The sequence below is a fragment of the Coregonus clupeaformis genome, chromosome 15 (assembly GCF_020615455.1).
Source record: "Coregonus clupeaformis isolate EN_2021a chromosome 15, ASM2061545v1, whole genome shotgun sequence".
Taxonomy (NCBI): Eukaryota; Metazoa; Chordata; class Actinopteri; order Salmoniformes; family Salmonidae; genus Coregonus; species Coregonus clupeaformis.
The window spans coordinates 56,629,712-56,758,738 of NC_059206.1; the positions used below are offsets into that span (position 1 = coordinate 56,629,712).

The window sequence follows — 129,027 nt, forward strand, 5'->3', positions numbered from 1 at the left end:
CATTATACGCTATATCCCAGAACACACAGTTGAATTTGTTTTGGTAAGGAAGAGTGACATAAAATGTACATATATTGCATGTTCCTTCCACAGCAATGGAAATGTGTGCAGTTTATGCTTACTGTACTATGTAACACTATAAAATGTTGCTGTAAAGTAGTTACATAGATATATGTTTTACCTGTACATACTGGTACAGTGGCTCCTTAACTCTGTCCTCATTCCTTTGGAATGGTACACGGTACAGCTGTTTCATACTCATCTGGTTTCTATGCAGCACCCTGTCGATGGTTGAGATGCTAACCGTATGGATGTTTTCAAAGACATCGTTGTCTTCTATAATGGTCCTTTGTATTTCCCTGAGTCTCATGGCATTGTTTGCTCGGACCATGGTGCAAATAGCCTCCTCCTGTTGAGGTGTGAAAAGGCGTCCTCTGCCACCGGTTTGAGGTAATCTTGCAGTCCTATGTGTGGAAAAATGCAGTGATGCATCGCACACTTTCACATAGACAAACTATGCGAACACACATTTTACTGTAAAACATACAGGTGGGTGCATGTAAGGTGCAGTATGTATCTGTATAGAGTATATTTCTGTATGCTGTGAAATACAAGTGGACTACTGTAATATGAAGCATTGTAGGAAGTATACAGTATACTGCTTATATACAGTAACAGTGCACTGTACATTGGTGGACATACCTGTTCTCTCTTCGAAACGTTTGTACTATTGAGGACACGGTTGATCTCCCAATATTCGGCTGCACCCTTCGACCCGCCTCAGCCATTGTAAGGCCATGATTGACAACATGGTCTACAATAGTGGCCCTTATGTCATCAGATATGCGCCTATGTCCTCTTCTGCCTCTTCCTCTGTTTTGCCTTCCACCACGCATCCTTGCTCCTCTTCTTCCTCCTCTTGGCTGTTGACCCTGTTCGTTTCCTGGTCCATCCATTATTGGAAAATTGCAACTCTGTGTTGTGGTCTGTCTATATATGCTTGCCAATTGATTCTTCATGAGATGCACCTTTGAGCAATTTAGACAACTGGTTGATTGTTGGTTGAACTAACACTTTACATTCCTTCATGAGTGAGGGTTAATTTCACCTGCACGATTCAGCAATTTACGTTTTTGTACAAAAGGTCTAATAGAAATGTGTAAAACTATGCTTGACAGTTTATGACAAATAGTTCAACAATTTTGCATGTAATGGCTTATGCAAGGAACTAATGCCTAGATGTTTTGAGGGGTAAGACTATTCAACAGAGAACCATCTACTATATTTTGATCAACATGACATGAGCAATTGAAAATGTGGAAAAAAGCTGACACTTGTACATTATCAATTGCAATATGTACAAAAGCAATTGCAATTTGTTCAAAGGAATAAGAAATTGCTTTAATGATGTGCACAAGTGACTAGATGATTTGGAATTTGTACAAGTAGTATCAAGAATTGCACTTTTGATCTAAGAAATGCACCAAAGCGACTGAGAAAAACTGTAATACAGGTAATGAGTGGAGAACAGGAGGGCTTCTTAAAGAAAAACTAACAGGTCTGTGAGAGCCGGAATTCTTACTGGTTGGTAGGTGATCAAATACTTATGTCATGCAATAAAATGCAAATTAATTACTTAAAAATCATACAATGTGATTTTCTGGATTTTTGTTTTAGATTCCGTCTCTCACAGTTGAAGTGAACCTATGATAAAAATTACAGACCTCTACATGCTTTGTAAGTAGGAAAACCTGCAAAATCGGCAGTGTATCAAATACTTGTTCTCCCCACTCTATATTGTATTGTAATTTGCACTGTACTATGTATTAGACCTAGATAATGTGTGAATGTACTGATATGTAGGCTATGCGTGACGTTTTAAGTGTATGTATTTCAGTCCTTGACTAATAATGTTCTGTACTATGTATTATGTCATGTTTCTTGTGGACCCCAGGAAGAGTATCTGATGCTTTTGCAGCGGCTAATGGGGATCCTAATAAATACCAAATACCAAATCACATACAGTGGGGAAAAAAAGTATTTAGTCAGCCACCAATTGTGCAAGTTCTCCCACTTAAAAAGATGAGAGAGGCCTGTAATTTTCATCATAGGTACACGTCAACTATGACAGACAAATTGAGGAAAAAAAATCCAGAAAATCACATTGTAGGATTTTTTATGAATATATTTGCAAATTATGGTGGAAAATAAGTATTTGGTCACCTACAAACAAGCAAGATTTCTGGCTCTCACAGACCTGTAACTTCTTCTTTAAGAGGCTCCTCTGTCCTCCACTTGTTACCTTTATTAATGGCACCTGTTTGAACTTGTTATCAGTATAAAAGACACCTGTCCACAACCTCAAACAGTCACACTCCAAACTCCACTATGGCCAAGACCAAAGAGCTGTCAAAGGACACCAGAAACAAAATTGTAGACCTGCACCAGGCTGGGAAGACTGAATCTGCAATAGGTAAGCAGCTTGGTTTGAAGAAATCAACTGTGGGAGCAATTATTAGGAAATGGAAGACATACAAGACCACTGATAATCTCCCTCGATCTGGGGCTCCACGCAAGATCTCACCCCGTAGAGTCAAAATGATCACAAGAACGGTGAGCAAAAATCCCAGAACCACAAGGGGAGACCTAGTGAATGACCTGCAGAGAGCTGGGACCAAAGTAACAAAGCCTACCATCAGTAACACACTACGCCGCCAGGGACTCAAATCCTGCAGTGCCACACTTGTCCCCCTGCTTAAGCCAGTACATGTCCAGGCCCGTCTGAAGTTTGCTAGAGTGCATTTGGATGATCCAGAAGAGGATTGGGAGAATGTCATATGGTCAGATGAAATCAAAATATAACTTTTTGGTAAAAACTCAACTCGTCGTGTTTGGAGGACAAAGAATGCTGAGTTGCATCCAAAGAACACCTCATGCTTTGGGGCTGTTTTTCTGCAAAGGGACCAGGACGACTGATCCGTGTAAAGGAAAGAATGAATGGGGCCATGTATCGTGAGATTTTGAGTGAAAACCTCCTTCCATCAGCAAGGGCATTGAAGATGAAACGTGGCTGGGTCTTTCAGCATGACAATGATCCCAAACACACCGCCCGGGCAACGAAGGAGTGGCTTCGTAAGAAGCATTTCAAGGTCCTGGAGTGGCCAAGCCAGTCTCCAGATCTCAAACCCCATAGAAAATCTTTGGAGGGAGTTGGAAGTCTGTGTTGCCCAGCGACAGCCCCAAAACATCACTGCTCTAGAGGAGATCTGCATGGAGGAATGGGCCAAAATATCAGCAACAGTGTGTGAAAACCTTGTGAAGACTTACAGAAAACGTTTGACCTGTGTCATTGCCAACAAAGGGTATATAACAAAGTATTGAGAAACTTTTGTTATTGACCAAATACTTATTTTCCACCATAATTTGCAAATAAATTCATAAAAAATCCTACAATGTGATTTTCTGGATTTTTTTTCTCTCATTTTGTCTGTCATAGTTGACATGTACCTATGATGAAAATTACAGACCTCTCTCATCTTTTTAAGTGGGAGAACTTGCACAATTGGTGGCTGACTAAATACTTTTTCCCCCACTGTATGCTGAAAATGTTACAAAAAACTAAAATAAGTTGCTAAGAGAATCCCCAGAGACTCTGAGGGCAGACATCCTAAAAGCGAACAAGGAAATAAATGGAGACCTTCTGTTCTACACGGATGATCCTAATGCTTGGCACACAGCTCTCCACAAGACCAACAATTAACTTACAATGTGAGAAAACAAAACAATAGGATTGATTCCACCCCCAAATTAAACATTAATATTTATAATAACAACACTGTGATGGTTCAAGGTTAGGAGGCCAGTCTCAATCAATTTGTCCACTACTTTGATCAAATAAAACCTCTTGTTGCTGAACTTAAAACCTCTCCACTGTCACTACCTACAACAGCCTCCACTCCCGCCGTGCCCCAGTATGTGCAGCAGACACAGCCCTGAGCATGCCTCTCTCACACGTGACACCTGCAGTAACACAGCATCTTATAGAGGAGGAGATCAGCCTGGTGTGTCAGCATAGGGATGAGATCCAGGAGCTGCAGTGTGCAATGAAAAATGTTGAGGAGGACAACCAGACTCTCAGGATGGAGGTGCACAGACTTAGAGCGGAACTGTCCAGCACAGTCAACACCAGCCACATGCAGGACCTGTAGAAGGAGCTACATAAACCAAGGCAGGAATTTCTCAGCCACCACTATCCACTCCACAAAGTGTCCCACAAAAACCCATGACCAAGCCAACAGCTGAATCAGAACCCACCAACCAACCAACCAACCAACCAACCAACGCACCAACCAGTCATGCCTCCCATTACTCCTGCCATCCTCCACAGATCTGACGAGAAATCAGACATTATATTAATGATGGACTCCAATGGAAAGTTTATATTAGAGAATAAACTTTTCCCAAATAAAAAGGTTGCTAAGTTATGGTGCCCCACAACAGAGAGAGCTCTTGACTGTGGCCCAGCTTGGCTCCCCCAACCATCATCATTCACACGGGGACCAATGACCTACGTGTCCAACAGGAGAGGGTGGCCACACCACTAAGGGGAGAGATAGAGGGCCTCTACCATCTTCCCCCTTGCGAAGATTGTAATATCTACCCTGCTCCAGAGGAGAGATTTCCACCCTGCCACCATCCAGAGGGTAAATACCAGCCTCTCTCGAGAGAGAGTGGAGAACAGCCAGCAACACTGCTCCCCACACCACCCTCCACCGCTTCTCTCCCAGGAACTGCATGCGGATAAACTGAGCTATACCCAAGCAGTACGCGGTAAAAGAGGCCCCATGCAGAGTTTGGAGCGTCACCGGCCACACTGCCCTTCCAAACCACCCTCTTCAATTCCCCCTAAAACCTCCCTCCCATGCTACCAGACCAGGCCCGCCTCAGCACAGCTCTACCAGACCAGGCTCGCCTCAGCACAGCTCAACCAGACCTGGCCCGCCTCAACACAGCTCTACCAGACCCTGCCCATCACAGCACAGCACAACCAGACCCGGCCCGCCTCAGCACAGCTCTACCAGACCAGGCTCGCCTCAGCACAGCTCTACCAGACCCATCACAGCACAGCACAACCAGACCCGGCCCGCCTCAGCACAGCTCTACCAGACCCGGCCCATCACAGCACAGCTCTACCAGATCCGGCCCATCACAGCACAGCTCAAACAGACACGGTCCATCACAGCACAGCTCAACCAGACCCGGCCCGCCTCAGCACAGCTCTACCAGACCAGGCTCGCCTCAGCACAGCTCTACCAGACCCTGCCCTCACAGCACAGCACAACCAGACCCGGCCCGTCTCAGCACAGCTCTACCAGACCCGGCCCATCACAGCACATCTCTACCAGACCCGGCCCATCATAGCACAGCTCAACCAGACCCGGTCCATCACAGCACAGCTCAACCAGACCCGGCCCGCCTCAGCACTGCTCTACCAGACCCGGCACATTACAGCACAGCTCTACCAGACCAGGTCCACCTCAACTCAGCCCAGCTCTACACAGCACCGACCACTACCCTAAGGTCTGGAAAAACACTGTCGAGGGTAGTGCACCACATGATGCAGTCCACACATCATCAGCCTACATACAGTTGAAGTCGGAAGTTTACATACACTTAGGTTGGAGTCATTAAAACTTGTTTTTCAACCACTCCACAAATTTCTTGTTAACAAACTATAGTTTTGGCAAGTCGGTTAGGACATCTACTTTGTGCATGACACAAATAATTTTTGCAAAAATTGTTTACAGACAGATTATTTCACTTATAATTCAATGTATCACAATTCCAGTGGGTCAGAAGTTTACATACACTAAGTTGACTGTGCCTTTAAACAGCTTGGAAAATTCCAGAAAATGATGTCATGGCTTAGAAGCTTCGGCTAATTGACATCATTTAAGTCAATTGGAGGTGTACCTGTGGATGTATTTCAAGGCCTACCTTCAAACTCAGTGCCTCTTTGCTTGACATCATGGGAAAATCAAAAGAAATCAGCCAAGACCTCAGGAAAAAAATGGTAGACCTCCACAAGTCTGGTTCATCCTTGGGATCAATTTCCAAACGCCTGAAGATACCACGTTCATCTGTACAAACAATAGTACGCATGTATAAACACCATGGGATCACGCAACCGTCATACCACTCAGGAAGGACACGCGTTCTGTCTCCTAGAGATGAACGTACTTTGATGCGAAAAGTGAAAATCAATCCCAGAACAACAGCAAAGGACCTTGTGAAGATGCTGGAGGAAACAGGTACAAAAGTATCTATATCCACAGTAAAACGAGTCCTATATCAGCATAAACTGAAAGGCCGCTCAGCAAAGAAGAAGCCACTGCTCCAAAACCGCCATAAAAAATGCAGACTACGGTTTGCAACTGCACATGGGGACAAAGATCGTACTTTTTGAGAAATGTCCTCTGGTCTGATGAAACAAAAATAGAGCTGTTTGGCCATAATGACCACCGTTATGTTCGGAGGAAAAAGGGGGACGCTTGCAAGCCGAAGAACACCATCCCAACCGTGAAGCATGGGGGTGGCAGCATCATGCTGTGGGGGTGCTTTGCTGCAGGAGGGACTGGTGCACTTCACAAAATAGATGGCATCATGAGGAAGGAAAATGATGTGGATATGTTGAAGCAACATCTCAAGACATCAGTCAGGAAGTTAAAGCTTGGTCGCAAATGGGTCTTCCAAATGGACAATGACCCCAAGCATACTTCCAAAGTTGTGGCAAAAATGGCTTAAGGACAACAAAGTCAAGGTATTGGAGTGGCCATCACAAAGCCCTGACCTCAATCCTAAAGAAAATGTGTGGGCAGAACTGAAAAATCGTGTCCGAGCAAGGAGGCCTACAAACCTGACTCAGTTACACCAGCTCTGTCAGGAGGAATGGGCCAAAATTCACCCAACTTATTGTGGGAGGCTACCTGAAACGTTTAACCCAAGTTAAACAATTGAAAGGCAATGCTACCAAATACTAATTGAGTGTATGTAAACTTCTGACCCACTGGGAATGTGATGAAAGAATTAAAAGCTTAAATAAATCACTCTACTATTATTCTGACATTTCACATTCTTAAAATAATGTGGTGATCCTAACTGACCTAAAACAGGGAATTTTTACTAGGATTAAATGTCAGGAATTGTGAAAAACTGAGTTGAAATGTATTTGGCTAAGGTGTATGTAAACTTCCGACTTCAACTGTATGTTGAGAGTTTGGAGCTTCGCCAGCCACGCTGCCCTCCAAACCACCCTCCTCAATTCCCCCCACAACCTCCCTCCCAGGCTAGTTTTGGTTACCCTCCCTACTCCCATCCCTAGGACAGGCCCCATGGCAGCCCCAACCCTGCAACAGGAGCCACACCAATACCTCCTGTGCACACCCAGAATGGAGCATTGGCAGCCACTCTGGTCCCCTGCAGCAGCTCCATTCCTTGGCGGGAGCTTCATCCGGATGGACTGAGCTCTGCCAAACCCCTGCATCCATCGACTTGAGGGAGGTCTGTCAAATGCTCAGTTTGCTCTGCTCTCACGCTGTTGGCCAGGGACCTTGGGAAAGTCTCAGCTCACTCAACAAATAGCTGCAGATGACCCTATGCCTGATAGCTCTTATGGGAATGAGCTTTAATACCCCCTCTGACTTTAAATATTGTACAGGGGCTAATGCACCTAAATATGCGAAGTATGATTTTAAAAAATTGACACAATTGACATTTGGGTACAGGACTCATGTCCTGAGATTCTTGTTCTCTCGGAAACATGGTTAAATGGTTCTGTCTCTGATAAAGACATTAAAGTAAATAATTATAATGTATTTAGATGTGACAGGTTACAGAAAGGGGGGGGAGTGGCCATATATGTAAAATCTAATTTCATGGCTTCCCAATCTTGAAATATTTCTGCTCCCAATAAATTTTAGCTCCTGGTTGTAGTGTCCATAAACTAGAATACACATTTATTTGATTCTGGGATTTAATGTCTCCCCTGATGGCGGATGCTATTGGTGCTATATCTGAGTGTTTAACACCTTTTCTGTCCTCAGAGTTGGTCATCAAATTTTAAGGGGAGTTGAATCTGGACTGGTTATCCACCGCCTCAGATCAATTTAAGAGTATATGCATTGATTTTAATCTGACTCAATTGATCTCAAAACGCATACGGCTAAAATGTGAAAAACCCTGTTAACCCATTTTTACATGGCATGTTCTAGTCTGATTTAGCCACTGTCTCCTATATTCCTGACCCTGAGTTGGCTCTCGAAAATGTATCCTCCATATTTATTCCTCTGGCAGATAAACACGCCCCTTCTAAATAATTCAGTGTCAAAGATAGATCGAACCATTGGTTTTCTTCAGAATTATCTGAACTCATTCAGATGAGAAATCAGGCCTGGGCCAAATCATGAAAAACGGACTCTGTAGTGGACTGGGAATCTTTCAGACAATTGAGAAACAGATGTACTATCTTGATTAATAAAACAAAATCAAGATACTTTTTAAGCTCTCTCTCTGACTCTGCTGGTATTTGTATTTGTATTTATTATGGATCCCCATTAGCTACTGCAGCAGCTACTCTTCCTGGGGTCCAGCAAAATTAAGGCAGTTGCAGTGCCTTCGGAAAGTATTCAGACCCCTTGACTTTTTCCACATTTTGTTAGGTTACAGCCTTATTCTAAAATGTATTAAATCGTTTTTTGACCTCATCGATCTACACACAATACCCCATATTGACAAAGCAAAAACTGGTTTTTAGAAATATAATTTATTGCTAATTTATTACAAATTTAAAACGGAAATATTACATTTACATAAGTATTCAGACCCTTTACTCAATACTTTGTTGAAGCACCTTTGGTAGCGATTACAGCCTCGAGCCTTCTTGGGTATGACACTACAAGCTCGGCACACCTGTATTTGGGGAGTTTCTCCCATTCTTCTCTGCAGATCCTCTCAAGCTCTGTCAGGTTGGATGGGGAGTGTTGCTGCACAGCTATTTTCAGGTCTCTCCAGAGATGTTAGATCGGTTCAAGTCCGGGCTCTGGTTGGGCCACTCAAGGACATTCAGAGACTTGTCCCGAAGCCACTCCTGCGTTGTCTTGGCTGTATGCTTAGGGTCGTTGTCCTGTTGGAAGGAGAACCTTCACCCCATTCTGAGGTCCTGAACGCTCTGGAGCAGGTTTTCATCAAGGATCTCTCTGTACATTGCTCCGTTCATCTTTGCCTCGATCCTGACTAGTCTCACAGTCCCTTCCGCTGAAAAACATCCCCACAGCATGATGCTGCCACCACCATGCTTCACCAGGTTTCCTCCAGACGTGACGCTTGGCATTCAGGCTAAAGAGTTCGGTTTCATCAGACCAGAGAATCTTGTTTCTCATGTTCGGAGAGTCTTTAGGTGCATTTTGGCAAACTCCAAGCAGGCTGCCATGTGCCTTTTACTGAGGAGTGGCTTCAGTCTGGACACTCTACCATAAAGGCCAGATTGGTGGAGTGCTGCAGAGATGGTTGTCCTTCTGGAAGGTTCTCCCATCTCCACAGAGGAACTCTGGAGCTCTGTCAGAGTGACAATCGGGTTCTTGGCCACTTCCCTGACCAAGGCCCTTCTCCCCCGATTGCTCAGTTTGGCCGTGTGTCCAGCTCTAGGAAGGGCCTTGGTGGTTCCAAACTTCTTCCATTTAAGAATGATGGAGGCCACTGTGTTCTTGGGGACCTTCAATGCTGCAGACATTTTTTGATACCCCTTCCCCAGATCTGTGCCCCGACACAATCCTGTCTCGGATCTCTATTAACAATTCCTTCAACCTCATGGCTTGGTTTTAGCTCTGACATGCACTGTCAACTGTGGGATCTTATATATACAGGTGTGTACCTTTCCAAATCATGTCCAATCAATTGAATTTACCACAGGTGGATTCCAATCAAGTTGTAGAAACATCAAGGATGATCAATGGAAACAGGATGCACCTGAGCTTAATTTCGAGTCTCATAGCAAAGGGTCTGAATACTTATGTAAATAAGCTATCTGTTTTATATTTTTAATAATTTTGCTAAAAATTCTAAAAACCAGTTTTTGCTTTGTCATTATGGGGTATTGTGTGTAGATTGATGATTTTGTAAAATATTTAATACATTTTAGAATAAGGCCGTTCGTAACAAAATGTGGAAAGAGTCAAGGGATCTGAATACTTTCCTAATGCACTGTATATAGTGCTATTTCTATTGTTGTTTTTTATTATCATTTTCATTGTTTTATTTCACTTAGTCCTGTATGTTGGTGCTCGGAGCCTAAGATTTTCTCTGTACCCTGCAATCACACCTGCAACCCCTGTACATGTGACTATTAAACACTCTGAATCTCTGAATCTGAAGAGACACTTGGCTACAGCTGTAGAGCATTGGTTTTTCATGGTGTAGAGGTTGACATACTTAGAAAAAGTAATCCTGCACAACAAGCACGTCTGTTGCCTTGCCTGGTGATCGGCAGTTCCGGAATGTCGTCACATAGGATGCACTGCTAACACCATCCCGTATGTCATGCGACATTAAAGGCCAGTAGCAGAGTTGGTGAGGACGTTGCAAGACCTTGTCAGCTGACAGATGGCCTGCCGAAGGGTTAACATGAAGGAGTTGGAGTACATCTTCAAGCAAGGACTGAGGCACAATGACCTTATGCACAAGTTTACGTGCTGTATCCCGGGTGGCGCCATAACTCTACACAAATTCATTTCATTTCATTTCCGCCGGAAGTTGTTTGCACAACGTCTGCCGGTGTAAACACAGCGATGTCGACTCTAGCTTGGGAACACGGTTCAACCACGGCGCCTGACAAGTTTTTGTCACAACACTTACACCCATCCTTCCGTGGCAATGCCGCAACCCGTCAAGGAGCGGAGGGGGAGGAACTTGCAAGGGACTATTTGGAAACTCTGGGCAACAGCATTGAAACCAAAGGCTTAGTGGTGTGCGAAAAGGAACCGTGGCTTGCAGCATCTCCCGATGGAGTGATAAACAACGACATTCTGTTGGAGATCAAATCACCTGTGATGGGAAACAAGTCACTTGCAGAATTTTTGGCAACAAAGAACTGCGAAATCACAACTGTGGCAAACGGAGATAGGGTAGATTACCATATTGCCTGCAATGGTCCAAAAGGCTACTACATGCAGGTACAAATTGGGATGCACTGCACAGGGCTTCAGCACTCCAAGTTGGTGATCTGGAACAAAACTGAGCACCTAGAAATCGAAGTACCCTACGACCAAGGCTTTGTCCAGGGGCATATCATAAGGCTGCGCACATTCTACTTTGCCCACATACTCCCGAAAATTGTTGATGATTTTGTTGAGGGAAGGTTACAGTTCTGCAGTAAATATCTCAGCATTTTAAAACCAAAATAAACTGCCTTATTTAGGTCATGCCCACAGGAGCCAACAGATGTCCATTGTTTACATGATCTCTTTATGCTGTGCAATATATCAGTGTGCCTACTGTTTGAGTGAAAATAAAGTTTGATGTAATTTCAATCCTTAGAGTGCTACAATTTATTTTAACACAGTTCATAATTCATAGTAAGCTCATACTGTACATAAATAACACTGGAATAATTAATTGTTTTGAGGAAACTAAACAAATGGCTTCAACAAGAAAGATTGCGTGTTTAATCTTAACAGGTATTAAAAAGTAAAATACAAAAGCAGCCCACACAATTACATCACTATGAAAATATTCATATATAATATTAAAAATACAATGCACGCAGTATTTGTTGTGTTTATCTGTATTTAATGAACAACATGGCTGGGTGTTGGTAGACAGGGACACAGGGCAAGATTCTAAACCTCACTGATCAGTGGACTCTTCAGGTTAACTAGGCCAGCACAGATGGTTAAGATGTTGTCCAGTTTCGGTGCCATGCTGATGGGAACAGTCTGGGATAAAATCTTAAACACCTTCAGTCTCTGGATTGCTCTTTCCACATGTATGCGGACATTGGCTACTCGCCTGGTGCGTGTCGTCTCCTCATTGGTCAACTGATTGCGCCTGTAGGTGAAAGCAGGGATGTTCAAACTGACCCTTCTCTCATCAAGCAAGTCTCGAATGGTGAACCCACGGTCCGCCATGACCTCATCACCAGCCCTCAGATAGTCTAGGAACCCACTGTTCATGGTGATAAACTTATCGCTGCTTCTGCCAGCATAGGCATCAGATATAAACATGATTAGCCCATTAGGGGCCACAGCGACGAGATATTTCACAGTGTTGCGTGATTTATACTGGCTGAAAGTGTCACTCCTTGAGTCGTGGTTTGTGGCTCTCTGCATGGCACTTTCGGCACAGTCAATGATGCAGGTGGTTCGAGTGTAGTTCCTCTGAAACGACAAGGGCATGGTGGCACGAATGGTCTCTCTTGGAAGCCAGGGGATCAGGACTTTGAACTGTTCACCCATCACGTCAATCCAGTGACTAATCACAATGCTTGCCATGGATGTAGACACATTGAAGCGGTGAGCAATATCTCCTAATATTAGGTTTAGTTTTAGTTTCATCAACGTCATAAGTATTTGGTCAACAACAGGAAGGGTAATTGATGGCTTACTGAAAGGCAACAACACCGTCACCAGGGTGAATAATTGAACCATAAGCACTCCTGTATACAGCCGAGACCTAGCATCATCAATGACCGTGGTGCTGGTCACAGTAGGACCCATTTCTGCCTCGCACTGTGTGGCCTTGTCTACTTTAACAGACTGTGTTGTTGAACAGTAAATGTGATCAATATGTGACGGATCCTCCCATTGGGTCTGGGCATCTCGAAATGTTGGTGTAGTAGGCTCGGCCTCACAGACAGGCTGACAGGTTTCTGGAGCATCTAAAAAGAGGAAGAGAAAACATGGATGGAGCAAAATTAATGCAGGCATAGAGTCCTCTCACTACAAACATCACAATGGAAAAATGTGTACTACAACATTGCACTCACACGCACACACACAATCATCATCACAACAGCCTGCCACCTTGCATTGTATTTATGATGTAGACTAAGGCACACGCAGGCAGGCACACACACACACACACACACACACACACACACACACACACACACACACACACAATTAATGATGTAGCTATCGTGGGCATTGTTTGTCCCATCTCCAAAACAATCAACTGCCTTAGCAAAATACCGGTAGCAATGTTAATGTATGACAACTTCTTCATAATTAACAGTATTGTCAGCTTCATAGCTAAAGTTGCTGAACTTACCCTCAGATTCAAGTCTGCGTTTCTTTATCTGGGGGGAGGCAGTGGTCCGCTGGGTGAGTTGACGCCTCTTTGGCTGGGGAGGGCGATTGTATCCCAACCACAACTCTGGGAAAGGATTATCCTTGGTAGGTTTTTGGTCAACAAAGTGATAGGAACAAACAAAAACGTTGAGGGGTGGTTTCTTTAGATTCAATGCCTTCAGCCAGGTCCTTGATTCCGAGTCGGTATCAGGCTTGCGAAAAAATGTAAACAATGGAGCGCATGGACATTGCCTCTTCGTAGCTGGTTTGTGGTCGTAGCACTCTCTATCTAACCACTCGTTCAGGTGCTTTCTCAAGTTTTTGCAACCAACTACCGCACACGTCGTTCCCGAACCACTTTTCTTCATGTTGTAATTGTAATTTTTATATCCTCTTTGTCACTGCGATATCAGTGCTTTGTCGGCACAACGGAGCTAGCTAGCAAAACAAACCCAGCCCGGCAGAACGGAAGTGGATTGCATCGACGGGAGGAGTTCAGGAAGTAGAGCGGAAACGGCTCAAAAACTTGTGTATAGATGACTGACTTTGAGGCAGGGTGCTAGATCTGTCGGCAGAGTAGACCATCGTTGAATGTCTGTGGAATTCGTGACAGAGTGCCTTCTCTGCTGGCCTGCAATGTTTTCATCTAGGGATGGGCATGGTTAATTGATTAATTGAATATTCAAACTTGGCAGAGTATTCTTTATTTTATTTTTTATTATAGGCCTATTTTAACAATGAAAAGGCTTTGTCTGAATTAAATAAAAGTATCAATGTGACATTGCTACATACAAGCACTGTATCCAGTATACCATGAAATGTGACATTAATTGAATAAAAAACTTCTGAATGTAGTTTCTATAATCTGCACCCCATAAAAAAGCCATACGGGAAGCCACGTTTCATGTGTGTAGCTTGTTGTTATTGTCAGGCAATCAAAGCGGCACTACAGCCAGAGTCTCCTTATGAAGGTGAAGGGGGATATTTCAAATCAATGCGAAATGCAATAAAAACTGCAGAATTAAGTTACCTTAATGAAGAGTAGACTACAACGAGCATGGAGTTAATGGAGATGTTGTAGACAAGGACTTGGAGCGCAGCAAAATAGCCTTAATTAGCCTTACTAGCTAGCTGCTAACTTAGCTGGCAGCATCAACTGTGTCTAACTAGTGTGATTATGGCTACTTACTCTCGCTCTCCCTCCCTCCCGTCTCACACACAGCCCTTCCCCCGCCCTTCTGCAGCAGCAGCGGCAAGCAGAGGCTGACACATCTCTCCCAAATCGCATAGAAAAAACACGTATTTCATAAATGTCATGATATTATGAAAATATTTCAAATGCCCATCGCTAGTTTCATCTGACCTTTTGTTCTCCAACTGATAACTTCAGCCAGCATGGGGTCCTACTGCTGTTGTTCGTGTAGGTCCCTTATTGGAGAGTAGGTGGACCAAGGTAGAGGAAGCTTCAGGCTGAGGTGTTTGTGGCTCAGGTAGAGTTCTGGAAGTCTGCTGAAGGCCAGTGGTACACCCGTAACTGTAGTAGTGTGGTTGACTGGTGAGGCTGACTTTGTTAACCACTGGAGCGCTTGACTTGTCAAAAGGGGAACCAGTAGATTTTGACTGCTGCTGGTGTGGCTACCTCTGGGTGCCGTGTCAAAGCATCTGTGTTTTGATATTTGGTCTTTCTCTGTGAATGACAGTCTACTCAAAAGGATCAAGCTCAACAGCCCAATGTGCGCATCGACCAGTCCTGTCACCATGAATGGGGATCCTTCTCTTGCCCAAGAGGGGTTTGTGGTCTGTGACAATGACAAATTGCTGTTTGTAGAGGTAGTGGCGTAAATGCCTAACAGACCAAACGATTGCACAGAGTTCTCTGTTATAGGTTGACCACTTTCTCTCTGCTTTGGTGAGGACATGGCTGGATTAAGCAACAACAGTCTTACGAATTTCCTGTTTTTGGGCAACCACAGCACCATCCGCAGAGCAGGGAGGCATCTGTGTAGAGGTAGAACGGCTGCATGAAGTCCAGAAAGGCAACTACAGGAGGCTCTGACAAGGTGTGTTTCAGGTAGGAGAATGTGTCTAGGCGTGCTGAGGTCCACTGGAATGGAACATTCTTTTCAGTCAGCATATGTAGCAGTACAGAATGGTGTGCAAAGCTCTGGATGAACTTCCAACATGATGTCATTGATGAGACATGACGCATAAGTGTAAATTAATGTCCTTTTGGGAGTAGAGGGAGTTTAATGTTCTACAAGGACCGCCGTCCATTGCTGATATCCAGTAGTGCATGATGTTGCTGCAGGATATCCCATCCCAGTATCTGGATGATGGGCCCCTCTGACAACTTGAAACTTGTGCTGGAGTAGTTATTTCCTTCGCCGAATGCCTACTGACAAAGTCCCAAGAATGTCCAAACATTGTCCATTGACAGAGCGAGCGAGCACAAAATATTTCTTTGTGAGGCGCTTTTTCAGAGCTGGATGGGAAGTTCTGAAATCCTCCCTGATGATCAAAATGGTTGATCCTGTGTCAAGAAGAGCAGACACTTCAATTCCCTCAAAGATGGCAAGAATATTGTGGAAGCCATCTTGACTCTTTCGATTTTGAATTGTGGGTTGTCAACTGGGAGCTCTGGTACACTAGCTGAAATTTTCTCACCATAGAGTCGATGTCCACGCAGATATCTAATTGGTATAATAAAAAAATCCCCATCAAAATCTGTCTGTTTAAGATAGAGATATGTTTTTTAGCATGGGCTGCATCTCAAATTATGGCATCCGCCAATGTCGGCCTTTCGCATCTGTAGTGGAAGGTGGCAGAGCTATAGCGGTGTTCGTCAGACCAGTCTCTGAATGTCCTTGGGTGGCCCAGCCAGAGCCCGGACTTGAACCCGATCAAACATGTCTGGAGAGACCTGAAAATAGCTGTGCAGCGACATTCCCCATCCAACCTGACAGAGCTTGAGAGGATCTGCAGAGAAGAATGGGAGAAACTCCACAAAAACAGGTGTGCCAAGCTTGTAGCGTCATGCCCAAGAAGACTCAAGGCTGTAATCGCTGCCAAAAGTGCTTCAACAAAGTACTGAGTAATGTCATATTTCAGTTTTTTTTATTTGTTATACATTTGTAAATAAATGTTTTGTATATGTGAATGGACAAAGCCATCGATCACGTGACACCATCCATTCCTACGTGAAGACTCAATAGCGCATTTGAAGCCAAGGAAGTCGGGTTAAGATGGTGTCTCATGGAGACATGCGCAGTTTGAGCTACTCCAGGTGCAGGCTAGAACAGTGCAGCCCCATCTCATTGAGTATCTCAAATTGAAGGCCGACCAGGATACTGCAGGCTGCCATTGGCAACTAAATTATCCTTAACTTCTGTGTGCGATTTAATAATAAATCAGTTCAAGGACATACATATGGTGTAATAGAAACAATTATAGGTACCATGATTGTGTTGATTATTTTTATTTGTTTCCAATAATATTGACCACGAAGATCACCATGGGGTGAGCCACAGGGACGGCTTGTTCAATAGGGCGATATGGGCGACGCACTGCCAAACGGGAAAAGGAAGGGATTTTTTTTCTAATCAATTATATCACGGCAACAGCAGTTATCAGTGTTCACGTCTGATCTGCCAGCCACTAAATGTCAAATCAGGCTAAAGTCGTGCTTCAAATGGCCCCGCCCGTTTTTGGGGCGATTTCAGTCAAGTTGAAAATCGCCCAGAAGTCTCTCATAGCCTGTCATGTAAAATCTATTTTTTTCACATTTCAAAGCTTTCAATACATTCTCTATGGGTGTCTGTGGGCTTGCACTTACGCTTTCGTCATACGTGACGTAACGTTGAACGTAACTAAGACAATGGCGGCTATCAGCGTCTATGTTGCGACCTGCAGTGCGGCGTTATTTTATGTTTTTAATTTGTAGACTTAGTTTACAAACATTCTGCCAACCATGGATTTCCAGTGGTTGGTTTTGGACTGATCTTGTTGATCGTGTACATACCCGCTACGAACGGACTAAATAATGAAAACGCTGCTGGCAGCTGAATCCCAATACAGCTGGGAGACTTGGCTGGATGAGTCCCGGACAGAGAAGTGGAGCCGGCCACCTTCACCCTGGTCAGAGCGGACCGCGATCCTGGTAAGAGAGCGACTCTGTACCCCGACATTGAACTGCTTTCTGTGTCATTGCGACCTTACTATCAATTCAATTCAATTTAAGGGCTTTATTGGCATGGGAAACGTGTGTTAACATTGCCAAAGCAAGGGAAGTAGATAGTAAACAAAAGTGAAATAAACAATAAATATTAACAGTAAACATTACACTCAGAAGTTTCAAAAGAATAAAGACATTTCAAATGTCATATTATGTATATATACAGTGTTGTTACAATGTGCAAATAGTTAAAGTACAAATGGGAAAATAAATAAACATAAATATGGGTTGTATTTACAATGGTGTTTGTTCTTCACTGGTTGCCCTTTTCTTGTGGCAACAGGTCACAAATCTTGCAGCTGTGATGGCACACTGTGGTTTTTCACCCAGTAGATAAGGGAGTTTATCAAAATTGGGTTTGTTTTCGAATTCTTTGTGGATCGCTGTAATCTGAGGGAAATATGTGTCTCTAATATGGTCATACATTTGGCAGGAGGTTAGGAAGTGCAGCTCAGTTTCCACCTCATTTTGTGGGCAGTGTGCACATAGCCTGTCTTCTCTTGAGAGCCAGGTCTGCCTACGGCGGCCTTTCTCAATAGCAAGGCTATGGTCACTGAGTCTGTACATAGTCAAAGCTTTCATTAAGTTTGGGTCAGTCACAGTGGTCAGGTATTCTGCCACTGTGTACTCTCTGTTTAGGGCCAAATAGCATTCTAGTTTGCTCTGTTTTTTTGTTTGTTCTTTCCAATGTGTCAAGTAATTCTCTTTTTGTTTTCTCATGATTTGGTTGGGTCTAATTGTGTTGTTGTTGTTGTTGTTGTTGTTGTCCTGGGGCTGTGTGGGGTCTGTTTGTGTTTGTGAACAGAGGCCCAGGACAAGCTTACTTAGGGGACTCTTCTCCAAGTTCATCTCTCTGTAGGTGATGGCTTTGTTATGGAAGGTTTGGGAATCGCTTCCTTTTAAGTGGTTACTATCTGCCCCGTGAGTTCCCCCAATTGTTTGTTACCGTTGTGTACTGTTGATAATCACAAGTTTACTGGAGAACTGAGACCAAGTAGAGACTTTGGACAGGGTGGATATGGTATAATAAAGGCAGTTTATTCAGAGGTAAAGATATCTGGAATCGCGTGCACGGACTCGTGCACGTGTGTAGGTCACCTAAATCATCAGAAAAATTGCCCCTCCTGAGAATTTTTTCAGGAGCCGCCACTGGTGAGCCATAATAAATACAAATACTCCCATTGACTATAATGGGGGATCCTGTTTTCTGCAAACAATGCCTGCAGTACCGCAGTCAGCCTTGAACTTTGTGGCTTCAATGAGAGGGGGCAGTCATTCTCCCCTGTATTTATGTAATGAAGACCAGGTTATCAACTTTTAAAATACTTAAAAACACATTTGCAAATGTTGCTAGGTCTCAGAGATCGCGGGTGTCTTTCTCCTCAGCTGTCCCTCGTACTGTTGACCTGCAACGGCCCATCTCAAAATGTGTCCCACATACAAATTCCCTGTTCAAAGTACCCAACTCCCTTGAATGGCAATGTTTTATAGCAGATATCAATGTCCTAATTATGAAATAAATCAGAATGCCATAGTTTGATGTGGCATTGTACTAATGTAGGTTTAGCAGAACAATTCACACAGACAGCACATTTTCCCCAAAGTTTATTGCGTCAAACATTTTACACTGCAGAGCTCTAGTCTAGATGGCAGAAACGTACCGTTGAACCAGTTTAACATTTTCAACAATTCATCTTCATCTACAGTGGCCAAGCTACAAAACAGCCTCTTTGGAAAAAAGGAACTTAGAGGAAAAGAAAACCTAAATTGATTGCCAATCAGTCTTTATACATCTCTGTACATTGCATCTCAAACTATTTACATATTTCACAAGGCAAAAAAGTTGAATTACAAAACATTTCTGCACATTTTCCCAGTAAAAGACCAAGGTGATGACGGTCCTTTTAGTGTGATATCATATAGTTATGGACAATAATTATAATTTTGCTAACAGAATACCTACAAATGAAGCACAAAGAATAAAGGTTTAAATGAAGCATGACAATAAAGCCTCAAAAATATGAAAGGACATGTAACATTATATAGAAACCAAGAAATGTGTTTTAAGTAAGTACAATGTAGAATGTAATCTCAAAACAGGACAACATTTCATGTGTAGTTCTGACATCCAAGTTGGGAAACTCAAAATATTATCACTTACAAAGCAGCCTACTTTGGAGGAACAAATATAAACTAAAAGCCATGGTACCAGAGTGTACTCTATTCATACTTTTCATATTTGTGATAAAATAAACATAACGCATTGTTCTTTTGTGGTTCCATGTGCAGCCCTTATATATTTGCACTCCAATAGAAATGTTGTTTTCCAGTGAGCCCCAATTTAATTATTTTGCAGTGTAGTAACAATAAAACAATTCAAATAACTAAATAGCCCAGATTGATTAAATTATAAGCAAAAGCATGGTGGTCTAAACCACTCTCCAATCTTTCATTATAGTGCTTCGTTAACATTCTAAATATATTGTTTTGCTTTTATCGCTCAGCTTTATTGCATAACCAAAACCTTACAACAAGCAAGAGGAAAGACTGACAGGTCATTCATTCTTAAGAACTCAAAGTGGTGTTTTCAGACCAACGCATAGGAGAACACTAAAGGAAACTGAAAATACAAAGGAAAATATGTGCAAATTATATGCATGTTGGCCATTTATCTTGCTGTAAGCATTGAAGTGTTAATGCTGAAATGAGAGGGCAGGATGGGGAGAAAATATCAGAATATTGATGATTGATGCAAAAATAAATAACGAACCCTGGTATTTTGCTTTGATAACATCTGTTCAACAATAAATAACCACTGATTTAGTAAAATACAAGTTTGTAATTGTAATACCATCAAACCCCACCTTATTGAAATCAGAAGAACAGATACTGTGTAGGCCAAAATTGAACACAGTGCTTTAAAGGGAAATGCTGTCATTAATTCTACAGAAAGACAGTGGGGTCTACATCTCAGTCTTTAAACTCCATGAATAGGCCTGAACATACATTATACAATTAATACTCCTCTAGACATTGTCTGTGCCCCAAATGGGACCCTATTCACTATATTGTGCACTACTTGGTCAAATATAGAGAATTTGCTGCAATTTGGGACACATTGTTATCTAGAGATAATGAGTCAAAGGTCAGTAGTAGTTTCATGTACTGTACTAAAAAGCAGCAATAATTGAGATGTGTTGACAAGTTTAGTTTTCAAAGGATTTTGAAAACAAAACTTGTCAACGTACAACGATGATCTGACATCATGCTATGCAAATGACGTAACCACAACAGCCTGTCAGTGCTTGCTCACATGTAGCCAGTCATACAGTGCATCCTTTCCAACTGTCATGACTGTTAGTATAGTAAAGGGAAGAGTAGGACTTGACTTGACTTTCACAGACTATCGTGCTCTGAAAACTCCTCCCACATACATACTCAGTCACTTGACTTCTGTTTTTGGGACTCGCTTTGTCAATGATCCATACAAGATGATGCTACATTCAAAAAGTATTCCATTTGGGAAGACAGACTTAAGTCTTCTTTAAACATCTAAGGCACACTTTTGTTGCTACTGAATGATGCCTTGTCTGTATAAAAACTGGGAAGACGCGCAGTCTCTTTATGATTAGATTGCCGAACTAGAGTAAACGCTCTTAACCATCAGACTAAGCCACAGTCCCCCACTTCCCTACCTCCCTTCAGACTGCTCCTCTGTTTCCCATGTGCAGTAAAGATTAGGTAGTTACTTACCACTTCCTGTCTGAAGACTAGGAACCAGGGCTCTTGGTCAAACTGCATTCCAGACTATTTTGCTTCTTATCTAAATGTTTTAGAACACAGTGGCCTCCATCATTCTTAAATGGAAGAAGTTTGTAACCACCAAGACTCTTCCTAGAGCTGGCCGCCCGGCCAAACTGAGCAATCGGGGGAGAAGGGCCTTGGTCAGGGAGGTGACCAAGAACCCGATGGTCACTCTGACAGAGCTCCAGAGTTCCTCTGTGGAGATGGCAGAACATTCCAGAAGGACAACCATCTCTGCAGCACTCCACCAATCAGGCTTTTATGGTAGAGTGGCCAGATGGAAGCCACTCTCCAGTAAAAGGCACATGAAGGCCCGCTTGGAGTTTGCCAAAAGGCAACTAAAGACTCTCAGACCATGAGAAACAAGATTCTCTGGTCTGATGAAACCAAGATTGAACTCTTTGGCCTGAATGCCAAGCGTCACGTCTGGAGGAAACCTGGCACCATCCCTTCGGTGAAGCATGGTGGTGGCAGCATCATGCTGTAGGGATGTTTTTCAGCGGCATGGACTGGGAGACTAGTCAGGATCGAAGGAAAGATGAACGGAGCAAAGTACAGAGAGATCCTTGATGAAAACCTGCTCCAGAGCGCTCAGGACCTCAGACTTGGGCGAAGGTTCACCTTCCAACAGGACAACAACCCTAAGCACACAGCCAAGACAACGCAGGAGTGGCTTCGGGACAAGTCTCTGAATGTCCTTTAGTGGCCCAGCCAGAGCCCGGACTTGAACCCGATCAAACATCTCTGGAGAGACCTGAAAATAGCTGGTAAACAACACTCCCCCTGACAGAGCTTGAGAGGATCTGCATAGAAGAATGGGAGAAACTCCCCAAATACAGGTATGCCAAGCTTGTAGCGTCATACCCAAGAAGACTCAAGGCTGTAATTGCTGCTAAAGGTGCTTCAACAAAGTACTGAGTAAAGGGTCTGAATAATTTTATGTAAATGTCATTTCCGTTTTTAATTTAATGCTTTTGCTTTGTCATTACAGGGTATTGTGTGTAGTTTGACGGGGAAAAAAAACAATTTAATCCATTTTAGAATAAGGCTGTAACGTAACAAAATGTGGAAAATGTTAAGGGGTCTGAATACTTTCCGAATGCACTGAATTTCTGTTATGACTTAATTAACATAGTGGACCGATAGATTCCGGTAGATTCCACCTCCTTCTAGAATAATAATAAACATAAATCTTCACAAAAAGTGTCAAGGGCCATCTTGTGCCATCCTAGAATACGGATGTCCATTTTTCTGGGCAAAACCACTTTAAAATACTTTATGGGAGAGCAGAAATACTCGTTATATTCTGCAGGAGTTAACCAATATTATTATTACTATTATAATAGATGGGTCTGGGATGGATGGATACCTTTAGTTCGATAGGCCTTTTCAGTTGGGTGAAGTAAATATTGTCCATGACACCACTTTTGATCAAACCATTTTTTTTACTGAAACAATATATTAATAGTAATATTGATAATAATAAAGATAATAAATAAGCTTTTTGTCATCACTGCTTTGTATTACCACGGGAGAAGGGTGGGAGGTATATTTGACCCCTCCCAAAAGTCGGTTCTTCAGCCAACCATCCCACTGTCTAACCCCCAGGACAGCCAGAACCCAGAGGGGTGGCCAGGCCACAGTCAGCTGGCTGTGTGACCAGTTGTTCAGAAAGGGAGAGTCTCATTCAGCTCACTACTGCTCTAGCAGGCCCTGCTGCCTCCAGAGATCCAGAGGTGGATGTGATAGTTATTTTGTTAATGGACCCATCCATGTAACCAACAGAGGACGAGGACCCGGAAGTGTGTGTGTGACACAGTGTCTCTGTGAACTTTCAGTTTCATAAGTAGTTGGGAAAAATGAAATAAAAGGTGACTTGGTATCCATGTGAACAACTTGTAGAGGGACTTGGGATCCTGCTTTCATCTGATGGCCCGTCAATAAATAAAGCCAAATAGGATGTCCTGGACAGGGTTATCCAGGGCTGGGCAGGGACAGGGCTGGGTACTGTAGGCAGGACTAAGCAGGGCTGTGTAGTGTTGGGTGGGGTGGGGTTGAGAAATGGTCACTGTGTCTCGTGGGTGTCCAGTCGGAGCCACTGCAGTCCCTGCCGTGTGTGACGCACCAGAGAGCTCATGGTGGAGGTCAGGCTCAACTGGCCCAGAGCTGAGTCCAGCTCAGACAACAAACCTAGAGACACACACAAAAAGGAGAAGAAAAGAGGCAGGATCAGTCAATGCCAACATTAGACAGAGTAGCAGGAAAGAAATGCTAACATGAATATTACTACAACTGTCCACATCGCCAGTATTTTTCCCCAGTCATCATGACCTCTAGTGGTGATCTATAGAACTATAAAGAATCTGTTCAGGTGTAATAATATCCCTGTGTAAGACTTTATTTAACCCTCCCCTCTGCTCCTCCTTACCACTGCCTCTGTGTGCCAGCTCGTCAGCCTGCTCCCAGATGTCGTGAGCGCTCAGGAAGAGTGCTGTGATGTTGACGTAGGACGATGCCACCTGCTGGATGACCTGGGGAATGGCCACGGTGGTCACATTGCCCATCCCTACCACACTGCTGTGGTTGGAGCCTGGCCCAGAGCTGGCTGTGCTGGCAGGAGAAGGCATGGGAGACATGGGGGATGGGGTGCCCGTGCTTCTGGGAAAGAGAGGGGCATGAGTTTGTGGGGGGGGCATTTATCATATCAGATGAGACTGAGCACGATGACTTCCAACAGTATATTTACACTTTTTAATAAGTGGGTTAAATGAGATATATATTAGTGTTAATCAATCAAATGTTACTTATAAAGCCTTTTTTATATATGCAGTTGTCAAAGTGCTCTTGATTGATTCCCCAGTGGGTGAAAACGCGCTTTGGTGATGAAATTGAAATTGAGACAAATATGATTCTTTATGTTCTGAATCATTCAGTGGGGTCTTTCTCTAACATATCATTAACATTATATCCAAAAAGTCAGATTTTGTAACCTAATAAGCACCGAGCTCTGTTGACAGAGCGGTGCCGCTTTCTCGCAGCATTCTTTGAGCATTTGACATGTTGTGGTGGTCGTCTGCAAAGTTGTTTCCACGGAGCTGAAATAAATGTAAAAGGCTTTGAAAATAAAAAGCTTGCTCCGTTGACATTTCACAGAGATATGCTTGTTTTGTCACTTGAATAATGTTTACATACTGTTTTACCCACTTCATATGTATACTGAACAAAAATATAAAACCCAACATGCAACAATTTCAAAGATTTTACTGAATTACAGTTCATATAAAGGAAATCAGTCAATTGAAAAAAATGCATTAGGTCCTAATCTATGGATTTCACATGACTGGGAATACAGATATGCATCTGTTGGTCACAGATACCTTAAGAAAAGTTAGGTGTGTGGATCAGAAAACCAGTCAGTAAGTATCTGGTGTGACCAACATTTGCATCATGCAGCGCGAATCATCCCTTTCACATAGAGTTGATCAAGCTGTTGATTGTGGCCTGTGGAATGTTGTCCCACTCCTATTCAATGGCTGTGCGAAGTTGCTGGATATTGGTGAGAACTGGAACAAGCAGTTGTACACTTCGATCCAGAGCATCCCAAACATGTTCAATGGGTGACATGTCTGAGTATGCAGGCCATGGAAGAACTGGGACATTTTCAGCTTTGTATCAGAAGATTCAATTCTCTGACAATAGCTCTGGTGGACATTCCTGCAGTCAACATGCCAATTGTACACTCCCCCAAAACCTGAGACACCTGTGGCATTGTGTTGTGTGACAAAACTGCACATTTTAGAGTGGCCTTTTATTGTCCACAGCACAAGGTGAAGCTGTGACCATGCTGTTTAATCAGCTTCTTGCCACACCTGTCAGCTGGATGGATTATCTTGGCAAAGGAGAAATGCTCACTAACAAGGACGTAAAAACATGTGTGCACAATTTTAGAGAAATAAGCTTTTTGTGCATATGGAACATTTCTGGGATCTTTTATTTAAGCTCATGAAACATGGGACCAACTGTTGCGTTTATATTTTTGTATTCTAGTCTAGGCTCATCCTATATAACTACTGCTGTACACACCTTTTCTATTCATACACAAAATTATATAAACCCCTTGACTTTTTCCACTTTGTTGTGTTACATACTGAATAAAAAATGGATTAAATGTAGATTTTGTTTCACTGATCTATAGAAAATACCCCATAATGCCAAAGTGGAATTTTGGTTTTAGAATTTTTTACAAATTAATTCAAAATGAAAAGATGAAATATCTTGAGTGAATAAGTATTCAACCCCTTCGTTATGGCAAGCCTAAATAAGTTCAGGAGTAGAAATGTGCTTTCAGATCACATAAGACGCATGGATTCACTCTGTGTGCAATAATAGTGGTTAACGTGATCTTTGAATTACTACTAAGATTGTACCCCACACATACAATTATGTGAACAGTCCCTCAGTCGAGTACTGAATTTCAAGCAAAAAGACCAGGGAGGTTTTCCAATGCCTCGCAAAGGGCCCCGATTGGTAGATGGGTAACAATAAACAAAAAGCTGACACTGAACATACCTTTAAGCATGGTAAAGTTATTAATTAGGCTTTGGATGGTGTATCATTACACCCAGTCACTGCAAAGATACAGGTGTCCTTCCTAACTCTGTTGCCAGTGTGGAAGGGAATCGCTCAGGGATTTCACCATGAGGCCAATGGTGATTTTAAAATAGTTACAGAGTTTAATGGCTGTGATAGGAGAAAGCTGAGGATGGATCAACAACATTGTAGTTACTCCACAATACTCACTTAAATGACAGAGTGAGAAGAAGGAAGCCTTCACAGAATACAAATATTCCAAAACATGCATCCTGTTTGCAACAAGACGCTAAAGTAATACTGCTAAAAAAATGTGGCAAAGAAACTAACTTTTAATGTTTGGGGCAAATCCAACTTTATGTCCTGAATACAAAGCGTTATGTTTGGGGGAAATCCAACACAACACATCACTTAGTACTACTCTTCAGATTTTCAAGCATGGTGGGGGCTGCATCATGTTATGTGTATGCTTGTCATCGGCAAGGACTGGGGAGTTTTTCAAGATAGAAAGAAACAGAATGGAGCTAAGCATAGGCAAAATCTTAGAGGAAAGCCTGGTTCAGTCTGCTTTCAAACAGACACTGGGAGACACATTCACCTTTCAGCAGGACAATAACCTAAAACACAAGGCCAAATTTACACTAGAGTTGATTACCAAGAGAACACTGAATTATCCTAAATGGCCTAGTTACAGTTTTGACTTAAATCTGCTTGAAACTCTTTGGCAAGACTTGAAAATTAATCACAATCTTTCTTCCACTTTAACATGAGAATATTGTGTGTAGATCGTTGACAAAAATGACAATTAAATCCATTTTAATACCACTTTGTAACAACAAAATGTGGAAAAAGTAATGGGGTGTGAATACTTTCAGAAGCCATTGTATATATTTATATTCCAGACTGACATTGCTAGTTCTTTTTTTCTTTAAATGTTTGGGATTTGTGTGTATTGTTAGGTATTACTGCACTGTTGGAGCTAGAAACATAAGCATTTCTGCAAAATATGTGTACGCAACTAATAATATCTTCAAAAAAATAACAGGAATTCCGCATTAATATGAAAAGGGTATACTAAAATGTGAAAATACTACATGTCATGTCTCAAAATCTAGCATCTCTATATTGTTTTATGTCCTCTGGGTTAGAGAAGAAAGTTGCTGATTTTTTACCACTTTTCTTTCTCTGGCCTCCATTGTTTTAGTCACCCTAATTTTAGCCATCCTACAAAGGGTAAAAACGCCAATGACTTTTGAACAGATTATGATATAGACATGAGGTTTGGACTATGGTTTTCTTAGAGGAGTATCGACACAATTACAATATTATTTTACCCATTGGTCAAAAGATGCGTTTTTGATTGGACACTATGAGAGAAATAGTTTGTACAGGAAATCAAGCTATAACTCTAATCATTCTGACTAAATGCTAAAGCAGGAGACAGGACACACAATAAAGGGAAAAGGCTGAGCAGAGGACAAACACTAGGTAAAATACTTACTTTGAGACACATGGGGAGGGAGCCAGGGCTGCAGACTTGGAGGAGCTCTGAAAAAGAGAATGTAAGATCCATTTCAGTCAAACTAATTTGCTATTTAACCATGTCTCTACACACATTGACAATTTCATATTCATTTGAATTTACACACAAACATACCTTTTGATTACTCAATAATAATCCAAGTACTCAACTAGTTGTGTGCTCAGAACTTCGATGCCATTTATTTTCCAGTGAATGCGTGTACACTACACACACAAAGACATGCAGAAACAAAGGACCAACACGTGAAACTAGAAGCCTACCTTGAAATGATCTGTGAGGGTCCTTGAATACTTAAGCGCTGCTTCTCTTTTGTAGCGAAACATGGCCATCTGTAGAAGAGACTGGCACCTCATACTGTCCGACAGACAATAACAACAAGGTTACATTCTCATAATCCTCTGCAGGAATACTTCATTTCACTGACTTCTGAGGTAAAATGGATTCAATGTGCCACTACTTTACATTGATGTTACATTTAACAGAACTATAGTAAACTATTGTGTGGTGTAGCAGGGTATACATTACATACAGTAGGGTCCTGGTTATCTAGTTACCATAAAATTGTAAAATCCTTGTCTGTAACAGGGGCCGAGGGGTCCACAGAACCCTTCAGTTTCAGTATGAACCTGAAAGAGTAGAGGTGGCATTTAAGAAACACAACTAGAAAAAGCACATGAAACACAAAGCAAATGTGAGTTTCACATCCTGTCCTAGACCACACATCCAAATTGTGTTATGACAATCAAAAGGGGAGGGTAGAGTAAGTACTTCATAGAGTGAGTCCTTAATAATTATTTCATACATTTTTGGGTCACACTTTATTTGGATAGTCCGGATTTTCCATCTATTGATGCTCTACAGATGGTCATACTATCAACAAACTATCTGTTGATAAGCCACTGCTTGCTAAGGTTATGGTTAGGTATAGAATAAGAGATAGGATAAGGGTTAAGGTTAGGGTTAGAGCTAGGGTTAGTAGATAGTTGAAATGTTACTGATAGCTTGCTGCAATTCTACACATTAACCATAGGGTAGAGACAAATGTTTACTACAAGTTTAGATAGCTGGCCGCCAGACAAACTTACCAATCTAAAAATGTTTAGCTGACATTGGCTAATTGAGTGACTGTTAGTGACTGACATAACAATAGAAAAACTGCTGATGCACAACCAATTTTCGAAAAAGTACCTTGTGTATTCTATTATATTAACTCAACAGTAAGTTGAGATACCGAACGAGTAAATACATATATACACATCCACATACAGTGAGGGAAAAAAGTATTTGATCCCCTGCTGATTTTGTACGTTTGCCCACTGACAAAGACATGATCAGTCTATAATTTTAATGGTAGGTTTATTTGAACAGTGAGAGACAGAATAACAACAACAAAATCCAGAAAAACGCATGTCAAAAATGTTATCAATTGATTTGCATTTTAATGAGGGAAATAAGTATTTGACCCCTCTACAAAACATGACTTAGTACTTGGTGGCAAAACCCTTGTTGGCAATCACAGAGGTCAGACGTTTCTTGTAGTTGGCCACCAGGTTTGCACACATCTCAGGAGGGATTTTGTCCCACTCCTCTTTGCAGAGCTTCTCCAAGTCATTAAGGTTTCGAGGCTGATGTTTGGCAACTCGAACCTTCAGCTCCTTCCACAGATTTTCTATGGGATTAAGGTCTGGAGACTGGCTAGGCCACTCCAGGACCTTAATGTGCTTCTTCTTGAGCCACTCCTTTGTTGCCTTGGCCGTGTGTTTTGGGTCATTGTCATGCTGGAATACCCATCCACGACCCATTTTCAATGCCCTGGCTGAGGGAAGGAGGTTCTCACCCAAGATTTGACGGTACATGGCCCCGTCCATCGACCCTTTGATGCGGTGAAGTTGTCCTGTCCCCTTAGCAGAAAAACACCCCCAAAGCATAATGTTTCCACCTCCATGTTTGATGGTGGGGATGGTGTTCTTGGAGTCATAGGCAGCATTCCTCCTCCTCCAAACACGGCGAGTTGAGTTGATGCCAAAGAGCTCCATTTTGGTCTCATCTGACCACAACACTTTCACCCAGTTCTCCTCTGAATCATTCAGATGTTAATTGGCAAACTTCAGACGGGCATGTATATGTGCTTTCTTGAGCAGGGGGACCTTGCGGGCGCTGCAGGATTTCAGTCCTTCACGGCGTAGTGTGTTACCAATTGTTTTCTTGGTGACTATGACCCAGCTGCCTTGAGATCATTGACAAGATCCTCCCGTGTAGTTCTGGGATGAATCCTCACCGTTCTCATGATCATTGCAACTCCACGAGGTGAGATCTTGCATGGAGCCCCAGGCCGAGGGAGATTGACAGTTCTTTTGGGTTTCTTCCATTTGCGAATAATCGCACCAACTGTTGTCACCTTCTCACCAAGCTGCTTGCCGATGGTCTTGTAGCCCATTCCAGCCTTGTGTAGGTCTATAATCTTGTCCCTGACATCCTTGGAGAGCTCTTTTGTCTTGGCCATGGTGGAGAGTTTGGAATATGATTGATTGATTGCTTCTGTGGACAGGTGTATTTTATACAGGTAACAAACTGAGATTAGGAGCACTCCCTTTAAGAGTGTGCTCCTAATCTCAGCTCGTTACATGTATAAAAGACACCTGGGAGCCAGAACTCTTTCTGATTGAGAGGGGGTCAAATACTTATTTCCCTCATTAAAATGCAAATCAATTTATAACATTATTGACATGCGTTTTTCTGGATTTTGTTGTTGTTATTCTGTCTCTCACTGTTCAAATAAACCTACCATTAAAATTATAGACTGATCATTTCTTTGTCAGTGGGAAAACGTACAAAATCAGCAGTGGATCAAATACTTTTTTCCCATTAAAACTTGTTTTTCAACCACTCCACAAATTTCTTGTTAACAAACTATAGTTTTGGCAAGTCGGTCAGGACATCTACTTCGTGCATGACACAAGTAATTTTTCCAACAATTGTTTACAGACAGATTATTTCACTTAAAATAAACCTACCATTAAAATTATAGACTGATCATTTCTTTGTCAGTGGGCAAACGTACAAAATCAGCAGGGGATCAAATACTTTTTTCCCCTCAGTCACATATACACTACCGTTCAAAGTTTTGGGGTCACTTAGAAATGTCCTTGTTTTCGAACGAAAAGCACATTTTTTGTCCATTAAAATAACATCAAATTGATCAGAAATACATTGTTAATGTTGTAAATGGCTATTGTAGCTGGAAACGGCTGATTTTTTATTGAATATCTACATAGGTGTACAGAGGCCCATTATCAGCAACCATCAGTCCTGTGTTCCAATGGCACGTTGTGTTTGCTAATCCAAGTTTATCATTTTAAAAGGCTAATTGATCATTAGAAAAACCTTTTGCAATTATGTTAGCACAGCTGAAAACTGTTGTGCTGATTAAAACTGGCCTTCTTGAGACTAGTTGAGTATCTGGAGCATCAGCAATTGTGGGTTCGATTACAGGCTCAAAATGGCCAGAAACAAAGAACTTTCTTCTGAAACTCGTCAGTCTATTCTTGTTCTGAGAAATGAAGGCTATTCCATGTGAGAAATTGGCAAGAAACTGAAGATCTCGTACAACGCTGTGTACTACTCCCTTCACAGGACAGCGCAAACTGGCTCTAACCAGAATAGAAAGAGGAGTGGGAAGCCCTGGTGCGCAACTGAGCAAGAGGACAAATACATTTGAGTGTCTAGTTTGAGAAACAGACGCCTCACAGGATCTCAACTGGCAGCTTCATTAAATAGTACCCACAAAACACCAGTCTCAACGTCAACAGTGAAGAGGCGACTCCGGGATGCTGACCTAGGCAGAGTTGCAAAGAAAAAGCCATATCTCAGACTGGCCAATAAAAATAAAAGATGGGCAAAAGAACACAGACATTGGACAGAGGATGATTGGAAAAAAGTGTTATGGACAGACAAATCTAAGTTTGACGTTTTCGGATCACAAAGAAGACGCAGACCAAATAAAAAGATGCTGGAGGAGTGCTTGATGCAATCTGTCAAGCATGGTGGAGGCAATGTGATTGTCTGGGGGTGATTTGGTGGTGGTAAAGTGGGAGATTTGTACAGGGTAAAAGGGATCTTGAAGAAGGAAGGCTATCACTCCATTTTGCAACTCCATGCCATACCCTGTGGACGGCACTTGATTGGAGCCAATTTCCTCCTACAACAGGACAATGACCCAAAGCACAGCTCCAAACTATGCAAGAACTATTTAGGGAAGAAGCAGTCAGCTGGTATTCTGTCTATAATGGAGTGGCCAGCAGTCACCGGATCTCAACCCTATTGAGCTGCTGTGGGAGCAGCTTGACCGTATGGTACGTAAGAAGTGCCCATCAAGCCAATCCAACTTGTGGGAGGTACTTCAGGAAGCATGGGGTGAAATCTCTTCAGATTATACATATACACGTATACATACATATACACACACACACACACACACACATCCACATTTCCAAACACACACAGTGCCTTCAGAAGGCATTCACCCCTTTTGACTTTTTCACATTTTGTTGAGCTACAGCCTGAATTTAAAATGGATTAAATTGAGATTAAAAAACAAAAACAAAACATGTTTCCACTGTCATTATGGGTGTGTAGGTGGGTGAGAAAAAACAAACAATTTCATCCATTTTGAATTCAGGCTTGGGGGGATTGATCCGAGGGCCGCATGCCAGTTGCCCATCCCTGCTGTAGAGCATCTACAGATGGACTACCCAAATAAAGTCTTACCCATTTTTGTTGATATTATTCTGTACTCTGTTCATAGCCTCAGTGCAAAGACTACTAACTACTAGGGATGGGCACGGTTATTCAAATATTTGAAAAGACGTTAGTATTCGAATACTTGTGAGTGCATTTCTTTTGGAGGAAAGAATTTGTAAGCCTAATTTAACAATGAAAAGGCTTTGTCTCAAATAAAATGATCTGTGACATTGCTACACACAAGGATATACCATGACATTTTTAATTCTTAATTTAATAAAACAAACTTTTGAATGTAGTTGATGTTGTGCGCCCCATTACAAGACGTACGTTACAGCCTACACAGGTTTCACGCTTGTTGGCATTACAGTCAGAGGCTCCTATGTGTAGCAATTTGAAGTGGGAGACCTCTAATGAAGGCAAAATGGAATTATAATTACTGAGTAGGCTGTTGTTTAATCTGAATGGCGTTGTTGTAGAAAAGTATCTATCTTTGCTTTATATCAATTTGATGCAGTAAAGACACGCACTGCCAGATGGGATGATAACCTATGGCATTTACAACTTTGTCTATCTAACTAGCACGAGTAAGTTGCGACTTTTTTTCACTCTCCCTCCTGTATCACACACACACCACTGGGCCCTGACAAGTCGCGCAGGCTGCACAGCAAACAAGTATAAACAAAGTTACAAAAAAAACATGTTTTACGACTATCCGGATATCCCAAAAAATGTATTGTTATTATTAAAATACTGAAAATATTTCAAATGCCCACCCCTACTCACTATAGCTAAGGAGCTATCCTTCTACCCCCCCCCCCCAAAAAAAAATAAAAATAAAAATATTGTAAAGTGGTTAACCCACTGGCTATAGGGTGAATGCACCAATTTGTAAGTCGCTCTGGATAAGAGCGTCTGCTAAATGACCTAAATGTAATGTAAATGAGCTCTATCTAGTATATATTGTTTTGGGCTGCTTACCTTATCAGATCCAGAGTTTCAGCGAACATCGTATACGCCGACTTCGGGGTCTGGGGATCGGTTTCCATAGCGATGCCGCTCTCCACAAAGGACATGGCAGCATCTAAGTAGTTGAAAGCTTTGCACACCTTATCCGACTGGAGGAAACAAAAACACATAAACCTTGGTTTAGAATCCACTGAGCTCGTCCCTTATGAGAAAGAGAGTAAGTGAAAGAGAAAAATACTGAATTGAGAGAAAAAAGGGGAGTAAAAATAGGACTATTACCGTGGCATCTGCTTTGTGCTTGAGTTTTTTTGCTTCCTTCATATGATACTCCACTGGGTGTTGCCTGTGGGTGTAAGGAACAAAGTTATATATTACCCGCAACAACACCCCATAGAGATAAGGGAGAAATGGTCACTCATATACAGTGCCGTGAGAAGGGGGGGGGGGGGAGGGGGGCATTTGATTAATTGTTCAGCAGTCTTATGGCTTGGGGGTAGAAGCTGTTAAGGAGCCTTTTGGACCTAGACTTGGCGCTCCGGTACCGCTTGCCGTGCGGTAGCAGAAAGAACAGTCTACGTCTTGGGTGACTGGAGTCTTTGACAATTTTTTGGGCCTTCCTCTGACACCGCCTAGTATATACAGTGGGGGGAAAAAGTATTTAGTCAGCCACCAATTGTGCAAGTTCTCCCACTTAAAAAGATGAGAGAGGCCTGTAATTTTCATCATAGGTACACGTCAACTATGACAGACAAATTGAGAATTATTTTTCCAGAAAATCACATTGTAGGATTTTTTAATGAATTTATTTGCAAATTATGGTGGAAAATAAGTATTTGGTCAATAACAAAAGTTTCTCAATACTTTGTTATATACCCTTTGTTGGCAATGACACAGGTCAAAGTTTTCTGTAAGTCTTCACAAGGTTTTCACATACTGTTGCTGGTATTTTGGCCCATTCCTCCATGCAGATCTCCTCTAGAGCAGTGATGTTTTGGGGCTGTCACTGGGCAACACGGACTTTCAACTCCCTCCAAAGATTTTCTATGGGGTTAAGATCTGGAGACTGGCTAGGCCACCCCAGGACCTTGAAATGCTTCTTACGAAGCCACTCCTTCGTTGCCCGGGCGGTGTGTTTGGGATCATTGTCATGCTGAAAGACCCAGCCACGTTTCATCTTCAATGTCCTTGCTGATGGAAGGAGGTTTTCACTCAAAATCTCACGATACATGGCCCCATTCATTCTTTCCTTTACACGGATCAGTCGTCCTGGTCCCTTTGCAGAAAAACAGCCCCAAAGCATGATGTTTCCACCCCCATGCTTCACAGTAGGTATGGTGTTCTTTGGATGCAACTCAGCAATCTTTGTCCTCCAAACACGACGAGTTGAGTTTTTACCAAAAAGTTCTATTTTGGTTTCATCTGAACATATGACATTCTCCCAACCCTCTTCTGGATCATCCAAATGCACTCTAGCAAACTTCAGACGGGCCTGGACATGTACTGGCTTAAGCAGGGGGACACGTCTGCACTGCAGGATTTGAGTCCCTGGCGGCGTAGTGTGTTACTGATGGTAGGCTTTGTTACTTTGGTTCCAGCTCTCTGCAGGTCATTCACTAGGTCCCCCCGTGTGGTTCTGGGATTTTTGCTCACCGTTCTTGTGATCATTTTGACCCCACGGGGTGAGATCTTGCGTGGAGCCCCAGATCGAGGGAGATTATCAGTGGTCTTGTATGTCTTCCATTTCCTAATAATTGCTCCCACAGTTGATTTCTTCAAACCAAGCTGCTTACCTATTGCAGATTCAGTCTTCCCAGCCTGGTGCAGGTCTACAATTTTGTTTCTGGTGTCCTTTGACAGCTCTTTGGTCTTGGCCATAGTGGAGTTTGGAGTGTGACTGTTTGAGGTTGTGGACAGGTGTCTTTTATACTGATAACAAGTTCAAAACAGGTGCCATTAATACAGGTAACGAGTGGAGGACAGAGGAGCCTCAAAGAAGAAGTTACAGGTCTGTGAGAGCCAGAAATCTTGCTTGTTTGTAGGTGACCAAATACTTATTTTCCACCATAATTTGCAAAAAATTCCATAAAAAATCCTACAATGTGATTTTCTGGATTTTTTTTCTCAATTTGTCTGTCATAGTTGATGTGTACCTATGAGGAAAATTACAGGCCTCTCATCTTTTTAAGTGGGAGAACTTGCATAATTGGTGGCTGACTAAATACTTTTTTTCACCACTGTAGGTCCTGGATGGCAGGAAGCTTGGCCCCAGTGATGTACTGGGCTGTACGCACTACCCTCTGTAACGCCTTACGGTCGGATGCCGGGCATTTGCCACACCAGGCGGTGATGCAACCGGTCAGGATGCTCTCGATGGTGCAGCTGTAGAACGTTTTGAGGATCTGGGGACCCATGTCAAATATTTTCAGTCTCCTGAGGGGGAAAAGGTGTTTTTGTGCCCTCTTCAAGACTGTCTTGGCGTGTTTGGACCATGATCGTTTGTTGGTGATGTGGACACCGAGGACCTTGAAGCTCTCAGCCAGCTCCACTACAGCCCCACGCAGTCGTGGGTTAACAGGGAGTACAGGAGGGGACTACGTATGCACCCCTGAGGGGCCCCCGTGTTGAGGATCAGCATGGCAGATGTGTTGATGCCTACCCTTACCACCTGGGGGCGGCCCATCAGGAAGTCCAGGATCCATTTGCAGAGGGAAGTGTTTAGTCCCAGGGTACGTAGCTTAGTGATGAGCTTTGTGGGCACTATGGTGTTGAACGCTGAGCTGTAGTCAATGAACAGCATTCTCAAATAGGTGTTACTTTTGTCCAGGTGGGAAAGGGCAGTGTGGAGTGCGATTGACATTACGTCATCTGTGGATCTGTTGGGGCAGTATGCGAATTGGAGTGGGTCTTGGGTTTCCGGGATGATGGTGTTGATGTGAGCCATGACCAGCCTTTCAAAGCACTTCACGGTAGTCATTTAGGCAGGTTACCTTCGCTTTCTTGGGCACAGGGACTATGGTGGTCTGCTTGAAACATGTAGGTATTACAGACTCGGTCAGGGAGAGGTTGAAAATGTCAGTGAAGACACGTGCCAGTTGGTCTTGCTCACATTGGCTACGGAGAGCGTGATAACACAGTCGTCTGGAATAGCTGGTGCTCTCATGCATGCTTCAGTGTTGCTTGCCACGAAGCGAGCATAAATGGGATTTAGCTCGTCTGGTAGGCTCGCGTCACTGGGCAGCTCGCGGACCATTGTAGTCCGTAATAGTTTGCAAGCCCTGCCACATCTGACGAGCATCAGAGCTGGTGTAGTAGGATTCAATCTTAGTCCTTTATTGACGCTTTGCCTGTTTGATGGTTCATCTGAGGGCATAGCAGGATTTCTTATAATCAATCAATCAATCAATTTTATTTTATATAGCCCTTCGTACATCAGCTAATATCTCGAAGTGCTGTACAGAAACCCAGCCTAAAACCCCAAACAGCTAGTAATGCAGGTGTAGAAGCACGGTGGCTAGGAAAAACTCCCTAGAAAGGCCAAAACCTAGGAAGAAACCTAGAGAGGAACCAGGCTATGAGGGGTGGCCAGTCCTCTTCTGGCTGTGCCGGGTGGAGATTATAACAGAACCATACCAAGATGTTCAAAAATGTTCATAAGTGACAAGCATGGTCAAATAATAATCAGGAATAAATCTCAGTTGGCTTTTCATAGCCGATCATTAAGAGTTGAAAACAGCAGGTCTGGGACAGGTAGGGGTTCCATAACCGCAGGCAGAACAGTTGAAACTGGAATAGCAGCAAGGCCAGGCGGACTGGGGACAGCAAGGAGTCACCACGGCCGGTAGTCCCGACGTATGGTCCTAGGGCTCAGGTCTCTCAGTTGGCTTTTCATAGCCGATCATTAAGAGTTGAAAACAGCAGGTCTGGGACAGGTAGGGGTTTCGTAACCGCAGGCAGAACAGTTGAAACTGGAATAGCAGCAAGGCCAGGCGGACTGGGGACAGCAAGGTGTCAGCATGCCCGGTAGTCCTGACGTATGGTCCTAGGGGCTCAGGTTCTCAGAGAGAAGAGAGAACGAGAGAATTAGAGAGAGCATACTTAAATTCACACAGGACACTGGATAAGACAGGAGAAGTACTCCAGGTATAACCAACTAACCCCAGCCCCCGACACATAAACTACTGCAGCATAAATACTGGAGGCTGAGACAGGAGCGGTCCGGGAGACACTGTGGCCCCATCCGAAGAAACCCCGGACAGGGCCAAACAGGAAGGATATAACCCCACCCACTCTGCCAAAGCACAGCCCCCACACCACTAGAGGGATATCCTCAACCACCAACTTACAATCCTGAGACAAGGCCGAGTATAGCCCACAGAGGTCTCCACCACAGCACAAACCAAGGGGGCGCCAACCCAGACAGGAAGATCACGTCAGTAACTCAACCCACTCAAGTGACGCACCCCTCCTAGGGACGGCATGAAAGAGCACCAGCAAGCCAGTGACTCAGCCCCTGTAACAGGGTTAGAGGCAGAGAACCCCAGTGGAGAGAGGGGAACCGGCCCGGCAGAGACAGCAAGGGCTGTTCGTTGCTCCAGAGCCTTTCCGTTCACCTTCACACTCCTGGGCCAGACTACACTCAATCATATGACCTACTGAAGAGATAAGTCTTCAGTAAAGACTTAAAGGTTGAGACCGAGTCTGCGTCTCTCACATGGGTAGGCAGACTGTTCCATAAAAATGGAGATCTATAGGAGAAAGCCCTGCCTCCCGCTGTTTGCTTAGAAATTCTAGGGACAATTAGGAGGCCTGCGTCTTGTGACCGTAGCGTACGTATTGGTATGTACGGCAGGACCAACTCGGAAAGATAGGTAGGAGCAAGCCCATGTAACGCTTTATAGGTTAACAGTAAAACCTTGAAATCAGCCCTTGCCTTAACAGGAAGCCAGTGTAGGGAAGCTAGCACTGGAGTAATATGATCAAATTTCTTGGTTCTAGTCAGGATTCTAGCAGCCGTATTTAGCACTAACTGAAGTTTATTTAGTGCTTTATCCGGGTAGCCGGAAAGTAGAGCATTGCAGTAGTCTAACCTAGAAGTAACAAATGCATGGATTAATTTTTCTGCATCATTTTTGGACAGAAAATTTCTGATTTTTGCAATGTTACGTAGATGGAAAAAAGCTGTCCTTGAAACAGTCTTGATATGTTCGTCAAAAGAGAGATCAGGGTCAAGAGTAACGCCGAGGTCCTTCACAGTTTTATTTGAGACGACTTTACAACCATCAAGATGAATTGTCAGATTTAACAGAAGATCTCTTTGTTTCTTGGGACCTAGAACAAGCATCTCTGTTTTGTCCGAGTTTAAAAGTAGAAAGTTTTCAGCCATCCACTTCCTTATGTCTGAAACACAGGCTTCTAGCGAGGGCAATTTTGGGGCTTCACCATGTTTCATTGAAATGTACAGCTGTGTGTCATCCGCATAGCAGTGAAAGTTAACATTATGTTAACTAATCATCCGGATTAGTGTCCCGCTCCTTGAAAGCGGCAGCTCTAGCCTTTAGCTCGGTGCGGTTGTTGCCTGTAATCCATGGCTTCTGGTTGGGATATGTACGTACGGTCACTGTGGGGACGACGTCGTCGATGCACTTATTGATGAAGCCGGTGACTGAGGTGGTATTCTCCTCAATGCCATTGGATGAATACCAGAACATATTCCAGTCTGTGCTAGCAAAACAGTCCTGTAGCGTAGCATCCACGTCATCTGACCACTTCCGTATTGAGCGAGTCACTGGTACTTCCTGCTTTAGTTTTTGCTTGTAAGCAGGAATCAGGAAGATAGAATTCTGGTCAGATTTGCCAAATGGAGGTCGAGGGAGAGCTTTGTGTATGGAGTAAAGGTGGTCTAGAGTTTTTTTCCCTCTGGTGTGACATGCTGGTAGAAATTAGGTAAAACGGATTTAAGTTTCCCTGCATTAAAGTCCCCGGCCACTAGGAGTGCCGCTTCTGGATGAGCATTTTCTTGTTTGCTAACGGACTTATATAGCCCGTTGAGTGCGGTCTTAGTGCCAGCATCGGTTTGTGGTGCTAAATAGATGGCTACGAAATATATAGATGAAAACTGTCTTGGTAGATAGTGTGGTCTACAGCTTATCATGAGGTACTCTACCTCAGGCGAGCAATACCTCGAGACTTCCTTAATATTAGACATCGCGCACCAGCTGTTATTACAAATAGACACACACCCCCACCCCTTTTCTAAACAGACGTAGCTGTTCTGTCCTGCCGATGCACGGAAAACCCAGCCAACTGTATATTATCAGTGTCGTCATTCAGCCACGACTCGGTGAAACATAAGATACTACAGTTTTTAATGTCCCGTTGGTAGGATAGTCTCGAAAGGAGATCATCCAGTTTATTCTCCAGTGATTGCACGTTGGCCAATAGAACAGATGGTAGAGGTGGGTTAACCACTCGCCGACTAATTCTCACAAGGCACCCCGATCTCCGCCCCCTGTATTTTCCGTCTTTTCTTCACGCGAATGACGGGGATTTGGGCCTGTTCTCGGAGAAACAGTATATCCTTTGCGTCGGACTCATTAAAGATAAAATCTTCATCCAGTTCGAGGTGAGTAATCGCTGTTCTGATATCCAGAAGCTATTTTCGGTCATAAGAGACGGTAGCAGCAAAATTATGTTCAAAATAAGTTACAAACAATGCGAAAAAACACAAAATAGCACAGTTGGTTAGAAGCCAGTAAAACGGCATCCATCCCCTCCGGCGCCATTACTGGTGGTGGTAGTGTGATGGTTTGGGGATGCTTTGCTGCCTCAGGACCTGGACGACTTGCCTTAATAGAATGAACCATGAATTCTGCTCTGTATCAGAACATTCTACAGGAGAATGTCAGGCCATCTGTCTGTGAGCTGAAGCTGAAGCGCAGCTGGGTCATGCAGCAAGACAATGATCCAAAACACACAATCAAGTCTACATAAAATGGCTAAAAAGAAGTTTTGGAATGGCCTAGTCAAAGTCCAGACCTAATCCCAATTGAGAAGTGGCAGGACTTGAAACAAGCAGTACATCCTTGAAAACCAACAAATGTCGCTGAGTTATAGCAGTTCTGCATGCAAGAGTGGGCCAAAATTCCTCCACAGCGAAGTGAGAGACTGATCAACAACTACAGGAAGCGTTTGGTTGGAGTCATTGCAGCTAAAGGTGGCACAACCAGATATTGAGTGTAAGAGGGCAATTACTTTTTCACACAGGGGCATTGGGTGTTGTATAACTTTGTTTATGAAATAAGTATGTAATTGTTGTGTTATTTGTTCAATCAGGTTCCCTTTTTCTAATATTAGGTTTTGGTTGAATATCTGATAACATTGATAACAAAAGTAGAGAAAATTAGAAAGGGGGCAAATACTTTTTCACAGCACTGTATATATACAGTGGGGAGAACAAGTATTTGATACACTGCCGATTTTGCAGGTTTTCCTACTTACAAAGCATGTAGAGGTCTGTAATTTTGTATCATAGGTACACTTCAACTGTGAGAGACGGAATCTAAAACAAAAATCCAGAAAATCACATTGTATGATTTTTTAATAATTAATTTGCATTTTATTGCATGACATAAGTATTTGATACATCAGAAAAGCAGAACGTAATATTTGGTACAGAAACCTTTGTTTGCAATTACAGAGATCATACGTTTCCTGTAGGTCTTGACCAGGTTTGCACACACTGCAGCAGGGATTTTGGCCCACTCCTCCATACAGACCTTCTCCATATCCTTCAGATTTCGGGGCTGTCACTGGGCAATACGGACTTTCAGCTCCCTCCAAAGATTTTCTATTGGGTTCAGGTCTGGAGACTGGCTAGGCCACTCCAGGACCTTGAGATGCTTCTTACGGAGCCACTCCTTGGTTGCCCTGGCTGTGTGTTTCGGGTCGTTGTCATGCTGGAAGACCCAGCCACGACCCATCTTCAATGCTCTTACTGAGGGAAGGAGGTTGTTGGCCAAGATCTCGCGATACATGGACCCATCCATCCTCCCCTCAATACGGTGCATTCGTCCTGTCCCCTTTGCAGAAAAGCATCCCCAAAGAATGATGTTTCCAACTCCATGCTTCACGGTTGGGATGGTGTTCTTGGGGTTGTACTCATCCTTCTTCTTCCTCCAAACACGGCGAGTGGAGTTTAGACCAAAAAGCTCTAATTTTTGTCTCATCAGACCTCATGACCTTCTCCCATTCCTCCTCTGGATCATCCAGATGGTCATTGGCAAACTTCAGACGGGCCTGGACATGCGCTGGCTTGAGCAGGGGGACCTTGCGTGCGCTGCAGGATTTTAATCCATGACGGCGTAGTGTGTTACTAATGGTTTTCTTTGAGGCTGTGGTCCCAGCTTTCTTCAGGTCAATGACCAGGTCCTGCCGTGTAGTTCTGGGCTGATCCCTCACCTTCCTCATGATCATTGATGCCCCACGAGGTGAGATCTTGCATGGAGCCCCAGACCGAGGGTGATTGACCATCATCTTGAACTTCTTCCATTTTCTAATATTTGCGCCAACAGTTGTTGCCTTCTCACCAAGCTGCTTGCCTATTGTCCTGTAGCCCATCCCAGCCTTGTGCAGGTCTACACTTTTATCCCTGATGTCCTTACACAGCTCTCTGGTCTTGGCCATTGTGGAGAGGTTTGAGTCTGTTTGATTGAGTGTGTGGACAGGTGTCTTTTATACAGGTAACGAGTTCAAACAGGTGCAGTTAATACAGGTAATGAGTGGAGAACAGGAAGGCTTCTTAAAGAAAAACTAACAGGTCTGTGAGAGCCGGAATTCTTACTGGTTGGTAGGTGATCAAATACTTATGTCATGCAATAAAATGCAAATGAATTACTTAAAAATCATACAATGTGATTTTCTGGATTTTTGTTTTAGATTCTGTCTCTCACAGTTGAAGTGTACCTATGATAAAAATTACAGACCTCTACATGCTTTGTAAGTAGGAAAACCTGCAAAATCGGCAGTGTATCAAATACTTGTTCTCCCCACTGTATAATGACACACAGGGAGGGAATCTTACCTGTCCTTGAACTTGAGCAGGGGTCTGGAGGACAGGGCAGCCCCAGTGGGCTGGGCAGGCACAGAGAAGGCAAAGCTGCTCTTGGGGGCCTTCAGACAAAACCACAGAAGAGACAGTATTAGTACAGCCTTCATATTAACACCCATTTCTCATTATTTATTTCAGACAACCTTCATACAAGCAATTAATGATAAATAAATACTGCGCTTCTTTCCTTTGATAATCATTTAAACATTTCTGACGCACCTGCTGTAGCAACCCTCAGATGTGTGATTTAATTTCACATAACATACATATTGACTCAAATGTCTTAACCTTGCCAGTCTTGGAGTGCTCTGTGTGTCGTTTCCCAGTGTTCTTCTTGTGTTTGACGGGGGTGGAGGCCTCCCTGTCCCTGCTTTTGGCTGCTGAGGCAGCGCTGGGCTCTGGGGCCTCCACTGCATGCCGCTTGCGGCCCCCCGGCTCTTTCCCAGGGTCCTGCAGAGGGACAGGAGCCCCCTTCTTAGACCGCTTCCTCTCCTTCTCCTCTCCAGGGTTCTTGGGTGTCCTGTGAGAGAAAAGGCCAGATGGCATATTAGATCAGAATGTGACAGAGAGGAAGATACTGTGAAGGGGGACTTTCCACCCTGATGGGAGAACGCCCAGGCAGCAGGGTGTCGGCGAGTCCTTAAAAAGTAATCAATTCTGATTTAAAGTCTTCAGTTTTCAAAGGTGTAAAAACATTTGACGGAATGACTACACTGTTTCCGTTATATTATGCCGCTGCTTAATTGTTGACACCATGGCAAAAAAAAAAAGAGAGAACAAGGTAGCCTATACAATTTGATAGACAACACTAACTAGAGCTGGGATGATAAACCAAAAATTACCAACACCTACATTGTCCTCTTACCAACGCAATTTTGCTTATGTCAGTATTTTTATCAGGCTACACAACAGTCCTGCAGATTGTTTGGTTCTAAAACCATTCTTTGGTGAACAGTAATGTTCATTAAAATTAACCTGCTTCCTGCAATAAAAGTATCTGCCCTGTCCCTGTTCCGCTTTTGGCTCCCACTCCCACTTCCCACTTTGCACACAGAGTAAAGAGAGAGATGCATTCTGGTAAGTGCAAGCATACTGACAATTGAGCAACATTTCAAAATGCAATGAAGGGATGGACAGTGTTGAAAACAACTACTGTTATTGTTGTTAAATAAAGAGAACAGTCTCAGCTTTATGTGAGTATAACAATTATTTATCAACTTTCAATACAGAGGAAATAATACCACTACAAAAGGAGTATGTACAGTGCATTCTGAAGGTATTCAGACCCCTTGACTTTTTCCACATTTTGTTACGTTAAAGCATTATTCTTAAATCGTTTAAATGAATGTTTTTCCTCCATCTACACACACCACATAATGAGAAAGCGAAAACAGGTTTTTATTCATTTACATAAGTATTCAGACCCTTTGCTATGAGACTCTAAATTTAGCTCAGGTGCATCCTGTTTCCATTGATCATCCTTGAGATGTTTCTACAACTTGATTGGAGTCCAACTGTGGCAAATTAAATTGATTGGACATGATTTGGAAAGGCACACACCTGTCTATATATAGGTCCCACAGTTGACAGTGCATGTCAGAGCAAAAACCAAGCCATGAGGTCGAACGAATTGTCCATAGAGCTCCGAGACAGGATTGTGTCGAGGAACAGATCTGGGGAAGGGTACCAAAACATTTCTGCAGCATTGAAGGTCCCCAAGAACACAGAGGCCGCCATCATTCTAAAATGGAGGAAGTTTGGAACCACCAAGACTCTTCCTAGAGCTGGCCGCCCGACCAAACTGAGCAATCGGGGGATAAGGGCCTTGGACAGGGAGGTGACCAAGAATCCGATGGTGACTCTGACAGAGCTCCAGAGTTCCTTCCAGAAGGACAACCATCTCTGCAGCACTGCAACAATCAGCCCTTTATGGTAGGGTGGCCAGACGGAAGCCACTCCTCAGTAAAAGGCCTATGACAGCCCACTTGGAGTTCGCCAAAAGGCACCTAAAGGACTCTGACCATGAGAAACAAGATTCTCTGATCTGATGAAACTAAGATTGAACTCTTTGGCCTGAATGCCAAGTGTCACGTCTGGAGGAAACCTGGCACCATCCCTACGGTGAAGCATGGAGGTGGTGGTAGCATCATGCTGTGGGGATGTTTTACAGCGGCAGGGACTGGGAGACTAGTCAGGATCGAGGGAAAGATGAACGGAGCAAAGTACAGAGAGATCTTTGATGAAAACCTGCTCCAGAGCGCTCAGGACCTCAGACTGGGGCGAACGTTCACCTTCCAACAGGACAACGACCCTAAGCACACAGCCAAGACAACGCAGGAGTGGCTTTGGGAGAAGTCTCTGAATGTCATTGAGTGGCCCAACCAGAGCTCAGACTTTAACCCGATCTAATATCTCTGGAGAGACCTGAAAATAGCTGTGCAGAGACGCTCCCCATCCAACCTGACAGAGCTTGAGAGGATCTGCAGAGAAGAATGGGAGAAACTCCCCAAATACAGGTGTGCCAAGCTTGTAGCATTATATCCAAAAAGACTCAAGGCTTTAATCGCTGCCAAAGGTGCTTCAACAAAGTACTGAGTAAAGGGTCTGAATACTTAAATGTGATAGTTTATTTTAGTAAATTTCTAAAAACCTGTTTTTGCCTTGTAATTATGGGGTATTTTGTGTAGATTGATGAGGGGGAAAAAACTATTTAATCCATTTTGGAATAAGGCTGTAACGTAACAAAATGTGAAAAGTCAAGGGGTCTGAATACTTTCCCAATGCACTGTAATTGAGATGATGCGCCAGTGGAACAGAATGGAGAGGAGCATGCCATTTGCGGTGAATACGTAGCGTATATAGGCAGTGGAAAGTTTTTGTAGGACATTACATTTAATGTTGGATCAATTGCATGGCTATCTAGCAACAATATCATATACAGAGTTAGCATACCCTTAGCATATTTGCAGTGCCTTCAGAAAGTATTCATACCCCTTGACTTATTCCACATTTTGTTTTTACAGCCTGAATTCAAAATGGATTAAATATATATTTTTCCTCACCCACCTACACAGAATACCCCATAATGACAAAGTGAAAGCATGTTTAGACATTTTAGCAAATGTATTGAAAATGAAATACAGAAATCTCATTTACATAAGTATTCACACCCCTGAGTCAATATTTTGTAGAAGCATCTTTGGCAGCGATTACAGCAGTCTTTCTGGGTAAGTCTCTAAGAGCTTCCCACACCTGGACTGTGCAACACTTGCCCATTATTATTTTCTAAATTCTTCAAGCTCTGTCAAATTGGTTGCTGATCCATTGCTAGACAACTATTTTCAGGTCTTGACATAGTTTTTACTTAAATCTACTTGAAAATCTAACTTGGCCACTCAGGAACATTCACTGTCTTCTTGGTAAGCAAGGTTGTAGGTTATTGTCCTGCTGAAAGGTGAATTCATCTCCCAGTGTCTGGTGGAAAGCAGACAACCAGGTATGTCTAGGATTTTGCCTGTGCTTAACTCAATTCCATTTCTTTTTTATCCTGAAGAATTCCCCAGTCCTTAATGATTACAAGAATACCCATAGCAGGATGCAGCCACCACTATGCTTGGAAACATAGAGAGTGGTACTCAGTAATGTGTTGTATTGGATTTGCCCCAAACATAACACTTTGTATTCAGGACAAAAAGCTAATTGCTTTTCAACTTTTTTTTTTGCAGTATTTTTATTCTGTACAGACTTCCTTCTTTCCCTCTGTCAATTAGGTTAGTATTGTGGAGTAACTCCAGTTTTCTCCTACCTCAGCCATTAAACTAACTATTTTAAAGTCACCATTGGCCTCATGGTGAAATCCCTGAGTGGTTTCCTTCCTCTCTGGCAGCTGATTTAGGAAGGACGCCTGTATCTTTGTAGTGACTGGGTGTATTGATACACCATCCAAAGTGTAATTAATAACTTAACCATGCTCAAAGGGATATTCAACGTTTGCTTATTTTATTTTTACGCATCTATTTTTACCAGTATTTGCAAATTAATGTGGTTGAATGTGTTTGAAATTCACTGCTCGACTGAGGGACCTTACAGATAATTGTATGTGTGGGGTACAGAGATGAGGTAGTCATTCAAAAATCATGTTAAACACTATTATTGAGTCCAAAACTATTGAGTCCATGCAACTTATTATGTGACTTGTTAAGCACATTTTTACTCCTGAACTTATTTAGGTTTGCCATAACAAAGGGGTTGAATACTTATTGACTCGAGACAAACATTTTTTTATTCATTCATTTGTAAAAAATATAAATAATTCTGGGGACATTATGGGGTATTGTGTGTAGGCCAGTGACCAAAACAATTATCACATTTAATCTATTATAAATTCAGGCTGTAACACAACAAAATGTGGAAAAAGTCAAGGGGGAGTGAATACTTTTTGAAGGCACTATAGCTATGTGTTTTGAGTTCACTATGTGTTTTGAGTTCCCACTTCCTCAGGTGGTAAATTAAATTGCATATAGCCTAGGCCAATATGCAAAAAAACATGCAGGATATCTGATTATTCTGGATCCTATTCCGACATTTTGCACATCAAAATATCCATCATGCATTCCCTGAACATGTTAGATGAAATAGCTTACTTGGCACTGAAAAAGTCTGGTCTAGAGCCCTCCCGCTTAGACGGCTTGCTTCGATGTATAGCCATTTGATACATGATTCACTGAATGAGGGAATTATTATTTTATTTTTTCTCCCCAATTTCGATCTCGTCTCATGGTGCAACACCCCAACGGGCTCGGCAGGCGAAGGTCGAATCATTAGTCCTCCAAAACATGACCCGCCAAACTATTACAGACTACAAAGGGAAGCACAGCCGCGAGCTTCCCAGTGACACAAGCGTACCAGACGAGCTAAACCACTTCTATGCTCGCTTCGAGGCAAGCAACACTGAACCATGCATGAGAGCACCAGCTGTTCCGGATGACTATGTGATCACGCTCTCCGTAGCCGATGTGAGTAAGACATTTAAGCAGGTCAACATTCACAAGGCCGCAGGGCCAGACGGATTACCGGGACGTGTACTCCGAGCATGTGCTGACCAACTGGCAAGTGTCTTCACTGACATTTTCAACATGTCCCTGACTGAGTCTGTAATACCAACATGTTTCAAGCAGACCACCATAGTCCCCGTGCCCAAGGACACTAAGATAACCTGCCTAAATGACTACCGACCCGTAGCACTGACATCTGTAGCCATGAAGTGCTTTTAAAGGCTGGTCATGGCTCACATCAACACCATTATCCCAGAAACCCTAGACCCACTCCAATTTGCATACCGCCCCAACAGATCCACAGATGATGCAATCTCTATTGCACTCCACACTGCCCTTTCCCACCTGGACAAGAGGAACACCTACGTGAGAATGCTATTCATTGACTACAGCTCATCATTCAACACCATAGTGCCCTCAAAGCTCATCACTAAGCTAAGGATCCTTGGACTAAACACCTCCCTCTGCAACTGGATCCTGGACTTCCTGACGGTCCGCCCCCAGGTGGTAAGGGTAGGTAACAACACATCTGCCACACTGATCCTCAACATGGGGGCCCCTCAGGGGTGCGTGCTCAGTCCCCTCCTGTACTCCCTGTTCACCCATGACTGCATGGCCAGGCACGACTCCAACACCATCATTAAGTTTGCCGACGACACAACAGTGGTAGGCCTGATCACTGACAACGATGAGACAGCCTATAGGGAGGAGGTCAGAGACCTGGCCGTGTGGTGCCAGGATAACAACCTCTCCCTCAACGTGACCAAGACAAAGGAGATGATTGTGGACTACAGGAATAAAAAGAGGACTGAGCACGCCCCCATTCTCATCGACGGGGCTGTAGTGGAACAGGTTGAGAGCTTCAAGTTCCTTGGTGTCCACATCACCAACGAACTATCATGGTCCAAACACACCAAGACAGTCGTGAAGAGGGCACTACAAAGCCTATTCCCCCTCAGGAGACTGAAAAGATTTGGCATGGGTCCTCAGATCCTCAAAAAATTATACAGCTGCACCATCGAGAGCATCCTGACTGGTTGCATCACCGCCTGGTATGGCAACTGCTTGGCCTCCGACCGCAAGGCACTACAGAGGGTAGTGCGTACAACCCAGTACATCACTGGGGCCAAGCTTCCTGCCATCCAGGACCTCTATACCAGGCGGTGTCAGAGGAAGGCCCTCAAAATTGTCAAAGACTCCAGCCACCCTAGTCATAGACTGTTCTCTCTGCTACCGCACGGCAAGCGGTACCGGAGTGCCAAGTCTAGGTCCAAAAGACATCTCAACAGCTTCTACCCCCAAGCCATAAGACTCCTGAACAGCTAATCATGGCTACCCGGACTATTTGCACTGCCCCCCCACTCCATCTTTTTACGCTGCTGCTACTCTGTTAATTATTTATGCATAGTCACTTTAACTCTACCCACATGTACATATTACTTCAACTACCTCAACTAGCCGGTGCCCCCGCACATTGACTCTGAACCGGTACCCCCCTGTATATATAGCCTCCCTACTGTTATTTTATTTTACTTCTGCTCTTTTTTTCTCAACCCTTTTTTGTTGTTTTATTTTACTTTTTTTATAAAAAATAAATGCACTGTGGGTTAAGGGCTGTAAGTAAGCGTTTCACTGTAATGTCTGCACCTGTTGTATTCGGCGCATGTGGCCAATAAAATTTGATTTGATTTGATACCACGCTTCTTAACACCCGCCCACTTAACCCGGAAGCCAGCCGCACCAATGTCCCGGAGGAAACACTGTTCAACTGACGACCGAGGTCAGCCTGCAGGCGCCCGGCCCGCCACAAGGAATCGCTAGAGCGCAACGAGCCAAGTAACCCCCCCCGGCCAAACCCTCCCCTAACCTGGATGACTCTGGGCCAATTGTGCGCCACCCTATGGGACTCCCGATCACGGACGGTTGTGATACAGCCTGGGATCGAACCCGGTTCTGTAGACGCCTCTAGCACTGCGATGCAGTGCCATAGACCGCTGCGCCACTCGGGAGGCCCATAAGGCATTATTTTATTCGACTTTTTGGTTGTAGGTTAATGTTTGAGCAAAATACCTCCAGGAGAGCTAATGGGTGTGTAGACTTATTCCAGCCCCACTCACCAGATTCTACAAATCAACTGCTCAACAGGAACTTGTTAAGCTGACTGATAAGGCCAAAATATCTTATTTTTCACAGTATGAGACAATATTTTATGTTCTTGAATAATAAAAGTTATAAATGTACAAAACGAATAGAGTGTGACCCTAGGGTGGCAACACATACTAAGTGATTTAAATGGGTCTTTCTCCATTCTGATTGTTTTATACTGTTCAATTCAACCAAAAACAATTTTCATACATTTCTGCATTTCCTGCACTCATTTGAGATCATTTCCACACTGAACAACATGGGCAAACAACCAGGCCTTATTTTTAACCAAATCTTGCAATTGCAATTTGACTTGCGATTTAGAGCAAAACACTTGTGTGAATTGTTGGAAACATGGAAATAGAATGATTATTCTAATTCTATAGTTAGAATATAAGTGGGCACTTTGAATACTGTTTGATATGACAACGAATGAAAATGCCAGGGAGGAGTTATTGTGGCAGGGTAGGAACCAAAGTGTTGATAAGTGTTTCCTAGGGACCCTATAATCTTTGACTACATTGAATGTTCTCTTAGCTGCTTTGCGTATTCCTATTTGATTTAGAATATACTGTTGCACAAACAACATGCTGATTTAGGTCTACACCAACACTGGTATTATCAGACTGTATAGCTAGTTATGTTTGCTCTCAGTACATTTATTAGCTATCTAGCTAGCCAGCTAACTAGCGATTAGCAACACGATTTAGGCCCAACTTGCTAAGAAAAGACAAACTAGCTGTTTGCGGTTGTAAGAAACATAAACTAATAGTGCAATTATAGAACACTAGTGGATTGATATTAAGAACCAAAGTGAAAACAGCATCGTTGTCATCAACATTGTTGCATGTGCTGCATTGACCATGAGCAGAGAGAGATGACTAAAGTAGCGGAGTAAACTATAAAAATTGACATTGCACACAACGCATCACATTTAACAAACCAAACATTCAAATACCGTTATAGGAGGTAAAGTAAAAACCCAAACCGGTCTGTGCATCAATACAGGTATATTGTTAAATACGGTATACCGCCCAGCCCTACTCAGCTGTGCTTGAGCAGTGCTGAATCAAAAGCCTGCACACCCAGTGGCCTAGCTCTCCAGATGGAGTTGACAACGTGTTTTATAAAGCAACAGTGTTGTATATTTGACTTTGAGGCATTTCTTTCACAGTGGTATCGTTATGGTATTGAGTATCATTTTAGCTGGTATTGGTATATAATCCAAAATTATGTTTGTGATGTAGTTAATGATTTCCTCATTGGGTAGCCTAAACAAATGCAGATGGGCAACCCCACGCTTCATCCATCTATAGCCTAGCCACTATGCTACTACATCAGTTAGGCTACAGGAGAATGCTCATTGCTAAAATAGCACACCTGCCTGATAATATGAGCCATGTAGGCTATAGCCTTTGGTGAAAGAGCCAGCCCTAAAAATGCAACCTTTTGCCAACATGGGCTCATTTCTGGAGGGGAATTAAGATTAGCAGGTGTGTGGTGCACGCAGACCTCAAAATTGATATTACATTGCATTCCATCAAAATCAGTCTGTTTAAGTTAGAGCTATCAGCTTTTTGCATGGGCTCCATCTCAATCTACCGCATTCGCCAACGGTGGCCTTCCACATCTGCGGTGGAAGGTGGCCTGAGCTACACCTTTGCCAGACCATGAAACATCCTGAAAATTGGTCTTCTCACGGAAACGGCTGAACAGTTTGGGCTACACACTAATATGACCCCTCTATGGAAAGGTGAGTCTCTCACAAACACATACATGTTTTGCTCTAGGATGCCCACAAGCCTCACAAGACTTGCCTGAAGGCAGCCTGGTACCAGTTAAAAAAAGTTCTGGAACTACAGTATTTTAGTGCCTAAAAAAAGGGGTTAAATGTGTCCCCAAAAAATTGTTTCCTTATCTATCTTTTATCGCTCAGATATAGGACAGACACTTCAAAACAAAGTTCCTTTAGATAATTTTTTTTTACTATGGGCTAATAGCAGTGAGGCCAAATGTATTATTGCATTTTTTTTTACCTAAAGCGGTCCTAAAATTCCAAATCAAATAGCTAAATGATCCTTGGTATTGCCATCTTAAAACAATTCCATATGTTAGCTTAGTAGAACCTAGAGGGTTAAAAAGTCTTAACTTCAACCTCATGGAACCTGCAAATACCCTGAGTCAGACACCCAGTCTGATACCCTGCCTGGTCTCTAGGGTGACATTTGGCCAATGGAGAGGTTAAGGTGTTAGGAAAATCACCAAACATTTTGTTTGATGCATCTAATATATTTGTAATGTTATTAGGTATACCAGAAGAATGATATACCAGAAGTATAATAATAATATGCCATTTAGCAGACGCTTTTATCCAAAGCGACTTACAGTCATACGTGCATACATTTTTGTGTATGTAGTTTGCAGTAGTTCAATACTGTAGCACTTTGGGGCAGAGAAGCTATGGATGGATATGCTGCAGAGCTTTGAAGACACTAGTTAGGAGGAGAAGAGAACTGAGGGGTGTAGTGTAACTCACGCAGATTTGCAGGAACCAGGACATGAAGACGAGGGTTTGCCATCTTTTTCCAGTTTTGGCTTCTTCCTTGGCAGGGCTTTCACATCCTTCTCAGCCTGAAACCCCCCAAAAATTATAGTAATAAAAACGATACTGGCGACAGGCTTGCTCTTCTTACACTTTAAAAAAAGAAATCAAGCATCTATAGCCAAAGCACTTGTTACTTCTCTATGTTCACCCTCTCAAGCAGGGTCTATAGCACTACTACTTTCACTATCTAACATTAGTCAACCATACAGGTTGGCAGCCCTCTCAGGGGCAGTGACGCACAGCCTAGATAAGAGCATTGTGAAGGAGGCCAGGCTGCCCTGTACACCTCAACAGCAGACAGCCAAAGAAAACATGGCCAGACATACAGTGAGGGAAAAAAGGATTTGATCCCCTGCTGATTTTGTACGTTTGCCCACTGACAAAGAAATGATCAGTCTATAATTTTAATGGTAGGTTTATTTGAACAGTGAGAGACAGAAGAACAAAAAAATCCAGAAAAACGCAAATTGATTTGCATTTTAATGAGGGAAATAAGTATTTGACCCCCTCTCAAATCAGAAAGATTTCTGGCTCCCTGGTGTCTTTTATACAGGTAACGAGCTGAGATTAGGAGCACACTCTTAAAGGGAGTGCTCCTAATCTCAGTTTGTTACCTGTATAAAAGACACCTGTCCACAGAAGCAATCAATCAATCATATTCCAAACTCTCCACCATGGCCAAGACAAAAGAGCTCTCCAAGGATGTCAGGGACGAGATTGTAGACCTACACAAGGCTGGAATGGGCTACAAGACCATCGGCAAGCAGCTTGGTGAGAAGGTGACAACAGTTGGTGCGATTATTCGCAAATGGAAGAAACCCAAAAGAACTGTCAATCTCCCTCGGCCTGGGGCTCCATGCAAGATCTCACCTCGTGGAGTCCCCCAGCTCAAGAAAGCATATATACAGGCCCGTCTGAAGTTTGCCAATGAACATCTGAATGATTCAGAGGAGAACTGGGTGAAAGTGTTGTGGTCAGATGAGACCAAAATCGAGCTCTTTGGCATCAACTCAACTCGCCGTGTTTGGAGGAGGAGGAATGCTGCCTATGACCCCAAGAACATAATCCACACCGTCAAACATGGAGGTGGAAAGATTATGCTTTGGGGGTGTTTTTCTGCTAAGGGGACAGGACAACTTCACCGCATCAAAGGGCCGATGGACGGGGCCATGTACCGTCAAATCTTGGGTGAGAACCTCCTTCCCTCAGCCAGGGCATTGAAAATGGGTCGTGGATGGGTATTCCAGCATGACAATGACCCAAAACACACGGCCAAGGCAACAAAGGAGTGGCTCAAGAAGAAGCACATTAAGGTCCTGGAATGGCCTAGCCAGTCTCCAGACCTTAATCCCATAGAGAATCTGTAGAGGGAACTGAAGGTTCGAGTTGCCAAACATCAGGCTCGAAACCTTAATGACTTGGAGAAGGTCTGCAAAGAGGAGTGGGACAAAATCCCTCCTGAGATGTGTGCAAACCTGGTGGCCAACTACAAGAAACGTCTGACCTCTGTGATTGCCAACAATGGTTTTGCCACCAAGTACTAAGTCATGTTTTGCAGAGGGGTCAAATACTTATTTCCCTCATTAAAATGCAAATCAATTTATAACATTTTTGACATGCGTTTTCCTGGATTATTTTGTTGTTATTCTGTCTCTCACTGTTCAAATAAACCTACCATTAAAATTATAGACTGATCATGTCTTTGTCAGTGGGCAAACGTACAAAATCAGCAGGGGATCAAATACTTTTTTCCCCTCACTGTATACTGTATAAATTATTTGCAGGCCATTTTAACATTACAGCTGTGTCACTGTTTAGCAGATTATGCAAAACAGTATGTTTGATTCAATGTGGGAACTAAAATGCTTTAAATACACTGAATAAACTATGCAACATAAAGTAAGCATGTTGCACCTGTTGTGCTTGAAGTACTGTGTGGTTGGTAGTGTGTGTGTGTGTGTGTAACTATGACCAAGACAGGCAGGTAACCTTCACCATTAGTGAATCACCATGTTTTGGCTGCTAATGTTGACATAGCAACAGTCCCTAGTTACCGGAGAGTAGGCCTGAGCCAATCCAATTTGGAACTAAGCCATAGACCTGTATCTCAATGTAATCGTTACGTGATGTAACAGGAAGGTGACATTGTGTACGGGACATTGTGTCTGCTGGTAAGATAGCAAATGCAGCACCAACGTGTTTTAAAGTACAATAGCACTGTTGATACACCTATACATGGCTAGGAGTTGGACAAGGTGAGGAGTGGGACATAATATTCCTGCATAGAAGAGCTGCTGAACCCAAACCAGCTTATAAAAACAAAACAACAACCTGCTAATATCAGCAACAGTATGCATCCTATTTCACAAAACACACAAAAACTCTCACCGTTCTCTTTTTGCAGACTTTGGTAGGGATGGGGGAAGCAGGGTCAGTGACTCCCTTCTCTGGGGCTGTGTTGGGTCTCTTCCTGCTGGATGGGTCCTGGCCCCCTTGAGAAATCCTGGAGCCCTGGGGAGGGACCCTGGACAGCAGATTGAGCTCTATCTTCACCAGCAGGGCCCGTGGAGGGCCCTGGGGGTCCCTGGAAGCTTTGGCTGAGGACTCCCGCTTGGCCTGGTGTGCTGCAGCTGGAGAGCGGCTCCTGGGCTTTTTCTGGCCCTTCTGAGGGGCCGGGAGGATCTCTTTCCTGACACTGACGTTGGTCTCAACCACCCGGGTAGGGCTGGGACTGGGAGACCTCTCCCTCTTACAGTCCAGCACCAGATTCACCTTGGGACCACTGCCTCCAGACTCTGGTTGTTTAGTCTTCCCCTTCTCAGAAGAGTTGCGCTTGGCAGGCTTCTTGCTGTCCGTTTTGGCGCTGCCACTCTTGCTGCTGTGCCCAGTTTTCGTTTTGACCTTTGGCCTGACTGTGAACGAGGGGTCTTGGTCGCGGGGGGCCACCTCCATACTCTCCACCCGCAGCCCAGCCTGGGAGTCCTCAGGGCGGGGAGCCTTGACTGGTCTGGAGGGGTGTTTGTTCCCCACAGTCTTTCTCTGGCTGCTGCTGCTGTCCCCAACATGTGAGGCGGCCGGGGACTTGTGGCGGACATGCTGGTTGCAGGTAACGCAATCACTGCCTGGAGGTTTGGCTTCACTATCGCTGAACTCTGGGCATTGTGGTGGTGTGTGGGATTTGTTGTCCCTGGGAGGAATGGCCTCCTCCTCCTCTGCGTCATGGCTCTGCTGCTGTTTAGGTAGAGGGCTTTGGACAGCGTCACTCTGGCTCTCTGTGCTGGGGTTCTGCTGGCTCACTCTGATCCAGTTATTCAGCTGCCAGTTAGTCACCACGGGGCCCTCAGCCTGGACAGACAATATATGAATAATGTAAAGAAATGTATAGGGCCCGGTATAAACATTAAGCCTAGTCTTGGACTCTAAAGCAATTTGAATGAAGATTCTGTGTACGGGGAAACTGGCCCATGAACGTATGATCAAATCAAAGACAAAGCAAGTTATTTGAGTGTTCCAAGTGTATGACTAAGCAGTGTGCTGTGTGTTTATACCTTGGGTACAGATGGGCTGCTGCTCCTAAGGGGTTGTGGGGCCTCCTCTGTCCCGCTCTCACTGCTCTCACTGTCTGACTCTGACCCTGAGCTGCTCTCTGAGTCACTGGAGCTGGCTGACTCCACCCCACTGGAATGTGTTGCTACAACCGTACTGACGGACCAGAGAGACACAGAGCAGGGTTACAACCAGAGAATGCAGAGACAGAAAGGTGTTAGAGAGCAGTTCAGTTCATTTATCTGGCCTTTTACAGGAATGTGTGAGAAAGCAACACAGAGAAAGGTGTAAAAGTAGTAACAATTAATGAACTGCATAATAATACTGGTGTGTAAATGGTTTAGATGGAGAGTAGTTCTCTATCACAATAAAACATCCCCCTCCCTGTCACATCACTATAATCCCTCAGAGGTAAGGCCTCTTTACACAAAAGCACACACACACACAAAATGGTGAGGCCTCAGCGGAATCCCTTCCAAGCTAAACACAGCAGCCTCCTGGATCGCCGAGCTCCTTTCTCCTGCTGTAACACTCCACCAGATGTGCTCTCAGAGCCCCACACTCACTGCAGGGCAGGAGGAACTGTTACTATCATGGCTTGTACAAATCTACTACGCTAGCAAATAGGCCTAGCTGTTCTGTAATCCTGATAATATCGGTGGTGTGAATACATTACAAAAGAGAGAGGGTCGCACATTACATGAACTAGGGCTAGGCCTTTCTACGTGTCTTTCAAACAAGGATATGAGTTTGGGTGTGTGTCTGACTCTTTATTTCTTAGCTTTCCATTTGTCCAAAATAAGTTTTATATTGATGTTCTACTGTACACTGAAAGGGCCTTGTTAACACTAGAACCGCCATCAGCAAAACGGCCACTGACGTAAAATATGATTACTACCTTAACGGGCCAAGACAAAATGCACTGTAGGACATTGGTACCAAGCTAGGCGCTAATGTGTCTCTCTCCTCATTGAATGAATGACATAAATGGATGAATGGGCGATAGAAACTGAAATTGTGCACGTTAATTCACAATTTATTTTGAATTAACTGAATGATAAGGAGGGCAAAGAGAGTGATTTAATTTAGAACAATAGTGTAACGACGAAGAATTGTTTTTGTTGTGGTGCGGTCTAATTATTTTATTACGAAAGGCTGGAAATGGTATGTAATATCCCCTTGGCGAGATTCCAATCAGACAATACAGGATCCAATACAATCAATAAATTACTTGTTTTCATAACTTTTCAATTATATATTTCCACGAATATTTCTTTACGCAATTAATTCTTTACATATGTGTTATGCACCATTTATCAAGCATTGGCGCTCATGTAAAAGGAAAATAATTTGACTGCCTGCCTTGCGGACTGGTTTCATTCCCTTTTCCACTGAACAAAAATATAAACGCAACAGGGGCGTGGATCAGATAACCAGTCAGTATCTGGTGTGACCACCATTTGCCTCATGCAGCGCGACACATCTCCTTCGCATAGAGTTGATCAGGCTGTTGAATGTGGCCTGTGGAATGTTGTCCCACTCCTATTCAATGGCTGTGCGAAGTTGATGGATATTGGCGGGAACTGGAACACGCCGTCGTACACGTCGATCCAGAGCATCCCAAACATGCTCAATGGGTGACATGTCTGGTGAGTATACAGGCCATGGAAGAACTGGGACATTTTCAGCTTACAGGAAAAGTGTACAGATCCTTGCGACATGGGGCTGTGCATTATCTTTTTGAAACATGAGGTGATGGCGGTGGATGAATGGCACGACAATGGGCCATTCTCGTCACGGTATCTGTGCATTTAAATTGCCATAGATAAAATGCAATTGTGTTGGTTGTCCGTAGCTTATGCCTACCCATACCATAACCCCACCATGGGGCACTCTGTTCACAACGCTGACATCAGCAAACCGCTCACCTACACAACGCCATACACGCTTTCTGCCATCTGCCCGGCACAGTTGAAACTGGGATTCATCCGTGACGAGCACACTTCTCCAGCGTGCCAGTGGCAATCGAGGTGAGCATTTGCCCACTGAAGTCGGTTACGACGCTAAACTGCAGGCAGGTCAAGACCATGGTGAGGACGACAAGCATGCAGATGAGCTTCCATGAGACGGTTTCTGACAGTTTGTGCAGAAATTATTCTGTTGGAAAACCCACAATTTCAGCAGCTGTCCAGGTGGCTGGTCTCAGATGATTCCGCAGGTGAAGAAGCCGGATGTGGAGGTCCTGGGCTGACGTGGTTACACGTGGTCTGCGGTTGTGAGGCCAGTTCGACGTACAGCTTACGGCTTATGGTAGAGAAATGACCATTCAATTCTCTGGCAACAGCTCTGGTGGACATTCCTGCAGTCAGCATGCCAATTGAACGCTCCCTCAAAACTTGAGACATTGGTGGCATTGTGTTGTGACAAAACTGCACATTTTAGAGTGGCCTTTTATTGTCCCAAGCACAAAGTGCAATTCTGTAATGCTCATGCTTCTTGATATGCAACACCTGTCAGGTGGATGGATTATCTTGGCAAAGGAGAAATGCTCACTAACAAGAATGTAAACAAATTTGTGCACAACATTTGTGAGAAATAAGCCTTTTGTGCATATGGAAAATGGCTGGGATCTTTTATTTCAGCTACGATAAATAGGTAGGTTTTTAGATAGAAAACTGTGAAACTGTGCTGTGTTATGACACAGTCTGCCGGTGACTGTGTAATATGAGAGAAAGCGACACGAGACTTGTCTGTGGCACGCATGTGAAGAACACACCCACACACGTGAGTAGACTCCTGCTATGTGTCCCTGCTGCTGCAACCTCTCTCTGTAATCTGATAGCAGGGTGATATAGCCGTTCTTCAAACAAAGTCAACACAGTGGCCATTGCTAGCTGGATTAGCTACTACCAGCTTAACTGTACGGTAGTAGCTAAATACAATATACTTGTCCTAGCTAGCCAATGTCTAATCATTGCTGTGTCATGAAAGGAACTTGACACAGACACGAATGATCTGTTTAGTGTGTTATCACACTATTGGTGGTTTGTTGTGACCAAGTGTTGGTGCTATACGGTGTGTTATTGTTATTGGATGCTAGCTTGCTAGTTAGCTATGGTGTCATAGTTGAATAAAGTGGGTTGAGTCTATTCCTTTAAACATTGAACCGCTGTGGTTCACAACAATTCTGATTTCTAAAGGTGGAAGTTGGGAGAGTTTTTGTTCGGGTGGTTCAGTGAAACAATTTTAGTTTCTGAGGTAGAAGTTTTGGTGAGGGAGGTCCTGCTCTCTCCGCTCCCAGATGCTCAGCTCATTTCATTCCGATCTCCTCTGCATTTTTGTAGCCATTTGCTACAGCCTGTCAACTATGCCTCTGCCTATCCCTGTTCTCTCCCTCTCTGCACAGGCTACACAAACGCACCACACCGCGTGGCTGCTGCCTCTCTAACCTGGTGGTCCCTGCACGCACCACCCACGTGGAGTTCCAGGTCGCAGGCAGCCTCTGGAACTGCCGTTCTGCTGCCAACAAAGCTGACTTCATCCCAGCCTATGCCAACCTCCAGTCCCTCGACTTCCTGGCGCTGACGGAAACATGGATCACCACTGAAAACACTGCTACTCCTACTGCTCTCTCCTCGTCTGACCATGTGTTCTCACATACCCCGAGAGCATCTGGTCAGAGGGGTGGTGGTACAGGAATCCTCATCTCTCCCAAGTGGACATTCTCAATTTTTCCCCTAACCCATCTGTCTATCTCCTCATTTGAATTCCATGCTGTCACAGTCACTAGCCCATTTAAGCTTAATATCCTTGTCATCTATCGCCCTCCAGGTTCCCTTGGAGAGTTCATCAATGAGCTTGACGCCTTGATAAGTTCCTTCCCTGAGGATGGCTCACCCCTCACAGTTTTGGGGGATTTCAACCTCCCTATGTCCACATTTGACTCATTTCTCTCTGCCTCCTTCTTCCCACTCCTCTCCTCTTTTGACCTCACCCTCTCACCGTCCCCAGCCTACTCACAAGGCAGGCAATACGCTTGACCTCATCTTCACTAGATGCTGCTCCTCTACTAATCTCACTGCAACTCCCCTCCAAGTCTCTGACCACTACTTTGTTTCCTTTTCTCTCTCGCTCTCCTCCCACACTACTCACTCTGCCCCTACACAGATGGTAATGCGCCGCCGCAACCTTCGCTCTCTCTCTCCCACTACTCTCTCCTCTTCCATCCTATCATCTCTTCCCTCTGCTCAATCCTTCTCCCTCCAATCTCCTGATTCTGCCTCCTCAACCCTCCTCTCCTCCCTTTCTGCATCCTTTGACTCTCTGTGTCCCCTATCCTCCCGGCCGGCTCGGCCCTTCCCCTCCAGCTCCGTGGCTTGATGACTCATTGCGAGCTCACAGAACAGAGCTCCGGGCAGCGGAGCGGAAATGGAAGAAAACTAAACTCCCTGCCGACCTGGCTTCTTTTCACTCCCTCCTCTCTACATTTTCTTCATCTGTTTCTGCTGCTAAGGCCACCTTCTACCACTCTAAATTCCAAGCATCTGCCTCTAACCCTAGGAAGCTCTTTGCCACATTTTCCTCCCTCCTGAATCCTCCCCCCTCCTCTCTCTCTGTGGATGACTTCGTCAACCACTTTGAAAAGAAGGTTGACGACATCCGATCCTCGTTTGTTAAGTCTAATGACACTGTTGGTCCTGCTCACACTGCCCTACCCTATGCTCTGACTTCTTTCTCCCCTCTCTCTCCAGATAAAATCCTGCGACTTGTGACTGCAGGCCGCCCAACAACCTGCCCGCTTGACCCCATCCCTCCTCTCTTCTCCAGACCATCTCCGGTGACCTTCTCCCCTACCTCACCTCGCTGATCAACTCATCCTTGACCGCTGGTCATGTCCCTTCCGTCTTCAAGAGAGCGAGAGTTGCTCCCCTTCTCAAAAAACCAACACTCGACCCCACTGATGTCAACAACTACAGACCAGTATCCCTTCTTTCTTTTCTTTCCAAAACTATTGAGCGTGCCGTCTTTAGCCAACTCTCTTGCTATCTCTCTCAGAATGACCTCCTTGATCCAAACCAATCAGGTTTCAGGACTGGTCATTCAACTGAGACTGCTCTTCTCTGTGTCACGGAGACTCTCCGCACTGCTAAAGCTAACTCTCTCTCCTCTGCTCTTGTCCTTCTAGACCTGTCTGCTGCCTTTGATACTGTGAACCATCAGATCCTCCTCTCCACCCTCTCCGAGCTGGGCATCTCCGGCGCGGCTCACTCCTGGATTGCGTCCTACCTGACCGGTCGCTCCTACCAAGTGGCGTGGCGAGAAGCTGTCTCCGCACCACGCGCTCTCACCACTGGTGTCCCCCAGGGCTCAGTTCTAGGCCCTCTCCTTTTCTCCCTATACACCAAGTCACTTGGCTCTGTCATATCCTCACATGGCCTTTCATATCATTGCTACGCTGACGATACACAACTAATCTTCTCCTTTCCCCCTTCTGATAACCAGGTGGCGAATCGCATCTCTGCATGTCTGGCAGACATATCAGTATGGATGACGGATCACCACCTCAAGCTGAACCCTGGCAAGACGGAGCTGCTCTTCCTCCCGGGAAGGACTGCCCGTTCCATGATCTCGCCATCACGGTTGACAACTCCGCTGTGTCCTCCTCCCAGAGTGCGAAGAGCCTAGGCATGACCCTGGACAACACCCTGTCGTTCTCCGCCAACATCAAGGCGGTGACCCGCTCCTGCAGGTTCATGCTCTACAACATTCGGAGAGTACGACCCTGCCTCACACAAGAAGCGGCACAGGTCCTAATCCAGGCACTTGTCATCTCCCGTCTGGACTACTGCAACTCGCTGTTGGCTGGCCTCCCTGCCTGTGCCATTAAACCCCTACAACTCATCCAGAATGCCGCAGCCTGTCTGGTGTTCAACCTTCCCAAGTTCTCTCACGTCACCCCCTCCTCCGCACACTCCACTGGCTTCCAGTTGAAGCTCGCATCCGCTACAAGACCATGGTGCTTGCCTATGGAGCAGTGAGGGGAACGGCACCTCTGTACCTTCAGGCTCTGATCAGTCCCTACACCCAAACGAGGGCATTGCGTTCATCCACCTCTGGCCTGCTGGCTCCCCTTCCTCTGCGGAAGCATAGCTCCCCCTCAGCCCAGTCAAAACTGTTCGCTGCTCTGGCACCCCAATGGTGGAACAAGCTCCCCTCACGACGCCAGGACAGCGGAGTCACTCACCACCTTCCGGAGACATCTGAAACCCCACCTCTTTAAGGAATACCTGGGATAGGATAAAGTAATCCTTCTAACCCCCCCCAAATTGTAAAGTGGTTATCCCACTGGCTATAGGGGTGAACGTACCAATTTGTGAGTCGCTCTGGCTAAGAGCGTCTGCTAAATGACGTTAATGTGCCCTTGAGCAAGGCACTTGACCCTAATTGCTCCTGTAAGTCGCTCTGGTTAAGAGCGTCTGCTAAATGACTAAAATGTAAATGTAAATGTAAATATATCTGAAGAGTCTATGACATAATCTAATACACGGCCTGCACTGTTCTGGACTCACTGCATAACGAACAAACACACACACACACACACACACACACACAATACCTCCTCCCCCTGGATGTTCTCTCAGGCCACAGAGGATCACACTGCAACCTTTTCAACCCCAATGAGAGACGAGGGCACACTGTGGCCCCACTTTGGGGAAATTAGTACACATTGGGGACATGACAGAGGGTGAAAGTATACTCACGATGAGCTCTGTTGACAGATGATTGTGGAGGAAGGGGCTGGTGGAGGTGATCCATAGTGTTCTGGGAAGAGATAAAATAACACCAAACATCATTACTAAAAGACAGATGATTGGATACACCACCTTACCAATATTCACTCTAAGCTGCTCACACTCGGGACTGACCTGCAGAAGAAATATCAGCCTGCGCACGAGATTGGAAAGTTGACTTGAGAGTTTTCCCCCTTAATTAACTCTGTCAATGATTCCCTTTACTGTGGGAATTGAGATCGAATCAACGTATTATTAGCCACTTCCAAAGCAACATACCGAAACAAACTAACTATGCAAGAGATTTTGTTGTAGGCAGAACGCATCGGAGTAGGATTCTATTGCATTGACATGCACGACTCAGCCGGTATTCTACACAAACCAGTGTGGCATAACCATTCAGTTGCAGTAGGCCTATATGCAAATAGACCATTGCCATACATGGATCTGTGCCATTCACTTTGAACTGCATGAGCGGTCGTGTGTAGATGCACTTGTTTTGATATCAAAGTGAGAGCTGCATGTAGCCACGTTTGCACATTTGTTCATATCCTTTGCTAGTTTGCCCAGTTATAGATACACTACATGGCCAAAAGTACGTGGACACCTGCTCGTCGAACATCTAATTCCAAAGTCATGGGCATTAATATGGAGTTGGTCCCCCCTTTACTGCTATAACAGCCTCCACTCTTCTGGGAAGTCTTTCCACTAGATGTTGCAACATTGCTGTGGGGACTTGCTTCCATTCAGCCTCAAGAGCATTAGTGAGGTCGGGCACTGATGTTGGGCGATTAGGCCTGGCTCGCAGTCGGCGTTCCAATTCATCCCAAAGGTGTTCAACGGGGTTGATGTCAGGGCTCTGTGCAGGCCAGTCAAGTTCATCCACACCGATCTCGAAAAAAACATTTCTGTATGGACCTCACTTTGTGCATGGAGGCATTGTCATGCTGAAACAGGAAAAGGCCTTCCCCAAACTGTTGCCACAAAGTTGGAAGCGCAGAATCGTCTAGAATGTCATTGTATGCTGTAGCGTTAAGATTTCCCTTCACTGGAACTAAGGGGCATTGCCCGAACCATGAAAAACCATTATTCCTCCTCCACCTAACTATACAGTTGGCACTATGCATTGGGGCAGGTAGCGTTCTCCTGGCATCCACCAAACCCAGATTAGTCCGTCAGACTGCCAGATGAAGCGTGCTCCTGAGTCCAACGGCGGCGAGCTTTACACCACTCCAGCCGATGATTGGCATTGCACATGGTGATCTTAGGCTTGTGTGCGACTGCTCGGCCATGGAAACCAATTTTATGACGCTCTCGACAAACAGTTCTTATGCTGACGTTGCTTCCAGAGGCAGTTTGGAACTCGGTTGTGAGTGTTGCAACCGAGGACAGATGATTTTTACGCACAACAGCACTCTGCTGTCCCATTCTGTGAGCTTGTGTGGTGTGGCCTACCACTTCGCGGCTGAGCCGTTGTTGCTCCTAGACGTTTCCACTTCACAATAACAGCACTTACAGTTGACTGGGGCAGCTCTAGCAGGGCAGAAATTTGAAGAACTAACTTGTTGGCAAGGTGGCATCCTATGACGGTGCCACGTTGAAAGTCATTGAGCTCTTCAGTACGGGCAATCCTACTGCCAATGTTTGTCTATGGAGATTGCATGGCTGTGTGCTCGATTTTATACACCTGTCAGCAACGGGTGTGGCTGAAATAGACAAATCCACTAATTTGAAGGGGTGTCCACATACTTTTTTCAGTGTTCACAGTAAACGTGCGCTGGAAGTTGCACAGAATTTGGCGCACAGCAGACCTGAAATTTTGTTCAGTGCTGAAAATTTTTTTAGAGAACATTGCCCCTTACTAAAACACAGATCATAGGATATAGGACACACCCCCTTACTAAAACCCAGTAGATAGGACACACCCCTTCAGCAGCAACATCACGGCTGATCCCCAATTAGTGAGGTTAGGAGAGGGAAGGAATAGGTCAATAAAACCTTAAAGACCCAGGGGCAAGAGCTGAGCTCATTTGGGAGGTTTATTATTTATTGGCCGGCCAGTTCAATGGATGGGAGATGAACAACATGGCTGTGATCAATGACTTTCTAACTCTGGGGGACGAGAGGCTCAACTGTTTGTGACGAAGTCTAGCAGAGATGAAGAGAGAGAGAGAGATGGATATAGAGAAGAGAAAGAGTGCCACTGCAGCAGAGGAAGATACCATTCTCCAGTGGCTTTGATGTTAAACGGCAACAGGAGGTTTTAACTCTCTGATGAGGATAACACAAGCTGATGCCAGAGTGATTTTTTTTTTTACCCCTAGTGTTGTGGTGGGTTGAGAGAGGGGGGGGGAGGAGAGAGAGGTAGCGTGTGAGAGAGAGAGAGAGAGGTAGCGTGAGAGAGAGAGAGAGAGAGAGAGAGGTAGCGTGAGAGAGAGAGAGGTAGCGAGAGAGAGAGAGGTAGCGAGAGAGAGAGAGAGAGAGGTAGCGAGAGAGAGAGAGAGGTAGCGAGAGAGAGAGAGGTAGCGAGAGAGAGAGAGAGAGGTAGCGAGAGAGAGAGAGAGAGGTAGCGAGAGAGAGAGAGGTAGCGAGAGAGAGAGAGAGGTAGCGAGAGAGAGAGAGAGGTAGCGAGAGAGAGAGAGAGGTAGCGAGAGAGAGAGGTAGCGAGAGAGAGAGGTAGCGAGAGAGAGAGGTAGAGAGGTAGAGAGAGGTAGAGAGGTAGCGAGAGAGAGAGAGGTAGCGAGAGAGAGAGAGAGAGAGAGAGGTAGAGAGAGAGAGAGAGAGGTAGCGAGAGAGAGGTAGCGAGGTAGAGAGGTAGCGAGAGAGAGAGGTAGAGAGGTAGCGAGAGAGAGAGGTAGAGAGGTAGCGAGAGAGAGAGGTAGAGAGGTAGCGAGAGAGAGAGAGGTAGCGAGAGAGAGAGAGAGAGAGAGGTAGCGAGAGAGAGAGAGAGAGAGAGAGAGAGAGAGAGAGAGAGAGAGAGAGAGAGAGAGAGAGAGAGAGAGAGAGAGAGACTAAAAGAGTGAGAGCAAGCCCAGCTGGCATTTATAGCACAATCATGGAAATGGGGCTGTAGAGAGAGAGAGAGCGACCCCCATCAACTGTCAAATGAGCTAACATAGCCTCATTTCAGAGGCCAGGGGGCAGTTTGTTCTCAGAGAAACACTGCTAAGCTAGTGTTTTAAACGTGATGCATGTAATATGATAAACCAAGTGAGTGTAGACTCCCATTCCCCCACATTGACTTACTTTGTCCTGGAAATGCAGGTGGGACATGCTGTGCTTCCTGTGAGGGGACAAAGTAGAAAAAGCCTTAGTGACACACACAGTAAACACACACAGATACGCTTTTCCACACAGGATTTACAGTATGTTGCCTGTAAAAAAAAAACGGGACAATGTTTATATGACCCCCTTTCAAACAGTCCCATTTTTACCATATTCTTGCCGGCATAAGCCTTTTACATCCTGTGCGCATGCCGACACCGTTGACGAGTGGAAGTAGGGGTGGTCCGTTGTGGATGGGTGTTTATTTTAATAAAAATCCATTGAATATACACAATCACAAAGAAATCCATTATTAATTATTTTAGGCAGGTCCTAAGAAACATAAGACTAAGCAAATGTATTTTCAAAAGAATAGAATGGCATATTTTGAGTTTAATTATGTTACTGGTCTGTGTAACCTATAGGCTACATGGCTGTGCCATGCAAATGAAATCAATAGTTTGTTATTTTGTATCTGTCAATCATCATTTTAGAAACCCCAGCTAGGATAATTTAAATATCCTGAAATACACCTTTAACTCTATTAATCTCCTCTTCAAATTATTGACATTACAACCTGTTGTTTTGATTGTTATTGGATGCATAGATCTGCGGCCCATACTTTTTTAATGGCAAGCTCAGAGTATGAGTTTTCCAATAGTTGTTTATATATTACAGAGATTAGTCCTTCGGGAGACCAGATAATCTGCTTACAAATGCCATCATTGGATGGTTCGACAGCTGGGTTTCCCATGGAACTCAATAGGCCAGCATAGCTGCTTCTTTCAGATCTTGGAATGTCTTCAAACCATTACTATCCATGATATCGCCAAGGGTACATTTACCACATTTGGACCATTGGGGTGATGTAAAAGGCCGTCCTCCAGATCGCAAGGCATTATTGTTCAATATTGGAGTCTGGGCATGGCAGTTGCATAGTTTTTCAATTTTGCACCAAATATAAATTGTGTGAGCAACAATGGGACCAAAGTGTAGTTTACATTGTTTAAGAGATAGATAAATGAACACTACTTCTTCCAGGGCAAAGGGAGCCACCATATTTATCTTTATTCTCAGCCAGGTTTTGGAAGAGTTCTATCTAAACCAACTTATAAAATTGGTCGAAATGCTAGTGCTTGGAAATACAATTTAAAAAGTTTGGAACGGATAGCCGTCCAGTGCCTATAGGCCAAGTTAGGAACTTATGCATATTAACCCATAATTTATTAGCTAAATATTAGGGCCTTTAAATATTTACCTGTCAAAGTCAAGATGAAATGGCAATGTGCAAATTGCCAAAGCTAAATTGCCCAGGCTAAATGCCAAAGCATTTCTGTGACAATAGACAAGAACAGCTCAAGGACAGAACTACATAAATGTAAAACAAATGGATTTTTGTGAAGCTTTGTGATTGACAAGGAGAAGTTTGACGTCAGAAAACAATAGAATGTTCATGATTTAATGCATGCCAAAGCCAGTAAGATGAAAGGTGACATTTTATACTGAGGCGTTGGCGGGACTTTTAAACATAATACCGATTGGCGGAAATAAAAGTACTTTGTTACCGGCAATACCTTTCAGATATAAAGAAAAGTTGGCGGAATGCTAAAGTTGGCAGTTTTTCATCTTGGTATGAACGGGATAACAGTGAACACAAACACAGTGAATGCACACACACACAGAGGTGTTTTATGCATTCCCTTGTAATCTATAACAACACTGATGATTAACGGACATAATGTACACTACTGTTCAAAGGTTTGGGGCCACTTAGAAATGTCCTTGTTTTCCATGAAAACATACATGAAATGAGTTCGAATAGGAAATATAGCAAAATGAATAGAAAATGTAGTCATTGACAAGGTTAGAAATAATGATTTCTAATTGAAATAATTGTGTCCTTCAAACTGCTTTTGTCAAAGAATCCTCCATTTGCAGCAATTACAGCCTTGTAGACCTTTGGCATTCTAGTTGTCAATTTGTTGAGGTAATCTGAAGAGATTTCACCCCATGCTTCCTGAAGCACCTCCCACAAGTTGGATTGGCTTGATGGGCAAGCTGCTCCCACAACAGCTCAATAGGGTTGAGATCCGGTGACTGCTGGCCACTCCATTATAGACAGAATACCAGCTGACTGCTTCTTCCCTAAATAGTTCTTGCATAGTTTGGAGCTGTGCTTTGGGTCATTGTCCTGTTGTAGGAGGAAATTGGCTCCAATCAAGCGCCGTCCACAGGGTATGGCATTGCAAAATAGAGTGATAGCCTTCCTTCTTCAAGATCCCTTTCACCCTGTACAAATCTCCTAATTTACCACCACCAAAGCACCCCCAGACCATCACATTGCCTCCACCATCCTTGACAGATTGCATCAAGCACTCCTCCAGCATCTTTTCATTTGGTCTGTGTCTCACAAATGTTCTTCTTTGTGATCCGAACACGTCAAACTTCGATTTGTCTGTCCATAACACTTTTTTCCAATCTTCCTCTGTCCAGTGTCTGTGTTCTTTTGCCCATCTTAATCTTTTCTTTTTATTGGCCAGTCTGAGATATGGCTTTTTCTTTGCAACTCTGCCTAGAAGGTCAGCATCCTGGAGTCGCCTCTTCACTGTTGACGTTGAGACTGGTGTTTTGCGGGTACTATTTAATGAAGCTGTCAGTTGAGAACCTGTGAGGTGTCTGTTTCTCAAACTAGACACTCTTAATGTATTTGTCCTCTTGCTCAGTTGTGCACTGGGGCCTCCCACTCCTCTTTCTATTCTGGTTAGAGCCAGTTTGCGCTGTTCTGTGAAGGGAGTAGTACACACGAGATCTTCAGTTTCTTGGCAATTTCTCACATGGAATAGCCTTCATTTCTCAGAACAAGAATAGACTGACGAGTTTCAGAAGAAAGTTTTTTGTTTCTGGCCATTTTGAGCCTGTAATCGAACCCACAATTGCTGATGCTCCAGATACTCAACTAGTCTCAAGAAGGTTTTATTGCTTCTTTAAATCAGCACAACAGTTTTCAGCTGTGCTAACATAACTGCAAAAGGGTTTTCTAATGATCAATTAGCCTTTTAAAATGATAAACTTGGATTAGCAAACACAACGTGCCATTGGAACACAGGACTGATGGTTGCTGATAATGGGCCTCTGTACACCTATGTAGATATTCCATTAAAAATCAGCCGTTTCCAGCTACAATAGCCATTTACAACATTAACAATGTCTACACTGTATTTCTGATCAATTTGATGTTATTTTAAATGGACAAAAAAAATGCTTTTCTTTAGATTACAAGGACATTTCTAAGTGACCCCAAACTTTTGAACGGTAGTGTATGTGGTGTAGGTGTTGTGCAACACTGTCTGTGACTAAGTCGAACATGCGTAAGATGAGGGGAAATTGATTTGGGGAGTCTACGTTGCTAGTACAGTAAAGCACATTGCCTGAAGTTTTTTAGGTTATGCAAATACCTAAAGCTTATACAATGGAGTATAGAGAAACAAAAGGAGTGGAGTTGTAAAAGTTTTAGCAGCTCAATGAGCTGAGAGGGACCTCACCTTGACTGGGAAGGAGAACTTGGAGGGCTCAGATGTGCTGGGTGTGTGGATGGCAGTCAGGAGAGGAGGCCAGGAGTGGGTCATTTCCTGAAGGAGAGAGCGCGAGCGAGAGAGAGTTGTGAAAATAAGTATTAGCTAGGCCATTAGAGCCCCATAGTAAATACAGATGGCCAGGTCTCTCTTGCAAAATAGATTTTTAAATCTCAATGAGACCAACCTGGTAAAATAAAAATAAAAGATTGTGTACTAGAGTTCACTGTGCCCTCCTACCAAGTCAACTTCTAAGACCCAGAGAGGAGGACTAACTACACCACACAGCAGAACCATTATGACTGATTCATACAGCACATTAAGCGGTCTTCTGTCCAGAATGCATGCTACAGTAGCTTGCTCTGTAAACATGAGTTGGATTTAACACAGGAATGTGAAAAGCGGCCGTGTGCTCAGCAACTGATCCCTCTTTAGCAACCCAACATTGATCATGATGATAATAGCACTGACAAACAAACTGAGCAACCACCACCTCAAGTCTGTAGGATTGATTACAGCTGTAAGTAAAGATTTAGGGACAACTTACCCTCAGAATGTCCTCCACACAGTGAGCTTCATTTGACAGAGTCTGGAAGGCAGAGAGAGGAGCACAACACTGTTTGAGTGACACAGAAATCAGCCAAGAGGGGAAGCTTGAACACAACACAGGCATGGTGGTCTATACTATGAAACCACTATGACCATGTGACTTTCACTTACACGTGCCTACACACACACACACACACACACACACACACACACACACACACACACACACAGAGCCGCAGAAGCAGAAAGGCAGGCACAGAGTGAACCCTTGTGTGACCTCACACCTGATACAGTCCAGTAAGCTTGAGGAGAAGGGCCTTCTCAGAGGTTAGACTGAGGCTTGGAGAGGGTGAGTGTGTGGTCACAGAATTTCAGTTCAAGTTCCACCAATCCCAGAATCTGCCTTTTTGGGTGTAGGGTTACTTTTCATATTTTAACAGCCTAAATGTCCATTTTATTCAGTTAATTTGTCAAAGAAAAAGATAATGTGAAAAGACATGAGATAATTAAAACAATTACAGGAACGTTTTAAGTTGCTGCTCATTAAAACAAAAATGTTTTTGGCCAATAGATTTACAGGAACGTAAACAAGGCAGCCATCCAGGAATGATGCAGCGTGCATCAAATTATTTTATCAGATTAACATTCTGGGACACATTCTGACAACACAAACAACTCCGTTCTGATGTCACTTCAGCCGATAGTCAGCCGAGCTAGGCAGTTAAGTTAAACATTAAAATTTCAACTGACATATTTTAGTAGCCTATACAGTACAAACTAAGGTCGTGTCTGCACTTGACACTTACATGCAACTTCTGCTATCAGAATACGAAGCTCGCATTAAAAAGACGGGTCTAGACGCACAAAAGTCTCTGTGGTCTGATTGTGTTCAGACCTGTTTGGGATTTCTCTTTAGTCTGGATGCAAATTAGGCTACCGAAAGCGCATACAGTGGGTGACGTCATCAGCACTCCTCCCAAAAGTCTCCAGGAAACTTGTGTTTTGGGACCGAGAAGCACCTTATCATAACGTTGGAGGAAATACGTTCCTAGTGTGTTGGGAACGTGTTTGCTAGCCAGCTAGCTAATATTTAGAAAAACATTTTCTTTGTTTGGCTAGAGTTGTGCTAACTTGTTTGCAATTCCTTTAGCATTGCTTGCTAGCTACAGAGGTTAGCTGGCTACTTAGCTACAGTAGTTAGCTTCTGCCATCAGCTGTTGTTGTGTTATCATATTTTGCCAATTCGACCGTTTCTTGAATGCATACTGGCATATGAATATAGCGCGGGAACAGACAATGTGGACACATGTAAAATGTAGATGCATGACGTGTTCGGAATTCCATTATCAGATTACAAAAGCTGCATGAACTGTCAAGTCTAGACAAGGCCTAAGAAACTTTAAAGAAGATTTGGCAGGGCTCGACATTAACGCTTGTTCTCATCTGGGTCAAGTAAAAAAAAAAAATTGTCGGACAAGAAGAATATAGATTTAATTTGGAGTAGAAAATAATAATAATCACAATATCAAACAATTACGCCAATCAGAACTGGATCAGATTATTATTGGAATAATATTCAAACCTATTTTTCATGTAGCCTACATAAATAGAAATGCCTACATGTCAACGTGTAGGTGACATGCATATTGGCTACATTTTATATTTTCATTTTAGTCATTTAGCAGATGCTCTTATCCAGAGCGACTTACAGTTAGTGAGTGCATACATTTTTCATACTGGCCCCCTGTGAGAATCGAACCTACAACCCTGGCGTTGCAAGCGCCATGCTCTACCAACTGAGCTACAGGAGGCCCCAACTGACAGGAGGCTATATCCTAATGTCCAAACCGATGCTGACATGAGGGAGGCGCCAGAAAATGTAGCCACACTTTAATGAGACTTTTACACTGAACAAAAATATAAAATGTAACATGCTACAATTTCAAAGATTTTATTGGTTTACAGTTCATAAGGAAATCAGTCAATTGAAATAAATAAATTAGGCCCTAATCTATGGATTTCACATGACTGGGAATACAGATATGCATCTGTTGGTCACAAAAGTTAGGGAGGTGGATCAGAAAACCAGTCAGTATCTGATGAGACCACCATTTGCCTCATGGAACATGGCACATCTTCTTCACATAGAGTTGATCAGGCTGTTGATTGTGGCCTGTGGAATGTTGTCCCATTCCTCTTCAATGGCGGGAACTGGAACACGCTGTCGTATACGTTGATCTAGAGCCTCCCAAACATGCTCAATGGGTGACATGTCTGGTGAGTATGCAGGCCAACTGGGACATTTTCAGCTTCCAGGCATTGTGTACAGATCCTTGCGATATGGGGCCGTGCATTATAATGCTGAAACATGAGGTGATTGCGGCGGATGAATGGCACGACAATGGGCCTCAGGATCTCATCACGGTATCTCTGTGCATTCAAATTGCCATCGATAAATGCAATTGTGTTCGCTGCCCATACTATAACCCCACCGCCACCATTGGCTGTTCAAAGTTGACATCAGCAAACCGCTCGCCCACATACATGTGGTCTGCGGTTGTGAGGCCGGTTGGACGTACTGCCAAATTCTCTAAAACGACGTTGGAGCTGGTGGACATTCCTACAGTCAGCATGCCAATTGCACACTGCCCCAAAACTTGAGACATCTGTGGCATTGTGTTGTGTGACAAAACTACACATTTTAGAGTGGCCTTTTATTGTCCTCAGCACAGGGTGCACCTGTGTAATGATCATGCTGTTTAATCAGCTTCTTGATATGCCACACCTGTCAGGTGGATGGATTATCTTGACAAAGGCAAAAATGCTCAATAACAGGGATGTAAACCAATTTCTGCACAAAGAGAAATAACCTTTTTGTGCATATGGAACATTTCTGGGATCTTTTATTTCAGCTCAGGAAGCATGGGACCAGCACTTTATATGCTGCGTTTATATTTTTGTTCAGTGTATATAAACCCCCCATGCATTGGTTGTGCGCCCCCCCCCCCACCCCTTTACACATAACAGTGAGTTCATTGCTGCAGTACTTTTAATTAAAAACTGTCTCCACGTACAGTATTATACAGTGGGGAAAAAAAGTATTTAGTCAGCAACCAATTGTGCAAGTTCTCCCACTTAAAAAGATGAGAGGCCTGTAATTTTCATCATAGGTACACGTCAACTATGACAGACAAAATGAGGAAAAAAAATCCAGAAAATCACATTGTAGGATTTTTAATGAATTTATTTGCAAATTATGGTGGAAAATAAGTATTTGGTCAATAACTAAAGTTTCTCAATACTTTGTTATATACCCTTTGTTGGCAATGACACAGGTCAAACGTTTTCTGTAAGTCTTCACAAGGTTTTCACACACTGTTGCTGGTATTTTGGCCCATTCCTCCATGCAGATCTCCTCTTAGAGCAGTGATGTTTTGGGGCTGTCGCTGGGCAACACGAACTTTCAACTCCCTCCAAAGATTTTTTATGGGGTTGAGATCTGGAGACTGGCTAGGCCACTCCAGGACCTTGAAATGCTTCTTACGAAGCCACTCCTTCGTTGCCCGGGCGGTGTGTTTGGGATCATTGTCATGCTGAAAGAGCCAGCCACGTTTCATCTTCAATGCCCTTGCTGATGGAAGGAGGTTTTCACTCAAAATCTCACGATACATGGCCCCATTCATTCTTTTCTTTACACGGATCAGTCGTCCTGGTCCCTTTGCAGAAAAACAGCCCCAAAGCATGATGTTTCCACCCCCATGCTTCACAGTAGGTACGGTGTTCTTTGGATGCAACTCAGCATTCTTTGTCCTCCAAACACGACGAGTTTTTACCAAAAAGTTATATTTTGGTTTCATCTGACCATATGACATTCTCCCAATCCTCTTCTGGATCATCCAAATGCACTCTAGCAAACTTCAGACGGGCCTGGACATGTACTGGCTTAAGCAGGGGGACACGTCTGGCACTGCAGGAGTTGAGTCCCTGGTGGCGTAGTGTGTTACTGATGGTAGGCTTTGTTACTTTGGTCCCAGCTCTCTGCAGGTCATTCACTAGGTCCCCCCGTGTGGTTCTGGGATTTTTGCTCCCACAGTTGATTTCTTCAAACCAAGCTGCTTACCTATTGCAGATTCAGTCTTCCCAGCCTGGTGCAGGTCTACAATTTTGTTTCTGGTGTCCTTTGACAGCTCTTTGGTCTTGGCCATAGTGGAGTTTGGAGTGTGACTGTTTGAGGTTGTGGACAGGTGTATTTTATACTGATAACAAGTTCAAACAGGTGCCATTAATACAGGTAACGAGTGGAGGACAGAGGAGCCTCTTAAAGAAGAAGTTACAGGTCTGTGAGAGCCAGAAATCTTGCTTGTTTGTAGGTGACCAAATACTTATTTCCACCATAATGTGCAAATAAATTCATAAAAAATCCTACAATGTGATTTTCTGGAGAAAAAAAATCTCATTTTGTCTGTCATAGTTGACGTGTACCTATGATGAAAATTACAGGCCTCTCTCATCTTTTTAAGTGGGAGAACTTGCACAATTGGTGGCTGACTAAATACTTTTTTTCCACCACTGGAACTCCTTTCCATCTCATATTGCTCACAGAAACAGCAAACCTGGTTAAAAAAAACCCCCAGATAAAGCAACACCTCACGGCACAACGCCTCTCCCCTATTTGACCTAGATAGTTTGTGTGTATGTATTGACATGTAGGCTAAGTGTGCCTTTATAAAAAAAAATTATGTAGTTCTGTCCTTGAGCTGTTCTTGTCTATTAATGTTCTGCATTATGTCATGTTTCATATTTTGTGTGGACCCCAGGAAGAGTAGCTGCTGCTTTTGCAACAGCTAATGGGGATCCTAATAAAATACCAATTACCCAAATTTGTGGTGTCTCTGTCAGACAGACCAACTCATCAACCAGACATGACAGCTCCCAGTGTCCCAAATCGCACCATATTCCCTATACAGGGCACTACTTTTGACCAGGGCCGTATGGCCCGCTGGTCAAAAGTAATGCTCTATGTAGGGGGCGGCGAGCAATTTGGGATACAGCCCTAGTCCCAACCTAGAACAGCAGAGCTGACAAACCACAGACAAGACTTTAAGACTTCTCCTTTCCCCTTCGCTCTAACCTCAGACTACAGCACCATAATAGCCTAAGTAGTGGTTAATGCCTAACAACTACAGTACTCCATCAAAATATAGCTTGAAGTGACATTTTTGTTTATAAACTGCCTGGATACACTACTTCTTTCCAACAGCCTCAGCATGCAAAATAGTGTGATATACATCCAAGAATTCGCTGCTTTTTTCCTCAGGTTTCAGATAAGGGGACTTTAAAGTGGTCCTCAGCTCACAGCAGTAGTTATGTAAGGTGGTGATGATGACAAAGATAATGTATTGTGTTGCTGTAGGGAGGGCTGAGTGGAGTGTTGCTGCTGCTGCTCTCAGAGAGGCAGCAGAGGTCACAATAGCTGCCTGCCTGGCTGCCACACATATGCACGTGTACGCACACACACACAGCACTAAGTGTGGAGATGTGGGGTGGCATGGGGCGGGTATGGCTTTTCTCTCTGTTAGAGCTAGGAACAATACAATTCTACTACAACGCAGCAAACACAGCCAGGACAGGAGAGCCACTTATTACTTACCAACCAGTGCTGACTAGGTCATTAGTCTAATTTAGACCCTCAGTCTTTATAAACAGGGTGACACACAGAAGGCTCAAAGGAGGACTGTGTGGGCGCACAGGCTGCTGCTGCTCTGAGACAGGACAAGACTACCTGGGGCTGGGTGAAGAGAGAGAGAGTGGTGGCCCAACAAGTGGGCATGAAGCAGCCTTTGGTAGAGTAGCAGCCAGATCCAATTCACTCCTTTGGGCTAACCCTTCAATGTTTGCAGATCTGAAGGGTCTGGAGAGTAGCTTTAACTATGCATAAAATAAAGCTCCACCACAGCACAGACAGAGCAGTTAAACTATAAAACCCCAGAAAAGGGAGGATCAGAGCTTGTTATGAGCATGTTGTGACAGAGCATGCCTCTAGATCACTATAACTCTCTCTCAGCAGTAGTCTAACTATGATTCATCTTGACTACTAACACGACACACCCTTCTTTCCAAACCCCATACTACAGTAGAATCTGCCACCAGACTACTGCTGAACACACACAGTAACCAATTCTGGAGACAGTTTGGGTAGCCTAAAATGGCATTGACCGTTTCCAAACAGGAACCAGAGGGGTATCGTTCGAATCAGGTTTGAGGAGTTAGCGAGGTAACTTTGGTCAACTCAAGAGTTCAACCTGGGATAGATAACCAGTCATACGAATGTGGCTCACTTTTTAGTCAGGACAATGTTAATGGCAACGAATCCATCAGAACTAACCTGCTCCTGGGCAGGCTAAGTCTGGGCTAACTGATGTTGGCACAAATGAAAATGTAGCACTGACTTGCCCATGGATTGATGTTTCAGCATTGTCTCAATGAAGAGTTCGGCGTTCAACTAGCCACGTGGAACATGCACGCGCAGTTACAACCCTGCTAGTTAGCGGCAGGCGGACGATCAATATCTAGCTTGCGTTGTAGGATACCCCTCTGGACTGGATAACAACAAACATCAACATAACACCACTTCACTGCATTCCTTATGTGTAGCTAGCTACTTTGAGCATTGCAGTTCAATATTGAATTATTGGCCTAAGGCATGCCTGTACAACTGTCTAGCTAGAGGGATAGAGGAATCCAACGGTGTGATTAAATATAATCCATTTACCTTATATTTGGCCAGTGCCTACAGAACAGCTTCCACATCAACCATGTTGTATTACTACTGACCGTGATTGTCTTCTCTCTTTTAGTGTGCGTTAACAGGCACCAGACTGCTGGCCCTGATGACAGTGTGGGCGTTTCGCTGAAGTGCAAAGCCACACAAACACACCCATTTCTCGGTGCATCCTTACTTTAGGCTCGTCACTGATCACAGAAGACTTTCCCCACTAGTCAAAGAGTAGCCATTAGCTGAAGGTATGGCCACCATGTCTGCTACAGATCCAAAACATGACTATGTTTAGTCCTGGCTTTACTTTTGATATAAGTACTTTATTTAAACAGCAAACATTTCCTGAGCATATTGAAGATTGTGACAGTTCACTAGCAGGCATTTATTTAGTTTAGTAGGTCTATGCGGAAACTTATTCAACCAAAAGGTTTCCTCCCAGTACCTTCACTCTAAGGTCCTGGGTATATCTGAGCTGCCCATGCAAACAAACGTGAGCGATTACTGTGCTACATTCCATTCTTATCACAGAGGGATTTAAACATTACAGTTCTGTATGGCCGAGGCAAGGCTTAGACAGCAGAGTAGAGCAGAATGCTTCATGTAGCCAGGGAGTGAGAGAGCAGGCAGTTTCAAGCTTGATAAAGATAGAAACGCCAATGAAACCCCAGAGTGAACACCAAACACCTCTACATCACCCGACACCCACTCTCCAGGACATTCACTATGGATTCAAATCAAAGGTACATTAGGGTTGCATGGGTTCAGCAGGCCAGAATGTTGTGGAACGTTCAGATATCAATATATTATCTAGAAGTTCAGATGTGCATCTCTGACATTGACTAGGCGAGTCCTCTGACATGTCAGCTCTATTCGTGGCATGTCTATGTGCACCCTTCAGTTTGTTGAGCGAGGAGTGATATGAGTCACTGCACAGCTATCCTGTGCTGGATTAGCCCCCGCGGTGGGTGAAAACGCCACCCTGCCTATTCAGCACTGCTGGGTTTGTGTCTACGTGTGCCAGGGACAGCAGGAGCTCCAACAATGAGCAGAGCAAGGCCGCTGCAGGTGCAGCCTGGGCTATGGGGAGGGAGGGAGGGTGAGGGCAGGGGATAGGCCACATTCCTCATAAGAGGCAGAGTTAATACAACTATGAAGTTCTCTGCTCTCAGAAGCTTTCTGTCCTCTGCTCTCTGGATGGGGTAGGGGGGAAAGTTTCAGCTCTTCTTAGTGTGAAAACAACCTGAGGGTTCTGATGAAGGCCGAAACGTCAAGCTTTTAATAGTTGTTTAAATAAAATAAATGTTTTTAAATGGAAAGCGATTGTTTTGCCTTTTCAATGATGATACAAATGTTTGGTTGCACCTCAACTCTCGCCCTCTTTAAGGGCAATATAATGTATTCTGATCTGCAAGTATGATGAGGGACTTCAGGTGCTTGAGTGGGGGAATTTGAAAGTGTAACAAACCTGGCAAATAAATGAATGCCTAAATAAATGCATTGGATTACTTTGGTTGGCCTACAAAAACACAGTACCCTATTAGCCAAGTTGACTCAAGTCACTGATAGCATAAGATAATCACTAACAGTAAGGCTATTTATGTAAACATTCATCCATAGAGAAATTGTCACCTGTCTGTCTCAGTCAACAGTAATTATCATTGGAGACTATTCTAATAACTATAATTACAGGAGACAGGTGTGCATTAACTGACGTTACAGGACAGATTATTTTCCTGTTGGCGTCCTCCCACAGGTAGACAGGCAGGATGCGGTCTCCTCTCCAAGTCCCATCAAAGCCAATTATGGAAATATTCACCCAGAGAGAATAGGACTATACTAGAGCATGCAAATGGTTTGACAACAATGGGTTGTTCTGCTTGACTTCCACTGGCTCCACAGGGTTTGTGTTGTTAACCTACAATCTGTTCCTGAACGCATTGGCCATATGCGAATACCCATACTTGCGTTCAAAATAATAGGCTGATTAGGTATGTGCATTTTTGTTTGTTTGTTTAGTACGCTTTAAATGCCAGGATGTCATTTACGCTTTTCATTTAGTAGAATTTGCTGCACACTATTGAGGAAGAGAAGCATCTTTACAGACCCATGTGTGTTTGACAACAGCTGATAATCAGATAAGAGGACGGGGGTAAGTAGTAGGCAAGACAGGTTTTGGATAGTAGGCAACAGATTTCGGACACAGCCATTAAAACCACAGACGACTGCCAACTTTGTCCAAAATCCGTCTGTAGTTTTAAGATGACATTTTTACGTCTCTAACGTCACAGTGCTACTTTCCAGAGCAAGACAAGGCAGCCAAAAGTTCAATATTAACCAACAACTAGGCTTATCTGATTCATGTTACATTTTAGGGTATGTTCAAGGTTTGTTACATTGATGCTACGTAATGTTAATTTTTTTTTGCTGACCAACTTTTGCCACTATCTAAAGTCCGCCAACTTCTTTTAACATAAAATGCAGTTCTCTGGTGTTCAGATGTAATCTCCCTTGCTTGTGTGTTCAGTGAGTCTGCTATTAACTGATATTTCTCACACAGTTTAGGCCATTGGTACTCAACTCTTACCCTATGAGGTCCGGACCCTGCTGGTTTTCTGTTCTACCTGATAACTAATTGCGCACACCTGGTGTCCCAGGTCTAAATCAGTCCCTGATTAGAGGGGAAACAATGACAAAATTCAGTGGAACTGGCTTCTAGGTCCAGAATTGAGTTTGAGGGGTATAGGCTATTCAAAATAAGGAACCACACACACAACCATGGTTATAAACAAAACAGTGTGCTGCTTACCTCTATAGACTGTGATGGAATCTTCAGTTTAGAAAGGCTGGGCTTGGTGCTTTTCAAGTCTGGTAAGGGTTCATGATAAGACTGCCCATGGAAGTCTTCAGGAGAGGGCTTGAGGTCCGGAGACTCAATGGTCACCTGGTCCTGGCCGTCCATGGGCCGGACATAGGCTGTGGGCTTCTGGGGCATGACCAGGTTTGGTTTAGAGGCCAGTGGTAGAGGGAATGTCTGAGAGGGCAGGGTTGTTGCCCCCTCGATGGTCAGAGGCGGGATGTCTCTCTGAGGGTCATCCAAAGGGGACCCCTCCATGGGGATGGGGGAGTTGGGGTGAAGGAGGGAGGCCGGGTGCCTCTTTGGGTGCAGGGGGGATCCTTGGTGCCTGTCGGGGGTGTCCTGGGGCTCAGAGTCGCTGGGGTCACTGGAATGTAGGGGGGATAGGGGCTCAGCTGGGGGGGACAGGGCAGAGAGGACCGGAGGAAGACTGGCACACTCCCTCAGGTCTGGCCAGGGGCTGGGCTCACATTTCCTCTTGAGGGGATCGGGGCTGGCCTGGCCCTGACTGAAACCCAGTGAGGACTGGGTGTAAGAGGAGGAGGGACCAGGGAGCTTCTTCAGAGGCTGAGAAGAGTGGCTGCTAATGGGGGGACCACCACTACCACTCTGGCCTGCCCCGTACAGAGGAGTGTTCTGGAATGGAGGCTTCACTCTGTCTCGGCTGTGAGATGGCCGCCTATATGTTGTGGTGACGTGAGATGGAGGGTCATTAGAGAAGCTACTGTCAAAACACGGATGAGGGTTTGGGTTGTTCACATTTTCATAACTACCCAGCATCCTCTGTATACGGCTGGAAAGCTCATCTCCTTTGTTTGTCTGAAACAGAAAATAAAAGTTATTTATGTTCTGCAGACAGTGTTGAAACAATTGATTATAACAGGGTTCTTATGAGATCTGCAATGGTTGTTAGCCTTGAAAATGAATAAGAATGATACAGAATAAGACTGAGGAAGAGAATAACAACAGCATCTTGTTACACACTCTTTCTTGTTGCATAAGTCGACCCTAAACTGCTAATGCATACTTTGTATCACTAATCTAGGCCTACCTTTTAACTAAACCGACAGTAACATGTAGTGAGGGTGATGTTGTAGTTCACAAATAAAACAAGCATGTCAGTTTAGCTGATGTTTTTCCGATTAAACAGTTATGTATCTAAATGTACTGTTGCCCTTTACGTCTCTGTGTATGTATCGCCCAAAATATCAAATATTGGCTGACGATTTATGGCAACCAACCAATGTGACATTACAAAGTGGTAGACTAGACAAAGTTCTCTCTGTGACAGTAGCTAGCTTACCCCCTGGGGTTGGATTCCATGTATGGGCTCACTAGTCACTCCAAACAAAATCCTCAGAAAAGGGAAATGTTGGGCTGAGGTTGAGACGGAAGGATGTGTCCTGATTCGCCACCCTTCTCCCAAAGTGTACACTTGCCTCGCGGGGGGTGCGTGCTATGCCACTGCTTATAAGTTAAGTATAACTATTAGAAATCTAAGATGTGTCAAATAAATTATATCCAGCGCCCTTTGTGTACACATTTGGTAATACCGTATACCCCAGTATGGTATAGAAACGTTATGAAACTCTGGATACCGCCCAACCCTATTTTTAGCTGATAGGAGTGGAACACGGTGTGGGCGTCTGCTGCATTAGCCCAGCAGTGACAAGAACCGACGAGTTGTGCGTTCCGAGATGCCATTCTGCGCCGTTATTTGTCAGTTTGTGGCCCGCCTGTTAGCTTGCACGATTCTTGCCATTCTCCTTCGACCTCTCATCAACAAGCGGTTTTCGCCCATAGGACTGCTGCCGACTTTGTTTTTTGTTTGTCGCACCATTCTCTGTAAACCCTATACACTGTCGTGCACAGAAGGCCGGCCATTTCTGAGATACTGGAACTGCCACGCTCAAAGTCGTTTAGGTCACTCGTTTTGCCCACTCTATCATTCAATGGAACAGTAATTGAATGCCTCGATGCCAGTCTGCCTGCTTTATATAACAAGTCACGGCCACGTGACTCACGTAGGAGCGAACCATAATAAACTGGCCACTGAGTGTATACCATGACCATGCTCTAAGACAACTCCATCAGACCCAATAAGACGGCACCGTGATTTCAGTGATTCTGAACACCTCATGAGTCGCCCGTTTCAGCTACAAACTTCCTGGACATGTTATTTGATGGATCTTTTTGTCCTGGAGCCACCCATAACAGCAGGCATGTGCAGTAGACGGGAGCTCTAGAGTGCTGTTTGAGAGACAAGACAACATCCTGAAATCGGTTGTTCTCACAAAAACATCTAACGTCTGAGCTACAGTTCTATTAGTACCCGTCATAGAAAGCTTAGACTCTCATGAACACGCACATGTTGACGGTTTTGCTCTACGAAGCTCACAAGCCGCACAGGACTCGTTAGAATGCAAGGGTTTTTCTACATAGAATATCATAAGGAAGAATTGCATTGTGATAATTCCTGAACTTTCTTTTAGCTCCCAGACAGACATTAAACACTTAGACAGATCACAGACATTGTAGGGAAGGGAATTTGAAATTTCACTATTCGAATAATATAATTTTTTTGGGGGGGATGGACATTCTTTTTAAAATAATTTGCTTTACTCTATTGACCAATCAGAATGACGCAAAATGCCACAACAGCAGACAGTGAACCGTTGTTTTCAGGGTGCTATTCCGGTAGTATGGCTAACAGTAACCTAGGCTAACAGTAACAGTGAAAGTGAAGTCTGATGTCCGCCATCAGAACGGATTCGGTTTCAAAACAAGTTTTCTGGTGAGTGTTTTGCATTGATCTGTGTCATGTATTGTGGACCCTCTGTTGGTGGGTGCCTGTAGGCCAATTAGGGGTGTGAATGTTTAAACGAAGTTGGGATACTTAACGTTAAGAAAAATCCCTAACCGATTATTTTACACCCCCAATAAATGTAAATCACAGTGCAGTAATCACAAAACATATTATTTTCCATGTTATAGCCCAACTAGATGATACGCTAAAAAGGCCTGGGGAAAGTAATGTAATTTAAATAAAACCAGAGAGGAAGAGGCAAACTTTAGGCTACTTTGGTGAATTTGCGAGGCATGCAAGACAAGACAACGCGAGATACAGATTACCAAGACATTCTTTCTGCCCCCTGCCCTCTCCCTCGCGCAGGCTCACCTGCTCTTACTCTTCGCTAATGATGAAAGTGTGTGTTCAGTCTTTGGTCTGTTGCATGTAGAATATCCTAGCCTATTCATTGATGATAGGCCCTGCTTTACTAATGTTGCGAGACATTGCAAGCCAATAAACTGCAAGATACAGCATTCATTGTGAGAAATAGCTTTTGATTGCCAATAGATAAGCCTAGTGTATGGTTCTGACTGCCTATACTATGCCCCTCCCCCCTCTCACCATTCCTCGCTAGCTGGCTATGAAAGATGCAAGTGTTTGTGTTCTCAGAGGTAGGCTTACGACAACTAATCAGTTTCCTCCATTCATAAAAAACGGATTCTTAGGAGTCGATTCCTAGCAGAATCGAGTCTTGACACTCAGAAATGGGAGTCGACGTGTCGAGAAATCAATTATTTTGGAGTCGACTCTTTCCCACTAAGTCATCGTAGTTAACATTGGAAACATGGCAGAGAAAGGAAAGCAACAGCAGTGAAGTCCTGTATGGCAATACTTTGAGAATTTAAATGAGAAGGAAATGCAAACTTTGCGAGGTAGAATTGAGGTACAGTTTTTTTATTTTTTATTTAACCTTTATTTAACTAGGCAAGTCAGTTAAGAACAAATTCTTATTTACAATGATGGCCTACACCGGCCAAACCCGGACGACGCTGGGCCAATTGTGCGCCGCCCTATGCGACTCCCAATCACGGCCGGTTGTGATACAGCCTGGAAACGAACCAGGGGGTCTGTAGTGACGCCTCAAGCACTGAGATGCAGTGCCTTAGACTGCTGTGCCACTTGGTGACCGTATTACCGCCACACCGGCCAAGGCAGCTACCCTTCCTGGGGTCCAGCAAAATTAAGGCAGTTATACATTTTTTAAAATACATTACAATACATTCATAACAGATTTCACAACATATTAAGTGTGTGCCCTCAGGCCTCTACTACCACATATCTATAGCACAAAATCCATGTGTACGTGTGTATAGTGCATATGTTATTGTGTGTTTGTTTGCATGTGTCTATGTGTTGCTTCACAGTCCCCGCTGTTCCATAAGGTGTATTTTATTCTGTTTTTTTTAATACATTTTTATTGCTGCATAGTCATGGCGCTATGTAGTACGGTGCGCCTCCCATAGTCTGTTCTTGACTTAGGGACTGTGAAGAGACCTCTGGTGGCATGTCTTGTGGGGTATGCATGGGTGTCCGAGCTGTGTGCAAGTAGTCAGACAGAAAGCTCGGTGCATTCAACATGTCAATACCTCTCACAAATACAAGTAGTGATTAAGTCAATCTCTCCTCCACTTTGAGCCAGGAGAGATTTACATGCATATTATTAATGTTAGCTCTCTGTGTACATCCAAGGGCCAGCCGTGCTGCCCTGTTCTGAGCCAATTGCAATTTTCCTAAGTCCCTCTTTGTGACACCTGACCAAATGACTGAACAGTAGTCCAGGTGACAAAACTAGGGCACGTAGGACCTGCCTTGTTGATAGTGCTGTTAAGAATGCAGAGCAGCGCTTTATTATAGACAGACTTCTCCCCATCCTAGCTACTGTTGTATCAATATGTTTTGACCATGACAGTTTACAATCTAGGGTTACTCCAAGCAATTTAGTCTCCTCGACTTGCTCAATTTCCATATTATTCATTACAATATTTAGTTGAGGTTTAGGGTTTAGTGAATGATTTGTCCCAAATAATATGCTTTTAGTTTTTGAAATATTTAGGACTAATCTATTCCTTGCCACCCATTCTGAAACTAACTGCAGCTCTTTGTTAATTAGTATACTCCTAGATGGTCATTAGAAGCCTACCAAACTTGCTAACTGCCTGGTACTCAGCACTCTATTGTCCCTCTAATCACTCTGACATCAATGCAAATGTAATCGAAAATCTAATCGAAACACTTCATGAGAGCCCATGAGCTCATGTTGCGCAACATTTCTATAGGCTATGCAATTGCGCGAGAAAACAGAGAGATAACCTCTATTAAAAAGAGGATCCCATCAGCTTTCTATAGGCTAGGCCTACTATATTTATTTATCAACATTTCTAATATTAAGCACATTACTTATCTTTACAACAGGAGCACAGTCTACCTGGCTGGCATGAAAATGAACCACGTAAAAGCGTCCTCCATTCGCTATTTAAGTGCATCGATGACATGTTTCACATATATTATTTAGTATATGTAAAGAAGATTAAATCAAGAATAGTCTGATGGGTGACAATATTAGCCTATCACTTATGAATTATATATTACCACTTGTGAATGATGCCCAGCGTAAGGCAAGAAGCAATGTTTTTTTCTAATCATAGTCGCACAACTCATGTAACCTAGCCCATAGGCCTATACGTTTTGATAAGGTTTGTATCACAACTAAAGTGGCCAAAAAACTTCTTAAAATTAAGCACATTAATCTGATTTACAAGGGGTGTAGAGCCTAACTGGCATACATAAGCAGCGCGTGAGTTTGAAGTTTGGGGAAGATAATTTTTCACAAAAAATGCACCTTTATAATAAAAACATGACATGCATAATCGCATTTGCGGTCACTTTTGATAATGGTGTTTTCCCGCTAATGAAATATTATTTCTTATAGCTTACTGCCGTGTGCGCATAGCTGCGCTTATAATGTGAAGAAATAGCCTAATAGTTTATCACATTTTAAGCTAAACGTTCTGATCTGTTGCGTCAGCCTCATTGCGTAAAAAAAGTTTTTGGGATGCTAGTGGTTGTATTAATTTGGGATCTATTGCATCCCACAACTGTCCCAGACTATGTTTGGAATATTTATTTCTAAGACAGAATAGGTCAACTTTTGTACTACGGGGGATAGTAGATTGACATAGGCTAGTGCTATTGCTGTTCGTTAGGCATACTCATCTTGTTGGCTGACGAAAAGTAAATGTGGACAGTTCTTCCAATATCTTCAACATGTACCTTGGAATTGGATAAGGAAGCACGCAGTTGCGTCCCCGAAGTGTCTGTCTTCACTTGTAGCCTGTGAGAAAACCTAATCACGTGATGGAGAGCCATGTGGGGGGTATGAAAATAATAATGTAAGTCACTCTGGATAAGAGCGTCTGCTAAATGACGTAAATGTAAATGTAATGTGAGTGAGGAGTGGCTCAAGAAGAAGCACATTAAGGTCCTGGAGTGGCCTAGCCAGTCTCCAGACCTTAATCCCATAGAAAATCTGTGGAGGGAGCTGAAGGTTCGAGTTGCCAAACATCAGCCTCGAAACCTTAATGACTTGGAGAAGATCTGCAAAGAGGAGTGGGACAAAATCCCTCCTGAGATATGTGCAAACCTGGTGGCCAACTACAAGAAACGTCTAACCTCTGATTGCCAATAAGGGTTTTGCCACCAAGTACTAAGTCATGTTTTGCAGAGGGGTCAAATACTTATTTCCCTCATTAAAATGCAAATCAATTGATAACATTTTTGACATGCATTTTTCTGGATTTTTTTGTTGTTATTCTGTCTCTCACTGTTCAAATAAACCTACCATTAAAATTATAGACTGATCATGTCTTTGTCAGTGGGCAAACATACAAAATCAGCAGGGGATCAACTACTTTTTTCCCCTCACTGTATAGGAGTACCTATTTCTTTGTTAACCGCTCAACACAATATAGCCGCATGTGCGCACTCCCTCAAATCGTTTGGAGAAAAAATCCTTTCTATTTTATTCAGCTTTGTTCAATTGTATTCTTCATTCTATAAAATAATGTCACAAAATTCTAACTAAATATTGTCTGCTAAATTAACTAGTGTAGCCCACAGCCATATGGCATAGCCAGATCAGGACAAATGCTATTCTGTTCTTCTGAAATAAGACTACATTTTCGTCATATCATGTTTCTTTAGACCTGTCTAAAATATTTAACGGATTTATTGTGAAGGAGTAGACTATATTACAAGGAAATATTAGCCTTTTTAAAATGTACAGTGCCTTCGGAAAGTATTCATACCACTTGAAATGTTTCACATTGTCTTACGTTACAGCCTTATTCTAAAATTGATTAAATAAATAAAATCCTCAGCAATCGACACACAATACCGCATAATGACAAAGCAAAAACAGGTTTTTAGACATTTTTGCAAATGTATATATAAAAAATTAAAATATGTATTTACATAAGTATTCAGACCCTTTGCTATGAGACTAGAAATTGAGCTCAGGTGCATTCTGTTGCCATTGATCATCCTTGAGATGTTTCTAAAACTTGATTGGAGTCCACCTGTGGTAAATTCAATTGATTTGTCATGATTTGGAAAGGCACACACCTGTCTATATAAGGTCCCACAGTTGACAGTGCATGTCTGAGCAAAAACCAAGCCATGAGGTCGAAGGAATTCTCTGTAGAGCTCCGAGACAGGATTGTGTCGAGGCACAGATCTGGGGAAGGGTACCAAAAAATGTCTGCAGCATTGAAGGTCCCCAGGAACACAGTGGCCTCCATCATTCTTATGTGGAAGAAGTTTGGAACCACCAAGACTCTTCCTAGAGCTGGCCACCTGGCCCAACTGAGCAATCAAGTGACCAAGAACCGATGGTCACTCTGACAGAGCTCTAGAGTTCCTCTGTGGAGATGGGAAAACCTTCCAGAAGGACAACCATCTCTGCAGCACTCCACCAGTCAGGCCTTTATGGTAGAGTGGACAGACGGAAGCCACTCCTCAGTAAAAAACACATGAGAGCACGCTTGGAGTTTGTCAAAAGGCACCTAAAGACTCTCAGACCATGAGAAACAAGATTCTCTGGTCTGATGAAACCAAGATTCAACTATTTGGCTAAGCGTTACGTCTGGAGGAAACCTGGCACCATCCCTACGATGAAGCATGGTGGTGGCAGCATCATGCTGTGGGGGTGTTTTTCAGTAGCATGGACTGGGAGACTAGTCAGGATTGAGGAAAAGATGAACGGCGCAAAGTACAGAGAGATCCTTGATGAAAACCTGCTCCAGAGTGCTCAGGACCTCAGACTGGGGCGAAGGTTCACCTTCCAACAGGACAACGACCCTAAGCACACAGCCAAGACAACGCAGGAGTGGCTTCGTGACAAGTCTCTGAATTTCCTTGAGTGGCCCAGCCAGAGCCCGGACCTGAACCCGATCGAACATCTCTGGAGAGACCTGAAAATAGCTGTGCAGCAACGCTCCCCATCCAACCTGACAGAGCTTGAGAGGATCTGCAGAGAAGAATGGGAGAAACTCCCCAAATACAGGTGTGCCAAGCTTGTAGCGTCATACCCAAGAAGACTCAAGGGTGTAATTGCTGCCAAAGGTCCTTCAACAAAGTACTGAGTAAAGGGTCTGAATACTTATGACATTTACATATCCATTTTTTATTTAATCAATTAGCAACAATTTCTCAAAATCCTGTTTTTGCTTTGTCATTATGGGGTATTGTGTGTAGATTGATGAGGGGGGAAAAAAAACGATTTAATCCATTTTAGAATAAGGCTGTAACCTAACAAAATGTGGGGAAAAATCAAGGGGTCTGAATACTTTCCGAAGGCACTGTAGATGTTCCAAAGGTCTGCATCAGTGGCTTGTAGGCCAGGAGATGCTAAATGTGTTTACGTCAATTATGGTCAACTACAGTGAGATCAACAGTTTTTTGCTTGACAATCACCGGCTGATGGAATTTCGTGACCGTCACAGCCCTAGGTACAGTAATGGTAGTACAGGTGCAATGCTTAACCATCTGAAAGGGATGCAACATGAGACCCAAACCATTGCTGACAGCAGCGAATTTTACACATTTTTTAAATCGTTTTAACAGAAAACCGAAAAACAAATGACCATTTAAACGTTAAGAAATGTTTTCTGTGACTTACCAAGACATTTAGTAGAAAGAAAACATCTAGCTACCCTACCATAAAAAAAAAAAAAATGCAGCATATTAATCAACGTTTTTTGTCGTTCGGGAAAAAATACAGAACATTCTATGCCGAAGCAGAATTGTACTGTCTGAAAAGGTACAGACGCTTCTGATGCTGTACTTTTTATAATTATCTGAAAAGTTATCAATTGTCGCTATCGACATGTTACTGTAGCTGCGTTCTGTGTCTATAAAGGGTCGCGGTAGATATAATTTTATTGCTAAGCCGTAGCGGTCATACATACGTAATAGGACCATTATTCTGCATTGTGATTTGACGTGGGATTGTATGATTTTTTCTTATTGTTTTAACAGAAAACCGATAAAATGGCAGTTTTAACAGTAAGCAAGTGTCCATTTGTCACATCCCAATTGCCAGGCAGATACATGAAATTAGTGACAAAACCAGACTGATACAGTGGGGGGAAAAAGTATTTAGTCAGCCACCAATTGTGCAAGTTCTCCCACTTAAAAAGATGAGAGAGGCTTGTAATTTTCATCATAGGTACACGTCAACTATGACAGACAAAATGAGAAAAAAAAATCCAAAAAATCACATTGTAGGATTTTTAATGAATTTATTTGCAAATTATGGTGGAAAATAAGTATTTGGTCAATAACAAAAGTGTCTCAATACTTTGTTATATAATCTTTGTTGGCAATGACACAGGTCAAACGTTTTCTGTAAGTCTTCACAAGGTTTTCACACACTGTTGCTGGTATTTTGGCCCATTCCTCCATGCAGATCTCCTCTAGAGCAGTGATGTTTTGGGGCTGTCGCTGGGCAACACGGACTTTCAACTCCCTCCAAAGATGTTCTATGGGGTTGAGATCTGGAGACTGGCTAGGCCACTCCAGGACCTTGAAATACTTCTTACGAAGCCACTCCTTCATTGCCCGGGCGGTGTGTTTGGGATCATTGTCATGCTGAAAGAGCCAGCCACGTTTCATCTTCAATGCCCTTGCTGATGGAAGGAGGTTTTCACTCAAAATCTCACGATACATGGCCCCATTCATTCTTTCCTTTACACGGATCAGTCGTCCTGGTCCCTTTGCAGAAAAACAGCCCCAAAGCATGATGTTTCCACCCCCATGATTCACAGTAGGTCTGGTGTTCTTTGGATGCAACACAGCATTCTTTGTCCTCCAAACGCGACGAGTTGAGTTTACCAAAAAGTTCTATTTTGGTTTCATCTGACCATATGACATTCTCCCAATCCTCTTTTGGATCATCCAAATGCACTCTAGCAAACTTCAGACGGGCCTGGACATGTACTGGCTTAAGCAGGGGGACACGTCTCGCACTGCAGGATTTGAGTCCCTGGCGGCGTAGTGTGTTACTGATGGTAGGCTTTGTTACTTTGGTCCCAGCTCTCTGCAGGTCATTCACTAGGTCCCCCCGTGTGGTTCTGGGATTTTTGCTCACCGTTCTTGTAATCATTTTGACCCCACGGGGTGAGATCTTGCGTGGAGCCCCAGATCGAGGGAGATTATCAGTGGTCTTGTATGTCTTCCATTTCCTAATAATTGCTCCCACAGTTGATTTATTCAAACCAAGCTGCTTACCTATTGCAGATTCAGTCTTCCCAGCCTGGTGCAGGTCTACAATTTTATTTCTGGTGTCCTTTGACAGCTCTTTGGTCTTGGCCATAGTGGAGTTTGGAGTGTGACTGTTTGAGGTTGTGGACAGGTGTCTTTTATACTGATAACAAGTTCAAACAGGTGCCATTAATACAGGTAACGAGTGGAGGACAGAGGAGCCTCTTAAAGAAGAAGTTACAGGTCTGTCAGAGCCAGAAATCGTGCTTGTTTGTAGGTGACCAAATACTTATTTTCCACCATAATTTGCAAATAAATTCATTAAAAATCCCACAATGTGATTTTCTGGAGAAAAAAATTCTCAATTGGTCTGTCATAGTTGACGTGTACCTATGATGAAAATTACAGGTCTCTCTCATCTTTTTAAGTGAGAGAACTTGCACAATTGGTGGCTGACTAAATACTTTTTTTCCCCACTGTATGCTGATTTGGCTTATCAGGTTAAAGTAGCAACATGATATAGCCTAGGCTAATATTTTCACGATAATTTAGATTTCCTAATGGTTTTTAAAGGACTGCTTAGAAATGCCTGAAGCCTGGGCCTACTTCCCTGACCACACAGACAACGCAACACCTCCCCTGTGAGGTCAGGACAGCCAGGAGACGTAAACACAGTCTCTCTCGCTGACCCACTGGGCGCCGAGGCCAGGCCAGCACATGGCACGGGAGCAGACACAGAAATAAATAAGTCATACCACACTGCATTATTTTAAGCTGCACCCTCCTATTTTCCAGGGAGCCTAATTAGCTAGTTAACTGTGTTCCTTTAAATAACAAGCTGGAGCTGACATGCTCTGGTGGTACAGGGACAAGACTGACTGGATGGCTGTTCACATTTTACATTTACATTTTAGTCATTTAGCAGACGCTCTTATCCAGAGCGACTTACAGTTAGTGAATACATATTTTTTTTATACTTCCCCCCCGTGGGAATCGAACCCGCAACCCTGGCGTTGCAAACGCCATGCTCTATCAACTGAGCTACATCCCTGCCGGCCATTCCCTCCCCTACCCTGGATGATGCTGGGCCAATTGTACAAATCAAAACTGTGCAGTTTTATCAGTTAGGCTGTTTCAATATCTTAAAAATGAAGATTAAATAAATTAACTAAGCCTTATTTTTTCACCACACATAGATAATTTGATGAGAATACAACTATAATATTGTAAATAAGCATAAAAATTGCAGTCTGGAATGATTTATTCATTAACTGCGCAAACCGGTTATATCGGATATCGCGATATTTGGAGTATCATATCATAGAAGAGGTCTCCCCAAATATCACACAACCCTGCTAGGAAGTTACAGTAGAGGAGAAAGGCGAGAACTGCCGTGAACCTGGAGCTAGCCTATACTTCAGTAGTAACTAGACATCGGCCACATTGGGGTATACATGCAGGTCACCATTTCCTGAGCAACATCAACAAGAAGTTTTGAAGAGTTTCTAATAAAAGGTTGGAGTCAGGTTCACAACACCTCTCTTAAGAGCAAACAGCAATGAAAATAGCACCCAGTTCCACATGGTTATTAGAACTGCAGGAGGACACAAGCCTAGAGGTAAACAGGAACCAAACTCACCTTGTAGGGTTCCCCAAAGAGGGGAACGTTTTCCTGGTAGAACTCCTTCTCCTGGAGGGCTTCCTGGTTCCGCCGCTCCCACTCTCGGATGCGAAGGAGATTCCTCTCTTCATTGTAGCTGCAGTGAATCAGACAGACACACACACAGGATGTAAAATCGGCACCAGTGTTCAGTCATGGGCCAAATCATAACTTGACATTTGTGCGCAAGTCTGAATTTCTGTAGACATCAATATGATTTACACAGAAGTCTGAGTTGGTCCGAGTACAGACCTAGCCTGAGAACTTGGCTGTAGCTTCAATTTAGGGCGGAAGGGTGATTTGGGCGATTTGCAAGGCACTTAACCCTAATTTGCTCCAGGAGTGCCGTACTACTATGGCTGAGCATGTAAAACAACACATTTCACTGCACCTATCTGGTGTATGCGACAATAAAACATATTTTTTACTGCCAACAACCGTCTTGCTCTGCATCATGTGACTTTAGAGCTTCCCAGATTAGAGCACTTTCTCAAAATCCCCCTTGAATCTTCCATGGCAACAAGACAAGTGAGGTGGCCTAGTTAAGAAAATGTTCAAGACAGTTGATCAAATATCATTGAGACTGGTCGAAGTACCAAGCCAGCCAGCACAGAAAGTTAAGAGAAACTACCCAGGTTCTTTCTGAACAGCACTCAGATTTTGTGTAGTCTTTGTTTACAACTTGCCACTGAATTGCTGGAACAAGTTTCATAACCCTAGCAGACCTTCCTAATCCTATCCAATCAAAGAAAGTGATTCAAACTAATTAGCCTAGGTATGGTAGTAGGAGTTAAGCCACCACAGTAGAGCTGATTGCGTCTACAGCAGCTCAGGGGAGGTCAAAGCAGACATACAATAAGGCTGCATTGAAAAGTGTTTACAGTGATGACCGGCGTGCTAATAAACGGCTGAAACATGATTTTAAGTGTAAATTATATAGGCTTGGGCGGTATCCAGATTTTCATACCAGCCCAAAAATATCACAACAACAAAACAGCCCATTTGGCTTCTATTACCAAAATGCTAACAAAATTAGCACAAGTAATAGCGAATTCACACAGACGCTATTAGCCAAATGCTAACGAGCAAAAACTAAAACTAAATTGCAAAGACCGGCAAATCCAGCTCAGAGTTATACAAGCATAGCTAGTAACTACCGAATGTCATTCTCCCGCTACCTTATAATTAGCAGTGATTTTATTTTTGATCCGTTTTTGTGAGAGATGTGGCCACTTTAGTTTGTTTCCCACCGCTTCAATTGAACATTTTGGGTAGCCTTCCACAAGCTTCCAACAATAAGTTGGGTGAATTTTGGCCCATTCCTCCTGACAGAGCTGGTGTAACTGAGTCAGGTCTGTAGGCCTCCTTGCTCGCACACGCTTTTTCAGTTCTGCCCATATTTTCTATAGGATTGAGGTCAGGGCTTTGTGATGGCCACTCCAATACCTTGACTTTGTTGTCCTTAACCATTTTGCCACAACTTTGGAAGTATGCTTGGGGTCATTGTACATTTGGAAGACCCATTTGCGACCAAGCTTTAACTTCCTGACTGATGTCTTGAGATGTTTCTTCAATATATCCACATAATGTTCCTTCCTCATGATGCCATCTATTTTGTGAAGTGCACCAGTCCCTCCTGCAGCAAAGCACCCCCACAGCATTATGCTGCCACCCCTGTGCTTCACGGTTGGGATGGTGTTCTTTGGCTTGCAAGCATCCCCCTTTTTCCTCCAAACATAACATTTTACATTTACATTTTAGTCATTTAGCAGACGCTCTTATCCAGAGCGACTTACAGTTAGTGAGTGCATACATTATTTTTGTATTTTTCATACTGCCCCCCCGTGGGAATCGAACCCACAACCCTGGCATTGCAAACGCCATGCTCTACCAACTGAGCTACATCCCTGCCGGCCATTCCCTCCCCTACCCTGGACGACGCTGGGCCAATTGTGCGCCGCCCCATAGGTCTCGCTGTCGCGGCCGGTTAAGACAGGGCCTGGATTCGAACCAGGATCTCTAGTGGCACAGCTAGCACTGCGATGCAATGGTCATTATGGCCAAACAGTTCTATTTTTGTATCATCAGACCAGAGGACATTTCTCCAAAAAGTACGATCTTTGTCCCCATTTGCAGTTGCAAACCGTAGTTTGGCATTTTTTATGGCGGTTTTGGAGCAGTGGCTTCTTCCTTGCTGAGCTATAGGACTCGTTTTACTGTGGATATAGATACTTTTGTACCCGTTTCCTCCAGCATCTTCACAAGGTCCTTTGATGTTGATATGGGATTGATTTGCACTTTTCGCACCAAAGTACGTTCATCTCCAGGAGACAGAACGCGTCTCCTTCCTGAGCGGTATGACGGCTGCGTGGTCCCATGGTGTTTATACTTGCATACTATTGTTTGTACAGATGAACGTGGTACCTTCAGGCGTTTGGAAATTGCTCCCAAGGATGAACCAGACTTGTGGAGGTCTACAATTTTTTTTATCTGAGGTCTTAGCTGATTTCTTTTGCTTTTCCCATGATGTCAAGCAAAGAGGCACTGAGTTTGAAGGTAGGCCTTGAAATACATCCACAGGTACACCTCCAATTGACTCAAATTATGTCAATTAGCCTATCAGAAGCTTCTAAAGTCATGACATAATGACTTAATTTTCTGGAATTTTCCATTTCCATTTACATCATTTAGCAGACGCTCTTATCCAGAGCGACTTACAGTTTGTGAGTGCATACATTATTTTTACATACTGGCCCCCCAAGCGGTTTAAAGGCACAGTCAACTTAGTGTATGTAAACTTCAGACCCATTGGAATTGTATTTCAGTGAATTATAAGTGAAATAATCTGTCTGTAAACAATTGTTGGAAAAATTGCTTGTGTCATGCTCAAAGTAGATGTCCTAACCGACTTGCCAAAACTATAGTTTGTTAACAAGAAATTTGTGGAGAGGTTGAAAAACAAGTTATAATGACTCCAACCTAAGTGTATGTAAACTTCCGACTTCAACTGTAGGTCCTGGATGGCAGGAAGCTTGGCCCCAGTGATGCACTGGGCTGTACGTGCAACCCTCTGTAGCGCCTTATGGTCGGATACCGAACAGCTGCCATACCAGTCAGGATGCTCTCGATGATGCAGTTGTTAGAACTTTTTGAGGATATGGGGACCCATGCCAAATCTTTTCAGTCTGCTGAGGGGGAAAAGGTGTTGTTGTGCCCTCTTAACGACTGTCTTGGTGTGTTTGGACCATGATAGTTTGTTGAAACATGTAGGTATTACAGACTCGGTCAGGGAAAGGTTGAAAATGTCAGTGAAGATACTTGCCAGTTGGTCCGTGCATGCTCTGAGTACACGTCCTGGTAATCCGTCTGGCCCCGCGGCCTTGTGAATGTTGACCTGTTTAAAGGTCTTGCTCACATTGGCTACGGAGAGCATGATAACACAGTCGTCCGGAACAGCTGGTGCTCTCATGCATGCTTCAGTGTTGTTTGCCTAAAAGGCATTTAGTTCGTCTGGTACACTCGCGTCACTGGGCAGCTCACGGCTGGTTCCCTTTGTAGTCCGTAATAGTTTGCAAGCCCTGCCACATTCTACGAGCGTCAGAGCCGGTGTAGTAGGATTCAATCTTAGTCCTGTATTGACGCTTTGCCTGTTTGATGGTTCGTCTGAGGGCATAGATGGATTTCTTATAAGCGTCCGGATTAGCGGCTCTAGACTTTAGCTCGGTGTGGATGTTGCCTGTAATCCATGGCTTCTGGTTGGGATATGTACGTACGGTCACTGTGGGGACGACATCTTCGATGCACTTATTGATGAAGCCGGTGACTGAGGTGCTATACTCCTCAATGCCATTGGATGAATCCCGGAACATATTCCAGTCTGTGCTAGCAAAACAGTCTTGTAGCGTAGCAACCACGTCATCTGACCACATCCGTATTGAGCGAGTCACTGGTACTTCCTGCTTTAGTTTTTTCTTGTAAGCAGGAATCAGGAGGATAGAATTATGGTCAGATTTGTCAAATTCATTATTCTTAAAGTGATCCATTATTCTTAGTGGTAATTTTTGTACACTATTTGCATGCTATACAATTGTATAACATTGAGGTCCTTAAAAAAAATGACAATTGAGTGCTTGAAAAAGTCCATGAATGTCCTTGAATTTTACTTGCCACTGTCCATATGAACCCTGTGTAGGATGTGTATAGTCCTAGGCCTATGTTGTTGTATAGGTGGAGTTGTGGGCCAATTAGCATTCACTACTGGTCAAATGTTTTAGAACACCTACTCATTCAAGGGTTTTTCTTTATTTTTATTATTTTCTATATTGTAGAATAATAGTGAAGACATTAAAACTATGAAATAACACATGGAACATTGTAGTAACCAAAAAAGTGTTAAACAAATCAAAATATATTTTATATTTGAGATTCTTCAAATAGCCATCCTTTGCCTTGACAGTTTTGCACACTCTTGGCATTCTCTCAACCAGCTTCACCTGGAATCCTTTCCAACAGTCTTGAAGATGTTCCCACATATGCTGAGCACTTGTTGGCTGCTTTTCCCTCACTCTGTGGTCCGACTCATCCCAAACCATCTCAATTTGGTTGAGGTCAGGGGATTGTGGAGGCCAGGTCATCTGATGCAGCAATCCATCACTCTCCTTCTTGGTCAAATAGCCCTTACACAGTCTGGAGGTGTGTTGGGTGATTGTCCTGTTGAAAAACAAATGATAGTCCCACTAAGCCCAAACCAGATGGGATGGCGTGTCACTGCAGAATGCTGTGGTAGCCATGCTGGTTAAGTGTGCCTTAAATTCTAAATAAATCACAGACAGTGTCACCAGAAAAGCACCCCCACACCATAACACCTCCTCCTCCATGCTTTACGTGGGAAATACACATGCAGAGATCATCCGTTCACCCACACCGCGTCACAAAGACACGGCAGTTCGAACCAAAAATCTCAAATTTGGCCTCCAGACCAAAGGACACATTTCCACCGGTCTAATGTCCATTGCTGGTGTTTCTTGGCCCAAGCAGGTCTCTACTTCTTATTGGTGTCCTTTAGTAGTGTTTTATTTGCAGCAATTCGACCATGAAGGCCTGATTCACACAGTCTCCTCTGAACAGTTGATGTTGAGATGTGTCTGTTACTTGAACTCTGTGAAGCATTTATTTAGGCTGCAATTTCTGGGGCTGTTAACTCTAATGAACTTATCCTCTTCAGTGGAGGTAAATCTGAGTCTTCCATTCCTGTAGCGGTCCTCATGAGAGCCAGTTCCATCATAGATCTTGATGGTTTTTGCGACTGCACTTGAAGAAACTTTCAAAGTTCTTGAAATGTTCTGCATTGACTGACCTTTATGCCTTAAAGTAATGGAGGACTGTCGTTTCTCTTTGCTTATTTGAGCTGTTTTTGCCATAATATGGACTTGGTCTTTTACCAAATAGGGCTATCTTCTGTATACCCCCCCTACCTTGTCACAACACAACTGATTGGCCCAAATGCATTAAGGAAAGAAATTCCACAAATGAACTTTTAACAAGGCACACCTGTTAATTGAAATGCATTCCAGGTGTATATTCCATTAAATACACATTTGACTGGCTCAACTGTTGTAGGTAACTTTTGTAAGCTTCATAATGTAAAATAATGTGACAGGTGAAATTAAGAACACAAATCTGCTTTATCTAACATATTGCACAAGTTGACTGCAGGTATTAAGTTAAAAAGTAGCTGCAATTATTCAAATGTATTGAAAAACGTCAAATAAATAGTTGACAGTATTGAAAAACCATCCGGTGGCTTTTTCCAAATACCCCGGTATATGGTACAGTGCCTTCAGAAAGTATTCATACCCTTTGATGTATTCAACATTTTGTTGAGTTACAGCCTGAATTCAAAATGGATCAAATACCTTTTTTTTTCCCCTCTCACCCATAATGACAGTGAAAACATGCAGATTATTTTTGATTTATTGAAAATAAAATATAGAAATATCTCATTTACATAAGTATTCACAGTATACATAAGTATTCACATCCCTGAGTCAATACTTCAGAAGCAATTAAATATGTGAGTCTTTCAAGGTAAGTCTCTTAGAGCTTTCCACACCTGGATTGTGCAACATTTGCTCATTCTTATTTTCAAAATTCTTCAAGCTCTGTCAAATAGGTTGTTGATCATTGTTAGACAACCATTTTTCAGGTCTTGCCATAGATTTTTAAGCAGATTTAAGTCAAAACTGTAACTCAGACACTCAGGAAAATTCACTGTCTTCTTGGTAACAACTCCATTGCAGATTTGGCCTTGTGTTTTAGGTTATTGTCTGCTGAAAGGTGAATTCATCTCCCAGTGTCTGGTGGAAAGTAGTGCTTAGCTCCATTCCGTTCATTTTTTATCCTGAAAAACTCCCGTCCTTAACGATTACAAGAATACCCATAACATGATGCAGCCACCACTATGCTTGAAAATATGTAGTGGTACTAATTATTACCCTCCTCATATCTCTGCTCCCTGTCATACATGAGGAAGGCACATGAAAACACCAGACCAAGGACTAGCTGGGTAATTCCTGAGAGCTAGGCCTACTTCTATATCCATCCAACCCATAGATATGAAAATGTATGCACTCACTAACTGTAAGTTGCTCTGGATAAGAGCGTCTGCTAAATGACGTAAATGTAAAATGGTCACCAGACCTCCCAAAAAATATATAAAAAAAACAAAACAAAAAAATAGATGCAGCCTATGTGTAGTGCCTGGCTTTTCAGAAGGGATGCAAGAATGAGCCTAAAGTTACAAAAAAATGTAGGCCTATAGCACAACAATGCGCGAGACCAATGTCTGCATGACAGTAAAATGCAAACTGCATACTAGCTTAGGCCTACAGGCAGAACTTTGGCAGGCGTCTGCACAGAAATTCCTTCAAACCACACAAGTGGGATATGGCAGGCTTTTAGTTTTATAGGAGGCGCAGGACTTTCTGTAACAGCAGCACACTAGCCTCCATTCAAGAGAAGGGCTTTGAGATGAGTGGAGCAGGGACACAGACTCATTCCCCTGTATCATTAGGCTACTCAGAACCCACCGACTATAGTATAGATTGGAGGAGGTGAAAAGATATTCAGGCACCAATGGTAAACACAATGGAAGTTTGTTTCAATAAAGATTTATTTTTGAGTTGCAAGGTGGCAACAGCATTTATTTTTATCTAGTCTAGATTTTAAGGAAGTAGGCTACTAGATTGGAGAAACCACTGGCTTGATATCTAAGCCCAACTAGCTACATTCTTTCAGAAGCAAATAATGGGCTACTTGTAGGGTTGGGACGAGATTCACTGATGTGCATCGGTCTCTGGTTCAAATGTTAATAAGGTGCGAGTGTGTCGGTTCGCGGGAGCCCAAACCGATCCAAATGAAGCATGCATCGGTAAGAAAACCAATTTAAAACGTTAGCCGGTTCACTAAAGTTTACTCATTTTTTTCTGCATTATTCAGAAAATACCACTAATCTGTTGACTGAATTGATGCGTCCTCTCCTTCAACCTATCAAACTTGTATGCATGCAAGTCAGATAAAAAAAATTGCGAACAGTGCGGGAGAGGCAGCTGCTCGCGCCAATGAGGTAGACCTGCCCTATCCCCGTTCTAATATTTGTAGGCTACATCTGTGCTGCACCTTTAGCATTCAGATGTTTGTAAAATGGCTTTCGCAATATTAAATCATAGGCTTTATTAATTGAGGAACAACCAATGTTGTGTTTTACCAGCGGAGCTGTGTAGGCTACTGGAGTGGACACAACTCACATCTTGCTGATTGCACATCTTACTCCTGATTGGGGCTTTCCGATTGCCAGGTTAAATTTAGGGGGGGAAAATTGTAGTTCTGCGTTAAACAGTCGGTGCATTTGGTCATTTTTACATGAACAAGGTAAAGTTGAAATTTCAGAAAAAGCAGCTCTCCTCTGTAAAGAAAGTTCCAGTTTGCTTTTGAGCCGGGGGGTCCTAAACGGTCTTATATATTAATTGGCTATGTATGTCATAGCTAAAATTGGCGTATTACTAGCACAAAATATTTTAATCTGCTACATGACAAGTTAATCAGTGGGTGATGAGGATTTCAGATTTTTATTAAATGGGGGGCCAAAAACAAACAGCCCACGCCCCCCCCCCCCCTAATCTGATAGTGGTAGCGGCTCAGCTCACACACAGACAGGGCCACTCAGCTCAGACAGATTCAGCTCAGCTCCTGACTAATGAAATCGCACCGAATCATCCTTTCAAAATAAAAGTATCGTTCCTGCATCGTGTCAGAGCCCATGTATCTAGATGCGTATTGAATCGTGATTGTAAGGAGAGATGCACATCCCTAGACGATACCAGTATCGCCATACTTGTTAGTATCGTGGCAAGGTAACAAAACATGAAGCAGATTTAACTTCTTTAGGAAACCAGCCCTAATGTTGGAAACAAACATGTCATCCAGAGTCACTTTTATTTATTTCCCAAACTATATCACACAATATTGTACATACAGCAGGATTTTTTTAAAGGACCAAAGAGCTGTCTGCTTCCTGTTTTCGTTTTTGCCATGGAAAAACATTGTGATACTGATATGTCATAGCCCAAGCTAGTAGGCTAGTTCTCCTGGCCTACACACCTTTAGGTTTAGCTTCATGAGCAGACATCAGCTGGCTACAATATTTATTCCAGTAGACAGATCCAATGCCATAACAAAGCAAGTAGACCAATTTAACTTTCATGAACCCAAACACGGGTGTGCTTTGTGAATATTATGTGAACTCCTGTTTTGAGGTCAGTGTTGTGACACCGAGTGACTCAGAGCATCGCTTGTTATTAATCTCAATCCTAATATTCAAAATTACTGATTATCTTCAAAGATTGCTAGAAACGTACAATGAATGGGCAATTAACTTGCATTCCTTCCTTTCCCTGAGTTTGGGGCAATGGGCTTTATTGCGAAACAAACAGGTTGGGGAAATGTTTACATTTGAGACCTCTGTAAAAAGCCAATCAGCTGTTCATGCGCAAGAGGCGTAGCTAGCTAGTCGCCATATTCAATCTTCCTGGTTAGCAAGTTTTTAAAAAAATATATATATAGTCAACAAGGATTGATTTAATGTAACTACGGTTAACGTTACCTAGCTATTAGCTAGTATCAGGTTAATCCACAACAGCTAGCTAACGTAGTTAGCTATAACAACATACGAACTGCTAGATACAGTAAGAGTTAGATAGGCATCCATCCATCTCTAACATATTATTTCCATCTGACACTGACTATCTATCTAGCTAGCCAGCCAGTTGAGTTGCTAATGAATTGCCTAACTAGCAGCTAAATTAATGTCAAACAGATAGCTAATTCAAACTCGCAGGACCACACGTTAATTACATAACGTAGCTAGCTAACGTGAATGGGCAGTTATTGTAGTTAACAGTAGCTATCCAAACTATTGTTGTTAGTTAGTAAACTAACGTACTGTTATTTGAAATACGATGGTATGTTTTGAAGTTAACGTTAGCCGATAAGATTGTGAGCTAACTAGCTACCTAGTTATCTAAGCATACACGGATATCGTCGATCAGCTGGTTAGAAATGGCACAAGCTTGCTAACTAAATCACACAACACAGCTGTGGTGAGCAGTAATTCCAGCTGATTCCACCTAACTGTATGGTAACTGCGTTACCATAGTTTTATTACGTTTAACTGGTAAATAACTTTGACAAACTCCGTTTAATTTTACAAGGCTCTCTAGCTACATCCAAACGTAGTTACCAAAATAACATGCCAAAACTCAACTTTCGGACTAGCGTATTTTCTTAGTTTGCTAGCTATGCTGTGTAAATTGATTGACCTAGCTAGCTCTTAGGCTAGCTAACGTTATCGTTCTCTGCTTACCTTGAGCGAGCTGCCATGGTGCGCCTCAAAAACTAAATTTCAAGTTGCTTGCCATGTGTTTCTGACTATCCGTGATTGGATAACCTCCCCTCTTGATTACATTGTGTACCAGTCAAATGCAATCGAATTCTTTAAATAACTGTCAATAATGTGTTATTTCATAGTTCTCTGCTACTAACAGTAATCGCTGTGAAGCAAGCAAAAATAACAATGTACTTCCGGGTCACGGATTTCTTCTTCTTTTTCTTTGGGTTTTGTTTGGCGGATCGCATCCAACTTTTACGTGCATACACCGCCATCTACTGTAATGGTGTGTGAGACCATTCACAGCCTACCTACATTATATTCTTCGATACAATCATATAAAATTTGGAAAAAGCCCTCTAAAAAAAAATAACACCACCCATTCCACTATTTAACCCTACCTAGTCCTACTCCAGACCAATGGTCTGAGAGGACATATCACTACCACTGCACCCCCTGCAGCTGTTCTGCAGTAAATCTTCGCAATCCCAAGTACTTCTCTGCCGCTGCCACTACAACCTCTATTTTCTGTGACTTCCGATTCATTTCTGCAGTAGAATTAACAACCATGGCTATAAATGCTAAAAAGCCCACCTTACTGAAGCACATATTCTTCCCATCACTCTCTCTTGATGTCTGCCTACTCACAGGAATGCTCTCAGGACCCTTCACCCTGTACCCATCTTCTTCTACCACTCTCTTCACTGCTTCGGCATACAACACTTTCTGTACTACTCTAACCCTGGCAACCTCAATCTGCCTTTCTCTCACCGGACACCTCCGATCTCCAGCCCCATGATTACCCCCACAACTAACACACACAACTTTCTCCACCGATACCACACATTCCTTAATCTCATGCCCTCCTGCATACTTCTCACATCTAGGCATCTCCCTCCTACACACTGCTGCAATATGCCCATAACCTTGACACCTAAAACATTTAATATTTTGGAATATAAACTCTCACGGGATAACTGACACTTCCTACCTTGACCTTATCTGGTACAGACTCCGCATCAAAACTCAGCATGACAGATAATGTCTTCTTCATTTCCCCACTGGATCTACATCTCATTAAGCGGCGGACACCGGGAATCTGCTCCTCCTCAACACTTAATGCCACACCCGTTATCACTCCTTTCAGTTCCGGAGAGCAAAGCACAATTCTTGTCCCTAATCTCGTAATCCGGAGCGCCCTCTCCCTCTGAGCGGAGGAAACACACTCCAAGTTACCTTCACCAACTCAACAGTCCCCAACCTCTCCTCCACCCAAGCTGACACCACATATAGATCAACCAAACAGCAAGGATCTATTCTCTCTACAAATCTCACTCCCACTGGGCCAAAATCATCCTTATCATCCTTGGGGCGAGGCCGGAACTCGGCAATCCTCGCCGCAGGTACTTCACCCTCACTCTCAACAAGTTCCATCTCTGAACTACTGGAGCACATATTCCTGTTTTTGCACTTGACGCTCACCTTCTTCACCTCACTACTTCCCTCTACACTCAACTTCTTCTCAGCAGTCATCACTGCACCTGCCATCACATTTAATTCAAGGCAGCTCACTCAACTCAGATCGCTCTCCTTTGTGTCACAGAGGCTCTCCGCTCTGCCAAAGCTGACTCTCGACACCGTGCACCATCAGATCCTTCTCTCCACCCTTTCAGGGTTGGGCGTCTCAGGTTCTGCACACTCCTGGATTGCATCCTACCTGGCAGGTCGCTCCTACCAGGTGGCGTGGAGAGGATCTGTGTATGCACCACTTGTTCTCACTACTGGTGTCCCCCAGGGCTCAGTTCTAGGACCTCTCCTCTTTTCTCTTTATACCAAGTCACTCGGCTCAACTTCAACAAAACAGAACTGCTCTTCCTCCCGGGGAAGGCCTGCCCGCTCCAATACCTCTCCATCACGGTTGACAACTCTACGGTGTCCCCCTCCCAAAGTGCAAAGAACCTTGGTGTGACCCTGGACAACACCCTGTAGTTCTCTGCAAACATCAAACCATTTGTATTATTTTTTACCATCTTCATTGCGGCACATTTATTTGAAGTGAAATCGCAGAGGTCACTGTCTTAGTCGGTCATCACCACAGCCACAAAGTCATAAACCACTCCTATTTCTAAAACAATCTCTTCTTAAAATCTGATTTGAATTCTAACTTTAACCCTAACCTTAGCACAATGCTAACGTTATGCCTAACCATAACCTTCAATTAAGACCAAAAAGCACATTTTTGTTTTCATTAATTTTTACGATATAGACAATCTTGACTTTGTGACTGTGGTAACTAGTGACAACCGCCTTATTCTTGCTCGGTTTCCCTTATTCTTGCTGGCTTCTAAGAGGTTGGGTTGTCACTAGTGGAGTCTGATCCGATAGCTTTTGTATCGAAACATAGAAAAGCAACGAGCAAAAAACAAATAACAACTATTGTTCATATGTACTACTTATATCCAAATTGTTTGTTTAGATGTATGCTATAAAAATTAAAAATCCTCACGTTTTTCAATTGTCAACTTTAAAAACAAAGTTTGCACAGTTCCCCCTGCACGTAGGAAATGGTACAGCCACATCAGTCCTATTCTCTTTTATTACCACCTAAAGTTTAAACTATTGCCAGAGATCGCATCAACAGTTTTATTATATATCTGAACAGAACTAGAAATGTAATTAGACAAAATTATATTGAAAGAGTTCCTCTTAATTTCCCCAATAAAGTTATAATGGCTGATATATTTTATGATTAATGTGGGTATTTAAAATATGCCTGGCTATAAGTGAAACTATGTTATTGGTAATGTGAATAATTAATCTGACAATGGCATCTCATAGATCCTGAACATCATTTCAATAGTAGGTCACTATAAATTGTTTAGGGACACTCATTGCATTGAATTGAATAGTGCAGTGGAACCTCAATGAGTAGGCCAATAGTTCATACTCTGTACAGTTGCTGTCTCTTATGTTTCCTGACTGTGCAGAAGGCCAATCCTCAGCCTTGGCCCCTTGGGGTTAATTCTGTGAGGAGGTGGGAAGAGAAGCCTGGAACAGACCACACAGCAACACAGCAGTAGTCAATAATATTGGATGTCAGTCGCCAATAGACTTTGCTCCGGGATTCCAAAGATCACTGTACCCATTCCACTTCCCAACTCTGGAACCTTGAACCTCAGAATAAGACCACATATGTTATTTCTCACATTGATAAAGGAATAATAATTCCTTTATCACCCATCCGCCATGGCTTCTCTTTGAAGTAGAATACTATACTAGGTTAGCGTTGATAATAATAGAGAACACACACAGTACCAGTCAAAAGTTTGGACACACCTACTCATTCAGGGTTTTTTATTTATTTTTACTATTTTCTACATTGTAGAATAATAGTGAAGACATCAAAACTATGAAATAACACATATGGAATCATGTTGTAACCAAAAAAGTGTTAAACAAATCAAAATATATTTTATATTTGAGATTCTTCAAAGTAGCCACCCTTTGCCTTGATGACAGCTTTGCACACTCTTGGCATTCGCTCAACCAGCTTCATGGGGTAGTCACCTGGAATGCATTTCAATTAACAGGTGTGCCTTGTTAAAAGGAATATATTTCCTTCTTAATGCGTTTGGTAGGGTTGGTATAAAGAAGAGAGCCCTATTTGGTAAAAGACCAAGTCCATATTATGGCAAGAACAGCTCAAATAAGCAAAGAGAAACGACAGTCCATCATTACTTTGAAAGTTTCTTCAAGTGCAGTTGCAAAAACCATCAAGTGCTATGATGAAAATGTCTCTCACTGCCACAGGAAAGGAAGACCCAGAGTTAATTCTGCTGCAGAGGATAAGTTCATTAGAGTTACTAGACTCAGAAATTGCAGCCCAAATAAATGCTTCACAGAGTTCAAGTAACAGACACATCTCAACATCAACTGTTCAGAGGAGACTGTGTGAATCAGGCCTTCATGGTCGAATTGCTGCAAAGAAACCACTACTAAAGGACACCAATAAGAAGAACACTTGCTCGGGCCAAGAAACACGACCGGTGGAAATGTGTGAGGAGGTGTGATGGTGTGGGGGTGCTTTGCTGGTGACACTGTCAGTGATTTATTTAGAATTCAAGGCACACTTAACCAGCATGGCTACCACAGCATTCTGCAGCGATACGCCATCCCATCTGGTTTGGACTTAGTGGGACCATCATTTGTTTTTCAACAGGAAAATGACCCAACACACCTCCAGGCTGTGTAAGGGCTATTTTACCAAGAAGGAAAGTGATGGAGTGCTGCATCAGATGACCTGGCCTCCACGATCACCCGACCTCAACCCAATTGAGATGGTTTGGGATGTGTTGGAACGCAGAGTGAAGGAAAAGCAGCCAACAAGTGCTCAGCATATGTGGGAACTTCTTCAAGACTGTTGGAAAAGCATTCCAAGTGAAGCTGGTTGAGAGAATGCCAAGAGTGTCTAAAGCTGTTATCAAGGCAAAGGGTGGCTACTTCGAAGAATCTAAAATATAAAATATATTTTGATTTGTTTAACACTTTTTTGGTTACTACATGATTCCATATTTGTTATTTCATAGTTTTAATGTCTTCACTATTATTCTACAATGTAGAAAAGAGTAAAAAATAAAGAAAAACCTTTGAATGAGTAGGTGTGTCCAAACTTTTGACTGGTACTGTATATAAAAAGTGATGTGGCTCATGTCATTGGATAACTGAATGCAGGGGCTTTTCATTTGCTCTCTACAACACAATCATGCTAAGTTGGAAAATAAAATAACTGATAAGAGTGTTGTACTTTATGGGACAAAGTCCATTGGCTCTTGGCACTAAACCTTGAAAGTAAGTCTTACACATGTACACACTTATAGATTTGTAACCAATTACCAATTCAAAGCTGAGAAAGGGGGGCAGCAGCACCAAATGTATGTTCAAACATCTAGTACAGACTCACTGTATTGTATCTGCAACTGCCATGAACAACGAGAGATCTGTGATTGTGGACAGTAAATCCTCATTGCTCAGGTACAGGAAGAAATCATTTGAAAGGCTGTATACTGTATTAGCCTAGCTCTCACCTGACTTGATGTGAATGAAGGACAGTGTTTAGATTTCACTGGATGTCTCTCTGACTGGCAACTAGCTAGAGCCAGGCAGGCAGGCAGTACCACTGGGCCTGACCCACACAGAGACAGACAGAAACAGAGACAGACCAGTCCACACTGGAGTAGCCTATCCTATCTATCACCCTAACAAACATTCAGACTGTTGAGAGCTGGAGCCAGGTAGGCAGAACACAAGGCCAGGGCAGGGCTCTGTAGCACCGGGGCTGACCCACACAGAGAGACAGAGACAGATCAGTGCATACTGTTGTAGGCTATCACTTTAACAAACACCCAGACTGTTGGGAGAAGCTTTGACACCAGATACCTTATTGCTAAAATTGGCAATTAAATGGATCACTGGGCCATGAGCCACAGAGACAGTAGTTTATTAGATGCAACATAATGTTGTGTGAGATGAGGACTCAAAAGCTACAGAAAAAAAAACTATTTGAAATCCCTGAAAAGCACCTTTTGGTGCCCTTTACTAACCTCACACAGCGCGTAATTTGAGTCTGTGTTGTGGGGAGAGCAGAGCTACAGGGGAGTAAGTCATGTGTCCTGCTGCACGTGTGAACTTCACGTGTGAACTTCAGGCTCCTGTAGTGTTTATCCCACACAGCGCAGGTGCAGAGAGAGAGAAAACACACACACACCTCCACCAAACACCAAAGCGTTGTGCAGGCCGGGCTTCTTGACCCAGACTTTGTCCCTCCCTGCTGATGGTTGTGCTAGGTTTGGTTTTGCACAAACATTTTCGCACTGCATTTCCAGCAATCTCTATCGCTCTCTGCTCTGTGTTGGAGGCTTGGTGGGGAGGTGGGGGCGTTCAGTGAGCCTAGCGCCTTTTTGAAGCTGACCACCACTAGGGCAGGCAGGCTGTTTTCCAAATGAAGCTGGCCCTATGACACAGCGGAAGCATTGCTTTAGAGTCTCATGGAGGAGCTTCAACACAGTCAGCATGACAAAACTGAAATGCAACACAAAGCACTTTTCATTTTTTTCACAGAGATATTGAGAATGTTAGATGGTAGCTAAATGCAATTGATTCCCGTGTGTTTTTGAAGTATTAAAATGTGGAATGTTCTGTTTTTTGGGGGGAGGGCTAGATTTGGATTTATATCTCGTTCAGCCTCTAGATCCATATGAAGTGCTTATTATTTGCTATACATGTGGCTATATGTCACATAGGGATCATATGGTTGGATGTATAGCTGCCTGAGTGTGTTAAGGCATCAGTACAAAACACTGGGCTGGATTAATTCAATCAAATGTGTGACTCTCCCTCTGTGCATGGCTACTGGATGGCATTGGGCCAGGGCTCGTCAGGCAGACAAATTAGTCTGTGAGCTGTGCTAGATGGAGCCTGGGCATTGGGCACGAATATGTGCCGCCAGCCACTGTGACTCAGCCGAGGAGAAAGGTCAGTCACTGGACACTCCCTCTCTCTCTGTCGCTCTGTGGAGCTGTCTGGCAGGCTGCCAAGAGACAGAGCAGATAGATTCTCTGTCTCTGTCCCAAATGGCACTCTATTCTCTATATAGTTAACAAATTTTGCCCAGCGTGCTATGGGCCCTGGTCAAAAATAGTGCACTATATTGGAAATAGGGTGCTGTTTGGGACGGACTCCCCACCTTCCCCTCACCTCACAGACTGAGCGGTGCTGAGGCCTTACCTCCTGCTCTGTTTTGCTGCTCTGCTCTGGTTGATGGATTACTTATATTTTGACAGAGAAGTCACGCTGAGACCAAGGTCTCTTTTACAGGTGAGCCCAGAAAGATATCAGTCATAAAATACAGCTGCCAGGAACTATTTATCCGGAGGAGTGTTGGAAACGCAGGTTGCTCAGGGATGGGTGGAAGGCTCAGAGTGTGTCACAAATAGCCTGTAAACTCAGTCAGTCATGACATTTAGGGGCAGGCTCTGGATCTCTCTGTCTTCCTATCTCTAATATAATTTGCTGTAGACCTACTAAAGTACTCCACAGACCACACTTTTAGCCTGCAGGGTTTCCTATAGCTGGGCCTGGGGACCAGAATGTGCTGAGTGCGCCTCCCTGAGTTAAAAAGGGAATAATGTAGGCATGTCCCTTATACTGTGTTACTACCAGCAGAGGGAGACATAGTCAATATAATGGTCTCTACAGCTAGCTGTGGTATGGTAACACCAATGACTGTATATACAGTACTAGTCAAAAGTTTGGACACACCTACTCATTCAAGGGTTTTTATTTATTTGTACTATTTTCTACATTGTAGAATAATAGTGAAGACATCAAAACTATGAAATAACACATATGGAATCATGTTGTAACCAAAAAAGTGTTAAACAAATCAAAATATATGCTATATTTGAGATTCTTCAAATAGTCACCCTTTGCCTTGATGACAGCTTTGCACACTCTTGGCATTCTCTCAACCAGCTTCATGAGGTAGTCACCTGGAATGTATTTCAATTAACAGGTGTGCCCTCTTAAAAGTTAATTTGTGTCCTTCCTTCTTAATGTGTTGAGCCAATCAGTTGTGTTGTGACAAGGGGGGTATACAGAAGATAGCCCTATTTGGTAAAATACCAAGTCCATATTATAGCAAGAACAGCTCAAATAAGCAGAGAAATGACAGTCCATAATTACTTTAAGACATGAAGGTCAGTCAATATGGAACAGTTTCTTCTAGTGCAGTCGCAAAACAATCAATCGCTATGATGAAACTGGCTCTCATGAGGACCGTCACAGGAATGGAAGACCCAGAGTTATCTCTGCTGCAGAGGATAAGTTCATTAGAGTTACTAGCCTCAGAAATTGCAGCCCAAATAAATGCTTCACAGAGTTCAAGTAACAGACACATCTCAACATCAACTGTTCAGAGTAGACTGTGTGAATCAGGCCTTCATGGTCGAATTGCTGCAAAGAAACCACTTCTAAAGGACACCAATAAGAAGAACACTTGCTTGGGCCAAGAAACACGACCGATGGAAATGTGTCCTTTGGTCTGAAGTCCAAATTTGACATGTTTTAGTTCCAACCGCCATATCTTTGTGAGATGCAGTGTGGGTGAACGGATGATCTCCGGATGTATATTTCCCACCGTAAAGCATGGAGGAGGTGGTGTTATGGTGTGGGCTGCTTTTCTGGTGACACTGTCTGTGATTTATTTAGAATTCAAGGCACACTTAACCAGTATGGCTACCACAGCATTCTGCAGCAATACGCCATCCCATCTGGTTTGGGCTTAGTGGGACTATCATTTGTTTTTCAACAATAAAGAAAAACCCTGGAATGAGTAGGTGTGTCCACACTTAAGACAGGTACTGTATGAATGGGCAAAGCCATTGATCACGTGACACCATTCATTTCTATGTGAAGACAAATGGCATTAAAGCCAAATTAAGTCAGTTAAGATGGTGTCTCATGGAGACATAACATGTGCAGTTTGATCTACTCCAGGAAGTGACGTTGCAGGCTACTTAGAGCTGCTCCCTCTCATTGAGTAACTCAACATAAACTTGACATAAACTCAACATATAACTTCTTCTGTGTGCGATTTAAAAATAATTGGTTCAACGTCATACATCTTGTGTATTAGAAGCAATTATTGGTACCAAGAATGTCTTCAAAAATGTTTTTATACACACGAAAATTGATCACAAAGATTGACATTTTTCCATTCACTATATACACTACCGTTCAAAAGTTTGGGGTCTCTTAGAAATGTCCTTGTTTTCAAAAGAAAAGCAATTTTTTTGTCCGTTAAAATAACATCAAATTGATCAGAAATACAGTGTAGACATTGTTAATGTTGTAAGTGGCTATTGTAGCTGGAAACGGCAGATATTTAATGGAATATCTACATAGGCGTACAGAGGCCCATTATCAGCAACCATCAGTCCTGTGTTCCAATGGCACGTTGTGTTTGCTAATCCACGTTTATCATTTTAAAAGGCTAATTGATCATTAGAAAACCCTTTTTCAATTATGCATAATTTTTTTTTAATCAGCCGTTTCCAGCTACAATAGCCATTTACAACATTAACAATGTCTACACTGTATTTCTGATCAATTTGCTGTTATTTTATTGGACAAAAAAAAGCTTTTCTTTCGAAAACAAGGACATTTCTAACTGACCACAAACTTTTGAACGGTAGTGTATATTCCTGTTTTATGCTAACAATGCATGCAGTACCGCGTCGGCCATGAACTGCCGTGGCTTTAATGTGCCCTGGTCAAAAGTAGTACACTAGAGAATAGGGTGCCTTTTGGGACTGAGCCGTCTCACATGTGGCAAACAGCATGGCATTATGTGTCCACGTGTTGTGTGTCAATCAGATATAATCATACCTGTAGGCTACTGCATGTTCGTTTTAAGAATTGATCATGTATTCAGCCTCTTGTTGTATATGCTGAATAACTATATAATTACACCATTTTGGATAACTTAGAATAAGCTTAGAGTAATGCCTTTCATAAAATAAAAAATAGGTGAGTTTTTAGTACGGAATGTAGAGAATGAGAGTAGAGAGTTCCGTGTTCCAAATATTTATGATTCTAAAGTGATTTGTTTAAAGCTGTACATACAACTGTCACCATATGTCATTATGAATTGAGTTGATTCCTTGCAGTTGGTTGCAGAAGAGGGATTCCACAGCTAAGAATAACTAACGATGCATCAGGCCATGCAGGCAACCCTCTGGAGTTGAAGCCCATCCTAGCCCAGCCCAAAGTTAGGCCACCGCCCAAGCAAAGGACTTAGTAGGCAGAGGGAGGCAGAAGGAGGAATAACAGTAGATAATGCACCCCTTGGGTTAAGCAGCTGTTGATTGAAAAAGATGCTGCTGCCACATTTTCAATGGAGGGAAAGGAGAGGATGCATATTGTGATTGATGCTGGCTTCATGGAAGAAGAGTAGGAGACTAGAGCTGCGTCCCAAATGGCACCCTATTCCCTATAAAGTCCTATGGACCCTGGTCAAAAGTAGTGCACTATATAGGGAATAGGGTGCCATTTGGGACACAGCCTAGACTAAAGTATGCATAGTGTAACTGATGTTTTCAAAATCCTCTCCATCTGGCTACAGATTCCACGGAGACCTCCTTCCTTGTTTTGCAGGTGGGGATTGGTGTGTGTGTGTGTGTGGCTGGGGAGAGGGGTCATGTGAATATAGTGTAGAGGATTCCTTGTATTTGTAACAAACGTAAGTCGTAAGTCAGTCTCACAGTAAAACAGTGCATGCACAAGGTCAAAGGTAACGTTTAACTGTACAGTATGAGTATAAACAACCCTATGTGCTTTACTCACATTCACAATGCCCGCTTCATTCCTATAAGTACCAATCCATCTGGATGTGACAGGTGATTTCTAACGGTTAGTGAGCATGTGAGGAAAAACCTCTGTTCCTTGGTCCAAAGATTTTCTCAGACAAGTGTAGGAGGGGTTGAAGAAAGAATTCAGAGGTTACATTGCACCATATTCCCCTAATCTCTGCCCCCATTAATCTGTTGAAATATACTGTACTGTATATATTATGCAGAAGGGCTTCGCATTAACAGTTAGTTTTTTACTATACAGAGTACAGTATCTCCTTCATAAACTGTCATCATTAAACACAACCTGTGTCTAATGCAGGGACGGCTTGTTCAATAGGGCGATATGGGCGACGCACTGCCAAACGGGAAAAGGAAGGGATTTTTTTTCTAATCAATTATATCACGGCAACAGCAGTTATCAGTGTTCACGTCTGATCTGCCAGCCACTAAATGTCAAATCAGGCTAAAGTCGTGCTTCAAATGGCCCCGCCCGTTTTTGGGGCGATTTCAGTCAAGTTGAAAATCGCCCAGAAGTCTCTCATAGCCTGTCATGTAAAATCTATTTTTTTCACATTTCAAAGCTTTCAATACATTCTCTATGGGTGTCTGTGGGCTTGCACTTACGCGCTTTCGTCATACGTGACGTAACGTTGAACGTAACTAAGACAATGGCGGCTATCAGCGTCTATGTTGCGACCTGCAGTGCGGCGTTATTTTATGTTTTTAATTTGTAGACTTAGTTTACAAACATTCTGCCAACCATGGATTTCCAGTGGTTGGTTTTGGACTGATCTTGTTGATCGTGGTACATACCCGCTACGAACGGACTAAATAATGAAAACGCTGCTGGCAGCTGAATCCCAATACAGCTGGGAGACTTGGCTGGATGAGTCCCGGACAGAGAAGTGGAGCCGGCCACCTTCACCCTGGTCAGAGCGGACCGCGATCCTGGTAAGAGAGCGACTCTGTACCCCGACATTGAACTGCTTTCTGTGTCATTGCGACCTTACTATCAATTCAATTCAATTTAAGGGCTTTATTGGCATGGGAAACGTGTGTTAACATTGCCAAAGCAAGGGAAGTAGATAGTAAACAAAAGTGAAATAAACAATAAATATTAACAGTAAACATTACACTCAGAAGTTTCAAAAGAATAAAGACATTTCAAATGTCATATTATGTATATATACAGTGTTGTTACAATGTGCAAATAGTTAAAGTACAAATGGGAAAATAAATAAACATAAATATGGGTTGTATTTACAATGGTGTTTGTTCTTCACTGGTTGCCCTTTTCTTGTGGCAACAGGTCACAAATCTTGCAGCTGTGATGGCACACTGTGGTTTTTCACCCAGTAGATAAGGGAGTTTATCAAAATTGGGTTTGTTTTCGAATTCTTTGTGGATCGCTGTAATCTGAGGGAAATATGTGTCTCTAATATGGTCATACATTTGGCAGGAGGTTAGGAAGTGCAGCTCAGTTTCCACCTCATTTTGTGGGCAGTGTGCACATAGCCTGTCTTCTCTTGAGAGCCAGGTCTGCCTACGGCGGCCTTTCTCAATAGCAAGGCTATGGTCACTGAGTCTGTACATAGTCAAAGCTTTCATTAAGTTTGGGTCAGTCACAGTGGTCAGGTATTCTGCCACTGTGTACTCTCTGTTTAGGGCCAAATAGCATTCTAGTTTGCTCTGTTTTTTTGTTTGTTCTTTCCAATGTGTCAAGTAATTCTCTTTTTGTTTTCTCATGATTTGGTTGGGTCTAATTGTGTTGTTGTTGTTGTTGTTGTTGTTGTCCTGGGGCTGTGTGGGGTCTGTTTGTGTTTGTGAACAGAGGCCCAGGACAAGCTTACTTGGGGACTCTTCTCCAAGTTCATCTCTCTGTAGGTGATGGCTTTGTTATGGAAGGTTTGGGAATCGCTTCCTTTTAAGTGGTTACTATCTGCCCCGTGAGTTCCCCAATTGTTTGTTACCGTTGTGTACTGTTGATAATCACAAGTTTACTGGAGAACTGAGACCAAGTAGAGACTTTGGACAGGGTGGATATGGTATAATAAAGGCAGTTTATTCAGAGGTAAAGATATCTGGAATCGCGTGCACGGACTCGTGCACGTGTGTAGGTCACCTAAATCATCAGAAAAATTGCCCCTCCTGAGAATTTTTTCAGGAGCCGCCACTGGTCTAATGAGACATTACCAAACACCTAGTAGTATCTGTGTTTGTTCGTGTGAGAAGCCCAAGAGATTCAGTTTACAGTACTATTTGTATTTGTATTTATTATGGATCCCAATTAGCTGCTGCCAAGACAGCAGCTACTCTTCCTGGGGTCCGGCAAAATTAAGGCAGTTATACAATACATTCATTACAGAATTCACAACACACTAAGTGTGTGCCCTCAGGCCCATACTCCACTACCACATATCTACAACACAAAATCCATGTGTACGTGTGTGTATAGTGCGTATGTTATCGTGTGTGTGTATGCATGTGTCTGTGCTTATGTTTGTGTTGCTTCACAGTCCCCGCTGTTCCATAAGGTTTATTTTTATCTGTTTTTTAAATCTGATTCTACTGATTGCATCAGTTACCTGATGTGGAATAGAGTTCCATGTAGTAATGGCTCTATGTAGTACTGTGCGCCTCCCATAGTCTGTTCTGGACTGTGAAGAGACCTCCGGTGGCATGTCTTGTGGGGTATGCATGGGTGTCTGAGCTGTGTGCTAGTTGTTTAAATAGACAGCTCAGGGCACGGTTCCAACCTGCATCATAAGATTACTACTTTGTTGCCTCCCACAATCAATTGGCACTCAGTGTTATGGATATGGCTGTGTAAAATATGCGGGCGTAAAACAATCCACATTGTCACAGTTTCCACAGAAAGGAATTTCATCCCATCGAGTACTGTAGCCTCCCAATATCAAGGAAGAGCGAGAAAGGCAATCCTGGACATTACAAAGGGTGTCCCACAGGGCTCGATTCTTGGTCCGGTTCTTTTCACTATTTACATGAACGATATTGGTTTATCTGTAAATACATTTTATTTTATTTTCACCTGTATGCAGATGACACTGTGGTATGCTATTGCCCCCACAGCTGACCAGGCTCTGTCAGAGCTTCAATCTGCCCTGCAGAAAGCCTTTGTTGAACTGAAATTGGAACTTCATGTAGGTAAAACCAAGTACCGGTATATGTTATTTTCCAAATCATGCATAAATGTATCTAATGATTTATGCATACGCACTTTGGATGGTGCCCTCATTGATCGTGTCCCCGCCTATAAATATCTGGGCATCTGGATTGACGAAAAACTTGTTGATGATTTAGTTTAAAAAATAACAATTAAAATAGGCTAATTTGATAGGAATAAGTCCTGTCTTTTGTTAAATAGCAAAAAAACAAATAATTCAGTCAACATTCATTGACTATAGTGATATCGACTATATCCTTCAAACTCAACTCTGGACCTCGAAGCCAGTTCCACTGCATTTTTTCATTGTTCCCCTCTAATAAAGGACTGACTTAGACCTAGGACACCAGGTTGAAGGGAAAATTATCAGGTTGAAGGGAAAATCAGCTGGCTCCGGACCTCGTAGGGTAAGAGTTGAATAGCCCTGGTTTATATGAATGCAGCTGCCACTGTATTGAAGCCATTGGACACAGTTTATCATAGCGCATTGTGGTTTATTACGGGCGATAGGTTCAGTATACAACATTGTATTTTGAATCCCTCTCCTGGCCCTCCTTCAGTCTCGTCTGCAATGGAAGCCAGCGAGAATTTGGCCTCCCTTGATAATTGTCTTAATATATAATAGCCAATCAGCGTTGCGCTAAACTGAGTGAGCTCAACTGTAAATGGTCCTGATGCACTAAAAGAAATGGGAAGCCAGTTTGGATTTGGCTTCACACCAATCACATCACAAGAAAAGCCAAACATCATTGACAGAAAAAACTTGAATTGTTGCATCTCGTTGTGTTGTTGTCCTCCGATGGCAAGCTAAAATTGGCCCTTTCCTAAATTAGCCATGGATGGAGATAGGGATTTGGACTTGTGGTTTTACTTAATTATCCGTACTGGCCAATGATTATAACGGCGAATCTGATCAACCATAGATTCATACATTGTGCCCCTGGCCTGAGAGGATGAAAGCTCCACATGTAACTAGATGTAGTAGGCTAATGTTAACTAGCTGGCTCATCATTGCCCATGAAAGAAAGTTAGGCTAGCGAGCAAGCATTTTGGCCAGGACAACAAAAACTAAAAGCGTGTAGCCTACTGTATGAAAGAGTCATAGACCGTTTTGGCAACATAAGAGAGAGGAGGATGGCGTTGGGATCTCTCTACAAGTAGGGTGAGTCAACATGTATTTTCTTCTTGCGAGCACACACATACACACACACACACATAGAAATCAGTACCATGATTAGCCACATCATATTTAGCTTTCGATGATTGGACTGAATTGTTTTTGGTATCATTTCATTGTCACTGTATTAGACTACGCATAGCTGATTTGATGCTGTTGAAATGTTGAAATGGTGCTGGAATAGTGGAGGCAGCTCCTGTTTTCTTTGCAACTTGTGGTAACTCTCTGTGGTTCTAAATCAATAGTTGTTTAAATCAGGTAGCGTAGTGGTTAAGACATAGTGTTTTCGTTGATGGCCAATTTTAGTCTCATCTGACCAGAGTACCTTCTTCCATATGTTTGGGGAGTCTCCCACATGCCTTTTGTTTATTTTTTCCTTTAAGCAATGGCTTTTTTCTGGCCACTCTCCCGTAAAGCCCAGCTCTGTGGAGTGTACGGCTTAAAGTGGTCCAATGGACAGATACTCCAATCTCCGCTGTGGAGCTTTGCAGCTCCTTCAGGGTTATCTTCCAAGATGGCGTAGCAGTGCGGTCGTGTTCTCTTGTGTGTCCATGTAAATAGCCTGTTTTTTTTATAAATTTTTATTTTACGTATATATTTCCCTATCACACTTTTCATCCTTCTACTAAATATACTTTCCTGCAACCCGCCTCACTCAATGTAGAACGAATTCTAATATTTACTCACCTTTATCTAGAATCTCCAGTTGAAACTAGCCAGCCAGCTAACTAGCTAACTAGCTACTTGCTATTAGCCGCCGTTAGCGGTTTTCACCCAGAACATCGGATTTTCTGCCGGAATAACTGAATCACTGGACCTTAACACCCATATCCCGGCTATCTACCTCTCTGTCTACCGGACGGGAGTAGCAGCTAACCAGCTAACTAGCTACTTGCTGTTAGCCACCGTTAGCGGTTTTTCACCATTGTCCGTGGCCTGCACTAACTACCAGCCAGCTCTAGCCTGGACTATTATTGGCCAGTCTGCACTGTCTGCACAGCGCGTTATAGACCCAGAACCTATCAGATTTTCTGCCGGAATCACTGAATCACTGGACCTTTAACACTGGATAATCGCAACTAGCTAGCTGCAACTAAATGAACATTGTTGTTGGCTAATCAGCCTTGAGCTAGACTTGAGTCAGGCACATCTCCCGGCTATCTACCTCTCTGTCAACTGGACGGGACCTCCTAGAGTCGACACGGAGCCCCGCCGATCCATCACGACTGGTCTGCCGACGTAATCGTCTGTGGTTTCAACAGGCTTCCCGTTGCGACGACCATGAAGATCCATCTGCTAGCCCCGGCCCGCTAGCACACGCAAACGACAGCCGTGCTTCCTGATCGCTGTGCTGTAGTACCAATTCAAACTGCTCTCGGACTCACATATTGCTGTTCATTGGACCTTATGATCACTCAGCTGCACAGCTGATGCCTGCTGGACTGTTCCTTTACACAGTACCCTGTCCTGTTTATCTGTTTAGCCTCAGCCCAAACTTTATCGCCATTACCAGTTGTTGTCTTAGCTCTCTCTAATAACACCTGTGATTGCTTAATGCCTCTCTCCCATGTCAATATGCCTTGCCTATTGCTGTTCCAGTTAGTTCTTATTATACAATTTCACTGTAGAACCCCAAGTCCCTCTCAAACTGCCTCAAATAGTTCCTTTGTTCCACCCCTTATGCACGCCGAGACCGGCTCAATCAGTGCCTCCAGTGATGCTATCTCTTTCATTGTTACCCAACGCTTAGGTTTACCTCCACTGTACTCATAACCTTCCATATCCTTGTCTGTACATAGTGCCCTGAATCTATTCTACAATGCCCGGAAATCTGCCCACTTTATTCTCTGTACCCAACGCACTAGAAGACCAGTTCTTAAAGCCTTTAGCCGTATCCTTATTCTAGTCCTCCTCTGTTCCTCTGGTGATGTAGAGGCTAACCCAGGCCCTGCAGCCCCCAGTATCTCTCCTACTCCCCAGGAGCTATCATTTGTTGACTTCTGTAACCGTAAAAGCCTTGGTTTTCTGCACGTTAACATCAGAAGCCTCCTTCCTAAGTTTGAGTTATTCACTGCGTTAGCACACTCCGCCAACCCTGATGTTCTAGCAGTGTCTGAATCCTGGCTTAGGAAGGTCACCAAAAATTCTGAAATGTCTATCCCCAACTGCAACATTTTCCGTCTAGATATAACTGCCAAAGGGGGTGGAGTTGCAATCTACTGTAGAGATAGCCTGCAGAGCTCTATCATACTATCCAGGTCTGTGCCCAAACAGTTTGAGCTTCTACTTCAAAAAGTCCACCTTTCCAGAAATAAGTCTCTCACTGTTGCCGCTTGCTACAGACCCCCCTCAGCCCCCAGCTGTGCCCTGGACACCATATGTTAATTGATTGCCCCCCATTTATCCTCAGAGTTCGTACTACTTGGTGACCTAAATTGGGATATGCTTAACACCCTGGCCATCCTACAATCTAAACTAGATGCCCTCAATCTCACACAAATCATCAAGGAACCTACCAGGTACAACCCTAAATCCGTAAACATGGGCACCCTCATAGATATCATCCTGACTAACTTACCCTCTAAATACTCCGCAGTCTTCAACCAGGATCTCAGCGATCACTGCCTTATTGCCATGCGTCCGTAACGGGTCCGCGGTCAAACGACCACCCCTCATCACTGTCAAACGCTCCCTAGCAAGCAGGACTTCCTAATTGACCTGGCCCAGGTATCCTGGATGGATATCGATTTCATTCCGTCAGTAGAGGATGCCTGGTTGTTCTTTAAAAGTAATTTCTTCTCAATCTTAAGTAAACATGCACCATTCAAAAAATACAGAACTAAGAACAGATATAGCCCCTCGTTCTCCTCAGACTTGACTGCCCTTGACCAGCACAAAAACATCCTGTGGCGTACTGCATTAGCATCGAATAGCCCCCGTGATATGCAACTTTTCAGGGAAGTTAGGAACCAATATACACAAGCAGTTAGGAAAGCAAATGCTAGCTTTTTCAAACAGAAATTTGCATCCTGTAGCGCTAACTCCAAAAAGTTTTGGGACACTGTAAAGTCCATGGAGAATAAGAGCACCTCCTCCCAGCTGCCCACTGCACTGAGGCTAGGAAACACTATCACCACCGATAAATCTACAATAATCGAGAATTTCAACAAGCATTTTGCTACGGCTGGCCATGCTTTCCACCTGGCTACCACTACCCCGGCCACCAGCTCTGCACCCTCCGCTGCAACTTGCCCATGCCGTCTTCATCGACCTGGCCAAGGCTTTCGACTCTGTCAACCACCGCATTCTTATTGGCAGACTAAATAGCCTTGGTTTCTCAAATGACTGCCACGCCTGGTTCACCAACTACTTCTCAGATAGAGTTCAATGTGTCAAATTGGAGGGCCTGTTGTCTGGACCTATGGCAGTCTCTATGGGGGTGCCACAGGGTTCAATTCGTGGGCCTGCTCTTTTCTCCGTGTATATCAATGATGTCACTCTTGCTGCTGGTGACTCTCAGATCCACCTCTATGCAGACAGCACCATTTTGTATACATCTGGCCCTTCATTGGACACTGTGTTAACAAACCTCCAAACGAGCTTCAATGCCAAACAACACTCCTTCAGTAGCCTCCAACTGCTCTTAAACACTAGTAAAACTAAATGCATGCTCTTCAATCGAACGCTGCTGGCACCCGCCACCCGGCTAGAATCACTACTCTCGACGGGTCTGACGTAGAGTATGTAGACAACTACAAATACCTAGGTGTCTGGTTATACTGTAAACTCTCCTTCCAGACTCATTAAGCATCTCCAATCCAAAGTTAAATCTAGAATCAGCTTTTTTATTTCGCAACAATGCCTCCTTCACTCATGCTGCCAAACATGCCCTCGTAAAACTGACTATCCTACCGATCCTTGACTTCGGCGATGTCATTTACAAAATAGCCTCCAACACTCTATTCAGCAAATTGGATGTAGTCTATCACAGTGCCATCCGTTTTGTCACCAAAGCCCCATATACTGCCCACCACTGTTACCTGTACGCTCTTGTTGGCTGGTCCTCACTACATATTCGTCGCCAAACCCACTGGCTCCAGGCCATCTATAAATCACTGCTAGGCAAATCCCCGCCTTATCTTAGCTCATTGGTCACCATAGCAACACCCACCCGTAGTATGCGCTCCAGCAGGTATACAGTGGGGGAAAAAAGTATTTAGTCAGCCACCAATTGTGCAAGTTCTCCCACTTAAAAATATGAGAGAGGCCTGTAATTTTCATCATAGGTACACGTCAACTATGACAGACAAATTGAGAGAAAAAATTCCAGAAAATCATATTGTAGGATTTTTAATGAATTTATTTGCAAATTATGGTGGAAAATAAGTATTTGGTCACCTACAAACAAGCAAGATTTCTAGCTCTCACAGACCTGTAACTTCTTCTTTAAGAGGCTCCTCCACTCGTTACCCTTATTAATGGCACCTGTTTGAACTTGTTATCAGTATAAAAGACACCTGTCCACAACCTCAAACAGTCACACTCCAAATTCCACTATGGCCAAGACCAAAGAGCTGTCAAAGGACACCAGAAACAAAATTGTAGACCTGCACCAGGCTGGGAAGACTGAATCTGCAATAGGTAAGCAGCTTGGTTTGAAGAATTTAACTGTGGGAGCAATTATTAGGAAATGGAAGACATACAAGACCACTGATAATCTACCTCGATCTGGGGCTCCACGCAAGATCTCACCCCGTGGGGTCAAAATGATCACAAGAACGGTGAGCAAAAATTCCAGAACCACACGGGGGGACCTAGTGAATGACCTGCAGAGAGCTGGGACCAAAGTAACAAAGCCTACCATCAGTAACACACTACGCCGCCAGGGACTCAAATCCTGCAGTGCCAGACGTGTCCCCCTGCTTAAGCCAGTACATGTCCAGGCCCGTCTGAAGTTTGCTAGAGTGCATTTGGATGATCCAGAAGACGATTGGGAGAATGTCATATGGTCAGATGAAACCAAAATATAACTTTTTGGTAAAAACTCAACTCGTCGTGTTTGAAGGACAAAGAATGCTGAGTTGCATCCAAAGAACACCATACCTACTGTGAAGCATGGGGGTGGAAACATCATACTTTGGGGCTGTTTTTCTGCAAAGGGACCAGGAAGTAAAGGAAAGAATGAATGGGGCCATGTATCGTGATATTTTGAGTTAAAACCTCCTTCCATCAGCAAGGGCATTGAAGATTAAACGTGGCTGGGTCTTTCAGCATGACAATGATCCCAAACACACCGCCCGGGCAACGAAGGAGTGGCTTCGTAAGAAGCATTTCAAGGTCCTGGAGTGGCCTAGCCAGTCTCCAGATCTCAACCCCATAGAAAATCTTTGGAGGGAGTTGAAAGTCCGTGTTGCCCAGCGACAGCCCCAAAACATCACTGCTCTAGAGGAGATCTGCATGGAGGAATGGGCCAAAATACCAGCAACAGTGTGTGAAAACCTTGTGAAGACTTACAGAAAACGTTTGACCTGTGTCATTGCCAACAAAGGGTATATATAGGCCATCTGAAATTAGCCCACCCAACTACCTCATCCCCATATTGTTATTTATTTTGCTCATTTACACCCCAGTATCTCTATTTGCACATCATCTCTTGCACATTTATAATTCCAGTGTTAATACTAATTGTATTTATTTTGCACTATGGCCTATTTATTGCCTTACCTCCATAACTGTAAGTCGCTCTGGATAAGAGCGTCTGCTAAATGATGTAAATGTAAATGTAAATAACTTGCTACATTTTAACACACTGTATATATATTTTCTGTTGTATTTTTGACTTTATGTTTAGTTTTACCCCATATGTAACTCTGTGTTGTTGTTTTTATCGCACTGCTTTGCTTTATCTTGGCCAGGTCGCAGTTGTAAATGAGAACTTGTTCTCAACTGGCTTACGTGGTTAAATAAAGGTTAAATAAAAAAATAAAAAATAAAAATCTTTGGTCTCTTTGTTGCCTCTGATTAATGCCCTCCTTGCCTGGTCCGTGGGTTTTGGTGTGCGGTCCTCTCTTGGCAGGTTTGTTGTGGTGCCATATTCTTTCAATTTTTTAATAATGGATTTAATCCGTGGGATGTTCAAAGTTTCTGATATTTTTTTATAACACAACCCTGATCTGTACTTCTCCACAACTTTGTCCCTGACCTGTTTGGAGAGCTCCTTGGTCTTCATGGTGCCGCTTGCTTGGTGGTGCCCCTTGCTTAGTGGAGTTTCAGACTCTGGGGCCTTTCAGAACAGGTGTATATATACTGAGATCATGTGACAGATCATGTGACACTTAAATAAAGTCCACCTGTGTGCAATCTAACTAATTATGTGACTTCTGAAGGCAATTGGTTGCACCAGATCTTATTTAGGGGCTTCATAGCAAAGGGGGTGAATACATATGCACGCACCACTTTTCCATTATTAATTTTTTATAGTTTTTTGAAACACGTTATTTTTTTAAATTTCACTTCACCAATTTGGACTATTTTGTGTATGTCCATTACATAAAATCCAAATAAAAATCCATTTAAATTACAGGTTGTAATGCAACAAAATAGGAAAAACGCCAAGGGGGATGAATACTTTTGCAAGGCACTGTAACTATTTGTTACATGCAATATGCTTTGTGGACAGATGTTGCTCTCCGGTTTTGTGATGAAACAAAGGTGTGGTTGAATTTATTCTGCCACTCTGTCTTCTTATTGTCTCAGCCTTAGTCTTATATGTCATGGTTGCAAGGCATATGAACTAACAAGTTATAAAGCAAACAACCCAATTATCACAACACATAGGTTGTAATATGGTTTTTCGTCTGGCTTGGCTTCCCCAATGATTTTATCGACGTACTGCTACTGGTAACACAACAAAATGTGGAAAAAGTCAAGGGGTGTAAATACTTTCTCACCGGACAGTTTATTAGGTACACCACCCCGTTCACGAAAATTGATCGCTCCTACAGACAGTGAGTCACGTGGCCATGGCTTGTTATATAAAGCAGGCAGACAGGAATCGAGGCATTCAGTTACTGTTCGATAGAACGTTAGAATGGGCAAAACGAGTGACCTAAGCGACTGAGCGTGGTATGATCGTCAGTGCCAGCCTCGGCGGATCCAGTATCTCAGAAACGGCCGCCCTCCTGGGCTTTTCACGCACAGCAGCGTCTAGGGTTTACCAACAAACATCCAGTAAGTGGCAGCCCTGTGGGCGAAAACAGCTCGTTGATGAGAGAGGTCAAAGGAGAATGGCAAGAACCACGCAAGCTAACAGGCAGGCCACAAAAGGACAAATAAGAGTGCAGTACAACAGTGGTATGGAGAACTGCATCTCGGAACACACAACTCGTCGATCCTTGTCATGGCTGGGCTATTGCAGCATATGACCATTTTACATTTACATTTGAGTCATTTAGCAGACGCTCTTATCTAGAGTGACTTACAGGAGCAATTAGGGTTAAGTGCCTTACTCAAGGGCACATTGACAGATTTTTCACCTAGTTGGCGATTTGAACCAATGACCTTTCGATTACTGGACCAACGCTCTTAACCACTAGGATACATGCCGCACACACCGGGTTCCACTCCTATCAGCCAAAAACAAGAGGAATCTGGACAATTGAGGAGTGGAAAAACATTGCCTGGAACATGACAGCGAGTTCAGGTTACAGTGCATTCAGTGCCAGAGCAGTCCGCTCCACCGGTGCCTAGTCCGGGTCCGGTCGTCTACTCTCCCACACCAGGGTCCAGACAGGGCTTGGTGCATCGTGGGAGGACTGAGAGGGGAAGCATCGCGCCGGGTGTGCAACAGGGTGCCAGAAAAGGAGAGCACAGTAGGGTTGGGGGGTACTGTCACGCCCTGACCTTGAGAGCCCTGTTTTCTCTAGTTGGATTGGTCAGGGTGTGAATTCTAGATGTTGTATATCTATGTTGGCCGGGTGTTGTTCCCAATCAGAGGCAGCTGTCGATCGTTGTCTCTGATTGGGGATCATACTTAGGTAGCCATTTTGCCTACCTTAGTTGTGGGATCTTGTTTCTGTTTGGCGTGTTTGATGGTTAGCCTCTTGAACTTCACGTTCTGTTGGATTTTGTTATATATAATAAACGACTATGTACGCATACCACGCTGCACCTTGGTCCGATCCTTTACTCAACGAACGTGACAGATGAATTACCTGACACATGAAAAAAGTCACGACCAGGCTGATTAAAACATGAAATGACGGTACAATTGTATAAATGCAGACAGACAATTTGTTAGTTCGACATGGTGGGATCTTTTTGTGTCTGTAAAATTAATTATGCAAGAAATGGCGGTGGAAATGCCTTTTATGCGCAAATATTTATATAATAACCTTCATATCATTTAACTTGTATTTTTCATTTGGTACATCGGAATTTAACTGCAAAAGTTATTTTTATGTGCACTACCTTATCACGCACAGACTTTTATCTGCAAAAAGTCAGTTTGATGGAAACACATCACTGGTGGGAAAATGCGCATATTGTTTTAGGCAGATTTGAAAATATTTGCATGAAAATCTGTCGTAAATTGGATGGAAACCTAGCTACTTAGTCACATTTTTCTTTACACAATTTGCAGCATCAAAAATGTATATAACTTTACTGTGAGTGTTATATACAATATGTTGCTACCTATATAGATAGTTTTTAAATAAGCAAGACCATCAGGTCCAGATGCATTTAGGAGAAGGGTTACCTAAAATACTGACAAACTAACCTTGATGCCATCCACATTTTGGTTTTAACAAGTCCATTTCACCCCCCTCCTTGCTTTGTAGGTGAGTGATTCTGCATCTGCCACATAATCACCAGGAAAGGTGGGCATCTAATATGAACACCGTTTCCCAAGGTGCTCTGCTGTGGGACCACCTGCACGCAGAACGTTGGCCATCTCTTTGTCAAAGTGAAGTGACCTGTGACGTTGAAGTGGAGGCCACAGAGGTTGGAGAGAAGTGTGGGACCGCTGTGAGGAGTTAGTATGTCCTTATGGTGGGGGAGAGTAGCTTTCAGTCAACAAATTCCCCATTAACCAGTGACACATCCACAGGCAGCACGATGCAGGCTATTCAGGGCTACACTGAGTATTCATAGACCAGCAGTATTCTCCATGCTCACCTGTGGAAGAGAGGGGCTTGTCTTAGTAGGTGATACAGTATAATATGCCATCTACCAACTGAGCTACACAGGACCACTCTCTATTCAAATACATTCAATTGGATTCTAATGACATACACCCTCACTGACTAGTGACTACGTTTTTGAATAGCTGATGACCACTCAAATCAGCAGAGCAAGTACATATAGCATAGTTCGCACAAGGTCTAGTCTATTTCTCTTGTCCAGATCTGTTTGTATCAGTGCAAAAAAGTAGTTTGCAAGAAATCACATGTTTTATCAGCTATTCCACTCAACTGTCATATGGATATCATATTATACAGTGATTACATACAATATAATGTTGTATATGGTGTTCTCACCTGCTGAGGAGTCTTTGAAGCGTACTGTCTGTGTATTCTGGGTCTCCAGCATTGCTATGTAAGTTAGTGCAGTGCAGCCCACCACACACTCCGACGGTGGGTCCAGATCTCTGGATATCTCTGTCAGTAGACTATCCTTGTCTGTACATTCCATCCCACCATCCAGTGCCCCCACGGCCATGAGTATGGTGGACAAAACCCCACAGAAAACCTGAACAGACTAGTAGTTAGCCATTCTGACACAAACCTGCCGAATGTCAAGGCAGGAACAAGTTGAGCTGCTGCCTCTTGCTGCTGCTGTGTTGTGTCGTATTAGCGCTTCAATCTTGGCTGTTACCTCATTTGGCTACTTCAAAATCAAATAAGAATTTAATTCCTCATCACTTCCCAATTTTTTTATTTGGAAAGCAAATGTTTGCACTACTGAAATAGCAGGTAACACTGTTACTGAATTAGAAGTTGCACTTAAAATGCAGTGCTAAAATGTCAGTGAATTCAAAGAGACAGTTTGACAGCATTTATAAATAATATGATTTCTCCAATAAAGTTCACAGCATTGTAAGTAGAGAAATAATCTAAGGATATTTCACTGTTTAATCTTAGCAATAATGAAATTGAAGCCAGAATTCTTGTCTATTATTGAGAATTTTATCAGATAATAGACATATAATTGATACAAATTTGATCAAACTGTGTGATCAATGGTAGTAATACATTCCACCAAATGTTAAACTGAAACTTGTTAGTGAAAGTTGTGACATAACATAAGGTACAATAAATATCATGGTGATAAATATTTTGATTAAAATACATTGTGAAAAGGTGGCAATGTGAGGTAATTGTACAACAAATAAATGCATTAAGTGTATCTCAAACAAAATATAAAAAGAGTAAATATTTATCCTACTTACATAAATGCTGAAACCAGAAAAGGAACGTTCTCACTACATGGACCTAGTTTAGGATGTTTAAGAACTGATAGACACAATATAGTCAAAAGGAGCACATTGGACGCATCTCGGGCCTAACAACACCTGGTAGGGGGGCTCTCTGAGATAGTGTTGGGGGGCCGGAGGGGTCGATGCTCAGTCCTCAGCTGGCAGCTGGGGGTTGCCTGGGCCACAGCCGCAGGTACAGGTAAGCTGCACGGAGGAGAGGGTGAGGGTGATGAACTCGTCCATGTAGAGGAAGGGGACACGCTCCTGAAAGGTGGCTTGGCAGCACGGCATCTGGGGTTAGAAAGAGAGAGGGGGTAAAAAAAAAACGGAATACCATAATGTAACCTGAACACAACTGAATTTTGTCTTCTCTATTTTTGGAAGACTTCTAATAGGCAATATTTTTAGCCAGGCAAGCTCTACCATCCCCACGGACACCTTTAATAGCACCTGCCAGCTGCAGGCATACCTCTGTTTATACTATAAATACCTCTATATCAAAGAACTGAAACATAATCTCATACATATGTTACAGTAAATTGAAACTGTGAGAAAGTCTAAATCACAGGTTGACGCTAGATGTTCCTCGTGTTCGACCTTGCACGTGGCTGTCCTCCTGACTCAGTGCTGCTTTTTTCCACAGTTACATAGGCAAAGCATGGATATCTCCACTAACAAAACCTGGGGTCTCTCCCGGACGCTTTGTCTAGCGCTCTGTTTCCCTGCTGTTTTCCCAGACCTGAGACAAATTCTCTGAAACTTTTGATGTTCGCTTGATTTAGCTATTTTTTTGGCAGCACTTTATGACTGTTTCATTGGTTCCATTGTACCGGGCAAGCTAAATCAAATGCACCTTTCAAGCATTACTTTTGACAAATGTATTTGACCTAGGTCTGTCTCTGAACTGAACATCGAGCCTGACTTACTGAAATGGAAACTAGGCGTGCGCCCATGAGTTATGTCTAACACTGACAATATTCAGCCACCACAGCTTAAAATGGCTCTTGGGGCAGTGGAAAGTTTACCAACTCAGATTTCAATTATGTAATCCAATAGGACAAGTCAAACACCAATTATAGTAAGATTATTCACATAATGCTGATACATTGATAATTATCATAATCCAAACAATGTCCTATTAAATACCAGTAAAGTGCTTTTTTGCATTTCTATGGGCTAATTGCAGTAAGGCCAAATTCAATGTTTCATAAAGGGGTCCTAAAATTCTAAATCAAATAGCTAAATGATCCTTGGTATGACCCTCTTAAAACAATTTAATATGTTAGCTTAGTAGAACCCTCCCCTGTGTGGTGGGAGTGTGTGATGGGCATCGCATGTGGCTCAGGTCCAGTTGGGAGTTGCAGAGTGAGCACTGGACATAAGTGAAACTCTCATGGTAAATCACCCAGTTCTCCCAGCCAATATCTCATGGAAACACACAGCACAAAATTAAGACAGTGGGTGACCACAGAAATGCACACACACACAAACACCCACACCATCCATCAGTGCTGGACACCATTTGAAGTTTCATAGAAGAACATTGTCTTACTTCATTTCAATGTGAATTGATCTCACCTTTCAGGAAGATCTGTGAGGCCAGCTGTCAGCATTTCAGACTAGTATTGGTCTCAGCTCCAGGACCCTCAGCCTGGGGTGCAGCCACTAAGAGAAGAAAAGAGCATACCACAAATAAAACTACAAGAAACCTTGTGGTGATGCTCTGCATCAGAACATAAAAAATACCTAGAATACTTAGAAAATACTGTAATGATCATAGCATTCGTAAGCCCGTTATGACCTGAACTCCCCCATAGGAGATACAGTATCTCTCTTAGAGTGGGTGGCTAACATGTTTGTGCATTTGGTCAGTAGACCCAGGTTCTATCCCCACTTAGGGAGTCATTCCCACTATTCTCTAATATTTGTGTTCTAAATGTGTGTAGTACTGAAGTTCTAGTCCCCCCCAAAAACCTGCTTTGACATGAGTGTTGTGAGAGATAGCAGTGAAGGCAGTCTTCAATTGCTTTCTGATGGCAGTCAGTCTGTCAGCCGCTACCTGAGGCTCCTGCTGCAGGTTAAGGGCC

General features: G+C 43.3%; 2 protein-coding genes across 3 annotated transcripts; both read right to left on the bottom strand.

Moving 5' to 3' along the window:
* Positions 1 to 11,818: 11,818 nt before the first annotated feature.
* LOC123492664 lies at positions 11,819 to 13,354 on the bottom strand. The gene is made up of 2 exons (XM_045225411.1): positions 13,321 to 13,354; positions 11,819 to 12,928 (listed from the first exon to the last, which is right to left on the bottom strand). The coding sequence occupies exon 2, from the start codon at positions 12,765 to 12,767 to the stop codon at positions 11,892 to 11,894; it is 876 nt and encodes a 291-aa protein (XP_045081346.1). The 5' UTR covers positions 12,768 to 12,928; positions 13,321 to 13,354; the 3' UTR covers positions 11,819 to 11,891.
* Positions 13,355 to 22,409: 9,055 nt separating this feature from the next.
* On the bottom strand, positions 22,410 to 101,857 carry LOC121582740 (AF4/FMR2 family member 1). 2 transcript variants are annotated; one of them, XM_041898807.2, is made up of 19 exons: positions 101,670 to 101,857; positions 91,730 to 91,847; positions 79,434 to 80,300; positions 69,848 to 69,889; positions 69,271 to 69,357; positions 65,711 to 65,747; positions 62,435 to 62,495; positions 55,676 to 55,829; positions 54,516 to 55,472; positions 52,059 to 52,153; positions 42,612 to 42,843; positions 42,297 to 42,385; positions 33,497 to 33,560; positions 33,230 to 33,366; positions 28,063 to 28,134; positions 27,769 to 27,862; positions 27,467 to 27,513; positions 23,804 to 24,030; positions 22,410 to 23,565 (listed from the first exon to the last, which is right to left on the bottom strand). In XM_041898807.2, the coding sequence occupies exons 1-19, from the start codon at positions 101,684 to 101,686 to the stop codon at positions 23,441 to 23,443; spliced, it is 3,522 nt and encodes a 1,173-aa protein (XP_041754741.2). In that variant the 5' UTR covers positions 101,687 to 101,857; the 3' UTR covers positions 22,410 to 23,440. The 2 variants fall into 2 exon arrangements, with proteins under 2 accessions (XP_041754741.2, XP_041754740.2); XM_041898806.2 differs by having other exon boundaries at positions 23,804 to 24,033.
* Between the last annotated feature and the right edge of the window lie 27,170 nt (positions 101,858 to 129,027).

Excerpts from the sequence above, each read along its gene's own strand:
- LOC123492664 (XM_045225411.1), bottom strand. The coding sequence starts at position 12,767 with ATGGGTCCTACTGTGACCAGCACCACGGTCATTGATGATGCTAGGTCT.
- LOC121582740 (XM_041898806.2), bottom strand. Across the intron at positions 28,135-33,229 it reads GAAACTCTGGATCTGATAAG|GTTCATACTGAAACTGAAGG; the intron begins GTAAGCAGCCCA and ends CTACTCTTTCAG. Across the intron at positions 24,034-27,466 it reads CCCTCCCCATGTGTCTCAAA|AAGCACGGGCACCCCATCCC; the intron begins GTAAGTATTTTA and ends TCTCTTTCCCAG.